Below are 144,179 nucleotides of genomic sequence, written 5' to 3'. Positions count from 1 at the left end.
TGCACTAGCCGAGTCAATAATACGTATTTTTCCTGCTTATAAGATTACCAATAGCAAGTTTGGAGGAATTGTAAGTATGCGTAACATTGTGCTAATACGTAAAAATACCATCTGATTTTAATTAAACTCCAAAATCATTTTAGGATTTGTTCTTTAATCCAGAGAACAATCATTCAAGGGTTTAATTTCAATGCCAAGAAAGTTCTACATTCCATTCAATTTTGGATTAACTTTAATTCTAATTATTATTAAATTTATTTCAATTCTCGGATAAAGTCAGAACCATTTTAGCTTTATTTTTAAACTCTTAAAAGTATATAATTTAGTTTCATTCTTGGTTTTTCAAAACTCTCTTTTCTGAAACCTGAATGGTTTTAATATTATACTTTCTGGAATTGTTATATATAAACACCAAATTGGTATTAACATTAAACTAAAATTTTTACTGTGTGTCTATACTGCATCGGAATCCTCGTCATTCAAATGAGAAGGACGCCTCTGCAAATTAGGAGTCGCATTTGCAGCGACGCTCCCACGGCTGCGCGCTACACGTGCCGCAGTGTCAGCATATTTGTATTTCATAATTACCTGCAATAGAACATTCCCACGATCGGTTGCAACACACGTAATCAAAATGTTACGCATTGCATAAGTGGCTAAGCTATCGATCCGGCAATCCGACACTCTTGCCAAGGCCATGACCAATAGCGTACACATTAGAATACCTATAACGGCGTCAGCACTAATCATTTCACACGATTGTGAAATGATACTGTTACGAACGACTTCATATTTTACCTGTGGGAAGTCAAGGCAAAGGTTGGTCTCAGACGTATTACCCAACAACTGCGTCGTCGCTGTTGTAATGATAGGTGTAAAGGAAGCGGCGGTCACCTCAAGCGGACAGTCGAGTTCGGGACGGGCTACTCATCATTACCTAACACTTAATTTCTTATTATATTATAAGCTAGTGAATTTGGAATTTAATTAAATTGTAACTTATAAAAAATCAAGTGTTTCCTTACTGGGCAGCTGGCCCAATATTTTTTTCAGTGCTACGGACAAGAAGTCAGTTTCTTATATATATATATGTATTCATTAATTTGTTTAAACATATATACGCATTATAAGTACAAAACAAATTAAAATAGGTCTCTTGACACACGGAAGTGATCACTTCCCGCTAATAAAAATATAACAACCAGCATCTACAAAGCTGGACTCTTTGCTCCAAAATTTGTAACCGATAAAGCAAACTGGACCAGCTTTCAAACTGTTGCCAGTAGTTTCTTATATTACGTTTCCACCGCAGCCGGCGTTTGGGTTCTCTGCCGCTATCGTGTTCTTAGCGCAAACACCAAACAAAATACCTGTCAAATCCCATACAAAATTAAAATACAACTCCATACCTAAACACATTTTTCAAAGTGTGTTTTGTTGGGTTTGCATCTAATTTAATTATTAAGTGGTGGCAATGTTGCTCATTTTCCTCATTTATTATTGCATTCTTATCGAAACATGGCAACAATGATTGCAATTTGTCAATATGACATTTGATTGACGTTTAATATTTTTCGTGTGGTAAGCGTAAGTGGTGCGCGCAAAATATAAAATTAAAGTTCTTGATTTGGAGTTGGCGTTTAGTTCTTGATTTTAATGGAAAACATTAAAAAATCTAAAACTATTTGGCTTCCTTCTGCGGACGAAGCATTTCTAGATATATGGGGTGAGAAGGCAGCTGAATTGCGAGGTCCACGCAAGAACTCACACATATATGCGGAGATGGCTCAGTCGCTGGGAGTTCTTGGACATGAGGTCCGTCCAGTTGACATTAAATATAAAATTCACAATTTCACAATGAAATATAGGTAAGGCATTTAATATATTATTTCATTAAAGTAATTTTGTTAAAGCCTCAAAATTTCCTTTGCAGAAAATGCAAAGCAGAGCAAGGGACAGGATGTTCTCCTGTTTCTTGGAAGCACTATCAGAGGGTTCATCAAATAATAGGAAGGGATAGAGTTAATAATGTTGATGCGGTCGTTGTGGATAGTATAACAGGTATTTCTTTTATTTATATATGTAATTTTATTTGTATTTACATCTAATTTTATAATGTTAATTTCTATTTATATATGTAGGCATGCCTGATTCGGTTGCTTCGCCAGCTCCATCACTTTTGTCAATATCCCCTTCATGCTCCTCATTTTCAGCTGCTCCGTCTGCTTCATTTTAATTTTCGCCACCATCGTCTCCAGCACTGAACGAAGCTTCAGCAAAAACAAAAAATGCGAAAGTAAGTGAATTAAACGAAACTATTAAATCTTGTATGACGGAAAACAATAAATTAACTGCTGAGTTAATTGATATCGAGAAAAAAAAGGTTGCTGCTATTGAGTTATTGACAACAAGTGTGGTTAGTTTCTTGGAGAGAAATTAATTAACTAAAACTTATAAATCCTTTGAAATATTGTTTGTGAAAGTGCTTAAAAATTAATATGTGAAATGATATTTAAGTTTTAATGAATTGTGCCTTTTAAAGTTGCACTATGTACCTACTACTATCTTTTTTCAAAAATGAATAAAATGCGCCGTCTATAATCATCACGCCGTAATATGTCCAGTTATGGGATCCTAACGTGATCATCAGTAACAATGAAAAACAGCAGATCCCTTTACGGTACCGAGACACCCAACTAAGAGCATTGCTTAACAATAGCTTAGCGGTGGCGTTCGCTAACAATGCATCCCAATAACAGTGTCACCGGACATGCGGGATCAAGGCATATGACAACAACAACAACATAGACAGACAAAGAAGTGTAAAGGCAGTTGTTGCCGAGCATTGAAGAAGACCGGTCATGGTCACCTAGGACTTACAAATAAATCGTTTAACCAATTATTTAATTGATGTTTTAATTAATTAAATCCGGATTACCGCAACCTAATGTTCTCACATAAAGTGAAGAACCAAACTGGGCAGTCGGTCTAAATTAAACATATAATTAAACTTATAGCTACAAATAGGTAGCATAAACCTATAACTGGCGCAGTCGAACGAACCTAAATAAAACTAATAATCAAACATAACTGACGCGAATCGGATCTAAAGAAACTCAATTTTTAGGTCATGCGTTGACCAAAGAAGGAATAAAACCTAATACGGAGAAAATTGCAGTAATTTTAGATTTAAAGGTACTGTAAACAGTAGTTGTAGGCATGTGCTTATACTTACGAAATTAGCCCTTAAGACTTATTTAGTAAGCTTTCGTTGTAATTAACCTTAAGACTCGTTGATGGTAGCGTTTGGTACAATATGCCGTTTTGCATAAATAAAGATTCATTCGGTTTATCGCGTAAGACGAATACGGTGCTATCGTCATTTTTAATAAGACATATATTATATCAGAGGTGGTTTTTTTTTTTAAATAATGGACTCAATTAACGCCGATCGGTACTCCCTGATGCAGCTGAAGGCCTGGTGCACCGCTGTGGGCATTAACGCTAGCGGCGCAAAAGCTTCACTGGCCGCCAAGTTGAGTGACCTTTCGGCAGAGGCGCGAGGACCGTGTCCATGCGATAAATGGGGAAGTCACACAGAAGACAACGTAGAGGACAACGCAGTGGACAACGTGGAGAGCAGCGATCAGGACAACGGTGAGAATGTACAGCAACGGCAAGGTGATACGGTCGTGGAAGTCACTAACGACGACGACGCGGTTCGTGTGCAAAACAGTTCAAGCGACGCCAAAGAAAAAAACGATATGTCCAACGTTGCCAACGGTACAGTAGAAGACAACATAAAAATTACACTTCTGCAGAAAGAAATAGAGCTGCTTAAATTACAAAAGGCTCAATTGGAAAAAGAGAATACAAATATTAGCAAAGTAGCAACTGAAGGTGTAACGTTTGAAACATTGAAGGACATAATACCTGTGTACGATGGCGGCGACGGGTTCAAAGCCTGACATATCCAGTTGCTGCATTTGCGCGAGGTAGTACAAATAAACGACGCTGTTCTAGGAGTCGTTATTCACACCAAGCTAAAGGGCGCAGCCCTGGCGTGGTTGACGAATTGCTATGCGAGATGGAGTCAATATTCGCGGCAGGTGAGAGTAAGCTTGATCGACGCAGAAGATTCGAGAAGAGAATGTGGTCATCCGAAGAAAGCTTCGCAAACTACTTCAACGATAAATGTTGGCGAACTGAACTTGGGTGAAGAGGAACTCGCAGATTACCTCATATAAGGCGTTCCTGATAGGCAACTCCGCAATCAGGCCAGATTACAAAACTTCACCTCAGCCAACGACGTAGTGAGGGTGTTCCGCTCTATAAGTCTACCAGAACATACGGCACCAAAACAAAGAATGGACGAAAGGATGCGGTGTTACAACTGCAATTGCCCCGGTCACTATGCTAAAGATTGTCGAAAGCCGAAGAGGGAAGCTGGTTCTTGCTTCGCTTGTGGACAGCTAGGCCATTACGCAGCGGAGTGCAAACAACAAAAAAAAAAACAAGAACACGTTTGTAAGTTATTTTAAATTATATGTATCAGCACATGCCAATAGTTACATGTTTATAGAATGTTTAGTCGACTCAGGAAGCCCAGGTAGCCTGATTAAGCAAGTTCTAGTACCAGCAGGAGCAAAATTAGAAGAAGTCAAAAATGTTTACTATGGGTTAAACAAGTCTCCTTTGAATATCAGTGGAAAAATGATATGTTTCATAGAAGTGTTAAATAAATGTGTTTCAGTTGAACTCTTAGTGGTTCCTAATGGGTCCATGGGTTATCCAGTTTTGCTGGGTAGGGATTTCATCGAAGCAAGTGACGCAAAGTTGAAGATAGAAAATGACGAGTTTATGGATAGAGTGGCAAAAATAGAAGTAGAAAATGTTGTGAGCAAAGTAGAGAGCAAAAGTAAAGTCGAGAAAATTTACAATGTTGAAAAAGTGAGTAATTTAATCTTAGCAAACGAAGGAGCGCACACACGGCAAAATGAGGACTTTAGGAGGTCAAAAAGCGATTTATCAACTTGAAGATAAAGTCTAAATTAGTTTATATTTTTCGAGTCTGATAGTCGTTCCATCACAAAGCGAATAATTCACCTTTAATATGTTTACAATAAAGGAGTGGGAGGGCCCGGCAGATAAGCGAAATGATTGTACGTTTAATTTGCTTTCTACCGTCGAATGAACAATACGCATTGTTTCCTTCGCCTCGTGTTTAAATATCAACAGTAGTCAATAACATGGAATCTACAGGTATGTACATTTTATTAATACAGTAAAATTAAAAATAATGTAATCGTAAGTATTTAAATATTATATTGCATGTCTAGTTAAATTTCCTTTTATAATTCATGTTTACTTAGACTTACAAAAAAAGTTCCGCTAAGTACCGTTTTCTGTCTCCGATATTTGCAGTTAACAGTTAGTTGGCCGTTATTATTGTGAATTTTGAGAACTCAAACGAACTCATTGTGACACTATCCTCTTTTATTTACAGGTAGTCGGAGTGATCAAAGTCACTCGAAAATACATGTTAGAAAAATGGATCTGATTTTAGTGCTACAAAATGAAAACTTTTATAAATTATCATCGTCTAAGTGTGTGGAACGATTAACTAGTTACATATTGGACAATCATAGTATTTATAAACAATCAGAAGACAGTGCGTTACGAATAAAATGTGTTCTCAAAGTGTTTGTTTCGAAACTTTTGAAAAAATGGAAGAACTCGAATCGGAAGATTGAGAGATTCACCAAGTACAATTCAGCATGGTTAAAAAACGACTTGGAGTTACCAGCAGTGAAAACTGTGAGCAACGTTTCAAACATAAAAAGTGTTAAAGGCAGACCATCAAAATCTTTCGAAGAGGGCTCTGTACGAACAAAAAGAAGACGTGTTCAACCAATTGTTGCTAAAATAACTCCAGAGGTATTGTGTGCTGCCGCTGAAGCTAGTCTAACAAAATCTGGGAAAAGAACAGCTGCACGAATGGTGAACCTGGCATTGACCACCAGCCCACGTAGATACAAACGCATAAAACAAATTCATGATACACCAAAGACTTCTGGTATCACACCCTATTCCCCTGAGGAGGCTTTAGCGTTCATCATTGACTCTGATATGGGTAAAGAAGATTACATTCACATGCAAAGAGGGGTGAAATCTCGGGGTGCCAATATATATCCTGCATACAATGTTATAGCGCAGACAAAGAAACAGTGCTACCCTGACAATATAAAAATATCAGAAACAGAAGTCCAAATCCCCGTCCAAGATGTTCTTGACCACACGGTACGCAGACTTGCAGATGTACAGCAGGATGTACTTCTTACACACCACGATCACGAAGAGAACGCACCCATTAAAGTGGTGTACAAATGGGGTCTTGACGGGAGTGGCGGTCATTCCATATACAAACAATGTTTTGTAAACAACTCATTATACACTAACATTATTTTGTGTACTATTGTGCCATTACAAATGTCAGAGAACACAACAAGGAATGGAAAACAGATTATATGGCAAAACCCTAGTCCTTCCTCCTCAAGATATAGCCGCATTATTCGATTGCAAATTGAGAAAGAGACAAAAGAATCTGTGAAGCTGCATTACGACGAAATTGAAGAGCAAATATCGAGGTTAAAGGTTACGAAAGTAACTTTTAACGACAAAACATATACTTTCAAACATTATCCTGTATGTACAATGATGGATGGCAAGACTTGCAACGTTTTAACTGACACATCATCAACGCAAGCTTGCTTGTAAAGCATCACCCAATGAGCTAAACAACATAGATTTGCTTTTGAGAAAACAATATTCCAAGGCTTCGTTCAAGTTTGGTATATCTGTGCTCCATTCGTACTTAAGGTGTTACGAGTATCTACTCCACATCTCGTATAGAATAGAGTTGCAGCAATGGCAAGCCAGGGGCACAGCAGCCAAAGAGAATATTAAAAAAAGAAAATACGAGATAACTGAAAAGTTCTACAAAGAAATGGGATTGGTGGTGGATCAACCGAAACAAGGAGGGGGGAATTCCAATGACGGAAATACGGCCAGGAAATTTTTTGCTGAGCCTACCAAATCGTCTAATATAATAGGTATAGATACGGAAATCATCAAAAGATTCGCCAACACCCTAAGCGTATTATCATGCGAATTCAACGTAAATCACGAAAAATTCAAAAATTACAGTATTGAAACTGCAAAACTTTGCATTGATAGGTATGGCTGGTACAAAATGGGTGCTTCTGTCCACAAACTCCTGATACATGGAGCAGATATTATTAAGGAGCTGCCACTACCTGTAGGTTTATTCTCCGAAGATGTATTGGAGACCAGCCAAAAGGAATTTAAAAGCGTACGGCTTTTCCATACTAGAAAGACCTCCAGGATCGACACCAATACCGACATTGCGCACTGGATGCTTATAGCTTCCGATCCTATAATTGCATCGAAGAGGAGGAGCCACTATAAAAGAAGGAAACCATTTGCTAAGGAGGTTTTAGAAATGTTGGAAAATCCTTCAATAGAAAACGTCATCAATAAAGATGATGATGACGAAAACGAAGATGATGGCCAAGAACATGAAGATGATGATGAAGCATCCTGATTATTAATCATTATAAACTATAGATATACCTAAATAAGGACCCAACCTATATAGTATTGTATCATGTATAGGTATTGAAATATACTTACTTTTTTTCCTTTCCTAAATAAATATTTTTTATTTCTGTTAACTGTTTTACTCCTATCACTTTTCCTTTTTAGTTATGTAGGTAAGTTTGTATAGGTTAGAAGTTAGGTACTTACAAGTATTTTTAAGTTCAAACACAATTAAGAAAATGTAGTAGTTAATGTACATAAATAACGACACACACACCAACAACGTGCAAAAACAACATCATAAAAGTGCTTTGGGTAATAGGTACAGGCTTCCCGAGTACCCATTCATTCTTGTTTATCATTATTTTTCATAACGTATTGGTTAGGAACCCTAAGAAGTGCAAATGAATAATTTTTTTCAAATTTGTAGTTTTTGACCTCCTAAACTCCTCATTTTGCCGTGTGTGGAGCGTGTGGAAAAGTTAACGAAGTCAATGTAATGAACGAAGATACAACTAACGACAATACCAACATAAGTGAAGTTTTGAGAGAAATCATGGCAATAGACGCGTGTGGTGAAACGTATTTAGATCTCAAACTAGGTGAACAGTTAAGCTATAGGGAAAAAACCGGATTCCAACCGATGCTTAGAAGGATTTACGTGAACTCAAAAAGTCTCGACGAATCCCTAGTTAGAAAGGAAATACGACTAACGTTAGAAAGTGATAAGCCATTTTCGTGTCCTCCAAGAAGATTGTCGTACAGTGAGAAAGAAGTGTTACAAAAAATATTTGACGAATATTTAGCAAAATGGTACATACGACCAAGCGAGTCTGAGTTTGTGTCACCGATAGTGCTGGTTAAAAAGAAGACTGGTGAACTTCGGTTGTGCGTCGACTACAGAAAGTTAAATAAGGTTACAGTTAAAGACAATCGCGACAAACCGATGGTCATCTGGTCCGAAAACGCCACAAATTTTGTTGGGGCGAAAAATGAGATGGCTGAATTACGACAACATTTCCTTAAGCAACAACACGTTGAAGAAGTTCACCGGCAATGTCTCATCGAAGGAATTGATTGGAAGTTCATACCACCAAGGTCTCCACATTTTGGAGGCCTTTGGGAGTCCTCAATCAAAATGGCGAAATTCTACTTCTGGCGAGTTGTTGGTTCAGCGTTGCTTACTTTTGATGAACTTAGGACTCTTATATGTCAAATTTCTGCGGTGATAAACTCTCGACCACTTTGTTCAATTTCAGAAAATCCTAACGACTTAGATGTGCTAGCACCAGCGCATTTTTTGATAGGTGCTCCACTCACATCCATACCAGAACCAAACCTTTCGACACTTAACATCGGCCGACTTGGACACTGGCAGCGAATTCAGTTCATGCAGCAAGTATTTTGGAAAAGATGGAGTTCCGAATACTTATCACTTCTGCAACAACGCTCCCGTTGGAGATCGTCAAGAGACAATATCGCAGTCGGAACGCTTGTCCTCATCAAGGATGAAGTATTGCCACCGCTCAAATGACCGCTTGGTAGAATAACTCAGATTTTCAAGGGAGATGATGGCATGGTTCGAGTAGCTGAAGTTAAAACTGAAAGTGGCGTTTGTAAAAGAGCCATTGCCAAATTGTGCGCTCTTCCCATCGATGATGACACGGTTGGCAGTATAATCTCCCAACGGCGGGAGAATGTTCAGAGCGCCATAGCATAATTAAGTGGCATCACCTACTACATTTTTTAGTTTAGCACACCGCAACCCTATGTTTGATTTTACTTTACTTTATATCAAAGCTGTAAAACAAAATATACTTTGATTTTGGATTTCATTCTGTGAACACCGGCACATCTGCGTATCATTTCTTGTTTGTCTTTGTTTTTGCTATTATTTGCTACTCGATCGAGCGCGACGACAAAACACTGTTTGTAACTACCACTACACCTTTACAAATGTTGGACAGTTCTGGCAAAATTATTTGGAGGAATCGCTCTACGCAATCAGTGCGGTTTTGCCGGCCATTAAAAATGCAATTAGCAAAAGAATCTACAGCCTAATTCTATCAGAAAATAGTCAGCTAGATATGCAAATATCCATTTGAATATTACCTTGATAACGGAGAAAAAATTATTGCCAATTATGATTTGCATATGACTTTGATTGATGGAAAAGTACTAAATGTTATAACAAACACCAATTCTAATCAAAAATGCCCAATATGTGGTGCTACACCATAACAATTCGTAACAACTAAAACTTTTAATTCTGATGTTTTTGGGAAGAAATGGGCCTTCATGTAGAAGTTAAGGCATGATACCGAAACCTAATATAGCAACAGCATTTCGTTGCACATACCTCACATACCCTACCGCTTTTTCTGTCAGCCCAGTGCTGACATCTAAGCTCAGTCGATGCAGCCTGACAACGGACTAGTATGATGTGATCACTTGCTCGCATATGCTCGCCACCTGCCTAACAAAAGTCATTGTGATATTGTTGCCTTTTATAATAACAACAAATTATCACAGCATTGCAACATCAATGCTCGAGATTGATATGCAGCCCAACACCAACAAACATGATGATCGCTACCTGCGCTTACCTTAGCAACAGCATTCTGGGCAGGCAGTGCAAATAGAAAGACTCTCGCCTGGCCTCACCAAACAACCCACTGCATAACAACAAACAGTGATCACTGCTTGCGCTTGGCTTGGTAACAGCATGTTAGGCAGGCAGGCCAAAACACAACAATTGTGTTGCTAGCGGTAGAATCCAAGCGACCTTTTCGCGCAACAATACTTACAGGTGATTACCACTGATCGCGAGGGTATAAAAGGCGGTATCATTGCCTGTCGAAGAGAGTTCTTGTGATGTTAAGGAGTTGCAAAGTCAACTTAAATTATAATTAAAAAAGTTAATAAAGCGTTTAATTCAAACAAAGTGTTGAGCATTTTATTTTATAAGCAATATGACTTGCTTAACTGGCGCCCAACTAACGTAGAATCCAGTGTCCTTTGAAAAAATAAATATCCTGTTAAAGAAAGGATAGTGACTTGTTAAAAACATAATCTAAACAAAAAAAACTTTTTATAAATGTGTAAGGAAAAAAAGGATAATAAAAAGTAAGAGAAAATACTCTCATGGAAAAATAAAAATAAAAAATTGATTAGTGCTTGAATAAAACTGAGTTGAAATGCTAGAAATAAAAAAAAACTAATATCCTTTCAAAAAAAAAAAAACAAACACAGAAAAAAATTGTAACTAATTTGTAAAAACTATTATAAAAAAAGGTAATACGTGTTTTTGAAAACAATTAAACATATGTATAAATATTTGGATAATAAAATTATTTGACCACTTTTGCCTATCATTTGCAAATTTTTGATTTTATGAAACCAAATTTTTACTATAGGTCCAAGGGAGTTACTCCTAGGGTCTGGCCGATTTCAAGTATTTTTGGTATCGTCGATGCGTATTACGAGAATAACATATTTACCAATTTTCGTTAAGATATCGCAATTTTTGGAGCTGAAATTCAAAAATGTTTACTATAGGTCCAAGGGAGGTACCCCTGGGGAATGACCGATTTTATCCATTCTTGGAATTTTTCTTAACTAAGTCATATATACCCTGTATACGAAATTTCAATGGCCTAGTACCACTCTAATGGGACAATATGTCCCAGGATAATGCAAGGAATTAAGGACTTTTTAAGTATGCAGAACATATTTTTTCTATTATATTTTTCGTCTTTTTTGAGTATGCGTGCAGGAAGTATTTCGGTAGCGAAAACAAAACTCCGGCGCGAAGGGGTTAAAGTGTGTTTTTCATTTTTTTTTTTTTTTGGGAAAAAATTTATAAAAATAAAATATATTGTGCGTAAAATTTTAATAATCAGTGAAAATAAAAGAACGGTGGTTTCGTTGTTGTTGTTAGCGATTGTAATGCACATTGTAAGTTTTTCATGTTTTTTTTTTTTATTAAATTCATTACTTTTCAATTATTTTGTTTTAACTTATTTGAAATCAACTTATGCGGCCAAAAGAATTAGAAATTTGATTTCAACAATAGAAAAAAGAAAATTATATTACTTATATTTTCATCGCTTTATTTTAGAAATGCCACGCCCGCGAAGAAATGATATTGGTCGTCGGTCGCGTAGAACGCAAAATAGATCAAATGAAAGGCAAAATCAAGAAGAGCGAGAAATTCAAAACCAAAATCAAAGGGAACAGAGGCCATTCACCTGAAGAACGTATACAACGTAATGAGCAAGATAGATTAAGAATGCAAGCGCATCGTGCAGCAAGAAATGTTAATGAAAATGCACAAAGACGCCAACAAGCAGCACGAATCAATGTTAATATTGATTTGAAGGGTGCTGGATTTCAATATAACAATGCAATTGATTATAGTTTGCATAAAGTTGTGGTTATTGGCGCAATGGACAAAATATGTCAATATTGTAATGCAGTGAAATTTAAAACTGAACCTCCTGCAATTTGTTGTGCTTCTGGGAAAGTACGACTACCAGAATTACAATATCCACCAGAACCATTAGCTTCACTGCTTTCTGGCTCAACACCTCAATCAAATCATTTTTTGGATCACATTCAAATGTACAATTCATGTTTTCAAATGACGTCTTTTGGTGCAACGAATATAATAAGAGATAATTTTATGCCGACCTTCAAGGTAATTTCGGCATCAAGCATTTCAAATGAAAATTTTGAAATAGACAATCTATCATCTGAATATTTTGGCTCTACATTACAGATACAAGGACAAATTTACCACAAAATCGGTTCCTTGCTGCCATTCCCAGATGCTAACTATCAATTTTTGCAAATTTATTTCCTTGGGAATAATCAAAATGAAGTCGATACACGTTGCGCATTTTTTAAAAGTGCCAGAAGATTGATAATTGAAGAATTGCAAGCAATATTTCATGAACATAACGAATTGGTTACTACGTTTAAGGCAGCACTTGATCAAATGCAATCTGATGATCATAAAATTGTTATTAGAGCTGCCAGAAGACCGATCGGTGAACACGAACGAAGATTTAATGCACCGCTTAATAATGAAAATGCTATTGCGATTGTTGGTGAAGAGTTGCAATCACGTGATATTGTATTGCGCCGAAGAAATAATCAATTACAACGTGTATGCGAAACGCATCGCTGTTATGACGCACTACAATATCCAATTTTATTTTGTCGAGGCGAAGATGGATACTCTGTTAATATAAAAATGGTTGATCCAGCAAATCCATGTGAGTTTTTGGATTAATGATGATTTTCCATAATTTTCTGTGTCATGTTTTATCATTCTATTTGCTTTGCTTTTTTTTCAGAACGTGAAGTTAATAAAAACGTAAGCGCCATGAACTATTATGCATATAGAATTATGATACGACAAAACCAGGAAAATCATATTTTGAAAGCCCGAAAACTATTTTATCAATATATCGTAAATATATATGCAAAGATAGAAACAGAACGTTTGAATTTCATTCGATTTAATCAAAGGAAGTTGCGCTCAGAAGAGTATATTCATCTCAGAGATGCGATCAATAATGACAGAAATGTAAACAATATTGGACAAATGGTAATTTTACCATCGACTGTTGAATTAATCCTTTCTTTTATTTTTCTTAAACTACATTAATAAGCAACACTGTGGGGTTAACGAACTGAAGCAAAAATACAATGATTAAAAAGAGAAGAAACTATAATACTTTATCTTTTGTTCTGCTCTTTTTATATATGAAACCTATCTATTGAATTTGAAGATATTCGTTTATTTTTCTTTCATTCCGTTTTATAGCGTATACGAAGCAACGTGGTATCCTACAGTAGAGAACTAAATAAAAATTAAATATTTAAAACTACAAAAATAAAGTGTCATTATTTGATGAAGCAACGTAATTCCCTATATCGACCTACACAGGGAGCCCCCGACATATGCATGAGTACGCACAAGATGCCATATATTATGTTCGTTGTTATGGTCGGCCGGACAATCTTCTACTAATCGCCATGATATCACTGCACGAATATTTCGACAAAAACTCAAGTCACTTATTTTGGATTTTATTGTCAAATATGAAGTTTACGGAGAAATTAAATGCTGGATGTACTCTGTCGAGTGGCAAAAGAGAGATTTGCCACACGCGTATATTTTAATATGGTTAGTGGACAAAATTACAAGCGATCAAATAGATGATGTAATCTCAGCTGAGATTCCGGATCAGACAATTGATCCAGAATTATTTGGTGTTGTCACTAAAAATATGATACATGGCCCGTGTGGTGTGATAAATGTCAATTCACCATGTATGCAAGAAGATGGCAAATGTACGAAACGATACCCTAGAGCACTCATTTCTGAATTACTGGAAATGATGGATACCCTCTATATCGTCGACGCTCAACACAGGATAACGGCAAATCAATAACTTTACAAGTGAATCGTCAAGATTTTGAAATTGATAATAGATGGGTAGTTTCCTATTCGCTATTGCTATCGAAAGCGTACAAAGCTCATATCAATGTGGAATATTGTAATTCGGTCAAATCGATTAAATATATTTGCAAGTATATTAATAAAGACAGTGACATGGCTGTTTTTGGAGTTGCAGAGAACCGAAATGATGAAATAACTCAATACCAAATGGGCTGGTACATTAGTAGTAACGAGTGTCACTTGATGTGGCAACGCTGCCATAAGCTTAAAAAATACATCCCTGTGGACGTCCGTCCAGTTGAGCGTAGTACCTTTTACCGGCAACGCCCGAAGTTGGATAATATATTGAAATAATTGAAATACGGTCTTGGTTATACAAAAACGAAATAAATGAGATATATGTATATAGCATTAAAAGTGTAGTCGTGTTTATATTGGTAAAAGTTGGCTATAGTGACTGAGGTACTCGTGGGCACATGACACGAGGCAGTTTGGCGAATTTTGTCTTTCCCCATTCATGACCGTAGTCCAGCTGTTATTCATTTTGTCACACGAATTAAATAACCACGACATTGCATCACCTCATTGCTTCGTTTGCTGTCTTGCTAGCGATGCACACGCCGCCAAGTAGGTGCATAAATCTGGCAGCACTCTACAGACAGAAAAAGAAACGAAAAAATCAACGCAGCAAGTCGAAAAGTCAGTCGTGCGTCTCTCCTTTTTCAATCAACAATTTTGCTAAATAAATAACTTTGTATAGCCTGACATAAGTTAATAAATTAAATAACTAAAATTACATTAAATGCTTATTATACATTTTGACAACTAATTGTGAGTGAAATGAATTAATAACTTTGGATTCGCCTGACAATTTAGCAATTCATTTGGAAAATGGACAGCGTGTGTATTTTACTGTTGATAATGCTCAGGCAATTGTAGAGTGACCGCCATCAACCACATTAATTTCTTTTTTTTAATTATGTGAAAGAGATCAATTTGCTAAAACACTGCATTATTCACAAGTACCAACATATTACACATAGAATGTAAGTTCCAAGACAGGGGAAAGACGTAAAAGAAGAAAACCTGTTGATGGTTATCCTGGTGTTTTTGAATGTGATGCCATAGGACGACTTTATACAGTGCATCCTAGCCAGGCTGAATGTTTTTATTTGCGTCTTTTATTAATTAATTTTCGTGGACCAACGTCTTTTTTGAATTTGAAATTAGTTAATGGGCGCCTCTGTCAAACTTACCGGCGAGCATGTAAAGAATTGCATCTACTTGAAGATGATAATCATTGGGCTGTAACACTTGCAGATGCATCCGCAACAGGTGCACCGCATCAAATAGGGACATTATTTTCAATTATTGTTGCAACATGTTTTCCATCCACAGTTGCTGTGGATCAGATGGAAAACATGTTGCAACAATGACACTATAATGCAAGCTATACAAAACAAAAGTGGAGGAATATTTTTTTAGATGCGCCAGGTGGCTCCGGTAAAACGTTTTTGATTTCGTTGTTATTAGCGACTGTAAGATCACAAAACAATATAGCATTAGCGCTTGCATCGTCTGGAATAGCTGCTACAGTATTAGATGGTGACCGTACAGCGGATTCCGCACTTAAATTACCATTGAATATGCAAATTAATGAAAATCCAACATGTAACATTTCAAAAAATTCTGGAATGGGAAGAGTTTTGCAACAATGCAAATTAATTGCGTGGGATGAATGTACAATGGCACATAAAAAATCAGTAGAAGCATTGGATAGAACTTTGAAAGATTTACGTAATAATCAAGAAATATTTGGTGGCGCTTTAATATTATTGTCTGGTGATTTTCGTCAAACTTTGCCAGTAATTCCCCGTTCAACACCAGCATATGAATTAAAAGCATGTTTAAAGACTTCCCATTTATGGAATATTTTAAATGATGTGCCTGGTGAGATTGTAACATTTAAATCAATTGATATAGTTATAAATCAAGATGATGCTGTAAATTACACTATGTAACAAGATTTTTGTCCATGGGTTGTAATTGTTGTTTCCTAGTCAGTTAGGTCCCAAAAGTATAGAAAACAGCTATTGTCCCAAGATAACTTTGCTTTTGTGACCATGGCAGCGCTTTTTTGAAAAATACGTTATCGCCTATACTTATATATTTTATGTACATGTTCAATAAAGCATACCAATTAAAGAATGCATTTGAAAACTATTTTACAAACATTGGTTAAACCCTAGATGCAGTACACACTACATTAGAGATTTGTTGTGGTTTATTGAGAGTTGTTTCTTATTTTATTACAGATAATTTCGTTCAAACATGGCTTCACGAGGCTGAAGGTATACTGCAGATGCATTTTGTTATGTCTGCGGATATTTTATCAAAACAAGAGCGAAAAAGTACTCCTGGGAAACATGTTTTAAAATGTGCGAAGCTTACAATGTTTATTTCGGCATGTCTGTGGGTGATAAGACAAATCCTGGGCACCTCATTTCGCCTGTGAAAACTGCAAAAGGACTTTGGAAGGTAAGACATTTTAAAACTATATTGCTTTGTTATGGGCAAAATAAATGTTTCTATTAACTTTTTTATTAGACGGTACTTTTCTTTTCTAATTTTTTTTTGCAGGATGGTACAGAGGGGAAAAGAGAGCTATGAAGTTTGCTGTGCCAAGAGTTTGGAGAGAACCCACTGACCATTCAAGCAACTGCTTTTTCTGCATGGTGGACCCTTCCAAACGTCGGACTGGCAAAAAAGCAAGTCCAATCATGTATCCTGACATTCCTTCATCCATGGCTCCAGTTCCACACAGCTCTGGCCTCCCCGTTCCTACTCCTCCAGAGAAAGAGCAGGTGTCTTCCTGTGAGAGCCCTGATTCCAAGAGTGAGGAAGACAATGAAGGTGAAGGATTTAATTTACTAGCTGATAACAGAAACCCATACTATCCCAACCAAAAGGACATGAATGATTTGATCAGAGATCTTGGTCTCACCAAGTCCAATGCTGAACTTTTGACGTCCAGACTGATGCAGTGGAATTTGCTGGATCCTAGTGTTAAAGTCTCATGTCAGAGGAAGCGTCACGAACTATTTTCCAACTACTTCATCAGCGAAGATGGGCTCTGCTTCTGCCACGACGTGACCGGTCTGTTCGAGAAAATCGGAATTGATTTAGACCCAAAAGAGTGGCGCCTCTTCGTTGACAGCTCATGCAAGAGTCTCAGAGCCGTGTTGCTCCACAATGGCAACAAGTATCCGTCTCTTCCTCTGGCGCATTCACTATCTCTCAAAGAGAACTACAACAATGTCAAGAAATTGCTGAACGCATTGAAGTATGAGCAATATGGCTGGGAAGTGATCGGAGATTTCAAAATAGTGACATTCTTAATGGGCCGGCAAGGCGGTTACACCAAGTTTCCTTGCTTTGTTTGCCTGTGGGACAGCAGGAACGACAGTGCACACTACAGTAAGCGTGAATGGCCACAACGAACTGAATTCACAGTGGGGAGGAACAACGTCAAGTGGGAGCCCTTGGTGGACCCTCAGAAGGTACTGATGCCAACATTACACATCAAACTGGGTCTTAAAGCAATTCGTCAAAGCTCTCGACAAAAATTCTTCAGCCTTCAAGTACCGACAAAACTTGTTCCCTAAGCTCTCTGAGGCGAAAGTTACAGCCGGTATCTTCGTTGGACCACAAATAAAGAAAATCTTCGAGTGTGAGGAATTCCCAAGAATCTCACTCGTGTTGAGAAAGCTGCTTGGATGAGTTTTGTGTCAGTGGTACAGGGGTTCCTAGGCAATCACAAAGCCGCAAACTACGTGGAGCTGGTCGAAAGTCTGGTGGAGAACTACGTCAAAATGGGCTGCAGGATGTCTCTCAAACTCCATATTCTGGATGCACATCTTGACAAATTCAAGGAGAATATGGGAGCATATTCAGAGGAGCAAGGCGAGCGCTTCCATCAGGATATAATGGACTTTGAGCGGCGATACCAAGGACAATACAATGAGAACATGATGGGAGATTACATTATTACCCAACAGAATTTTTAAATTCCTTGGATTTACTTGGACTGCCGACTCATCGCTAACAATTGAAAGTTGGTGCTCCAATTATTTTACTTAGAAATTTAAATCAGCCACGATTGTGTAACGGAACAAGATTAGCAGTCAAAAAGGTCATGAATAATCTTATTGAAGCAACAATTTTAAAAGGAAAATTCAAAGGTGAAGACATATTGATTCCACGTATTCCGCTGATTCCACCAGATTTAGCTTTTGACTTCAAAAGATTGCAATTTCCAATACGTCTTGCATTTGCAATGACAATAAACAAAGCACAAGGACAATCGCTGCAATTATGCGGAATTGACTAAGAATATCCATGCTTCTCCCACGGACAATTATATGTATCATGTTCACGTGTAGGAAAGCCATCAGTTCTGTTTATTTATACCACAACTCAGGGCAAAACGAAAAATGTAGTTTAGGAAAAGGCTTTGCGTTAGTTTAAGTTTAAAATTAACATTAATTTTATATTGTAAAAAAAGAATAAATACACATAGACTGAATTTAAATCGAGTGTTCATTATTAATTTCTAATTTTGATATGCCTAGCGACGCAAGCAGAGAGTCCGCTAGTATTTGAGTAAAAACCAAAACTCATGTTCAAGCAACAAAATTAATTACACTAACATCATTTACACCATACCACCAACCAGCTCGTTTTCACAACTAACAAAAACAAAACACTGCAAAATAATTCTAATGCATCCAAGTACCTAGTAATATCAAGAACTGACAATACAGAAACGCTAGTAAAGTATCACCCTTCCTAATAAAAAAGAGTTAACGACTCAGTGTGCGGTGGTGAAGTAGAATTGTGCAAAAAAGCGGATATATTTTAATAAAAACCGAAACTTATGTTCAAGCAACAAAATTAATTACACTAACATCATTTACACACACCATAAAAGTTGAAGTCACGAAACACAATACCCTAACTACCACAAAAGGCGTTATTTTTTCAAGAGAGTTGAAAAGGATACCAAAGGACATAATTAAAGATGAACTCAAACACCAAAACGTTAGTGATGTAAGGAAATTAAGAAAAAAATCGACCAAAACTTAGTCGAAACGGGTTTACACATCATTACGTTCGACCATCCTACACTGCCAAACGACCTACTTATCGGCTACAGTAACGTAAAGCTAAGACCATCCGATGCCCAAAATGCTTAAGATACGGTCATTCACAAAAAGTATGCAATAACACTCAAATATGCGTAAACAGTGTAAAAGCCTCCCACACCGACCCTGAAATAAACGAAAAGTGCACCGACCCCACTGCCTGCAGCAGTTGCATTCACCAGGGTATCAGCCTTGGACAAAACATGTCCAATATGCATAAAAGAAAGGGAAAGCCAAGCCATTATAACGCTAGAAAAATATCTCCAATAAAACCAAAAGCGAGTTAAAAGAGATAAATAAGACAACGAAAAGAGTCAAGCGCAGTACAAGACCATATATGTCGACCCATGTAGTGAGGATGAAGCAATGGAAGTAGATGAATCCGATGATAAAGAGAGTTCTGAGGATGATGAATTCCTGCCAGCTGGTGAGAGGAAAGCTCCTCAAACCTTTACTCAAAAAGAATTGAATGACCTTGTAAGAGATTTAGGTTTACCTAAAGACGGAGCTGAATATTTAGCGGCAGCACTCAAGAGGAAACACTTGTTGGCAAATGGAACAACTGCTTCTTTTTATCGTGATAGAGAGAAGAAGTTTAGGAAATTTTTTACAAACGATACAGAAAATTCACTGGTATATTGTTCAGATGTTAAAGGATTGGTGGACGAATTAAAACCAAATGTATATGAAGATGAAGAATGGAGACTCTTTATTGATTCGTCAAAACGAAGTCTGAAAGCCGTTCTTCTCCATAATGAACTTAAAATTGCACTTCTTACACTCTCACCTCGACTACTTTCCTGAAAATCTAGGAGATTACAGTGAAGAACAAGGTGAACGATTCCATCAAGACATAAGTGAAATGGAGAATCGGTATCAGGGAAGATGGGATGACAACATGATGGCGGATTTTTGCTGGATGTTACAGAGAGACGAAAAAAAGAAGAACAAGAAGAGAAATAGAAATCCATTACATAGATCGTTTGAAGAAAAAAGAGTACGTTACAAAAGAAGAAGAACAGTGTAAGAGCAGCATTTCTCACATATTTTTCCATCTCTATCATAAGCACTCAATGAAAAATAAATGAAAAAAATTTATCACTTTCTTTATGCAATCACAGTCGCATATGTACAGTTTATGCAAAATCTGTAGTTAAAAGCAAAACGAACACCTAACTCGTATTAGGCACATTAAAATGAACTAAAATCATGTATAATACACTCACAAGAAAACTTTCGTACATTTACCAATGTCTACAAATGCGATTTTCAGCAATTTTTCACGGGTTTTCGCGGTATTTCGCTATTTAATCAAATCTTTGGGGGTGTACGGGTAAAACAAACACCGAATTCGGATTCAGCGCGTCAAAATACATAGGGATATATGGGTCTAGTCAAAAGTACTCCCCACTTTTTTTTTTTTGTGTGCCGGTGTAATTTAATTGAAATTGAATACATTTGTACAAGTGAGATGATTGCTGATGTACTTACAAAGAATTTGAACAAAATCAAACATGAAAAATTTGTAAAACTTTTAGGTTTTAATGCAAGTTCTATGTAAACGACCTACTCGTGTTGAGGCAGAGTGGTGAAAAAGTAATCGGTTTAAAGTTACAACACGAATAGATCGTACCCTACAATGCAACTCTGCTTCAAGATTTTCTTCTCTTTCCTTTTCATCTTTTTGTACAACATATTTATCTTTGAATAAACGCCATTGTACTTAAGCGTGTTTTTCTTGATTACGATTCTCGGCTCTGCCCAACACAGACCGTTTATGACATTTTAAAAAGCAAAGACAAGCTTTTAAAGTTTTGTGCGGAGAGTGATTCGGTGGTTGGATTTCGTAACCGAAAAACTTTAAAGACAGCTGAAGAACCAAAAGTAGATTTGGCAAGTTACGAATGGTTCAGACAAGAGCGTTTTAAAGGCACTCCAATTACAGGACTGATGATAAGAGAAAAGGCTAAAATATACCACACAAAACTAAACATTGATTCTGAGTGTGAATACTCCAACAGGTGGTTGCAAAATTTTAAGAATAGACATGGAATAAAAAGACTTAATGCTGAAGGAGAAAAATCTTCAGCAGACTATGTAAGTGCCACAATGTTTGTAGAATAATTAAATGAATTGATATCAACGGAAAATCTTACCAGTGAGCAAACGTATAATACGGACGAGACAGGAATTTTTTGGACAATGCAATGACAAAATATAACATCAACACCTAGAATGCATTAATTGCACCACATTAGCAGAAAAGTTGGGATCCAAATTATGGCAAAGTCTTCCGGCTTTTCATGCGTTTATAGGATGCGATTACACGGCAGCATTTTATAATAGAGGAAAAGTAAAACCCTTTTAAATTATTTTCAAAAAATGAGAAGTACCAAATGGTTTTTGCGTCATTAACAGATGAAGCTGATATTTTCATTAATGAAAAAATGGATACAGTTCAAGAATTCACGGCTAGCATGTATGGCATAAAAAACTGCAATAGAGTGGATGAAACGAGACATCGAATTTTTTTGAGAAGTTATTCTTCAAAAGAAGATAACGAAAAGTTTTTAAAAAATTAAAAAGTTTCGACTCAAATACTATACTACCTTGCTGGTTATCACTGCAATAAAAAATTTTGCGAACGATATTTGTTAATTCCATGTGGCTTAATGCAACGGACCCTCAATGCCTAAAAATGCAGCCCGAAACATGCGGCTGGTATGTTGACGAATATCTAAAACCAACAGGTTTCATTGGAGACCAAACATCTTTAACAGTACAAGATATTATGGAAATGACCGAGGAAGAAAATGATGACGAATCATCTGAATTTGAAGATCAACTTTTTTCTTCCGATGAATCGGTTTTTGAATAATTTATATGCAATGTAAAATTTTTAAATTCAAATAATTTTGTACTTTTAATAAATTAAATTTTAATACAAAATCTAAAAATCATGTTTCATAGTGTCATTGAAGTTTATTTTTTGAAAAAATTGCGATTTTCTAGTTTGTTTAATTTAATTCCGTCTCCTGATATAAGATTATTATTAATTTCATTAGACATTATTATTAATTTAATATAGTCTCGTAATACAGCATGAAAATTTCAAGATAAGTATACTTAATATTATTTATTTGTTTATAAAAATTATTATATAGATATATGTATTAATTTTATACAATAATACATATATAAATATATGTGGCGTACCCACAAACTATTATTGAATTTATATTAATTTTGCTATTGAATTTATATTAATTTTGTTATGGCAACGCCGTGCTACTGGCTTGAGCTGTCATTTTGTTTTACTTCAATTTCAATGTTCTTACTTTTTGGATCGGGCACGTGTCGGTAAATGTAAATTTAGTTTCTTAACAATAAATCACAGTAAAATCCAAATATATATATACAAATCATCTTTTTATTTATTTACTCATGTCAAGTGACATATTTCATGAGTACCCCTGTATTGAATTTGAATGCTATATAATACAACATTAACAGACAATGACAACACTGACAATAGAAACGGACAAGAGAGAGCGACAGAGTAGTGTGTGAGTTGTATCGAACCGCGAACGAGGACAGTCATACATTTGTAACAAATCTGTTTTAATTCAATAAATAATTATTAAACAACTGAAAAGGCAGTGAACCTAAAGTGTTGTGGATTTATTAATCTCGGCTATTCTTGACAATTTGAAGAAGTGGGATTAAAAATCCAATCCTTTGAGGAAAATAAAATCTTGCTAAAAAGGGTGTGCGTGATCGTAATAAAAAGGTGGACAAAATCGCTGGTTTTAATGTGGTAAAACTTCGGGAAAAGTTGCGCGATGCTGGATTACCTACGTCAGGTAACAAAGCAAAATTGATCGAGCGGTGGTATGAGCACCAACAAAATGAGAGATTTACAAGTGCGCTAAATGAAAGTGTAGAAAGGCGGTTGAACGAATTGGAAAGCGCTGCCCAGTCAGTGCGCGTTGAGGCAAGTGGGGGTGTTGTTATGCCATTAAGTACATCCTCACCTGTTAGGAGCTCAGTGAATCAGTGTAACGTACAGGAGGACATGATAAGCAGGGCAATGTATGATCCTGTAAGCATGCCTGTACATGTCGCACAGTCAGCTATGCCGCTAAGCGACGGCAGTGGCACGTTTAGCTCAAATTTTGCGCAAGCAGCGCGGTCAATTCATGTTCAATTTGCTGAACCATCAGTGGCGAGAATAAATATATTTGGGGTGCGCCGATATCAGCAGCTGAGAGAGAAAATGCAATACATATTCGTTTGCTCATATGGGGCATATAAAACGAAACGAAAATCAAAACGCTGAATATACAAAAATACATAGTGTACGTGGTAATACGAATACATACGTATTAAAGGGCTGCAAAAATACATTTGCTTCTTCTACGCTTGCAAGTAGTCTTTGCATTGTACTCTACTCAAAGTAGAATACAAATCTCTCTTCGCGCAAGGCATTGGCAGTATAAATACTAATCGTACTTTTTCTGTTGAAGTAAATTGTGTACGCGTCTTGTCTGATCACGATTACTATATAAGTTAATAATTAAAATATTAACCTTCATAAAGTTCAATACCCCTGGTCGCAATCCAATTGCTGACACAAGTTTTTCATTTTAATAAATACCAATACTTCTTGTCGCAATTCAATTGCTGACACAACAATTGCTGACACAGTTCCGCTCGCTCCAAATTTAATTATTTTATTAACCCAAAATGCTGACGACTTAAAATAAGCTCACGTTGCATTCAACGTGATGATTGCTGCTTGATAGGTTAATATAAAGTAGATAGTAAATAACAATGTATTAATTAGTATTAATAATAAAGTCCGATCAATAAGACGTAGTCTTTCGGCAAATAATAATTTATTAATAAAAGATATAGTGGACATAGTCCACTCTTTTTAAATAATAAAATAAAGACATAGAGGGCATAGTCCTCTCTTTTAAAAAAAATAAAATTAACAAATATTTTATTAATTGGCGCCCGAGCAGCCTGGTATAAAAAATATACCACGGAACCTAAGCCTGTACGTGTCCGTCCGCAGGTACCCGTTCGTTTAGTGTATTGCAAATGAATCCCTAGTAGTGACAAACAAAACGGAAAAAATTCATGCAGTCGGAACGGTTTTAAACTAAGTAAATTTAGTGATAATAAAAAATAAAAAAAAAATCATCATAAACTTTTAAATAAAACGCGTTATTTGGTGTGAAGAATAGAACTATTCAATATAAACGCAGTGCGTTCTAATCTAACTAAACAATTGAAAAATCAACTTTAAGAAAAAAAACAACAATACCAACAACACCAAGGACAGCAACACCAAGAATTACATCAAGAACAACAACACCAAGGACAACAAAAACAACACCAAGAATTACATCAAGAACAACAACACCAAGAACTACACCAAGGACAGCAACAGCAACACCAAGAACTACATCAAGAACTACATCAAGAACAACAACACCAACGACCAGCAGCAGCACAATGTCATCGCCAGTTCTAATTATTGTGTAAGTTAAAATATTTTAATTTTTAATTTTTAAGAAATATTATAAGGAAAAAAAACAGTCATCGACTAACATTCATAGCGTACGGTTGTGTTTAGTAGCGATATCGGTGATTTTCGTTTGCGTTTCATTCGCGTTTCATTTGCGTTCTTTGTCAACTTTTTTTCAAATTTGTTTTACTCATTTTAATTTAACTTAATAAGACGTCCAATTTTTTCTGGTGCTCTAATAAGGTTTTAAGGTAAAATGTCCCCTGGGGGACCTTCTCTTGGAGATAACAGGTTTGCCCTGTTGTCCTCAAGTCCCAAACCAAAACGAAAAAAAGTACAAAATATTACAAAAGAAATATTTCCGGCTCTACCTTCGGTGAAGAAAGATAACCCTAAATATATTGTAGGAAGTGCTATTAATTCCAACAAACCTCTAAACAAATATTCTTGCTTTGCTGTCCACAAAGCGCTAAAGAATATTTCCTCAGAAAATATAGAAATATCTAACCTAAGAGATGGCAGCTTATTGCTTTTTGTGAAGAACGCTTCAGTTGCGAAAAAATTTTTGGCTACTACTAAACTTATTGGAATTTGCGATGTAAAGTTCGAAATGCACCATAACCTCAATCATTCCAAGGGTACAATATTTGCACCTTGTCTCAACGACATTCCTGAGGCTGAGATAGTTGAGAATATGAGCGATCAAGGGGTAGTTTCAGCGTATAAATTTGTCAAACATATTGAAGGTCAAACTATTGCCAGTGGTGTTGTTTTACTTACATTCGATTTATACACATTACCAGAAAAAGTTGAGGTCTCCTGGTATACCACCAAGGTAAGGCCGTATTACCCCAACCCAATGAGGTGCCGAAATTGTCAAATTCTTGGCCATACCACCAAGCGCTGCAATAATACACCTGTTTGCGACATATGCGCTCTCCCCCCTCACACCCCCTCGTCATGCTCCCGTACTCTCTGTGTAAATTGTTCGGGCAACCATGCTGCCTCTAATAGAACATGCCCGAAATATGTGCAAATGAAACAAATAATAGTCATTAAAATGGACAAGAAGTGTAGCATGCGTGAAGCAATAAAAATACATCGAATGCAAATTCCTCCTGCTCTTAATGAGCATTCCCTCTCCTTTTCAACAGCAATAAAAAATTCAACTTCCAACCAACAAATAAATCCCAACAACGAAATTAGCACTAGCAATCTCCAAAAAAACTCTACTCATAACAGTAATGAAAAGTTACTTAAGAGAAGCTCTTCCAACGAAAATATTCCAAACACACCAACTACATCATTCAAGTCAACATCAACCTTATCCTCCAACAACAATTATAATATTCACCTAGAAACCAGTTTCCTCTCTTCTAGCAGCAACAACGATAATATCAGCACCTGTAACATAAACGCGAAAGAAAACAATGAAAACACCGATAGAACTATTGATCTCGCAGCTATTAATGCAGTTGATAACTACACTACTAATACCAAGATTACTTTCTTACTCTCACAGCTCTCTTCCTCCGACACTTCTTCACCTCCTCCTCCATTATCTGCCTATAGCAATGAAATCCATTCACATAACATAGAGTAAGTGATGCGAATATTACAGTGGAACATAAATGGTCTTTTTAATAACTACGTCGACCTAAATATCTTAATTAACGAATTCCTACCAGAAATAATCGCATTACAAGAAACTCACATTCCATTTAATAAAACTGCATACCCTCCAAATAAATACATCAGCTACTTTCATAATTTCCCTCAGAACACCAGTTGTAAGCAAGGTATTGCATTCTTCATTAGAAGAACAGTTAACCATAAATTAATAACTGTTAACTCTAATATATCATGTTTAGCTATACAAATAGACATTGGTTTCAAAATTACCATACTTAATTGCTACATTCCTCCCCATCAAAACTTTAACTGCAAGGAGTTAATTGATTTAATAAATATATCAACCCCATTAGTAGTCTTGGGAGACTTTAATGCTTGGAGCCCTTTATGGGGCTCTAAAACCACTAATGGTAGACGAAAAACCATTGAAGACCTCATTTTATCTCAAAATCTTATTGTTTTAAACGATGGCCAACCAACGCACTTTTCAACCCACAAATCTTTCACCCATCCTGATGTAATCCTTGTTTCCGCATCCATTTCTCCCAAATTTTCCTCTCGCACTCTAAGCGAACTACATGGCAGCGATCACTTTCCTCTGATAACGTCTATTTCCATTCCAAAGTGGTACGAAGTCAAGCCAATATCAAAGTTTATTACAGATAAGGCAGACTGGGTTAGGTTCCAAAGCATTGCTGTTGATTTAACGAATAAAAAACTAGTATCACACAACATCAACAGGGAAGCAGCTAATATTAAATCAATAATCCGTTCTTCTGCCCACATATCAATACCACAAACAAGCACTAAAAAGTTTTCCGCAAAGTTACCTTATTGGTCTAATTTGCTTACCATTTTGAGAAATAAAAAACAAAACGTTTTGGACAATATATAAGAAAACAATGAATGAATCTAATTTAATCAACTTCAAAAAAGCAAACGCAGTGTTCAGAAGAGAGTTAAAGGCTGCTAAAAGAAAATCATTGGAAAAAATTACGTCCAAAATTACGACTTAAAATAAGCTCACGTTGCATTCAACGTGAGGATTGCTGCTTGATAGGTTAATATAAAGTAGATAGTAAATAACAATGTATTAATTAGTATTAATAATAAAGTCCGATCAATAAGACGTAGTCTTTCGGCAAATAATAATTTATTAATAAAAGATATAGTGGACATAGTCCACTCTTTTTAAATAATAAAATAAAGACATAGAGGACTTAGTCCTCTCTTTTAAAAAAAATAAAATTAACAAATATTTTATTAATTTATACTCGAACTAGAGAACAGCGATTACAAAAATTAATACATGCTTACTTGTAGTACTCGCAAGTACTTGTGTATTTACGATTAGTTTTGTTTGCGGCTTAACTGATACCGCATATGCTGTGACCATTGAAATTTCATAAGTATTAATTAACAATATGGAACTTGACAACGTAAGTATATTATTAAATATTTTGTTTCTTTTCTTTTAATGTATTAATATTTGCAGTCATTTACCAGTGATTCACCTGCTACAAACGTTAGTTTTAAAAACTTATTTGGCGGTAACAGTACATTACATTAAAAATGGAAATATTATAAACAGACTTCTTGGCTTGCGATCTATGGGCGAAGAAAAAAATACAAGTAAGTAATTTTCAAAGATTTAAAATCACGTTTCTATCTTGCATACCTAGTATGTATCAAACATTTCAACCACTTTTTGCCTATTATGCTATTAAAGTTTTATGATAAAATCGACCAAGATCTTGATTAAGATTAATACAAGAATATAACTTTTATGTATTAACTATAGAAAATAGCAAACAAATAGAATTTTCTTAAAATAAATTTAGAAATAGAACTGAATTCCTTTCAAGAGTAGCAGCCAAATAAAAAAGATAGATCGACAGAGTGTGCAGCTAAACATTTTGGCTACAAATACACACATATTAGTATTTGAATATGAATCTCCGAATTCATTTTGTGCTTTTATAAAACTGTACACTGTGTAAAAACAGTCAAAGCTAGAACAGGTAATCTTTTAGTCACATGACCAATGATGCTTTTTTTTTTTTGTTGGAAATAGATACAAGTTAACGCAACAACTTACAAAATTTCAACAAAGTTGACACTTAACAATGGTGAACTACCCTGCACGCGCATCAGCATAACCGCTGACGCTTCAACCCAGTTGCGTAAGCAACGATAAGCAAATTACCAATCAATACGGGTCAACAACAGTCAGCATATTGTACGAGTCAACAACAGTCAGCACATTGATGACCATTATAGGTGTAATGTAGAAGTAAGAAATATAATGTAATTAATCTTAAGTTTGATTCACTTTAATAAAGTCAAAAGCGGACACAAGTCCGCTAGCTTTTTTAAAAACTAAAATAAATCTATGATTTATTAACTGGCGCCCGAGCAGGGACCAGTAGTGTCAAAAGGATCAGTCGGTAAACGTCCCAGTAAAAATTGCATAAGTCGGCCTAAAGTAGCCCGCCGCAATCGGTAAAAAAAACGAGTGTGAAAATAATAAAAAAAAAAAATATTTTCTCCGCATAAGTCGGCCTAAAGCAGCCCGCCGCAGATAATCACCCGTAACCGCAGGACAACCGACCGAGGACAACTTCCAAATCGCGTAACTCGGACTACAAGGATAGCCTGCAGCGAAAAAAAGGAGGAGACATCTACTGGTCCAACCAACAAAAAAATCCACGGGAAACGAGGCACCTGAGTAGAGCAGCAAAAGGGGAGTGGAAGCAAACACTAGCCGCCCGAGGTTCCAGAAAGGATGATATTCCTACTAATAATGTAAGACACACTAAAAATTTTTTTTATTAAAATTTCATTAGAAATATATTAAAATTAGAATTAATTTTGCATACTAAGAAGTGAAAGTGATCAAAAAAAAAAAAAAAATTCAATAACTAAAACTAAATTTACATACAAAAGTGAAAAAAAAAATATATATATCAGGAAAACTGAAACATTAAGTAATTGATTAAAATAAAATTAGTTAAAATTTGAAGAAAAAAAGAGATTAGATTAGAAAATCTGTAAAACAATTTAGACAAATTTAAGGAAATTTCTACAATTGCAAAGAATTTTTTACAATCTAAGAAAAAGTAATATCTAAATTAGAAAAAAATATGACCAACCCCGAAAACCTAATTAGACCCCCTGTCCTAAACGCCCCCAACCCACCAACAGTAGCGAACCAGAGGTCTATGGACCAATATGTGACACAACTAGTTGACAGACTGTTTAGCGAACGAATAGACGGACGGAATACGTTTGAAGAAGACGAACTCATTAGCGGAAATAATAATTTAGGAGAATTAGACAAAATTCCCGACATAGTACGATGTCTACGGGAATTCACAGGAAATCCAGCAGACTATGGTTCCTGGAAGAAGAGCGTAGAACGTATACTAAACCTATACGAATCGATACGCGGCTCAGCAAAGTATTATGGCATTTTAAGTGTCATAAGAAATAAAATAATAGGACATGCAGACATACAGGGGTGGCACACTAATTAGCACACCTTGGCGTGCACGTAGTATGTTATGATTTTTAAGTATGTCAAAAACTGAAATTTTTTTTTATTTTTTTTTATGACAGCCACATATTAAATGAGTAAAAGTCAGTTGACAGATTTTCTTTTTAAACTTTTTCGGCTATAAAATAAAATATTAAATATTTGTACTTCATTTTGGGTTGGCATTTTAATTAGCACACTTTATAGTACGTGCCGCGTTTTCTTCAAGTGACAATTGTAAAAGTGCTTTAATTTATATTTCAAGTTCGAAAGAGGTCAATTTAAGCTAAAATTAAAAAAAAAAAATCAGAATGGGGCGCAATAAGAGCTCGACGGAGGACGAGAGGCGGATAATTTGGCGCTTGTTCCGAAAAGGAAAAAATATCAGCGAAATTGCTAGATCCCTAGAATGTTCGCGCAAAAAAATTCAAAACGCGATTAAACATTTCCAGAAAAATGAAACTTTTGCTAATTTACAACGGAAAAGGTCCAGGAAAACTACTAAAAGGGAGGATTCGTTGATTGTCCGGCAAGCACTGCTTGATCCTTTCGCCACTTCGACGCAGATTAGAGCCGTAATGGAAAGAGATTACGGTGTAAATCTTGCCAGTAGAACCATCAGGCAGCGGCTTTTAGAGAAAAACCTCAGAGGATGTCAAAGTTTGAAAAAACCGAAAGTTTCTCATGGTAATCGTCAAAAACGTATTGCGTTCGTCAGAAGCCACATTGATTCCCCTTTGTCTTTTTGGAATAATGTGATTTGGAGTGACGAGTCCAAGTTCAACTTATGTGGACCTGATGGTAGAACTTATGTACGACGTCCTCCTAACAAAGAGTTGGATCCAAAATACTGTAGGAAGACGGTGAAGTTCGGCGGGGGCAGTGTTATGGTATGGGGTTGTTTTACGAAACATGGAGTTGGGCCTATTGTCCGAATAAAAGATAAACTCGATGGCCTCGCATACCGGAACTTACTCTCAGACCATCTCGTACCATATCTGGAGAACCTGCCGCTATCGGTTTACTCAAAAGCCATCTTCCAGCAAGATAACGCACCATGCCACAAAGCCAGAATAGTAAACCAATGGATTGAAGATCAGGCGATAATAGTCTTGGATTGGCCTGCCCAGAGCCCGGATTTAAATCCAATTGAAAATTTATGGGCGGTTATTAAGAGAAAGGTTATGGCACTGAAGCCAACGAATTTGGAACAACTATGGCTTCTGGTAGAGCAGGAATGGACGAAAATACCGAAGGACGTGTGCGAAAATCTAGTATCCTCAATGCCAAGAAGATGCGCCGCTGTGGTTTCACAAAAAGGATATCCTACCAAATATTAAGTAAGTATGAAGATTGTATTATCATAAATTTCTAAAATTCTTATCATTAATTATTTTTTTATCTCTTTTTTTTCAGGATTTTTGAAAAAGACAAGCAGCTATTTTTTTGATTTTATTTCCCTCGACCACATTTTGAAGTATAGTTTAAAATATGTATTGAATTCTGCGCATTTTTGTTTTTTAAAATAATGTTGAACTATTATTAAATAAATGTTTTAAGTTTCATCCAGATTGCTTTATGTTTACTATAAATATTGACGCTATTTTGTACTTCTAAAAACGCACATGGCATAGTGTGCTAATTAGTGTGCCACCCCTGTAGTGTTAGAATCATACAACACACCTTTAAACTGGACGGCAATTTCTCGTTGTTTAAATACCCATTATGGAGACAAACGCGACTTACGAACACTAGAGTATCAAATGACATCTCTCACCCAAGGCCACCTTAGTATACAAGACTTCTACCAAAAAGTATACTCTAATTTTTCACTTATATTAAACAAAATTTCTTGCCTCGAAGCAGGAAGAGAATCGCGTAATCTACTGATATCTACTTATCGAGATAAAGCTCTCGATACTTTTATAAGAGGTTTGAATGGAGATTTACCTAGGCTTCTTGCAATGCGAGAACCTCAAGATCTTCCAGAAGCACTTCAACTCTGTATAAAACTGGAAAATCAAAATTTTAGATCAGGTTTTGTTCATAACAACTTCAACCCAAGGAAAAATAACATAGGGCAAACAGCACCTCCTATTCCACCACGACGATTTAACCAACAACCAAATCGCCAACCATTTTATCCCCAACTTACTAACTGGGCACAACCAGCCCACAGAAATTATACAGAATATCCTATCTATAGAGCACCCTTGCCACCAAAACATTTTCAGCAATATCCAAATAACCAACCACGTTTTCAAAGATTTAATGAGCATAATCAATCAGCACCTCCTCGACCGTTTGGTACAAAACCACTTCCAAAACCACAACCAATGGAAGTTGACCAGAGTATGCAGACTCGTCACATAAATTACATGAATCGACCAGCCCAACTTCAACAGTTTCAAGGAAAAAGGCCAGCACCTCATCCAAATGCAGACAAAAGGCAGCGAAACTTCAATATCGAGATAAAGGAATATGAAGACATGATGGAAGCAGCAGTTAACCCAGAATTCGATCAACCACTTTCAGAATATACAGGCCCCTATCAAACGGAATACTACGAAGGAAATCAAAACCAGAATACCCACATCGATACCGCGGAAGAATTTGATTTCACAGACGTTCATTTTTTAGAATGAGCGGCTCTTCATTACCGTATATTGAAAGCATATTAAGTAATGGAGAGATTATCAAAATATTGATAGACACCGGTTCTAACAAAAATTACGTACAACCACACCTTGCGAAAAAAGTAATAGAAAATAAAAATCCATTTTATGCATTTTCCGTAGGAGGAAACATAAAAATAACCCACCATACATTTGCAAACCTTTTTGGAGTGAAAGACACCCCTATAAAATTCTTTATCTTGCCCACACTAAAATCTTTTCACGCAATAATTGGCAATGACTCTCTAAAACAGTTAGATGCCGTAATACACACAAAAGGCAATTTCATGTTAGTAAAAAACAGTATAAAAATAAAATTAAAACAACAATATTCACAGGACGTAAATCTCATAAATATCAGATCAGACCATATGACTCACTCTCAAAAAGAAATTATCCGAAAGTTAGCAGTTGGCTACCAAACACTTTTTAGTGAACCAAACGAGAAACTACCATTCACCACAACAGTAAAAGGCGAAATCCGCACCACAACAAATAGCCCCGTTTACACCAGATGTTACCCATACCCAATGTGCCTTAAGGACCAAGTAGGAAAACAAATAGAAGAATACCTACGAGATGGTATTATCCGACCATCGAGATCTCCATACAACTCACCCGTATGGGTTGTTCCCAAAAAAATGGACGCATCGGGAGAAAAAAAATATCGTATGGTAATTGACTATAGGAAATTAAACCTAGTCACAATACCTGACAGGTACCCAATACCAGAAATAAACGAGGTACTTTCCCAACTTGGCAAAAATAAATTCTTTTCCGTATTAGATTTGAAAAGTGGTTTCCACCAGATCCCTTTAAAAAAAACGGATATTGAAAAGACAGCATTTTCAGTGAACAACGGAAAATACGAGTTCACACGGCTTCCCTTCGGACTTAAGAATGCTCCTTCTATCTTTCAAAGGACGCTTGACGACATTCTAAGAGACCACATAGGGAAAAGATGTTATGTCTATATAGACGACATCATTATATTCAGTAAAGATGAGGAAACTCATCTTAACGACATAAAATTAGTTTTCGACACGTTAGACAGAGCCAATTTGAAAATACAATTGGACAAGTGCGAATTTCTAAAATCAGAAGTCGAATTTTTAGGCTTCATAATATCTGGGAATGGTATAAAAACCAATCCAAAAAAGGTGGAAGCAATAATAAATTTCCCAGTTCCTCAAACCCTAAAAGATCTTCGTTCCTTTTTAGGACTATCAGGGTATTACCGTCGTTTTATAAAGGACTACGCCAATTTAGCGAAACCTTTAACACTCCTTCTAAGAGGGGAAGAAGGACGAGTTTCCAAAAACCATTCAAAAAAAGTTTCCATCACTTTAAACCCAAAAGCAATGCACAGAGGGCGATTTGGCTGATCTAGCGTAACGAAATACCAATTTTCAACATTTAAAATTATGCGCCATTTGATTTCCCTCCGATAGTAATATGTTCATTTAGCAAATCGATAGCATTTATATCGATAATATGTATATCGTTAATCAGACCTGAGCTCACAAACACAAAATATCGAAACACAGCTGTTCGTTGAACTTTACCCACGTGTTTACACAGATCTTAGATTGTTGAAAAAAACGTTGTTTTATTCATTTTTTATCCAGTTTTTTTGTATTTCACAAAGTGAAGGTATGTATTTTAAGAATCTAAATGTTTTGTGACCTGTGAATATATGTTGTGTTGTTTAATTGTACTTTTAACCATCTGTCTCTCTAATACCCTATTGTTAACCAATTTCATCTTCTGTAGAATAAAAAATTAAGAGGCCGGTATTGGCCCGTAAAAATTTTATTTTTGTGATATTATATTGTTCGTCCACTATGTGAATTGTCCAACATTAGCTGCCCTGAGCTGCCCATTCTAACAAAGTACCTTTTTTTAGAAACCATGTCGGTCTGCAAGCGGCAACTTTTTATAGTATGGCATGAGGAAAAATGCGCTTTAAATAAGTATTCCGCACTTGTCGACTACATTTTTTCTAATGTTCTCAAGAAATCGGACTGTAGTGAGCAGGACTACCATTCAATTATGGATAAACTCAAAATTTTCCACAAAAAATTGTCTGAAAAGTGGAAAAAAAGCAACAGAGATAAGAATCGATTGGAGAGTAACAACGCAGCCTGGCTCAACGATGATTTGGTTCTTCTGAGTCCTGAAGAAAAATTGGCTCCAGGGCGAAAACCAAAAGTTATTGAAAATTGCCACCCCAACCGTCAGTGCACAAAATTCTCACATCTTGTGAAAAACAATTCTTGCAATGACCTTATGAGAGCAACACGTATAAGCCTATATAAATGTGGTAAACGGAGTGCATCGGACATTGTTTCAATGGTACAAGCAGATCCCGACGCATCTAAAAAAATAAAAAAAAGTTTGGGTGCAGAACAACAATTTCCCATTAAATATTCTCCAGAAGAAGCATTGGCGCTTTATATTGATGGCGATTACACGAAAAACTCATACAAGCTATTGCAAGCAGGCACAAAAGCGCGAAAAGCTAATATTTTTCCAACATATGATGTTTTGCGATCGGCGAAAAAAATGTGCTATCCGGATTGCATCAGAACGGAAGAAAGTTGGGCTGAAGTTCCTTTACAAGAAATGCTGGACCACACCATTACGAGAATTGTTGGTGCGCATCCCGAAGTTTTTAGCCAACTCTCGGATAATGGCGATAAATATAAGTCTTTGAGCCTCATTTCTAAATGGGGTTGCGATGGGAGTTCGGGACACGCGACATATCGGCAGCGCTTCAGCAATTCGGAGCTTAAGATGGCAGATGAGCACATATTTTTCATATGCATAGTGCCGCTACAATTACAATTGGAAACCAGCGTACTTTGGCAAAATCCTCGCCCGGCATCGACTCGGTATTGTAGACCATTAAAAATAATGTTTGCCAAAGAGTCTACAGAATTGGTTAGAGCGGAAATTGAAAAAATGAATTCACAGATATTGAAAATTGTGCCTACGCGCTTAAGTAGCTTTCAAGTTTACCACAAATTGCAACTTACCATGATCGATGGCAAAGTTTTTAGCGTGATTGCCGAAACATCATCGCAAACATGTGGTATTTGTAAAGCAACGCCCAAGGCTATGAACGATTTAAATGCAATTAACAACTTGGCAAGAAATGAGGACTTGCTGAAGTTTGGATTATCGACTTTGCATTGTTGGATTCGCTGCTTTGAATGTATGCTACATATCGGCTATCGTCTACCAATTAAAAAGTGGCAAGTTCGTGCTTCGGACAAGAGCATAGTCGATAAACAAAAAACAGTCATCCAAGAAAGATTCAGAATCGAAATGTCTTTATTGGTAGATATTCCAATGCAAGGGTCTGGCAACACGAATAGTGGAAATACAGCTCGAAGGTTTTTTGAAAAGTCAGAACTGTCCGCTCAAATTACTGGAGTAAACCATGACCTGATAAAAAGACTTGGTGTTATTTTGCGTTCCATGTCTTCAGGTTGTGCAATAAATGCCGATAGCTTTAGAAAATATACGATAGAAACTGCGAAGATATTTGTGCAAGAATATTCTTGGTTTTACATGCCCAGCTCATTGCACAAAATATTAATTCACGGAGCCGAAATTATCGAATGTGTACCACTTCCGATTGGCATGATGTCGGAAGAAGCTTTGGAAGCAAATAACAAAAATTTACGAAAGTTTCGGCTCAAGCATACACGAAAAAACTCGCGTGTAAATACAATGGAGGATTTAATGAATTCATTATTAGTTGCTTCAGACCCACTTATAACAAGTTTGTGCAAAAACAAACGAAATAAATCTAGTAAAGAAATAGTGTTTGATAAGGAAGTTCGAAGTCTGCTATTAAATTACCCTTCAGATTCAGAAAATTCCGATTCGGAATCGTATAACTAATATTATTAATAATAATAATAGTTAAAATAATAGTTAATAATAGTTAAAAATGCAGACAATAAAAATGTTAAAAACATGTAAATAAAAATAAAAAAAAAGCATAACAAAAATTTTTAAGTTGCAAAAAGTTATTAAATATTGTGCCTTGAAGGGTCTAAATAATATAAACATTACCATTATTGCAAAATTGTTTTTATTTTTTGAGTAATTAATTTCGTTACGCTAGATCAGCCAAATCGCCCACTGTGCAATGGAGGCATTTGAAAAACTCAAATTATCCCTCACTGCAAAAGATGTGATGCTCAACTACCCCGACTATACCAAGGAATTCCAATTAACTACAGACGCATCCAATTACGCCATTGGAGCAGTTCTGGCACAAAATGACAGACCAATAATGTTTATATCACGGACTTTGACAAAAACTGAAGAACATTACGCCACCAATGAAAAGGAGATGCTTGCGATCATATGGGCTCTAAATAATTTACGAAATTACCTCTACGGGTCAAGTAAAGTAAAAATATATACAGATCACCAACCACTTACTTACGCCCTCAGCAACAAAAATAATAACACCTTGAAGAGTACAATTATGAACTGTTGTACAAACCAGGAAAATCGAATGTCGTTGCCGATGCCCTATCTAGACCACCTCAAATTAATATCCTACCTACTTCTAATAATGATGACAACAATTCGCTTAGTGCAACTGTACATTCCGACGAAAGTTCCTCCCATCAATTAATTCCAGCAGTGGAAGCACCAATAAATGTATTCAAAAATCAACTATGGCTCCTAACAGGAGAAGAACCCAGTTACCAGTTTAAAATTCCTTTCCCCACCTTCCATAGACACATTATTATACAACGTGAGTACACACGTGATAACATCATTTCAATTTTCAAGAGATATCTAAATCCTACAGTAATTAATGGACTTTTCACATCCGAAGCCATAATGGCGAAAGTTCAAGAAATATACCCCCTTTATTTCAGTAACAGTAAAATTCGATTTACACAGACCAAAGTTAAAGACTTAATAGACGAAACTGAACAAGAAAACGAAATACTAAAGGAACATAAGCGAGCACACCGAAACCCTCAAGAAAACAAACTTCAACTAATACAAAAATTTTATTTTCCTAATATGAAAGCGAAGATAACAACCATAACCAAACAATGTAAGATTTGCAAGGAACACAAATACGACCGTCACCCAAACAAACCCCAATTAGCTGAAACACCTATCCCACAATACCCAGGTGAAATAATCCACATAGACATATACAGAACCGAAAAAAATCTAGTTCTCACAGCAGTAGATAAATTTTCTAAATACGCGCAAACGAGGATCATACAATCCAAAGCAATAGAAGACATCAGAGAGCCGTTGAGACAAATCATTTTCGCCTTCGGCGTACCCAAACACATAATAATAGACAATGAGAAATCTCTTAACTCTGCATCAATCTATTTCATGCTTGAAGACCAATTGGGCATTCAAGTGTATAAAACCCCACCATATGCCAGTACAGTAAACGGACAAGTAGAACGTTTTCATTCTACTCTTTCTGAAATAATGAGATGTCTGAAAACATACCGAATTCACAGATCTTTCATAGAACTTCTTGACAGATCAGTATATGAATACAACTACTCCATCCACTCAACAACAGGGAAAAGACCGATTGAAGTATTCTTTGGAAGAAGAGTTTCAACAACCCAAGAACAATATGAAATTGCTAGACAGGAAAACATAGAAGCACTCAGACAGAAACAAACAAAAGATTTGGAATCACATAATAAAAAAAGGAACCCACAAAAAACTTATTCTCCAGGTGATGCAATATATGTAAAAATCAATAAACGCTTAGGATCGAAACTAACTGCTAGATATAGAAAAGAAATTGTTAAGGAAGACAAAGGAAGTGTAGTCATAACAGAAACAGGACGGACAGTATACAAAGCCAATATAAGGACCTAAAACAAATTTTTTTCCCCCTTTTCTATATTCCCAATTTAGATTATATTTTCAAATGACAAACGCAGGATTTCGAATAATTGACTATACGAACGCACAATTAGTTACATTTAATACATGATGGACAAGACTGCAAACTGGAACATATAGGATCGTACACGTTATTAACTTAGACGAATACCAAGAGACCTTGGACTACCTTAACACTACCATACAGCAAAAAATAATTAACACTAACCCACTCCTTCCTTTCCTAAAACACGAAATTGAAAACATCCAGAACAATTTGGATAAATTGAAAACACAACCAAAACATAATAAAAATAAACGCTCAATTAAAATATTAGGCACTGCTTGGAAATGGCTTGCAGGAAGCCCAGATTATGACGACTTTAGAATCTTAAGTGAAAAAATTAATAATGCATTGGAAAACAGTAATGATCAAATAATTATAAATAGAGTACTAAGTGAAAGAATAAAAAACATTACAGAACAATCTAATAAAATACTAAGTGCATTAAAAAATAATGAAAACATACAGCATAATGTAGCTGTTAATATTAAGTATAAGCTAGATATAATAAAGGAAGATATTGCTAACATAAATTACGCCATTCATTGGGCAAAAACAGGCACAGTAAATTCTTACATTTTTTCAAATAATGAAATAAATTTAATGAAAAGCATTCATGAAAATCAAAATAACCCCTTTAATAATATAAACGAAGCCTTAGAATTTTCTAACGTTAATGTAGCTTCAAATAACTCAGTAATATTATATGTAGTAAATATTCCCTTAACCAATAAAAATACATGCGAATCATTACTAATAAAACCAATAAAAAAGGGAAACAAAATAAATAAAATACAATTCGAAAAAATTTTAATATGTGAAAATAAAATATTTGGAAAAAGAAATGAGTGCGAAAAGCATAACACATTAGAAATATGTAATGATAAGGACATTATTGACATAAGCAACTCCTCGTGCATACCAAACCTACTCAACAGTCATCCAGCTAACTGTACAACAATCAACAACCAACACGTATCCGCAATAGAAGCCATTTTACCAGGAATACTATTTTTAAACCAATATGAAGGGTCAGTCACATTGGACAATGAAGAAATGCAACTCAATGGATCATATGCGATCCAATTCCAAAATTCCACAGTTATCATCGACAACCAGCAATACATTTTCAACGGAATATCAGCAAACAACCCACTTCCTGCTATTCTCCAGCCCAGCAATACAATAAACCCAGAAGAAGAAATTCTAAGTCTTGAAATGATGAAGGAATTGCATTTAAAAAACCTTAAGCACATCGAAGAAGCAAAAAGAAGAACCTTAATATCAACAGTAACAAATTTTGGCGTATCCAGCCTATTACTGGTTCTAATAATAGGGCTAATGATGAAATTTAGACCAATAAAGGAAAATAAATTAATCGGAAAATACGTAAAACAAATACCATTGGAGAGAATGAAAACTACACAAGAAGAGGCTAACACACAGTCAACAGAATACGATGACCACACGAATAGTACAGCACCATATTTCAACTACAACACGTAACGCTCGAGGACGATCGCTTTTAAGAGGGGAAGAGTTAACGCAACAACTTACAAAATTTCAACAAAGTTGACACTTAACAATGGTCAACTACCCTGCACGCGCATCAGCATAACCGCTGACGCTTCAACCCAGTTGCGTAAGCAACGATCAGCAAATTACCAATCAATACGGGTCAACAACAGTCAGCATATTGTACGAGTCAACAACAGTCAGCACATTGATGACCATTATAGGTGTAATGTAGAAGTAAGAAATATAATGTAATTAATCTTAAGTTTGATTCACTTTAATAAAGTCAAAAGCGGACACAAGTCCGCTAGCTTTTTTAAAAACTAAAATAAATCTATGATTTATTAACTTACATACATGAAAAGTAGTGTTTAAAGTTAAAAAGTTGTGTTTAAAAGGGAAATTCCAAAAAATTGCCTGAGTGCTGTTGGCCCTTTCAAGGATATTTGTAACAAATTTTAACACATTAATAAACATATTTTAACCCTTTTTAAAAGGAGTTTTCATCAAAAAATGCCCTACCTACTTTGGGTTTGGGTACATATGAATTAGTACATATGGTTAGTTGAAAGTTGAAAAAGGACACATAGCCTTCCAAGAATTTTGTGAACCTTTACCACATAGCCTCTAATTGCAAGATGTGCTTATCTGCTCATTTATGGATATTGTAACGATTTGCGACATATCCCAAACTACACATATGTAAGTTATGTAAAAAATTCACTGTTTCAATTTATTTAGTTTTTTTTAGACAATGCCATTTTTCCTTTTGTATTAATTTCAGGTATAAATATCCATACGAAAGTCTCCGAAATCCTTGAACACTTCAACCTGGGTCTTGACGATAAAGCAATTATTGTGACAGACAGAGGATCCAATTGAAAGCAAAATTACCAGGGAAATACATAAGTACGAGAGCACTGACGTCGAATTTTACGATGATTTCGATATTGTACGGTGGTGGGACGGTCATAAAAGTGATTTCCCTATTTTGTATAATCTGAGCTGCCGAATTTTAGCAACTCCAGCATCCTCAGCTCCGTCTGAAAGAGTATTTTCAGTCGCCCGGAATATTATCACCGAGAAACGCTGCAGTATTAGTTGTAATGACAGTCATTACCTTATGCAAAAAAGGCATTCGCTGAAATAACTACATATGTATGCAAATATACATATACACATATTTTTTTACATAAAATAACACATTATTTGCGCAGCAATTGTTGGAAATATCAAAAATACCTTGGATGTATTGTACATAAATAGTAGGTAGAACATATTTAGCCAAACAAAATTACCAACAATAAGCAGTTCTATGAAAATACTCAAGTACTTGCAAGTAGAGTTCTGTACTTGCGAATACTTTTCAGGCAATGTAATTGTCGCTTGCAAGGCAAGTACTACTTGTCTTGCCGTTGATCGGTTTCTTAGTTACATACAGGGTTGCCGAAATTGGGCATTTCGGACCAAATCTGGTCCAAAAAATTTATTTTGGGCCGATGGGCATCTAATTAAAATTTTGGTCCGTTTTGTAAGCGGGCACAATTTGTTTAGTAGCTACAAATTGCTACATCTGTTCAGTGTAAAGTTTTTTTAATGTTAATGAAACACAGCTCGAACTTAATGTTCACATAAACACTGACAAAAGACGTGAAGAAGTGGTGTCTTGCACTCACCTTATATAACTTCGCTATAATTCAGATTGTTCGATAAATCGACATACAATAATCGTACGTTACCTTTAACTTTTAACTATACACATCCCTACAAATTGACAAACAGCAGGCGCAGGTGAATTTATCAAAATGGAAAAGTAAGTAATTTTATAATTAAATGATATGATACAAATACCAAAAAAACTATTTAATTTCGTTTCAGGTTCTTAATCAAAAAACCGAAGTCAACCACGGTAGAGCAGCCATCGGGCAGGTAGTTTTATTAAAACATACATGGCACAGGACATTGACATATTTTAATTGTGTTTTTCATATTATTTTTCACAGCGTTGACGTGAATCAAAATGAAAATTACAAACGCAAGTTTAGAGCCGAATGGCTACAATCATTCGATTGGCTACAAAACAAGGATGGATCTGCTTTTTGTGTTGCTTGTGAGAAAGCTATAGATAACCACAACGCTCACCTGAAAGTTCATGAGAAAACTGCGACACATATCCGAAACTGCGAATCGCGCAAAAAGCAACATACGCTTGAAATGTTTTATGATCCTGAACAAGAAAAACAACATATAACAGTAAGAAATGCCGAATTCGCACTTGTGATGTTTTGCATAACCCATAATCTGCCATTTTTGATAATGGAATATTTGCCAGCGTTGTTGGTGGAGTGCTGTCCAGATTCTAGTATCGCCAAGCTGATTAAATGTGGTAGGACAAAGTCAACGCAGATCGCCGAGATTATTGGAAAGAAGGCCAATGATCGAGTATTTGAAACGCTACGAAATACGAAGTTTTCTCTTATCGCTGATGAAACAACAGATATTAGTACCACGAAAAGCTTAGTTTTGGTAGCAAGGTTTGTTGACAGTGCACGAGTGGTACAGGATAGGTTTCTTGCTTTGTTAGAAGTTACCAAGTCAGACGCAGTTTCTATTTTTCAGCTCATAAAACAATTTTTCAATACCAATAATATACCACTTAAGAATATTATCGGCTTGGCAACAGACGGTGCAAATGTTATGGCAGGTGATGCAGGAGGTGTTAAAGCATTGCTTAACAAAGAAACAAATTTTTTTTTTATGACATGCACTTGCCATTCACTTCATTTATGCACAAGTTATGCCAGCAGACATCTGCCGAAAAGCATTGATTTTCTGTGCCGTAACATTTATAATTATTTTTCGCATAGCTCCAAAAGGATCAATGATTTGAAGGAATTTCAAGAATATTGTTCAGTTGAGCCTCACAAAATATTGGGAGTCTCACAGACTCGATGGCTGTCGTTGGAGGGTGTAGTTGCACGGCTTATTGAACAGTGGGACAGCTTAAAGTTATATTTTATTTCTTGCTTTTACGAAGTGAATGGCATTCGCCCTGCGCAATTAGCAGAAGAAATGTGCGCAAACACCAAGTGTTATTTTTTGTTTTTAACATACATATTACCTATAATTAATAACCTCAACAAAGATTTTCAATCGGAGAGTTCCCGACTGCCATACTTATATTCCAATATGAAATCTATTTATCTTTTAATTATAAATAATTTTGTTAAACACGATGTTTGCATTAAGGAAACAAATATTGACTTTAGAAGTGAAAGCAATCAAAAGCCATTGCGTGATATTTTCGTAGGAACTAAAGCGGAGATATTTATGACAAAACACTTAAGTGAAGATGATATAATTGAAGTAAAGAGAAATATACTTTCTTTCTATGTCGAGCTCTTAAACCAAATTAACAATCGGTTTGATTTCAATCGTGAAGATATTAAAATGTTACAAATAATTACACCGGCTAAAGTCTTATCGCAGGAAGATTTGCAGATACTCCCGTTGATACTTACATTCAGTGAGTTAGTGGATTGCGACCCTGACCAAATTACAAGTCAGTGGAATTTGTTAAGGTTGAGTGATGTAAATCTTTCTGCTGATATGGATATAGACACATTTTGGTCGAAGGTGAGCTTATTGAAAAATGGTATCAATCAAAGAAGCTTTGCCGAATTATCCGATTTCATTTTTAATTTACTTTCACTTCCACACAGCTCTGCCGCGGCTGAAAGAAAATTTTCAACGCTTTCTCTAATTAAAACGAAACTACGTAACCGACTAGAAATAAGTAGTATTAATAGCATCATGCTATGTAAAGAGCTCGTCAATGTGAAAAGTCCCCACTATGTGTGGTCAGTAAAAAGAGATTTTTTTTTGTAATATTTATTTATTTTAGCGGTTGTTTTGAACAGCTGCAATTTCTTACATGTATAAACGTACATTTAAGTGTTAGTTTTAAAGTAATGTGATTTTTTACAAGACTATAATGCATTGATCTCATATGTATATGTATGTATCTATGTATAAATACTTATGTACCTTCATGTATATGTTAAAAACATATAACAACATATCAATAATAAGCAAATGAATTCATTTCAAGTTGATTCTTGACAAAAAAAAAATTTTGGGCATTTTTCCTCGGATTTGGTCCGATTTGGTTTGTAATTTGGTCGGAAATTTTTTTTTTTAGTGGCAACCCTGGTTACATATACACCAAATGATTTGTATTTGCCCGCACTTAAAAAGAGAAAGGAGAGACAAAGAGAGTAAGTAATTGCCCTGCCAACAAATGTCTTGTTGGGCTATTCAAATGTATTTGTGCAGCTCTTTAATACGTATATAATAATATTATATGTTCGCGCCATCGCGGTATTTGCCACAAAATGGTATTTGGGACAATCGTTTAATTTCAAATGGTTTCGGTAACGTGAATGATATTATACAAATTCTGCCGACGTTCGATCCGAGTAACAAATCGTTTTCGTCCATGCAATTTGTTGGTAGAATTGAGCAACTTCTACATGTGTATGGGTTCTTCTTACTTCTTTTTGCAGTGCAAGCAAAACTAAAGGGTGCTGCAAGAATTGGTCATGTTTTGTAAAAGACTTTATAAATCAGTTTCCATCAATTATTAATTCAGCAGATGCTCATATCGAATTAATGAATATAGTGATATAGTAACAGTTCAGGTTAGCCTTAAGCTATGTTAGTGGTAAAAGCAATGCTACTAAATCTAAAATGTTACTAACAGAAAGTTATTGTCATGTTAAATATATATTATAATATAACATACATACATATGTTAAGTTACATACATTGATAATGGTAAATTAAGAGATCAAATTAAATAAGCAAATAGAAAATAAGATTAGCGTTATTAAGTTCGAATGTAACTGTTGAAAAATAAAGTTTTAGTTCTTGAGTTGACATCGAAGAAGAATGTTTTACTTCTGATACTTGACTATTATCGGGTAATCCAGGTTTTGAGGGAGCTTAGCTCATATTTCGGATTACCAACAAGAATTGTAAGCGATCGTGGTACAGCGTATACATCTAAGCAATTCGAGAAATTTTGTGAAGACCATGACATTCAGCATATAAAAACTGCTGTCAGAACACCTCGTTCCAATGGCCAGGTGGAGAGGGCCAATCAAACTATTTTGCGAACTTTAGGTACCCATGCTAAAGAGAGGGACGAATATTTACAAGCGCTACAGTGCAATGTCAATACACAAATAAACTCTAGCACTGGGTTTAGTCCAAACGATTTAACATTTGATTTTAAAATTCGAGACGTAATTCGAAACCGACTTTTAGCTGCAGTCATTGAAGACTCTGCTGAAATTCCTATGGCAGAGAGAAGGGCAAATTACAGCAACAACGAGAGAAATGGAAGAAAAGATTCGACGACAAGCACAAATCTCCCACTGAGTATAAGGTGGATGATTTGGTCGTAATTTTGAATGATCTACAGTCTACTGGTGAATCGCGCAAGTTAGATGCACGATATCGCGGTCCATATGTCGTAAAGAAAGTAATCGGTAAAGATACCCAATCGCAAAAAATGCTTGCCGAGCAGTTAGGTGTCACTCAACCAGCCATTTCCATGCGTTTACGTGCCATGGGAAAGGTCCAAAAAGTCGGAAAATGGGTACCCCATGAATTGAACGATAGACAGATGGAGCGACGCCAAAACACATGCGAAATCTTGCTGGCTAGGCATAAAAGAAAGTCGTTCCTGCATCTTGTGGTGACTAGCGATGAAAAGTGGATATACTTTGAGAATCCTAAACGAAAAACATCATGGGTCAATCCCGGCCAACCATCAACTTCTTCATCAAGACCTAATCGCTTTGGACGCAAGACGATGCTGTGCGTTTGGTGGGATCAGCAGGGTGTCGTTTACTATGAGCTGTTGAAACCTGGTGAAACTGTTAATTCTCATCGCTACCACCAACAACTCATCAAATTGCGCCGTGCTTTGCGTGAAAAAAGGCCTCGTTATGAAAAAAGACATGAGAAGCTGATTTTCCTCCACGACAACGCCCCATCGCACACGTCAAGAATGGTCCAAAACTACTTGGAGACAATCAATTGGGAGGTGCTACCTCATCCCGCTTATTCACCAGACCTGACCCCTTCGGACTATCATCTGTTTTCATCGATGGGTCACGCGCTCGCCGAACAGCACTTCGATTCATACGAAGACGTCCGGAAATGGCTTGACGAGTGGTTCGCCTCGAAAGATGAAGAATTCTTTTGGTGTGGTATACACAAATTGCCCGAGAGATGGGAAAAATGTATAGCTAGCGAGGGCAAATACTTTGAATAAATTATTTTTTTGCTTTCTATAAAAAAAAGGGTTTTTTTTTACTAAAAAACAGCGGATTTAAGCTTATACACCTGGTAGATATTTGATTGAAGATATCGACTGTATGCAGCATAAACAGAAACGATTCAGTTCCATTTATTCATCTGATCGGATGAATGGTGTGTATTACCACCTACTATATATGATGATCATACAACAGATGACAACGAGGACAGTCATACATTTGTAACAAATCTATTTTAATTCAATAAATAATTATTAAACAACTGAAAACGCTGTGAACCTAAAGTGTTGTGGATTTATTAATCTCGGCTATTCTTGACACTCATTTTTCGTGAAGTTAATTTCATTTAATTATTTATCAATTAATTGTCAGTTGCTCTGAAATAATGCATATACTATAGCTTGTCGCTATCTTTCTCAAATTCACGTAAAAAGAGCATGCGCACTCGTTCTAATTCGAAACACGCGCTGAACAAATCTGTTATGATGCGTCCTTTTTTATCGCATTAGATATTTTTCTCGGACCTCTCTGTCGCACATACTCAGTCACACGAAAATTTTGATTTTTAATAATCGACAACCGGAACTTTGCACAAGTTTTCCGCAGTCAACCCTATACCATAATATTTGCAATAAAATTAACTTTAATTTGATATAAATTTCATTGCGTAACTCGATAGTTGTACTGTATTACTGCGACTTACCTCTATACACCTGGCTACCTCATACCTGTACAAAAAAAAATAAGGCAACTCAGTGGCTGCATGTTGCACAAGTTACATACTTACGATTAGTATAGGTACATTTTAATACGTAACGGAACTGGCACTCAGTTTAAAAAAAAATAATTTTTTAATTACACTGGATCACAAATTTCAACTTTTTTTCTGCACCAGAGACGCCGTTATGAAATTCCTATGTAAAATCACCGTCTGATTCCGAAAATCAAGGTTATTTTTTATTCTATGGTAACGTTTTTGAGATATTTACGAATTACCGTTATTTCAAAAAAACAAAAAATTGGGCCCACTTAATCATATATATCTCGAAAACGAATTGAGCGATTCCAAAACCGTTTAAAGCTTTTAAAAGGTAATAAAATTTCCTATAAACTGTGTGTAAAACACTTTTTGCTAGGCCCTGCAGATTCAAAGATAACGAACTATCATAACGGATTTTTTAAATTTTTTTAGTAAAAATATAAAAAAATTTGTACTTTGAGAGAAAGGATCTCGAAAACTTTTTACTTTTTCGTGTATTTTTTGTTTTCACTCTAAGCTCTGTTTTATTACAAACAAAATAAACTTTGATTAAACAAATTCGATGAACTAATACAAAAGTTACAAGCATTCAAGTAAATATATCCATATAGTAAAACTTAAGTACCCTACAAATAGTAGCATATGTACATATGATTCTGTCATATGTACATATGATTCTTAAACTATCTATTTAGGCGACATATGAAATTTATTACACCAATGAAGAGGAGGGAACCAACTTGCCATTCAACGGACTGCTATATTTGTACTACAAAAGTATTTGGGGTTGGAAAGTCAAGAAAAGTAACCTATGCGAGCGTATCTACAGTGTCATTACCAGAACTAAATTCAACGGAAGCTACATTGCCAGAATCAAATTTAACTTTAGTTTCGGCTCCAGTTTCATTGTCAACAGCAGTATCTGATTACGCGGCATCATGTTGTACTGAATTGCAAACGGAAAACGAAAGAAACCCTTTGTCACAAGCACAACTCAATGATTGGATAAGGGATTTGGAATTGTCAAAAGAAAAGGCCAAACTACACGCCTCTCGTATGCAACAATTTAAATTTGTTTCATCCGGTGTTAAGGTAACATATTATATGACTCGTCACGAACAATTCTCCCAGTACTATACGAAGAAGGACAGTGTTTGTTATTGCAAAAATATTGCTGGTCTATTTAAACAGTTTGGTGAACCATATGATTCAAAAGAGTGGCGATTGTTCATAGACGGCAATTAATTAAGTTTAAAGGCCGTATTATTGCATATTGGCAACCAAAAGCCATCTATCCCGATCGCGCATGCAGTAAATGCGAAGGAAACATATGAGACAATGCAAAAATTGCTTGAATTAATTAAATACGAAGAACATGATTGAAAAATATGTACCGATCTAAAAGTCGTTGGAAAGCTATGTGGTCTACAACCTGGATACACAAAATACTGTTGCTTTCTATGCAAATGAGATAGCCGAGCACGTCAAGACCACTACATCATAAAGGATTGGCCAGAACGAATCGCGTTTCAAGTTGGGGTGGATAACATAAAATACTCATACTCCGCTCCACATCAAGATCGGCCTTATCAAAAACTTTGTCAAGGCTTTGGACAAAGAAGGCGAAGCTTTTCATTATTTGAAAACAATCTTTCCACAGATTTCAGAAGCAAAAATAAAGGAAGGGATTTTTGTGGGGCCGCAAATAAGGAAAATAATGGTCAATACCCATTTCAAAGAACTATTGTCACCAGTGGAGGCAGCGCACTATGGGCTGGCATCAAGAAAGGTGGCCAAAAGTCGGTTTTGGAACTGGGACCAATAGAGTATATTTTTGATATCTATACACTTTAGAGCAGCTATGAGCAAAATTTCAGAGAATTTCGTTTAGTAGTTTTGCCATTAAAGGGCGATAACCATTCATACTTCGGCTTTTTTTGCACTTGGTCATATAGTTAAAAACAGTGCGAAATTCGAATATCGCTCAAAATATTTTTGGTAAATTTTACGTTTTTGTATTCAGTTAGAATATTCCAACACAGATTATACTGAAAAAGCTTTGAAACAAAGGAACTTGACGAAAAAAAATTAATTTTATTCTTAAAATGTTGTTTTTTACCAAAAAGTTTTAGCCGTCGAATGCTGGCAACTTTTGGCACTCCATGATATTAACAAAATTTCAATATGAAAATATTCTTTGAAGTATCTATTATTACCTATTAATGCGCAAATGTGCGCTTTTTAGTATTTTCAGAGATAACGGTAAAAACGTATGTGCGCTCTGAACAGCTTTTGTACTGTGTCTAGGTTCAAATGCCCATAACGTTTTACTGAATTGACAGATTTGAGTCATTTTTGATATATTAAAAATATTTTTAAAAAATCGTTACACAGCCAATAGAAATGTTTTTTTTGTTTACATTACAAAAGTAACAAAGTAGCCATGATAAATTAAAAAAATCGTTGGGAGAACGTAATTCTGATTGGGGGAAGGTTTTTTTAAATGTCTAGAATTTTGCTTCTAACAACATAGTAGGCATTAAATCAAAAATAAATTTCCTGCGACGGTTCATAAAATATTAATTCACGGCTCTGCGATTATAGAAAATAGTATTTTACCTGTAGGAATGTTTGCAGAAGAAGCTTCTGAAGCCCGCAATAAAAATTATAAGTGTTACCGTGAGCGGCACAGTCGGAAATGTAGTCGAGAAGCTACAATGCAAGATATGTTCTTGCGTTCTATGGATTCCTCAGATCCACTAATAGCGTCTCATAGCTTGAGTTCACGACTACAAAAACGAAAAAAATTGCCTCTTCCATCTGCAGTAATTGCATTACTCGCATTACCAGAGGTTCCGCAAAGTGAAGAGTAACGGCCACTCCTCAAAAGAGATAAAAAAAAAGTAAATCATAAAAAAAATATAAAAATATAAAAAAATTAAAAAAAAAAAATCTTAAAAAAGCAAAAAAAAATATTTTCAGTTGAAATCAATTTTATTTTCCTAAAATATCTTTAATTTTCAAATTAAGAAAAATATAAAATAAAACAATCTTAAAAAAAAATCGTTTTAATAAAAAAAAACCAAAAAACCGTAAAAAAAATTTAAAAAATAAAGAAAAAATAAAAAAATATAAAAAAAAAATTAAAAAAAATAAAAAAAAAATTAAAGTGGAGTCTTCTAAACCTGTAACCTCCTCGTGATAGGCTCTGGAAACTGCAAATGTTCACCAAACTTTGCAGGCTAATAACAGGCTTATGAAAGTGCTGGAATTTTCAACTTAGGCGCTTGGTATAAAGATTTTTCAAATTCTGAGTCCAGATTCGAAATCAGCGACCTCGAAAACCCCTTTATGCAAATATTTGTATAAAAAATTGATTTTTTTTAATTTCGGCCGCCATATTGGATCCGCCATATTGAATTTTTAAATTCTGAGTCCAGATTCGAAATCGGCGACCTCGAAAACCCATGTATGCAAATATTTGTATAAAAATATGGATTTTTTAAATTTTCGGTCGCCATATTGGATCCGCCATATTGAATTTTTAAATCCTGAGTCCAGATTCGAAATCAGCGACCTCGAAAACCCATGTATGCAAATATTTGTATAAAAATATGGATTTTTTAAATTTTCGGTCGCCATATTGGATCCGCCATATTGAATTTCTAAAATCTGATTTCAGATTCGACATCAGCGACCCCAAAAACATTTATATACCAAGTTTCACGAATAAATGTTTTGATTTCGATTTATGGCCGCTTTTCCTTGATGCCAGCCCATAGTGCAGCGGCGTGGGACTCTTTTGAAAAGGTCGTTACTTCTTTTTTAGGCAAACACAAAAGTCCTTCGAGCTGATAGAGAACGATTTAATCAAAAACAATGCGGAAATGGGTAAATAAAAAACACATATAAGACCGTTATATATACAATATATATATATATGTATATAAGACCGTTTTCTCAGTTAACTTTAAAACTAAACAAAAAATTTTAAAGCAAATTTTTAAATTTACATGAGAATATATAGCTCTTAATCTAAATTTATTGCCCTGCTCCGAACAAACAAGAACGACCAAAATTTGTTCTGAATTGGAAGATTAACCCAGCCTAAGAAAATTATATGCTAATGTGTCACTTACGTATTTATCTAATTCCTTTTTTAATTTTCTTTCAGGAGTAAATATGTCTTTAAAAATTCATTTTATGCACTCCCATTTAAATTTTTTCCCGCAAAATCTTGGCGACGAAAGTGACGAGCATGGCGAAAGGTTTCACCAGCAAATGAAAATGATTGAAAGTCGGTATCAAGGATTCTGGGATGTCGCTATGATGGGTGACTACTGTTGGTTTCTCATAAGAGAAACCGATCCTTATATAAATAAGCGTCAAAACAAGACACATAACTTTTTCAATTATAAAATAAGATCATAGAGTTAAGACAGAATACATACAGTACATATGCTATTATTTGTAGGATACTTAAGTTTTACTATATGGATATATTTACTTGAATGCTTGTAACTTTTGTATTAGTTCATCGATTTTGTTTAATCAAAGTTTATTTTTTTTGTAATAAAACAGAGCTTAGAGTGAAAACAAAAAATACACGAAAAAGTAAAAAGTTTTCGAGATCCTTTCTCTCAAAGTACAATTTTTTTTATATTTTTACTAAAAAAATTTAAAAAATCCGTTATGATAGTTCGTTATCTTTGAATCTGCAGGGCCTAGCAAAAAGTGTTTTACACACAGTTTATAGGAAATTTTATTACCTTTTAAAAGCTTTAAACGGTTTTGGAATCGCTCAATTCGTTTTCGAGATATATATGATTAAGTGGGCCCAATTTTTTGTTTTTTTGAAATAACGGTAATTCGTAAATATCTCAAAAACGTTACCATAGAATAAAAAATAACCTTGATTTTCGGAATCAGACGGTGATTTTACATAGGAATTTCATAACGGCGTCTCTGGTGCATTTTGGCTGTAAACCAGTGTTATTAATTAATTATACTTTGCACAGGAATTACTAGGCAAACTTTGCGAAATATATTTTGTGACATATTAAATGTTATAAAAAAATATGTTTCAACCCGTAACCTGATGGGTGAAGGTCATTCTATGGCCGGATCTTAGACTATTATTAAGAGAATAAAAAAGTATCGGACAGGCAGTTAAGAAAATATACTTAAATAGGGAGCATAGTCTTCATATATTTAAGGTTATTTTAAATAAAAGTAAACGCATACGCGTTGAAAAATTATATTTTTTTCTCTCACCAAAAGTGAAAACTTTTAATTGGCGATCCTGCCAGGAGTAACATATATTTTGTTACTGTAGAAGCAGGCCGATATACCCTTGTCGCTGCAAGGATTCAACAAATTTTTTTCATAAGGAAAAAAATACAAAAAATTAAATCAATTCTTTATATAGAAGAAAAAAGGAAAACCTTTTATGTTTAAAAAGGTGAAAAGTGAAGTAGCACAACAACGACATTATAACAGGCAAAGAAAATTGAAGAACAACAGAGAAATGACCCAAATCAACATGGAACAACTCATCCAACAAATGGCAAGTCTACAAGTAGCCCTACAGACGGTTCAACAGGAAAACCGTGAACTAAGGGCTAGATTGGAACAGAAACCAATAAATCCTGTAGTAAACCCCAATTTTTAAATCACTCACTACATTTGATGAGTAAAAAATAATTATAGACCTTGGCGGGAAGACGCCACTCGTTTAATGAATAGCATAAGTCAAAATTCAAATAGATATTTCGAAGCCTTTACTATTGTAAAATCGAAAATATCTGGTGCCGTTAATGTTAAACTATAACACAACATTCAATTTCAAGGCTATCCTTAGTAGGGTAGTAATACCAGTTCTACCCCAATTATGAAAGGAAAAATTATGAAAGGCGCGTGCCTGGCACGTGCCTGCGGTTGCGGTTTGTGGTTTTGGCACGTGCTGTGATTGCGGTTGCGGTTTTGGGTGTGAGCGCGTACGCGCGTGTATGTGCGTATGCACTTAAAGTACTCAACTATTTTTTCGATTATATTTCGATAACTTAATACGTAAATATATATAAATATGAATTTTAAATTCGTACTAAAGTTTTCTGTGAGAACATATATTATGTGGTTTGTTTTTAAGAACATATAAATAGCCCACCATTAAAAGATAGTTTTTATTTTCATAATGTTTGCAAGGCTTTAAAGCATGTGACAATCGATTCATTGTAAAGGAAATAGCTGTTGTTTTAAATAGTGAAGAATTTCATTTAAACGGAAACAATATTACCAGCTATCAAATATCCCCTATTACAGTCATCATCTTCATTATGAATCAAGCTCAAAAGGATTTAAAATCGGGCTCCCAGGCAAGAGTGAAAAAGCCAATATTGAAGGCCCGTGAAATACCAGTAGCAACAAAATTGAGGATATTAAAAGCATCGAGGGTAAACACGAAATTTGGTGAAAAGGTAATGTTAGAATTAGAGGATAGTGTACTGTTTCTTCCGAGATCCTACAACGCAATAAAAGACTCAACAATTGAAACAATAAATAGCAGCACTTTTATACAGAAACTATTGAACCTGGTGAAAAATATACTCCTCCATTATTCGAATTTCACACTGAATAGAAATCATAAAATTACAGAAAAAAAAATGTATCCGTGTAGTTTTTGTGTAAAGACATATACTCGTAAAAGGAGTTTGGACAATCACACTAAATTGAAACATCAAGTTCCTAAAAAAATAATTTATTGTGAGCAGTGTAAAATTCAAGTGAAAGAAAACGAATGGAGACCACATGTGAGGACAAACATATGTACATAAAAAAAATTGTATGTATACTATAAATAATAACGTAAAATGTATTAATTCCATATTTAGTAACCGAATTGAAACATACGATTTTGAAAACGAACACCCAAATGATTTAATTGTTGAAATTTAAAAAAAAATTTTTAAATGAATTATCTACGCTCTTACTAAAATCTCTAGAAAAACATATAAACATAAAATTAAACTTAGAATTGTTTTGCAAATATATTCAATTAAAAGAAAACGTTAATGAATTTGCTATAGTATCAATATACAAACTTTACAAACTATAAAAATAGCTTTGCGTGTTAATCGATTCAAGGTTCTGAAAGCTCTGGTTTCAGTTAAGAAAAATTATTATTCAAAAAGTTCTTGCGAAAAAAAGGCCCGCTCCGACAACACACCACAATAAGCAGAAGACATTTTGCTTCACAGACAAAGAAACCTCATGTATTCCTGAGAGTTGATGCAGTTAACGGCCACTCGACCAGCCATACTCGGGTCCCCACAAAATAGTTAAACGCATCGACAATAGGCTCTCGTAAATGGACAACGTTAAATTAGTCTTTAAAAAATCCCACATAAAGCCTCATTTAGGGGGGAGTATTGTGGGAACACACAGAACAATCCAACACCAGATAAACAAAATGGAATTCGTGAGAACTTCCTTACAAATACTGGTGTTGTCACATTAGTGATTTATATATATGTGTGGCACATTCATGTCCCCAACAAAGGATTTAATCGCAACAAGATGTCTAACACAGGGGGCACTATTGAACGGGAAGGTGCATCCAACGGAGATTCCGAGGCACATTACCAATCCCTCAGAGCACACGTAGACCAGTACGAACGCAGAGGTTCGCAACTATGGTTCGCTGCATTAGAGGCGCAATTTCAACTTCGCAGAGTCACATCCGACGAAACCAAGTAGTATACAGTCATCGCTCGCTTGGATCAAGACGCACTAATCGTCGTGGAAAATTTGATAACCAACCCGCCTACAAACGATAAGTAGAGTACATTAACACGTTGAGCCCGGCATCGATATTACTGTACTTTCCATTTGGCCGGCAACGAGCGAGCAATCGGGAATATTCAGACTGGAGACTGGAGCGATTAGTTAGAAACGAATTGCAGCAGACAAAAGTACGTTGAGCCCGGCATCGATATTACTGTACTTTCCATTTGGCCGGCAACGAGCGAGCAATCGGGAATATTCAGACTGGAGACTGGAGCGATTAGTTAGAAACGAATTGCAGCAGACAAAAGTACGTTGAGCCCGGCATCGATATTACTGTACTTTCCATTTGGCCGGCAACGAGCGAGCAATCGGGAATATTCAGACTGGAGACTGGAGCGATTAGTTAGAAACGAATTGCAGCAGACAAAAGTACACTTTGAAAATACTTAGATATTCAGTGCTAAAAATTTTTGCTTATTTTTAAAAATATTTGTATAAAACCCAAAATGTCCGCAAGAGAAAGCGATAGTGAGGCGTCAAGTGAATTATTTTTATCATCCACACGTCGCCGTGGCCGTGTATTACGATTGCCATCGTTGGAAGATAACAGTTCATCAGACCAGGCAATGGACATTGACATAAATGCGAACGAAATTAGTGATGAATATGAATGGTTTGATTCAAAAGGCAATCAACCAAATTTTGGTCCTTTTACGAGTGCTTGCGGTGCCAAGAAAAGTAATGAGAAAGTGCAGAATTGTAGAAGAGTCGAAGATTTTTATGCACTTTTTGTCACTGACGAAATGTTTGAACACATCAGTGAGCAGACAAATCTTTATGCTGTTCAGTCCAGAGTCGACTCTAGATATTCAGGTAAATGGAAACCAACAAACAAAAATGAGGTAAAACGTTTATTTGGGCTGATAATATGGATGGGAATGGTGAAGCTTCCATCCTATCGTCTATATTGGTCCCGAGACCCATTATTTGCTCAAACATTCCCGCAAAAAGTAATGAGCAGAGATAGGTTCGAAGCTCTCATGAAAATGTTGCATTTCGAAGATAATAGACTTTTTGACGCTCGTGATCGTCTATCGAAAATTAAATATCTCATAGACGAATTGAATAAAAATTTTCAAACATATTACGATCCACCCGAGGCAGTATGTATTGACGAGTCACTGATTCCATTCCGAGGCCGAATTATATTCAGGCAATATATGAAACAAAAAAAGCACAAATATGGAATCAAAATATTTAAATTGTGTTGTGGGCGTGGATATACATACAATTTTCGTGTTTACGCCGGGAAAACACTTGATAAGGAAAATACAACGCCTTCAAACATTGTAATGTCTTTATTTGACACTTTATTTTATAAAGGTCACACATTATGTACCGATAACTGGTACACCAGTGTTGATTTGGCGAATAAGCTAATAAACAAAAATACCCATCTAATTGGCACACTTAGAATAAACCGTAAAGGAAACCCAAAGGAAGTACTAACTACTAAATTGAAACGCGGAGAAATTATCGTCAAAGAGAATAATAATGGCATTACAGTATTGAAGTGGAAAGATAAGAGGGATGTTTTGGCCTTATCTACAAAATATTCTAATGAAATGGTGAATGTAAATACGAAAAGAGGAATTTGCACCAAACCAAAAATCATTGATGAATATAATAAGGCAAAGATACCAATTGATTTATCGGACCAGATGAGTGCCTATAGCAGTCCCTTGAGAAGGGCTACAAAATGGTATAAAAAGTTGGCTTTCGAGCTTTTATTGAACACTGCTGTTATAAACGCACTGCTCATGTTTGAAGAAGTAACTGGAAAAAATATATCAGTCACACTATTTCGAAGACAATTGGTGGATGCACTTACACAACAATCAGATGAGGAAATTCCCAGGCATATTGAAAAAAAATCTGTTCACCAATTACAAAAAAAAGAAGGAGACGTTCATAAAATCAGAAGATATTGTTCAGGATGTTATGAAAAAAATTCAACGTTATTTGGACGCAAGAAAGCCAGAAATGTGACTAAAAAGGTCATCACGTTTTGTAATAGATGTAAAAACAACCCATATTTCTGTTTAGAGTGTTTCAATAAACTTCATTAAAATTACTATACATTTATTTTTTAACTATCGGTCTTAGTTCATTGTCGGTCCCTAGGGACCGACGCCGGCCAAACGGAAAGTTCACTGTCGGTCCCTAGGGACCGACGCCGGGCTCAACGAGTTAAAAAATGCACTAGTGAACCATTTTGCACCCTCACAGAGTCGCCGTTTCAAAATGCTGTTATCTGGCGAAGAGTTGGGCGACCGTCTGGGAGTAGATAAACTCGACCCGGCATTCGTTCGCAATATTTGGTTAGAGCGACTCCCGCAACAAATCCAAATGGCACTAGTGGGAAGGGACCAGGAAGATAACACCCAACTTTCGCTGCTCGCTAATCAAATAATGGACGTGCAACGCAACGCAAATAACCAAAACCTTATGCCAGCCTCACAAAATGTCATAACCAATTCTTTACAACAACAAGTCGATAAACTAACTGAGTAACTGGAGAAGAAAACAAAAAGGAATTCGTGAGAACTTCCTTACGAATACTGGTGTTGCCACATTGGATTGTTCAATGTGTTTCCACACGCATAATATAACTGAAACGAAGAGCGCCATCAAAACGAAAAACAAAATGTTGCAAACGAACTTAAAATAAGTGCAAAGAAGCTGGTTTGCCTATGTCTGGCACGAAAAACCATCTACTAAAGCGTTTACAAACGAATATCGATGACGCGAGTGAAAGTAAAGATGACCGTGAAACAACAATGATACAGGGAATATCATTACTCGAAAAAACATTTGATGGGTTAGTAAATATGCAAGCTAGTGCTAGATTAAATACCGATGCGCCACATATTTCGAACGAACAACATTTTCAGCCGACGTTGTTGTCATCGGCGGTAGGTATAGTGTATACGAGTATGGCAAATATGCGACAACAATAGCTAGTGCGAATTTTTTCGCCACAGTGGCATAGAGCGTTTAATCCAAATGTTCCTATACAACAAAATCCAATTAGAAGTGGTAATTACACTCCATCTAACGCTCCGATTCCAGTAGGACATGCATATTGTCATTCGACTAAATATTCACATTTTAAATGCCATTATTAAATCACCTCTAGAAAGCACAGTAAAAGCTGAGTATCAACTACGTAACCGCCGTCTATATAAGAAAACACCTGATGGCCCTAAATTTGATGTACCAAAGGGTGTTCGCTGGCGTGTCGAAAAACACTTGAGCGTATTTCACAGACCAATGCAACACAAGATAAGAAGCTTAGGTATCAGCGAACAGGTGAAAACATCGAATGCTTTTTTGATGCAGACTGGGGCGGAGACAGTCGCGATCGAAAATCTTATACGGGTTATGTATTTATGCTGGTTGGTGGCGTTTATTTTTAATGAAGGTTTAAACACAACGCAAGGCAGAATTTTTTCTAGAAACCTCATCAACCTCTCTGAAGTAGGATTAACTGAAGGATTGATTGACCAAAAAGTGATCGAAGTTAAAAAAAATCATGCGTAAAGAAGGGGACAAACTAATTTCTACGGGTGCTGCAATCGTGACGTTCGATCTTATCCGGAGACCTGAATTCATTAAATTAGGTTGGGAAAGGGTCCGTGTGCTAGAACACATCCCTAATCCGATGTGATGCAAAACCTGCCAAAGGCTAGGCCACACAAAAAACAGATGTCGCAACATTGAGGTATGTAGCCACTGCGCCACTCCACTGCCGCATCACCCATGCCCAAGACTATTTTGTGTGAAATGTCAAGCAGAGACACATTCGTCCAACGATCCTTGCTGTCCCACTTTTTTGAAACACAAGTCCGTTAATAAGATAAAAATAGAGCGGCGATGCACTATTAGAGAAGCGTGGAAATTTTATAATATCAACCTTAACGCATACCAAATGGAAAAACGATACTTGATTTTAGCAAACAGTTTAATAATTGACCTCCTGGAGTCGTCGTCCTCTTCTTCAGATGACGAGGAGCTCGGCGTACTTTTAAATCCAAAAATTAACTGCTTACGCGTATGACTTTGTAAATGAAGTAGTCAACTTGTTTCAGGAAAGATGCAAAATTTTCGCATTGAGCGTGAAAGTGCGAATGATTTAATCGCAAAATACACAAACAGCTCGTACTATATAAAGAGGAACTATAAAGGAGGGAGACCACAAGTAACGGCAAACACACACGTGTTATTGTTTTTATAGTAACAATGGAATGACTCCAATGTGTATGCATTTCATTCAAATAATTTTCTTATGTAGGTTTTCCTGCAATAAAACTACCATAAATAAAACGAAATAAAAATTGCAAGAAGAAAGAATGCCATTCGTCACCATAGAAGAGGCACTAGAATATGCTAATGTTAATACTTCAAGTAATTCAACCACACATCATTGAAATTCCGCTCACTCAAAAAGAAAATTATGACACTATTATTATAAAGCCAGTAAAAAAGAAAATAAAACAACACATCTAAATTTTGATACAACTCTGACCAATGGTACAAAAACTTTTGGCATCAAAGAAAAATGTAATAAAAATACATGCTTTTAAAATATGCAAAAGAAATCAATTAGTAGATATAAGTAATGAGAATTGGATACCCAGATTAATAAGAAGCAGTAGAGGAACTACAACCTGCTTATGTAAGTTAAGGTATCCCTTCTGACCGAGCAACCTTTTACTTGCATTTGTATGCTGGGTTAAGTCATCGCATCAGATTGGATGCTGGGTTGGGCGGTAGAAGTTTCAATGCGCCTAGCAACACCAATAGTGGAATGCAAGTGCAAGGTCTTTGCACTAATAAAACAGCAAAGAAACAAATTGCCCATACCGTTGCCTATTGTTCATAGTGCCAGCAGTTATGAAGATCACCTTTGCAAGAATAGCATAGGTCAGTTGAAGATGAGACTAGCAAAAACCAGTTGTGGGTGCTGGCATTGTTGTTGGGACATGCACGCTAAAGATTGCAAAGGCAACAGCAATTGCGGGCAATGGGAGTTGGATGGTCAGCGATCGAGCAGTACAAAAGTGAACGTACGAAAGGCGAGTCGTATCGCTTAACATTTAACTTTATATTGTGCTCAAAAATGAAATAAAGAATATTGAAATACTAACAACGATTACAATTAATTGGCGCCCAACTCGCAGCGATAAAAAGGACTACATAATCCTGAGAAGCTGCTCTACCCGAAGCAATAAAGGACCATAGAATCCCGAGAAGCTACTCACCACAAAAGGACCACGTGACCTAAAGAAAGGAACTTTCATTAATATTAGGCATCCAAAAAAGTGCAAGTGGTTTTCAAATTATGTTTAAAGTAGACTAAATTTTGAGTGTAAGATTAAATAATAATACAAAAGAAAGTTAAAAAAGATTTTTGAATTTAAAACGTGTTGGTAAAAAGTGCACATTTTGTGTTCAAACACAATTTCAAACTAAGGCTTTGGTTTTTCTTGACAAACTTAAAGTTTTAATAGTTTTTGATAATTTCAATAAAAATTAAGGGAAGAATATTTCAAATTCGTAAAATTCAAAATATTAAAAAAAAAAAACACCCTTTCATACCCTTTTTTTGATTTAAATCTAGTTTTTCTATTTTTTTTTTTTAAGAAATCCGTCTTGTATGAGTGGTTCCTTGCTCTCTTAACACTTTTGGTTGAAACTCAAAAGTATTTCATAACCAATTTTTTGCCGCTTTTGATGCGCTGAACTTTTTAAAGTGCATTTTGCTTTATCTTAGAAAACTAATTCCTTAAGGATAAAATGAGTGTAAGTAGAGAAGATGTGCTCGAAATTGTTAACCAAGGCAATGCGCGCACTAAATCGGAATTATTAGAACAGCTTAGTCAGCTAACTTTAGCTGTTGGCAGGTTACAACCACCTAGCGTTGAACCGCACTTACCGGTTTCTATAGATCCATTGGTTCAAGATAATGCAAGTTTAGATTTGATTAAGTCCTTTCCCAAATTCAAGGGTAATTCTGCTTCATACCCAGGTTGGCGAAGTGCCGCACAATACGCCATGAATTACTATAAAGAGGGTTCGGAAAGGTATTATATTGCCATGGGCATATTTCGAAATATTATAGAAATCCGAGTACTATAGAAGGTGCTTTCAAAATATAATAGTTTTGGAAGCAAGACATCAAAATTATACACAGTTTGGACCAGCGAAACAATACAATTTATATACAAGTGTTAAAGTAAATTTCAGCGACGATTTGAAAACAATCCGTATAACCCTCGAAATTACTACAATAATAAACAAACTTATAACAATAATAATAATAATAACTATTTTAGAAACAATAATTCATTTAGACCTTACAACAGCAACAATTTCGAAAATTTTCAAAATGCTCCTCAATAAAATCAACAATTTTTTCAAAATCCTATTAATCCTAATCCACAATTTCGTAACACATTTCGTGGTAGTTCCAATCGAACTAGAAGATCAAACTATTCACAATCTACAAATAGAAATCAACAACAATATGATACTTGTACAAATTACAATTTACAAAGGCAACCAATTCCATCAAATTTCCATAATGGCGAAAGTCAGAAAGTTGAACCCATGGAAATAGGAAACTCTAGCGTAAATTTTCCGATTTCCGGCGAACACAATTACCCTATATAGTAATAAAAAATCCAATAAAAAAATTGAAATTTATAATCGATACGGGAGCGGAGTGATAAACCCTAATATTTGTCATCCTAGATGGAAGACAGAGATTAATATACAGTATATTCTGTTTAGCTGCCTATTCGCTTAGCTGCATTTACTGGTTACGTGCACAATTTTATAAAAATGTGTCACACAAAATGGATTTTGTATGAAAATTAAACGGTTAGCTGCATTTTCGCTTAGCAACACTTTTCCGTTTAACAACCCTGTTTTTTAGGAAGTTTTGGTCGCTTTGTATGAAAAATACTTCGCTTAGCAGCACTAAAAATGTTCAAAACTTAATTTTATCTACAATAGATCTATGTATCTCTTTTCAGCACTTGAAAAATTTCACAAAAATGCAAGCTATATGCACACAATGTTACTCTCTTTTCAACTTGTAGTCTGTTTCTCGTGCATATATTTATATGTATGTACATTCATACATATTTTCACATGTTCGTACGAAAATGAATAAAAGAGTTACTGCGTTGTCTATAAGAGATAAATAAAAAATTATAAATATTTGTGAAAATGGAACAAAAAAGAAGGACGTTGCCAACAAATTCAAGTGCAATATCAGCACGGTCAACAGAACAATTAAAATGGCAGAAGAAATAACCAGAGTTAGTAATTCCGCAAATTTACAGCGAAAAAGGCAAAGAAAGGGTGTTCATACAAAAGTGGAAGAGGCTCTTTTCAATTGGTTTAATCAGCAGCGAACAAAAAATGCTTTATTATCGAGTGATGTTTTGCTAAACAAAGCAAAAGAGTTTGCCATTCTGTTGAAAGATGATTTTGATCCTGTTCAAAACTGGCTATGGAGATGGCGTCAACGTTATGGTATTAAATTTAAAAGATTTCATGGTGAAGGAAAAGAAAATGATGAAGTAAGCGCAGCCAGTTTTAAAAACGAATTTTTACCTAACATCCTTAAAAACCGTAAAATTGATGACATTTTTAATGCTGATGAAAGTGCACTTTTATACAAAGCCCTACCAAATGCAACGTTTATGACCAATTGTGAAAAACCAACCGGATGGAAAACCCAAAAATCTCGACTTACACTACTATTTTTGTGTAATGCTACCGGAACATTTAAAAAAATATACACAATTGGCAAATTTAAAAATCCTCGCTGTTTTAAAAAACGTAATCCACCTTTGCCTTATTTTGCAAATGTAAAAGCTTGGATGACGTCAACATTGTGGTCTGAAATTATTCAGGAACTTGATAATGATATGGTCGCCAAAGACAAAAATATTTTACTCTTCGTTGACAACGCTTCTTGTCATAAAATAAACTTCAAACCTCGCAACATAGAAATAGAATTTCTCCCACCTAACACTACTGCTTTGATTCAACCCCTTGACCAGGGCATTATACACGCATTCAAAGCAGAGTATAGGAAAATTCTTGTTCGAAAACAGATAAGTGCAATTGAACGTGGAGTTCCACTTCAAACTTATATTAAATCAATATCTATATTGGACGTTCTGCATTATATCAAAAGGGCTTGGTGGTTAGTGAAGCCTGAAACAATTTGTAATTGTTTCAAGAAGGTAAGAAGTCGTTACATGAATGCAACCATATCTGTACTTATGATTACATATCTTCCAGGCAGGAATTTGTAATACAAACGCAGATGTGGTAAGCTGCGAAGTTGAGCTTGGTATTTTGGAGGAAATACCAAACACCGAAGAATACATACATTGCGATGACGAGCTTCAATGTAGAGGACTTCTTACAGATGAACAAATTGTTGCGAACCTGTGCGATGTGCCTTCATCTGATATCAGTAGTGGAGATGAAAACTCAGAAGAGAATCATGATGTCTCAAAAGCCACTAGTGTTAAGGAGGCATTATCCGCATTAAATACCTTGGAAACATTTTTCATGGAAAACCCTATGGAAACAAATTTTAAAATCTTTGAAATGGAAGAAATGATTGTCAAATTTGCAAAAACAAAAAAAGTTTCACAAAGTAAAATCACTAGCTATTTTTCGTAAAAGAGTTTCTATCGCAATATGTACATATTAAAATACCTTCATTATACTTTATAACTTCTAAATATATACATAATTTTTTCAACTAAATATATCAAACAAACCAGAGTTTTGGGTTTCCGCTTAGCTGCACATTTCGCTTAGGTGCACGAAATCATGTGCAGCGGAAGTAAATGCACCTAAACGGAATATACTGTAGTAGCAAAAGCTTTGGGAACAGAGACGTTGATAAAAAAGCTTTGCAGGTTTCCAATATTTAGTGAATTTAAGTTAACTGATTACTTTGGCGAATTTTTAGAATGCAAATTCAATGATAAATTTGATGGCATAATAGGAAATAATAATATGCAACATTAGTCTATTGTGGTAACTTTCGAAAAATATAATTTATTTCAGTATACACTTTCTAAGATGCGCCCAAAAGGTCTGACTCAAGCTGAGATTGAAAGATTTGCCAACTTTGATTGGGATGATTCGGCTGACAATGAAATTGAAGAAAAAGAAGATCAAAATATGGAGGAAATTATAGAGGAAACATTGAAAAATCTAGATAACAGAGCTAAAAATGTGGAAGTTGGTTTGATTGACCAAATTATTGGAAGCAAAGATGATGAAGATTTGAATGAAAATGAAATCGTTGCACAGGAGGTAATGGAAAAAATTAATTTCAATAGTTTGAAGTGGAGTAGTGCTGAGTTTATGAAATGTGAGACCACCTGGAAAAATAAATTATGCAGCAATGCGGTGAAAAAACCCATAGAATATTTTAGTACTTTCTTTACGGATGAACTGTGGCTGAAAATATGTGAGGAAACGAATTTATATGCCATGCAAACAAAAGGAATACAATTGTAATGCACTGTGCCTGAAATGAAAAGGTTTGTTGACATACTTCTTTATCTTGCTGTTGTGAAAATACCAACCTATCGAATGGCGTGGGCGTCCAATTTTAAATTAGTGGCCGTTGGAAATGCATTGGCAAGAAACAGATTTGAGAAAATAAAACAATTTTTCCATTTGAATGATAATTTTAAACAGCCTCAGAAAGGAACGCCTAACTATGACAAGTTGTACAAAGTTCGGCCAATGTTGGATATAATAAAAAAACAATTCAGTGATATTTCACAGGAAGAATACAAAGTATAGATAAGCAAATGATTGCATATAAAGGTGACTTATTATTTGTGAACATAAGTAATAAGTTTCTGAATAAAATTCTTTTTTAGGTCAACATCATTTGAAGCAGTATCTGCCATTGAAGCCCCACAAGTGGGGTTTCAAAATGTTTACGAGAGCTGGTGTGTCCGGGATTATATATGATTTTAGTCTGTACATTGGGGAAGGAACGTGCAAGACTTATGGCCTGGAATATCATCACATATTGTGCTTTATTTATAATCCAATATGCAAGTAAACCAAAATTTCAAACTGTTTTTTGACAATTGGTTTTCTTCAATAAGCTTGATGTGTGCTCTAAAAGAAAAAGGCATACTGGCCGTTGGTACAATTCGAAGCAACCGATTGAAAAATTGTGATCTAAGCAGTGAGAAAATCCTTCAAAAGCGAGGACGTGGATCAAGCGATTTCAGATATGAAGCAACGCACAACTTGATTGCTTGCCGTTGGTATGATAATAAGAGCGTATAACTGGTTTCAAATTATGTAGGTAAGAATCCCATGACTGAATGCAACAGATGGTGTCGCAAAGAGAAGAAATTTACAACTATACGTCGTTTAGGTATAGTTGAATGTTACAACAAACACATGGGAGGGGTTGATCTTGCAGACATGCTGCTTGAATTGTACAAAATCAACCACCGCACAGTGGGACAGAAATTTCCAAACCGTCTTAAAAATAGGTTTTGTGAATTTTCGATATTGAATATTTTGTTTATGTACATATGGAATTTGTTTTGAAAAGTATTCAAAAACTGCTCTTATCAAAGTTCAACGATCGCTGAAGCAAATCTAGCCGAACAAAACAACGTTTTCTTCTTAATAACTCAACTTGGTTGGAAAGTGAATTTAAGGTACAATTCCAGGAAGTACCAATTGATATTACACCTAGAGCGTCTGGAGAACGTGGACGGCCACCAAAGTCTTATGATCATCTATCAGAGAAATCTAGAAAAAGGAAGCATATGGAATTGGTTCAAGAATATGGACTCGAGTATATACATAACGCATGAAGCTTCTGTTGTAGAAATGATGCGAAAGAGCGATAAAAAAGAAAAAAAGATTATAAAGGAAAAATTGTTGCGTGAAACTTGCAATGCAACCTGTTTTACGCCGGATGAAGCTTTAAGTTTGTTTGCTGATTTAGATCTTTCAAAAGCACAATATGCATTACTTCGGTTAAGCCTTATTAAGAAGAACTTTAATATATTTCCATCTTATAACGTATTGACAGACGCAAAAAAACTATGTTATCCTCAACCCTCCAGCATTGAAGTGACAGATACTGGTGTTAAAGTTAATCTGCAAGAGTTACTGGATCATACTACAGCCCGTATCCTGAAAATTGAAAATGCTTACAAGCCAACAAAAAGAAATCTTCAATTGTTTACCAAATGGGGATGTGATGGTTCATCGGGACAAAGTGAATATAAACAAATTTTATCAGATGAAAAAAATTTGGTTTCGGATGCAAACTTATTTATTGCGTCTTTGGTTCCAATAAAGCTGACAGATATTGAAACAGAAGAGGTTCTTTGGCAAAATCCAGCTTGCTCTTCAATTCGATATTGCCGACCAATTTGGATAGAATTTGCGAAAGAAACCCCGGAGAAAACCCGTTCGGTGGTTGCTGATATTCGTGATCAAATTAATAATTTGACAACGTCTAAGATACACAGAGAGAACCAGGTAACAGAAATAAGTCACAAACTATTTTTAACTATGGTGGATGGAAAAGTTACACAAGTTCTAACTGGCACAAGTTCTGCAGCTGTGTGCACGGTATGTAATTCTAAGCCAAGCGAGATGAATAATTTGGAAAGAATAGATACAAAGCCAGTTAACATAAATGCATACGAGTACGGCTTGTCTACATTGCATGCTTGGATTAGATGCATGGAGTTAATTTTGCATATTTCATATAATCTCTCATTTGAAAAATGGACTGCAAGAACTTCGGAAGACAAAAAAAGTGAGGAAGATAAGAAGAAACTTGTGCAAAGTTTATTTCGAAGCCGGATGGGATTAAATATTGACAAACCCCGGCAAGGTACCGGAAACAGCAATGATGGCAATACAGCTCGACGGTTTTTTGAAAACTACAGTTGTTCTTCGGAAATTACAGGAGTTGATAAGAACCTTATTAAAAGATTTTATATAATTCTTCAAACTTTGGCATCAGGCCTTGCAATTAATCCGGAAAAATTTGGAGCATATACTCGAGCTACAGCGGAATTATACGTCACGAAGCATATGTGGTATAATATGCCATCTTCCGTTCACAAAATTTTAATACATGGCGAAAGTATCATTAAACATTTTGCTGTTTTGCCTATTGGCCATTTATCTGAAGATGCCCAAGAGTCTCGCAACAAAGATTACAAAAATATAAGATTGAATCACGCTAGAAAGTGCTCTAGGTCAGCAACAAATGAAGATGTATTTAATGGACTTCTTTTTACATCAGATCCATACATCTCTAGTATTAGAAAAGCACCTATAAATATTGAAACCCAATTATTAGATGAAGCCAAGAGCTTAGAATTTATGTAAATAGCAGTATTATATTTTCTTTTATTATTTTTTTTCTTTAAGTTTCAAGTATAGGTATTAAGTATTTTCACTTTTAGAATTTAATTTGAAGTGAAGCATGGTTAAATATTATGATTTTGCTGATGTTGTTATGCAAAATATTTGTTTGTATGACAATATACATTTTTTTTAGTATTACAGTTGACGCTCAGAAATCTTAAATTTCAGAAATCTTAAAAGTCCAGAAAACTTAAACGGCTCTGGCGCATAATGTACTGTTCTGAAATCTTAATATTTTTTTAAGTTTTCCGAGCGTTCCATACAAATCGGCTGAGCGAACAATAAATTATGTTGCTAATGCGTGAACTTGCTCAATCGAAGTAAACATAGATTTATTTGTCATTGTTTTGCTTGTATGGCATCTTTGTATACATTAGCGCCAATATTGCAGTGTTGAAAGGAATTCCATTGCGAACGCATTAGGTCAGCAATATTATGGGAATACATTAATTACATTTTTATTTATTGATTTGAATCGATTAAAAATGTCTGCTTCGAAACAAAAAAGATTGTCGCTTGAAGAAAAAGTTAAAATTTTCAATCGTTTAGATGCTGGTGTGACGGCAAGTCGTGTAGCGTTCGATTTCGGTATTTCTGTTTCAGCAATTTCTCAAATGAAGAAAAATAAAACAGAAATTATGGCAGCGGTATCAAATTCACTTGAACGGTTTAAAAAAAACGTTACACAAAGCCGAATATTCTGAAATGGAAACAAAATTGTTTGAGTGGTTTATGAACCAAAGAGAGAGAAATTGTCCGATAAATGGGCCTATATTGATGGCCAAAGCAAAGTTTTTTTTCGCGCATATTTATCCAGACAAAAAAGAAAGTGAATTCAATGCGAGTGACGGCTGGTTAACCAAATTCAAACGTCGATTTGGAATGCGTTTTTTGAAAGTGTGTGGGGAAATATTATCTAGTGACACCACTTCAATTACACCATTTATAAATAGTTTGAGCGCAAAAATGAATGAAATGAATGTCACTAATCAACAGTTATACAATGCAGACGAATCGGGACTCTTTTACCGACTTTTACCAGACAAGACATACGTTGCCGCTTGCGAAAAAACCGCCCGAGGACGAAAAATTCAGAAACAGCGCATTACATTTATGTTATGTTCAAACGCCGATGGATCAAATAAAATCAAACCGCTTGTGATTGGAAAGGCGGCAAAACCACGCTGTTTTAATAATTTCCAAAACCCGCTAAACTATGATCATTCGGCCAGTGCTTGGATGACAAAAAAAATATTCAGCAATTGGTTCCACAACGAATTCGTCAAAGAAGTGAGAAGTGAATTTTATTGTTGAAAAAATAATTCTTTTTTTAATTCGAATTCATTGCTAATGTTTATAGGTGCGACGTTTTAGTGCCGAAAACAACATTCCACCGAAAGCAATTCTCTTATTGGATAATTGTAGCGCACATTCACCGATTGATTCATTTTGCTCTGACGACGGAAATATTGTGGCAATGTCCCTTCCACCGAATGTGACAGCCGTCATCCAGCCAATGGACCAAAATCCAATAAAAATAGCAAAACTGAAATATCGAAATATACTGTTGTCGAATATTGTCGCTCAAGAAGATGCTTCGGTTCATGATATGCTAAAAAGGCATTCAATTCGTGATGCAATCTTAATGTTGAAGTCAGCATGGAATGATTTACCCCAAACCGTATTGGAGAAGGCATGGAACCAAATTTTAAATTGGGACGATGACCAAGGGCCTATTCGTAAATGCATCACTGCGCTGCATCATATGATTATTCTGCACTGCCACTGCTAATCAGCTGTTGATGATGCTTTAATTTGCTTATTCTTGTGTTTGCATTTATGAACGAAATAGAATAATGGAAAAGCTAATAATTAATTTAATTTTTGATCTGGACGATAAAACAAGTGATGCAAAATTGTGCAATCGACTAAAGAGAAATATAATTAAAAAAAAAAGAAGAAATTTATTGCTAAAAATTTTTCTGGATAAGAAGAGGCGAATTCCTAAAGTGCTGGATTACTTTAAAGTTATACAAAAGTATCCTGAAGACATATTTTTTGATCATTTTCGAATGAGACGTGAAACATTTCAAGTAAATATTGTATTAACATGTTTAGAAGTGTTTAATAAAACTCTACAACATAACTTTGCAGAATTTGCTACGCGAACTAAAGCCGTTCTGGTGTACATTTAGAAAAGGACGTTTATCTTTCAACTTGGAGCAATGTTTGTATATTACGTTGTGGAAGTTAAGCAATTGTGGGGTAACCTTTCGACATTTAAGCGATCGTTTTAATGTAGCAAAAGGTACCGTTCACAAAATTTTCCACAAAACTGTAAGAGCTATTTGTTGTTTAAAAAAGGAAATAATATGGCCTTCAGTATTGGAGCAACACACCATAATGGAAAATTTCCAAAATAGCAGAGAAAATCCATTCCCTTTCGTTATAGGTTGTGTCGACGGTACACATGTCAAAATCCCAAAACCAAAAGAAGATCCTATAAGCTACTATAATAGGAAAGGATTTTATTCTATTAATGTGCAAGTGAGTTTGGCATTTAAATAAAATAAAAAAAGACATAAAATTAAATATTTTAGGCCATATGCGACAGCAAATTTCGTTTCCTGGATGTTTTTATTGGGTACCCTGGTAGTTGTCATGACGCCAATGTATGGAATAATAGTCCAATTTATAATTCGGTTGTCGGTGGTCAAATACAACTTGCTCAGAACGCAATAATACTTGGAGACTCAGCGTATCCACTTTCTACGTTTTTGTTGACTCCATACAGAGATAACGGTCACCTTACGCGTGAACAAAAGAAATTTAACTTTTGCCTTAGCTCGACTCGTGTTATGATTGAGCAAGCGTTTTAGATCTTAAAAAATAAATTTAGAATATTATATAGCATGGACACAGCGAGCCATAAAAAAATTTCTAAAATTGTGTTCGCTTGTACTATTCTCCATAATTTTATTATTAATAACGGAAACCCATCAGAATACATATCATCAAATAATAATGTAATAGAAAACGACGATTTTTCTAGCACTACAATAAATGAACTACCAACGGGCGAAGATGAAGACGGAGTTACTTTAAGAAATAACTTAACAACATTATTTTCAAGTTAATTTCAATTTATTTTATACTTTTTAAAAAGCTTTTGCATAAATAATAAAAAAAATAAAATTCCATAAAACATTTGTACACAGCAACTAATTACTAATTTAAAAACATTCTTTGATATAATAGGTACATTTATTTTATTTATTCACCATTGCTTTTTCTAGCACCTCCTTTAATTCCATCATGGCATTTATACGTCTTTCTTCTATGAGTAGTTTTCTCTCTTCTATTGCAAGATTTTCCTCATGGCGTTTTTGCTCCTTTCCAGATTCATCTTCTAGATATTGCAGAATGTCAGTGTTTGTCCTTCGTCTTTTAATTCTACATATGGGAGAGGCTGACTTCCTAAATGCCATTTGCGCTGCATAAGTACAAAGTCAAATGTTCCTAAATGCAAAAGTCGATTATACGTTACCGTCGAAAATTCCTAAATGCATGCATCAGGTATCGACTTGCATCGTAATCGAAATTTGCGCATCACTAAATTTTGTGATACTTGTATTTTAAAAGGCAATTAAAATGGCAGAGGTTGAAACGTAAGTAAATGTGCTTAATTGTAAAATAATTTGAGTTGTACCCAACTAATTTATTTATTATTTACATTTTAGTGAAAAGAAGTGGACATTCAATTTGACCAAGTTATTGATCACGACCAGGCTGGAAAGTGAACCGGAGTTTGCGGGCAAAAAACGCAAAAAGACAGTTTTGTGGCAGCAGGTGCTCCTTAAAATGAAAGAAACTGAACCAGGACTGACATTCACTCGTGACGATATAACTCGAAAGTTTTTAAATCTAATGGTAACCTATAGGCGCATTAAAAAAAGGAACAACACATCTGGGCAAGGTGCGACAAATTGGGAGTTTTTTGATCTTTTAGATGAAATTTACGGCACACGCGCAGATATTGTGGTTCCTGAAGATATCTTGGATTCATCAATATTAGAATTGTCTGAAAGTGAGGAGCAACCTGCTTTCACTTCAAAGAGATCTAAACGTGATGTTAAGGAAATTATGAGTGATATTTGTGAGACAGACAAGAAGTACATGGAGGAGTTTTTGCAAATGGAAAAAGAGAAGTTGGAAATTGAACGCTTGAAAATAGAAGAAATGAAAAAATTGCGAGAGTTGTTATCAAACATGCAGTGATTTTCCTATTAATTTAAATTTTTAATAAAACAATTTTTATGTTAATTTTATTTTGGTAACATAAAGACTGAAACAAAAACGCTACATTTGAACTGTTACCTGAATAGGTTAAAACCTGAATAATAATAGAAAATAAATGTGTTGAAATACAAAACATTAGTTTTATTTTTAGTTGATATTAGTTTTATTTTGTTTATGTTAAAGGAATGTACGTATACATATGTATGTCGTAAAATGAAATTTAAAGTTCAGGTTGCTCTTTGTAAAAACTAAAGTTTTAAGCTGATAATAAATTGGTTAATTGATCTCGTTTTGATCTACCATCCAACTCTTCGATGTCTGCTCGGGATTCCGTACTTGTATCTTCTAATATATCAGGAAGATCCGAAGTGGTAAAACTTTCGTTATTTATAATGATGTTATGGAGTATCATACATGAAATTATAATATTTTTTACAAGCTTGATGTTGCGAATTTCAATGAAATTCAGTATACGGAACTTTTTCTTTAAAATTCCAAACGCTTGTTCCACGCAGACTCTTGTACTACTTAAAATAGTATTAAATCTTTGTTGTCCCTCACTTAAAAAGCCGGTATCTTTATATGGTACCATAAGAAATCTCTCCAGTGGATAAGCTGCATCTCCCAGCAAATGGCACTCAGGAGGAAAGGGAATATCTCCGTTTATTATTGCTTGACGTAAAGGGCTGCTTTGCCACACGGAAGCGTCGTGACACCTCCCAGGATATCCAGCAAAAACGTCGATAAAACGCAATTCGCTATCCACAACAGCTTGCGCTATTACTGAAAATGTGCCTTTTCTATTATAAAAACTGATGCTGCTTTGCGTTGGTTGGGTGATTTTGATGTGTGTCCCATCTACGCATCCTAGGACAAACGGAAATGGGTTGCTGCGCATTGCCTGAAATTTTTCCATAACAATCCGACGCTCTGATGCGGTCAAGGGAAATTTTATGATACGACTTTTTAGTTTTAATAAGATTTTAATCGTTTTGAAAAATACCCGATAAGTAGCACCAATACCAACGTTAAATATATTACTTAATTCACGGAAACTATTTTGATTTCCTAATCTCCAAAGCGTAATATGCAATGCTAGCTTCAATGGTATATTGGGACGTCCTGCATTTTTTGCCGGCCAAAAGGGTTGTACTATTTCGCAAAGAGTCTGAAATATAAAATATTAATATAAAACTACGTTAATATTTATTATTTATGTATACTACCTGGAATGTTTGTATTTGCATCCTGAAATGGCTATAAAAGACATCGTTGGGCATTTCTTCAATGCACTCGAGAAACTTTTTGCATTTTGGAATATTTCTCGCGATTCTCTGCGTCTTCCACAAGTGAAAAATCAATTTGTGTCTTTTTCTCATCTTTTTTGCAATAAGTAAATCACTACTGGATTGATTTTCACTAAATAACTCAGCGAAAGAGCAAATTGCTAATTTTTTCACCGTCACATCCATTTTGATTGCATCAGCTGTGTTCTTAAATGAAACAATGCTGCCACCTAGATGTATGCAAAGCAATGCAGTGGTATCGAAAAATTGCATCGCAATGGATTTCGCATCGCAGTACACATTGCATCGTGACGTTTAGGAAGCCAGAGTCATCACCAGAACTTTGCATATCGTCAGAAGGTGTACAAGCATTTCCTACATTTTCATCTATTGAAGACACCAGATTTTCTACGGGAGGGTTAATCGAATGTCGCCCACCATAAATTTCATCAAAATCATCAAAAAATGTCCAAGACGTAGCGTCTCTTCCAGACTCTTTGTTTCTTGCGTTAATTCTTTTATAAGTTGTGCGCAAATTTAGGAATTTTCTGGTGATTTGTTCTTTTGTCAGGTTGAAACTCGGGTACTTCTCCTTTATTTTTGTTAAAACCTGACCCCATAGCACTGACTTATTTTTTCTTCCGGCCACAAAATCAGTTTCCATATCCAAACGGGTTGAAATCAACAGCTTGCACATTTTCCCGTCTAAATCGAATCTAAAAAACATTAAATGCAATAAAAATAAGTAAAACAATAAAAGAAAATACAAACGAAATACTTACACATCTGTTGCATCAGCCATTTTTATGATTTGTATTTTGCGGCTATTTGCGCACAATATACTGCATAGTTGCATTTTCGACCACTTATGAGTTGCAGTGTTGCCAATTTTTGCATTTATGAACATGATGCGTATCAGATGCAACGCAGTGATGAATTTACGAACAGGCCCCAATTTGATAAAGAAGATGATCTGCCATTGTCAGAGCTGCTTTCAAATCTTGATTATGAGCGTGAAATTGAAGACACTAGACAATTACTTTTGAAATTGGGTGTCGGTACCAGCTTATCAACCGATGAAATTGAGGAATGGAATGCTGATATGATCGATGAAGGTGATTTGAATGATATCGATATTGAAGAAATGGAATGTGATGAAGATATTGCGGATGGTGAAGCTGTTTGCTCGAATCAACCCATTCCTTATTTAGATGCAATAAGTGCGGTCAACACTCTAATCAAATGGAACGAGCAAAATGTAGAATGCACAAATAAGCATATGGCAAACTTGTTCGAACTGCGTTCAGACATCGTTAAAAAACAATTATCGAAACCACAAAAACAATGTATTCTTACTGATTACTTCACTCGTTCAAACACATGAAATGTTATTTTTTAGACTAAAACATTAAAGAAAGTTAATGCAATACGCTGCAGTTGTCAATGATTGCTTCAAATAAGATTTTCAGCTTATTTTCAGCCGATTTTAAAAAACGTCCAGAAATCTTAAAAATTCGGAAAACTTAAACAGCCAAATGACAAACAGGTTAAGATTTCTGAGCGTCAACTGTATAAACATAAAATAATACACCAAGTGTCCTTTTATTCTATAGTATAAACATTCTAGATATTACATAAAAATTTTCAGTTCGTTACTCCAATTAGGAACAAAGTTACAGATTTTTGAGACGGTACGCACGGTTCTGTCCCACAGTGCACCGCTCAAATAAATGGTACATGCGTATAGAATACTGGTGCATAAATTCGAGTTTAGTAAGCAGTTGGTTGTTGTACCGCAGAGACATTGCACATACAGACGGCGAATTAAAGTATATGCCGCTTATAAATTTTCAATTTGATGTTGCTGCCGAACTTTTGAACGCAAGTCAAACTACAGCTGTCGCCAAGAAGAGAGGTCGTCCATCATCACTCCTTTTGACAATGAATTCAAGAACTGCACCATCTTCTCCAGCATCACCAGCTCAATCATCACCAGCTCCATCATCACCAGCTGCTTCTACAGGATCTGAATCAAATCCCTATAAAAGAGCTTATATTGAAGATGGTTATAATCATTGGCCGGAATGGGGAACAAGAGGCAGATGTAGAGTATGCACCACTGGGTTTCCAAGCTGTAAATACAGCAAATGTAATGTGCACTTGTGTTCCAATCCACAAAAAAACTGTTTCGTGTCTTATCATACATAAAATATAAATTAACGGCATTTGTAAAAGAAATAAACTTGTTTTTAAATATTATATATACCACCATTGCCCAATGTTGCATATACGCAACATCCTGTAACTCTTGAACCAGGACACCTAGGACCTTGAAATTTGGAACAGCCAATATTGATGTTAACCCTGTCTTATATATCTGCTCAAAAAAATTTTAGGCCCGCCCATTTTAATTCGGGCATGAGAGGGTTAATTGTTTAATTTAATAACACAAACAAGTCGTAGACATTAGGTAAGCAATTTATTTCTAAAGCGTGCCGGAAATGCAAATAACAGAACAATGACCTGCAAGCACTATATGAGCAATTCTTTTCAAAGAATAACAAATGCAATACTTGCATTAAGATTGTAAACTTATTATAATTAATAGAATTGAAAAAATAATTTTTTAGTCTTAATCTGGAATCCAAATAAAGCGGTGCATTAGCTCCGACCCTTTTTTAAAAAAGAAAAATCAATATTCGAATTAAAAACCGGCGCCCGAGCAGGGACCAGTCGTGAAAAAGTAAAAAGAAAAAAATACAAAAATCCCCCAACATAGTGTCAGTGTTTCGCGCTATCACAAAACAGTGTCTGTGAAAGGAAGAAACTAAAATTGACTTCCCAAAGGCATCAATCCTATTTTTCCGACTGGTCATACAGGATTCCAAGAAGACTCAGGCTCTCTAGTGTCCGTCCGGAGACCGCCCTGCATTGAAGTGTTGTAGCAGGAGTCGCAGTAGGTTTAGCCGACCAAAAAGGAAGTCATCCGTGCAGCCAGCGAGGGGCGAGTAGTTCAATGCTACTCTTACTGTAAGTCATCGTAATTAACTATGTATATTAAGTGAAAATAACATAGACACATTGGATATCCGACACAGTCGAAGAATTTTTTTTTTTTTTAAAACTTTCCGCATTTAACACATCATCTTTTGCAACTATGTCGAACAAACAGCAGAAGAAACCAGTTACCGAAGCTAAGGAAGCAGAACCAAGTGAAGAAGTCACTGTAAAGAAGCAACCAAAGGGAAAAGGAGGTAACAAAAAGTCCCAGAAGAAAGGAGGACGAGACGCCGAACGTATGGAAAACTTTAGAGCAAAGACAAGTGAACGTACCGTAAAGGAAAATCGCGAAGCGCTTTTTGAAAAGCTATTTTTCGGATTTAATAACGTGAACGAGGCCATGAAAAATATTAGTATTCAACAGATCGACCGCACTATCATTTTGCCAATAAGTACCAGATCCGCAGGATTTATCGTACGCGCACTCGTATCAAAATTTCACCGCTTGGGAATTGTTACAACCGATCAAGCCAAAGACTTATCCGGTTCACTCTATCGCATCACGCTATTGCAAGTTAGTTACAAACTTGAGGAAGCAATGATATTGCAGCACTTGAGAAATTTGGAAGTTCGCTCTTTTGAGGAAATTTCTATTTCGAGCGAAATCCGCCGCGCGTTGTGTCAAATGGGTGCACACTTTAGCCCTCTCGTGAATTACGTCTCAGCGATTGGATTCACGAAAACCACGTCATGCAGTTATCTGCCACGGTTGCCAAAATCACAGAGTATTTCACCATACTACATTCACTTTGGTAATTTGAGAGATACCGTTGAATCATTGTCAACTGCGTTAGTACCATCGGACTCGAAGAAAGCGTTTATGGAACGGTCTCCATTGCCGAACGCAATCTGGAGTTGTCAGCGCACACGCCGCACGGTCGATGGCGAAGAACTACCAGCCGTATACAACCTTTCAAATCCTAATGACGTCATTCCAACTAACTATGGAATGGTACAAATTCGGGAGGATATCGACATTATAGCAGCAGCTGTCGAGAAAGTAGGCAGGAAGTATCCTAAATACATATCAACCGGTGGAATTGACTGGAGAGGAACAGGCTCCATTTCACAAGTTGTTTCTTGTGATCCGGCAGAAATACGATGCCCAAATTTTCCAATTGTAGGCCGCGTCTCATCTATTGATGGAGAGTTTACTAGGTTCCGATCACCCGAACCTCTATCGGATCCTGAGGCATACATGGGCGTAGTATATTTATTCGGGGAGTGTAAGGAAGAACATTTGGATGACCGTAATGTTATAAACTTCCGCTCCAAACAATCCGCAAAACGGGAGATAGATTTAGACTACGCGTCGGTGTTACAAAATCTTTTGAATTAACCTGCGACCTTGGGGATGTTCTAATGGTTACCATGGAAAACCGCTAGCTCTTTACTAGTTGGTAAACAGATTGGAAATATGATACCTGGCCCTTACCCAGGAGATATTCGGACTAAAAAAATGGAAAAATTAAAAAAGAAGTGAGTTATGTATCTAAAATACTTTAACTAATTTTTGAAATTCGCATATGTACGAAAAACGTGTAAATAAGTCACATTAAGACAAAACCAAAGTTTTAATTTGTAAATTAGATAAGGTTCAAACCAAGAATAATTACAGAAAATATTTATTCAACAAAAATAAAGTATATTAAAAATAATTTGAAAAAATTAGGAATAAAATAAACAAATCAATTTCTGGATCAAGAGAAAATTTAAATTCAAGTTTTAAACCGAAAATAATCGGAAATAATTTGAGGAAAAATAAATTTGAACAAATTTGTGAAAAATAATTTTGATATTTCCGTTATCTAAATTATCCCGAATTATAAAGCGTAAATAATCGCATCTTCCAAAAGTCAAAAATCCAATTGCGAAGATGAGTAATCCAAGTAATCTAATAAGACTACCGGTTCTAGGTCAAATCCCTCCGAATGCGAATCCCCAAAATGAAGAAAATAGGGACATAGTTAAGCTGTGGTAACTCACAACGTTTGGCAATCGTATGGCAACACCAAAACTGGCCGGGCACAAACCGCAGACAATTCAAGTTTCCATACATACAGTCCTGTGCAAAAAAAAAACCGGACAGCTAATTTACCCTATTTAAATTTCTATAGCTTGAGTATAAAGCTTCTTGGCGGTAAGTAGCTTTTTTTATGTATAAATAGAACAGTTTTGAATTAATTTGTATCATAATTTAACCAATAAGTGAAATAGTTGATACGTGGCAAGTGTTAATATCAAAAATATGCCAAGATCGAAGCAAATGGGAGCTGTTGTTAAGGGGCAAATTATTGCACTATCACAGCAAAAATTGTCTGCACCGTCAAATTGCTGCTAAAGTAGGCTTCAGCAAATCATCTGTTGCCGATTTTTTAAAGAAATTTGCAGAAACGGCTTCAACGGAGCGAAAGAAAGGATCTGGACGACGAAAAAAGACGTCGCCTGCTGAAGACCGGATGATTAAGCGGATTTGTATCCAGGACCGTTTCAAATCTTCGGCAGACATCAGGAAGGAGTTCTTGGATACAACTGGCGTCGAAATAGATTCATCTACTGTGCGTAGGAGATTGATAAATGCCGGTTTTGTAGGAAGACATCCCGCAAAAAAGCCGTTTTTGAACGAAAAAATGCGTCAAAAACGATACCGATGGGCCAAAACTCATGGAAACTGGACTGTCGAGCACTGGAAGAATGTGATTTTTTCGGATGAATCCAAGTTTAACCTCTTTGGATCGGATGGTATCCACCATGTGAGGCGCAGATCTGGCGGAGGATATAAAACTGGATGCATACTGCCTACTGTAAGACAGTCAGTTGGTAGAATGGTATGGGGCTGCTTCAGCTATGACGGAACGAAAGCACTGACTCTTATTGATGGTCGGGTGAACGGAGATGCTTACATTTCAATTTTAAATAAGCATTTAATACCTGTCATTGAGGAGCAGTATTCTCTAAGAACGGACGTTATATTTCAGAATGATTCTGCGCCATGCCACCGATCTCACAAAGTAAGTTATGATTTTTATTAAATCTCCCGAGTGTTTTGTTTAAATGTCGAATCAAAAAACCAATGATTTATTCCTTATTTGTTGCTGGTAAAAGAATTTATGGGAAAAACGGAATTGTCCAATTGGAATGGCCGGGTAACAGTCCCGACCTAAACCCAATTGAGAACCTCTGGGCCATTGTAAAGAAGCAGGTAGCTGAAAAAAAGCCGAAGAACAAAACTGACCTGGATAACATTATAATGGACACTTGGCACAACGATATTTCGGAGGAATTGTTGCAATCCCTGGTTACATCAATGCCGAGACGTATTAAAGCGGTAATTAAGGCGAAAGGCGGTGCGACCAAGTATTAAAACTTCAAATTATAACATTTATAATGAAATAATTAACTTTGTTTTGAATTCATTAGCTGTAAGATTATATAATAAGGATAAACTAATAATAAAACATTCGCTATTGACTATGCTAAAACAAATAAAGTATGAAAATATTAAAAACACGTATGAAATTTATTGATTTATTTCATAATATACTTTTGTATTAAAAACACAATGGAATATAACCACATTCAAACATATTTGATAAAATCCATACTACTTCAAAAAATGGAGTTTTCAGACTGTCCAGTTTTTTTGCACAGGATCGTACATATGTACATACATTTTTCTTGGAGTTGAAAAGATGGCGGGCAGCGAACACAAGTTTTAGTTTTTCATAGTTCTTGGTTTTAGTTTTCTTAGTTTTCGTTATTTTCTTATTTCATTTGTCATTTATATTATCGCCAACTCCATTTGTAATGTATCGATTAAATGCTAAACAATAAAAGCAACATTTTTTAGTCGTCGCCAATAACATCTCTAAAACTTGTTCTCTGCCACCGTCATTTGCAAAGCCCCAATCGAAAGTCATCGCAGTCCAATAGTCTAATTAAAAGACTTTACTCATCTCATCGTAAAATTGAGCCACAAACCCATTGGGTATTTAACCCGAAGTTGCTGCAGTTGTGCAAAGTGGATTTGACATTATCGCATTGTGAACAGATTGCGAAATACCACTTCGTATATGTAATGTAATACAAAATCGCCGCCGTTCGGAAGATTTGTTAGCTGTACAACAATTTTCAGCCAAATTCGACAGTTTTGCCGCCAAATTCTTCAATTTTCCCGCCAAATTCGTGTAAGTCGTAGCGCGTATTTGGACAATCCGTTACAAACGGGTCGCCAGTAACAGCTACTCGTCGTTCTACAGACAGTTACTCGTCGATAAAGTGCTAAGCACCTAAACATTTAAGTAACTAAAAATATATATAGCTCTAATGCGAACAAGAGCCCAAATGAGTCAACAGCAAGGAACCAGTGCAGAAGATGTGGATTTAAATGAGACGGTCATTCAAGCAACATCTGGCCCCGTGCCACCACGTCCAAGTGCACAAGCAGACAATTTAAACGCGTTGGCCGCCTCAATTCAGGCCTTGCGTGCGTCAATTGTCGAGCTCCGGAATGATACAAATATTCAGCGTTCGGATATTCAACAGTTGCGTCAACGTCTTGAAATACATCAATTTGAACAGCCTCAATGGCAAGCACCGCTTCAGCCAGTAAGCGAACAGGACATAGTCGTCCCTTTAGACACACAGCAGTCACTCCCGCCAACAGTGTCATCATTGCCGCCAACGACGTTAAGACGGTCGAATCCTGTGCCAGTTTTCGTGGACAGCGTCGCTACGAGACTGCATCCTCTGCCTTTGTTCGACGGAAACCCAGAGGATTGGCCATTGTTCATCGCGAGTTACCGTGATACTACTGCAGAGTTTGGTTACAACGGTAGGCAAAATCTCAAGCCGTCAAATCACTACTCATTCATCCGGACGACGTGTCCAACGTTTTGAGTGAACTGTAATTTAATTTCGGCCGCTCAGATTTGCTCATACGTTCCCAGCTGCAAAGGGTGCAACACTTCCCGAGTATCACCGAGAGCCGCCCTGATCAGGTTTTAGAATTCTCGACGCGAGTACGAAACATTGTAGCATTTTTCAAATCAGCAAAATGCGAACACCACTTGGTGAACCCTACCTTGTTGGAGCGACTTGTGACCAAACTGCCATCGTCAAAACAGTATGAATGAAGCAAGCGCGAGTTCATGACGTTAGTCATATACATAAATACATTTATAATCAATGATTACTCGTCATTGTCTATACCGACAAACAATACTCGTATGCACTTTAACCTTGTGTGACAAAACAACAAAACTTATCTCAACATGATTCACTACCGAACTACAACGGATAAACAATATAACAATAGAAATACACTATCCCTAAGACAAACAATAATAACCTCTACTAGCAAACAGATAACGACCTATGTACGCATATCAATGGTATAAATAGTTCTAAGATTCATGTAAACGAGTCAGTCTAAGATTATGAATAAAGAATGCACATCTTAGTGTAACAACATATTCTTTTACTCAATTATCGATACAAGATAATAACTGGGGGCTCAACCAACTTTAAGCCACTTCTATTCCTAAATATAAAAGGATAGAAAAAATTAATTCCACGGGACATAAGACGTCCAACACTATATATTTGAAAAAAGTGTATAAATAAGCAATAACCAAAAAAAGTTTCTAAAAAATTTAGAAAAAAGTTAAAAGAAACTGGATACCTTACGGAAGCTCCGGTTAGCAGACAAGCATAAAACTCACGACGCGCTCAGAAGACTAGTAGACTAAGTAGAGTTACAATGGAACAACAAATTGTAGAGTACCTCCACTTCACTTCCAAATATTCCTAATACTCCAACTCAAATTAAGTAGACCACTTCAATTCACTCTACTTTCAATTTTAATGACATAATTCTTTTATTTCAATTTACTCCACTTTAATGACATAATTCTTTTTAATTTCAATAACATAAACTCTTTGCCCTTTTCTTTGAAACCCGAAACATAAGTAAACACATGGCACACACCAAATGCACTTTTGTCACACGATACCCCACTCCAAAGCAAAGCCATAACTCACTGTGAAGTAAGCTAACCCTGAATAAAATTTAAGTCAACCTAAGCAGAATTTTATTTGTATAGTATTTTAAGTGTTTACAACTTTGTTATTGATTTGTTACTTGCAACAAATGTTTGATTGTAATTATGTATATTGATGACAAGGCAAAAAGAAAGTATAAAAATAAAGCCGTTCTATCAGAAGTCAGCTCAGTCAGCTCTAGCAGCTCACACAGCTCACTCCTAATAGTTGGAAGGCAGTCGTTTGCCCTAACTCTAAAAATCTCCTTTTATTTTTAAAGGAATCTTTAGTCGGCAGGTTTGCCCTAAAGCTCTTCCGTGAATTAGTAATTCTTTTATTTCGATGATCCTGTTTCGCTCATTTGCATGACGATCTCTGATACTATCATTATAAGTACACTACATCACTTGTATCTTACAAAATGGCCCAACTAACTGCCTAAATTACCATGCTGAGGGACCAGATGCAGCAACAAATAAAGGACTTCACGGGGAGAATAGCTACGCTAGAACAACAAAATGCTCCGCAAGAATTAGTTTTATATGATGAAGTAAAACTAAACATCACCAACCCCAAGGATATCGACCTTGAGCTATTCAAATCTCTCCCAAAATTTGACGGAGATAAGGAACAATACCGATCATGGAGATCACAAGTCTGGACCTTCATGGAAGCCATAAAGATCTTCCAGAATCATCCAAAATATTATAGCGCCCTGGGAATAATGCGAACGAAAATCACAGGACCAGCTGCTAATATCCTTACGAACCACAACACCAAATTGAATTTTTATTCAATCATAAACAGATTGTACTACACGTATGCGGGCCAACGCCCACTATATGTGCTTCTTGATGAATTGAAGAAAATCACACAAGGAAGAAAAACTCTTGCAGAATTTCACAGTGAGGTTTCTAAGGCCCTTAACTTAGCCTTAACGAAAATTGAGATGTCTAGCGATGACAATAGCGAAGGAATGAAAACATACGCTAATCAGGAGGCAGTAAGAACATTTATTCTTGGGTTAAACTCCAAATATACCAGCGGTACATTGTACAGCCATAACCCAGGGAATTTGGAATCAGCATATGCAACAGCCTGTACCATTTCCCACGACAACGTGAACGAGGAGTGTAAATCAACGCCAACACTATTCGAACCAACCACATAAAGAAGAGAGGGAGTACAAGCCGAACATAAGGATACAGAGGAGCAACTATCAACCAAGAAATTTTTACCAGCAGCAACAACAACAACCCACGCCTATTCCAATGGACGTAGATCACTCCAGGCAGTATATGCAGACAACCAGCAAAATTCTTGTACAGCCGGCTACAAATAACGCACTCCGTTACGCCTGTACATCATTCGACATCAAACGCCCAAGTTGAACGGATACACTGTACTCTAATTGAGCTCTGCCAAAGTTTAGCCGCAGAAAATCATAGAGCTCCCGGCGACGAATTATTCAACGCAGTTCGCCAGTACAATAGAACAATCCATTCTTCAACAGGACATAAACCCGAGGACGTATTTTACAACCGCGAAAAATATCCTGATATCAAGAACATACTTGAAGATAAACAGAAGAAACTCCTCAGGCATCACAATAAAGGGAGACAGGCCATAAAATACAAACCAGGCGACATAATTTATAGCCGAACCGTTTTTTATTTGTAACTCATACAAATATTGCTGTCCCAAAATTCCCTTTGGGGGGTAAAAAGGTGATGAAATAAGGAACATTTTGGGGTATTTTTGAAAAAAATCGAAGGGGGCATAAGTGGTTAAAAATTCAAAAAAAAAATTTTTTTAATTTTTTTCAATGAAATATTAATTTAAAAATTTTTTATGATACACAGTTTTAAAGTTTAAGAAATTTTGTACAAAAGAGTCTTAAGGTGTTTTAAAATCCGTTCATTCGTTTAAAAGTTATAGCGGTTCGAAAATTTTTTTGCAAAAAACTTTGACCCCTGACAATATGGCAACCCCGCATTACACGGACCTAAAACCATATTTTTTATTTTAGTTTTTTCATATACTATAAGATATATTATTGCAAAAAAAAATAAAGAACTTTTTTTTCAAGTGGCTGTTTTTCAGAGAATGCCTCATACACCAATATACCAATGCACACAAGCAGCAACTGACAACCGATCATCAATTGTTTTAATACGTGCGTTAGATGCACTTAAGTCAACAGTGAACTTAAACAAATATAAAAGATCAATACGTTGGTCGTTTATCTCCTACTAAGATTTACTGATTCTGCATAAGACACATAAATTTTAGTGCACTTAAAATGCATTGGTATCGGATGTATACAATGAAGATAAGAATACACATTTACGCATGTACACACACATATACGTAGTTAAGAAATTAGTATTAGAAAATGTATATAAGAGGCCAGATTTAATACAGCAATCTCACGGTGTACATTACTCTTGTAAATTTGGTCAGTCGAGCCTAGAAAAGAGCTCAAGCGCAAGTACTATAAGTCTCTAAAGCAGAGCATTACTTAGTAGAAAAATATATATATATATAAGCCAGAACAGCAAAGACTGTCCGCATTAATAAAAAATATACTTAAACAAGTATATAATTCGCCTAGGATTCTAAGCGAAAAGCGTTTCCGTGGCTCACAGCGGAAAAGTGTTAAAAAGCGTTCTCGTGGCTAAAACAACGAGTACAGTGTTTGAATACCAAAAAACAATCAAAATCAACATGGAAAATTTACTGAAAAGACAGAAGGAGTTGGGCGATCTGGCTGCGCTGGAAGAACAGAAAATCCTTAGCGGCAAAATAAGGAAAGCTTCATGTCTCGAATATATTCAACATATTCAAACAATGAGGACGGAAATTATTGGAAATCATGCCAAAATTATGGCTAAACCGAGCCCAGAAGCTGACGAATACATTGCCAAGAAGTATTACGAGCATGTTATTCAGGTAATGGAAAAGTCCATTCAGCATTTAAAAATACAAAATGCAGCCGAAGATTTACCAACAGTAAGCGGCAACCAACTTAAGGGGGGACCCTCATTTAGACGGTCGAAAAATGCATCATTTTTGGGAATTTTTTTCTCAGGTAAAATAACTTCAAACGTTTTGTAATTCATAAAGTACTTTAATAAATGTCTTGACTGTCTACAAAAATTTTCGGAGAAGAAAAAAAACATTTTAAGTATGGAAATATACACCTCGTCCATGGCACCTCATTCTATCTGTGTACATTCTAGCGCTCTGAATTTTTTTCTGAAATAAAAAAACCAAATTTTTTTTAAAACTTTAGGATAATACCTTCGATGTGACATTTTGATTTAAAAAAAAAATGTCGAAATTGATATTTTTTACCCAGTTTTATGTTAAAAGTGATTTTTCATGCATAAAAATTGACTTTAAAATTACAAAAAAATATGAAAATCTTTTTTTTTTAAAAAACACTTAATGTCACATTGAAAACAATTTAATTATCTTTAAAATGAGCTATTGTAAAGCCTGATTGGTTCAATACAGCGTTCTCAATTGTGTACACAAAATCGAAAAATGATGTTTCGAGAAAAACGCGTTTAAAGTTTTGGATACAGGCGATCAGGCCACCCGTCACGTCCTGTTAAAAATTTTGTCACTCCTTCAAAAATACAGATATCGACTTGAAATTTTGAAAGTATATTCTTAAATAGTTGTAGAATAGATTAAAATTATTTCCAAAAAAACGATTTTTTTGACCCGATAAATGAGGGTCCCCCCTTAAACCTGCATCGATGGGAGAAATGAGCGAGTTCGAGCCATCAGGTACTAATTCCGACGTAGAAAGGAGATTTCAACGTCGAGGAAAAAAGCTCAGAATGACCATAGAAGAAATTCAACGAAATGAATTGGATTCTGTCGAAGAAATAAGAGAATTCAAAACTAAGCTTCAAATACAGTTTGAATATGTAGAAGAACCTTTTTCTGAAACTCGCAGTGTCCATTTAAAAGCCATTACTAAAGACTCAATAGAAGAACAAATGGAGGACTTCCGAGAAAAATACAGCGTTAACATTGAGAAGTTAACAGATAAATTGAAAAGGTGCACGCCAACACAAGCTGTGTCATCTACTATGAAACTACAGGAGATTAAGATTCCGATATTTTATGGCGAGATGAATCAATGGTCATCATTTAGCGATCTTTTCCAAGGTTTGGTGCATAATTCGAAGCATTTTACTGAAGTAGAAAAGATGTTCCGGCTGAAGTCGTCATTAGGAGGAGAAGCTGGAAGATTAATTCAGCATTTACCGGTAACTGAATACAACAATGAAGCCGCTTGGCAAATCCTCCAGGAAAGATATGAAAACAAAAGGCTGCAATTCACAACACAAGTGGACAGACTTTTTGATCAACAGCAAATGGGGAAAGTGCGGCAAGCATGAGGCAGCTTTTGGATACCACCAAGGAATGCATTTATGCTCTAAAAGGGCTTAAATTGAATTTAAATGACGAGCAAGCAATTATAGCTCGGATAGTTGTTCGGAAACTAGACAAAGAAAGTCTCCGGTTATATGAGCAGAATGTCAAGACAACTAGGGATATCCAAAGCCTGGATGATGTTTTCCGTTTTCTGGAGCAGCAATATCAAGCTCTAGAAGCTATACGAGACAGGAAAACAACTAAATGGAGCAATCAAAAGCAGCCACAACGAGCACCCACATTCTATACAGCTGCACAAAAGACCTGTATGTATTGCAAGATTCCTGGGCATCAAATTGTTGAATGCAGAAGGTTCCAGGCATTGACTACGATAAATCGTAGAGGTTTCATAGTAAACAATAAGCTATGCAATATTTGCCTCGACCACGTATATGAAGGCAATTGCAAGAATAAGAAAAAATGCAGTAAGTGTGGAAGAAATCATCATAATTTACTGCATTACAGTGAATTCCAGAAGGAAAAAGGAGCAGGTGAAGAAAATGCTATAAAAAAATCATCCACTATGATGACAAAAAACTCCGAAACAGCAATACTTCTAGCAACAGCCCAGATAAGAGTGAAGGCGGCAAATGGAGAGTACGTGACATTGCGAGCACTAATCGATCAAGGATCACAGAAGACTACCATTTCTGAAGAAGCCGCTCAAATACAACATACTACAGTGGGAGTCTCCAAATTTAAAGTCAACATTGAAATCAGGCCGAGATTCCTAAGCAACGAAGTGTACAATGTCGAAGCACTGATTTTGCCGAAATTGGCGAGTGCACAACCTGATAAAACATTTAAATGGGATATAGAACAATGGAGAAACTATACCTTAGCTGATCCCAACTTCAATAGGTCAGATCGAATCGACGTCGTTATTGGAGGAGATCTATATGCTGAGATATTAGAAGAAGGCATATTTAAGAAAGATCGAATACTAGGCCAAGCTACGAAATTAGGATGGATATTGTCGGGAGTTTTACAACAACCGAGAAAAAATGGTAGAATTCTAGCGGCGGTGACCACAACGTTGGAGAAGTTTTGGGAAATAGAAGACACCACAGCACCAACATATATAGAAGATGATGATGAATGCATGAAGATATTTGATAAAACGACAACAAGAGATGAAAATAATAGATTTGTCGTCAATCTACCTTAAAAAAAAAAAAAAAGACTTAGGCGACTCTCGCAAACAAGCAATGGCGAGGTTTCTTAATCTTGAGAAAAAGTTGGCTTCAGATGACAACCTAAGAAAACAATATGTGCAATTTATGAGAGACTATTTAGAAATGGACCACATGAAAAAAGCAAGTGGAAATAATTGCGGAAAATACTATTTGCCACATCAAGCCGTAATTCGAGAAGGCAGTCTCACAACTAAACTACGAGTAGTTTTCGATGCATCTGCAAAAACTGCAAATGGAAGTAGTTTAAATGACATCCTTTTAATAGGTCCGAGACTTCAAAAAGATATATTTGACATAATTACCAAATGGAGACTTTGGCAATATGTGTTAACAAGTGATATTGAAAAGATGTATCGACAAATTAAAGTAGCAGAAAGTGATCAAGATTATCAACGTATATTGTGGAGAGAAGCGAAGGAAGGGCCGATAGAAGAATACAAGCTGCAAACAGTTACGTATGGAACAGCATCCGCTCCTTTTCTTGCAACGAGAACTTTACAAGAAATTGCCAAATCCTGCGAGCCTTACAATTATTTGCTTTCAAACATCATTAAAAACGACTTCTACATGGACGATTTAATGACAGGAGCAGATTCAATAAATGAATGTAAAGTCATTCAGTTCGAAATTTCGAAACAACTACAAAAATGTGGATTTCACTTAAGAAAGTGGATGTCTAATAATAGTGAGATTATAGCAACAATTCCAACAAATAGCGAAAATGAGGTAATAAAAATAGCAGAAGACGAAACAGTTAAAACATTGGGTATACAATGGGACCCGGCCAAAGACATGTTTGGATTTAATATGAATCTTTCAACGGAAAAGCTAGTAACAAAAAGGAAAGCTTTATCTGATTTGGCGAGAATTTTCGATCCGATGGGGTGGCTTTCACCAATGACTGTTTTAGCAAACTTGTTTATACAAAAACTTTGGTTGATGAAACTCAACTGGGATGAGTTACTCGACGAAAATTTGGCAAAAGAATGGCAAGAGTTTATGCAGCACGTACCAGCGATAAAAAGAATAAAAATTCCCAGATGGTTTGAAACAAAAAACGACTTTAAAATTGAACTACATGGATTCGCAGATGCGTATATATATGCTAAAGTTGGATCAGTTATAACGATAATTGCTGGTAAAACCAAAGTGAACCCGATTAAAAATAAGAAGACATTGCCAAAACTGGAGCTATGCGCGGCTCACCTACTTTCTAAATTGCTGCAAAGGATAAAGACAGTTATCAATAGAGAAGTTAAAATATTTGCTTGGAGCGACTCATCTAAAACGTTAGCATGGATAAAGAACATCAAAAGAATCACATTTCTTAGATGAGGTAATATTAAAATATTCTAGTTTAACCAAATTAATAAGGGTTGTAGCTTATATATTGCGATTTATAAAAAGAATACGAGGACAAAAATATCCTGCGTACTTAGTAAAATCAGAACTAAAAGAAGCTGAACAGAGAATAATAAGATATCAGCAAAGATTACAATTTAGAGAGGAAATACAGAGCTTAAAAATCAAAAAAGAAATTAGCAGTACAAGTAAAATTGCAAGCTTAGCTTCAATTTTAGATAACAATGGAACATTATTGTTAAACAAGAACGAAATTGAAATTGCACTTGAAAAATTAGAAGATGATAAAATTCCATTTAAAAATGCGGAACAGGCATTAGAAATATCAGAAGTTAATGTTATTAGCAAAAATTTTACAATTTTTTATATGGTAAAAATACCATTAACAATTAAAGAAAATTTTCAAAAAATTATTATAAGACCTGTAATAAAGGCAAATAACACTATAATTAATGTCGAATATAGTGAAATATTAAAAGGAAACAATCAAGTTTACGGAATAAAAACTCATTGTAATAACTATAAGATAATTGAAATTTGTAAACAAAAGCAGATAGTTAATATAACTAATAGTTATTGTATACCTAAAATAATTAATATCTTTAATTCAACTTGCACCATAAGCAACGGGCACCATATTCCACATATTGAAGAAATAAAATCAGGCATTTTACTACTTAATGGCTTTATGGGAAAAATAGATGCTGACGCAACAACCCAGAACTTGACGGGAACTCATGTTATCTACTTCCAACAGTTAATAATCAAATATTCATCAACTATGAGGCAATTCCTCCTCCAGCTATCCCAGCTGTCCTACAACCAGCACCAATCGAAAACGAACGGATTGAATTGCTTTCACTAAAATCTCTGCAAGAACTGCATATAAATAATACCCGAAAAATAAATATCCTAAAGACAGTAACAATATCAACTGGCACACTTTCACTTCGATCAATTGCAGCTATTACTTGCATAGCACTAATATTTTTCAAATTTTGGAGGAAAACTCAAAACAAAATAATCATCGCACAAAGCTTAGACAGCAACCAGATGCCTCCAGCAAGCCTCAACTTGGGTCAACTCAAAGATCTGCCAAAAGATCAATCAAGATATGTAAATTTCAATAACCTACCCTATTTCTAACAACGCTCGAGGACGAACGTTTTTAAGAGGGGAAGTATTAACATGGCAAATGTTAACTTTTCACACGCCGATCAGCAACATGAGTACAGCGGATGTACAGCGCTTACATAGCGCTTCCCACAACATTCCAGACGCACTGTCAGCAGAAAAGCCAACGGCAGCAACACCCCAATTGAATTAGGCCGGATGTAATGCACGCGCAACCCAAGTCAGCGATTCCTCGAAATTGCGCACGCCACCACAGGTAGCTCGGTGCATTTTAAGTTTAGGTTTTAGATTAAGAAATTTTGTAATTTTAGTTTTAAGTTGAACTCAATAAAGAGCGGTCGTTCCGCAATCTTTTTTAAAAAGAGATTTCCACGCGAAAATCCTTAATTTATACAATGAAGATAAGAATACACATTTACGCATGTACACACACACACATATATATATACGTAGTTAAGAAATTAGTATTAGAAAATGTATATAAGAAAGAAATATTCAATAAAGAGGCCAGATTAAATACAGCAATCTCACGGTGTACATTACTCTTATACAAATAGAAATACACTATCCCTAAGACAAACAATAATAACCTCTACTAGCAAACAGATAACGACCTATGTACGCATATCAATGGTATAAATAGTTCTAAGATTCATGTAAACGAGTCAGTCTAAGATTATGAATAAAGAATGCACATCTTAGTGTAACAACATATTCTTTTACTCAATTATCGATACAAGATAATAACTCGCGCTGCAGAAATATCGCCGTTTCCGACAGTTGGAAACTTTGCTGATTGGTTAAGTGACCTGGCCAAAGTCGTTGCGTTGATGCCAAAAATAGCCGACAGAAATGTGCCACCGTCACTTGCGCGTCAAACTAATCAACCAACAAGTAGCCGCCAGACAGCATTAGCAGAAGGTGTTAGCCGCCGATTCCTCCATAGTAGTGAGATACAACGTGATCAACAATCAACCAACCGATGCGTTCAATGTTGCCAAAACCATATTTTCCCGGAATGTCGACGTTTTAACAGTAGTAGCGTCAACGATAGATGGGCTTTAGTTAAACGCCACCAACTATGCTTCGGATGTCTTACAAATGGGCACGCCTTATCAACATGTCAGCGAAGGACAGCATGCGGAGTCAATGGTTGCCAGCGGAAGCACCACCAGCTGTTGCACTCGTAGAACGACAAAAGCTGGCCAGCCCCCAGCGAAGGTCAAGTGGAACACTTGTTCAATTACCATCAGTCAAGTCAGTTAACTTTGTTCAAAATTCTGCCTGTAACATTGTTTGGACCACGAGGTAAAACGGAAGTTCACGCCATGATCGACGAAGGTTCTTCGCTGTCATTGTTAAGTGACAGCATCGGCACCAGTCTGGGGTTGCAAGGACCAGCATCGCTTCTGTCGTGGCAATGGTACGGCAGAAACAAAACAACAGAGAAGTCACGTAAAATCACGCTCGAGTTACGAGGTCCACTGAAATTATATTCAGTAACACTGAAAATTGATTATATTCAGTAACACTGAAATTTATCTCTCACTTCCTGTTGAATTCTCTATATTCATAGACGTGGTATTGGTGTTGCTTAAAATTAATCTAGAAAATAAAAGACAATCTAAAAAGAAAATTTAAACAAAATACCGGTGTTGTTTATTTAATTGTCAAAGTTAGTTATCCAACAGGTTATGGGCCCAGTCCATGCCAATTTAAAGAAACTAGAAAGATATACTATTGTGAAATTATTCCACGTGCGAACTTTTGGCATACATACTTTTTTTTCTTAACAGTGTTTGTGTTTTATAATAAAAAAAAAATGGAAAATAATAAGCACAACATTAAACCGGATTAGGGCATTATACGCCGAATTAGATGTGCTCAAGGTTGTTGACGAAGCCATTCCACGTGAAATCGACGATTCTTGGAAAAAGGCAGAGAGATGCGCGAAAAGCATGCTAGTTCAACATCTACGTGACACGTTTTTTAGCTTTGCGGCAGACAATATCCCTGCACGTGAAATTCTTAAGAAGTTAGACGCTATTTATGAACGCAGAAGTCTTGCATCTCAGTTGGCCGCTCGTAAGCGTCTAATTACACTCAAATTAACAAGTCAAATGACACTATCAAGTCATTTTATAAAATTTGATGAAATTGTGAGTGAGCTTTTAGCGGCAGGTGCCAAGATGGATGAGATGGGCAAAGTGGCACACTTGCTGCAGACTTTACCCTCAATTTACAATGGCGTCATTACGGCAATAGAAACCTTATCAGATGAGACTCTTTCGTTAGCTTTCGTTAAGAATAAATTGTTAGACTACTGTCACACGAATTAAATAACCACGACAGTAGCATCAACATCTGGCAGCACTCTACAAGTCGAAAAAGTCAGTCGTGACTCTCTCCCTCTTCAATCAACAATTTTGCTAAATAAATAACTTTGTATAGCCTGACATAAGTTAATAAATTAAATAACTAAAATTACATTAAATGCTTATTATACATTTTGACAACTAATTGTGAGTAAAATAAACTAATAACTTTGTATAGCCTGACAGTTCAGAAGTAGGATTCGCCTATTTGCCTACACGTTCGCGGATATAGAGGTGCAGTTTTATAATCGGTTTATAATGCATGAAAATTGTGTGCATTAATGTCTGAATGCATTTGCAAACAAAATAAAAGCTGTGCTAAGCATTTTGTTGGTGAAGAAAACGTTTTCGGAAAACGTACGTTTAACTTTATGTTCATAACCTCACATTGGGTGAGCAACGGAGCTCCAGTTGGCAAACGTGGTGTCGCTGAGCTCAACGGCTTAAATTCAAATTTGTGGTTTTGTTGCTTGCGAAGTTCGGTTTTTACTTTGTCGTTCATCGAACGCATAATAGTGTATAATTGAAACGAAGAGCGCGATCAAAACAAAAAGCAAAATGTCGCAAACGAACGTAACACTTAAAGAACTTAAGAAGAAGTTCAAAGAAGCTGGTTTGCCTACGTCTGGCACCAAAAACCAACTACTTAAACGTTTACAAACGAATATCGAAGACGCGAGTGAAAGTGAAGAGGACCGAGAAGCAACAATAATACAGCGAATATCATTACTCGAAAAAACATCGCTTAGTAGGTATGCAAGCTAGTGCTAGAATAAATACTAATGCGCCACATACTTCGTGCCAACAACATTTTCAGCCGACGTTGTCGTCATCGCCGGTCGGTACAGTGTATACGAGTATGGCAAATATGCAACAGTATGCGACAACAACAACTAGTGCGAATTTTAAGCCAGCCATTTTAGAAGTGGTAATTACAATCTATCTAACGATCCGATTCCAGTAGGAAATGCATATTCTCATTCGACATATTATAGTGTTAAAGACATAGTAGAGTTATTGCCGGAATTCAACCCAACGAGCGAAACGTCGCTTAATTCAATACAATTAGTTAAGCGTTGTTGAAATGTTAAAAAGTGCCTACGAATGGCATGAAAGCGCAATTATATTTGCGGTACAACAGAAAATGCGGGGATCTGCAAAATCGTGGATCGATTCGCAACCGTACGCATTTGTAAACTGGGCTCAATTCGTCCAATAGTTTTTAATCGACTTTCCGTGTTTTTCTAAAGAAGCTGATATACATTTAAAACTTTCAAAAACAAAACGTCAACTATCCGAGTCATTATTATTATAAAATGTTATCACTCGGGAATAAAGGTGGGTTAGTAGAATCGGGTATCGCGCGACATATTGTCAACGGTATAAACGATAATGATTTAAAACGCAAAATATCAAATCAATATTCACGGTGCCAAGATTTATTAAAGGGCATAATGAGCTATGGTATGTATAATGACATATATCAAAACGCGAGTAAACCGAAGAACGCACCATCTGCTATAAAACCAAATATCGCGGTCCATATATCGTACGAAATGGGAAATGAACGCTACCTAATCGAAAATATTCCCGGTCTACAAATATCAAACAAGAAGTTTTCGTCAGTATACGCTTCCGATAAAATTAAGCCTTGGTGCAGAAGCAGTCCTGAGCTTGACTTAGATGATGAAATCGAGGGCGATTTAGGTCAGGAAAGGCCGAGCTGTCATACGAATTAAATAACCACGACAGTTGCATCAACATCTGGCAGCACTCTACAAGTCGAAAAAGTCAGTCGTGACTCTCTCCCTCTTCAATCAACAATTTTGCTAAATAAATAACTTTGTATAGCCTGAGATAAGTTAATAAATTAAATAACTAAAATTACATTAAATGCTTATTATACATTTTGACAACTAATTGTGAGTAAAATAAACTAATAATTTTGTATAGCATGACACTACGAAATTAAAATACGGAGTGATAGCAATGATACTAGTAAAAAAGTAATGAAGGCCATTGCGAGAAACAATAAGAATTTTAATAAAAAAAGTATGTTTAAAGACAGGACCACAATGCAAAAGAGATCATTTAAAGAAAAAGGTAGAATCAACATAAAGTGCCATTACTGTGATAAAATAGGGCATGTTAAAAAGGATTGTTTATGATGAGAAAGTTAATACAAAATAAAAAATTAAATTCAGAACTAAATTTTATTATTGACTCGGGTGCAACTGATCACCTAATTAATGATGAATCATTATTTACTGATTACGTCGAATTGGAGCAACCAATGAAGATTGCTGTAGCAAAAGAGGGTGAATATATATTTGCTACAAAGCGCGGAATTGTGCGGCTACAAAATGGATACAACATAACACTGGAGGATGTGTTATATTCGAAGGAGGAAACAGAAAACCTAATATGAGTTAAGCGTCTACAACAGGCTGGTATGTCAATTCTATTCGACAATGATGGAGTATCGATTTCCAAAAATGGAGTAACCATTGTTAAAAAATCAGGTACGTTTAACAATATACCGGTTGTAAAATTCAAAGCATACAGTGTAGATGCAAGGAATAATTGAGTGGCTCAGTGCCATCCTTGCCTAACCCTCGAAATTTCATATTTGGAGTTATTATGCGACACTACTTAGAAATGGGTAAGACTCCGTCAGAAAATATGAGATTTGCAAGTGGTCTTTCGATTTCTTTGAAACTTTGGGAAATATTAGTTCTAGGTAAGATACATTCGAGCCTAAAAGGATTTTGAAAAATTTTCAAAATTGAGTCATCTACGCCATGTTGAAAATCGGGACCGTGTTTTTTTCAAAAATCAATATTTCTTGAACCGTTGGATGGATTTCAATGCAATTTACAGACAATATAGAAACAAATAAGTAATATAGTTTAAATTATTACTTTGGGAAATATTAGTTCTAGGTAAGATACATTCGAGCCTAAAAGGATTTTGAAAAATTTTCAAAATTGAGTCATCTACGCCATGTTGAAAATGGCGTATATTGTCTGTGTTTCTATATTGTCTGTAAATTGCATTGAAATCCATCCAACGGTTCAAGAAATATTGATTTTTGAAAAAAACACGGTCCCGATTTTCAACATGGCGTAGATGACTCAATTTTGAAAATTTTTCAAAATCCTTTTAGGCTCGAATGTATCTTACCTAGAACTAATATTTCCCAAAGTTTCAAAGAAATCGAAAGACCACTTGCAAATCTCATATTTTCTGACGGAGTCTTACCCAAATACTCCAAACTATCCGTGCTAAAGTTGCACATCCATAATTTTTGAACGAGACAAGGCTGACATCTATGGGCAGTTTTGGCAATCCCTTTTATGTCAAAAGTTATTTGGGCCATTTCTGCCTATCCATCAAAACATGGCGGCCGCGAGCGACATGCTGTTTTTGTTATCCGACTTTTCAGGTGACGATAGTGATAAAGACAAAGACTACTTGCCTTCAGATGAGGTCTCAGGTATTATAGTTTCATTTATTCTTAACCAAGTTCATGGCTTACAAAATATTTTATGTGTTTAAGTAAGGTAATGTTCCATGGGAGAGAATGACGAGCAGCTCGTGGAGAATAATAAAGGGCGAAAGAGAGTCGGGTAGCCTCACAAACATAAACAATATATTAGAAAACTAAAGCGTGCACGTGGCGAAGAATATCTATCTACAAAAGGACGACTCGTTCCACAAAAACGGTGTGACTTATCAGAATGTGGATGTGTACTTCACTGTTCTCAACAGATTTCTGAAGACCGAAGAAGAGATATTTTTAAGGGATTTTACAGTACGGATGGGCCCATGAAACACTCTTTCCTTGCAGGTCAAATTGAGCTTACAGATATTAAAAGAAAATGTACAAAAAATGAAAACAGTCGTAGGGTTAAAACAAGAATCTACAGGCTTCGAGAAAAAATTCTTTAAAGGGACACTGGCTGTATGCGACGGAACCATTATAAATGCATTAAAGAGAAAGCAGCAATCTGGTACGCCGAGAGGTGAATTAAGAGGAAAACACACTCCACATAATACAACTAGCTTGGCAGTAGATCCGCCATTAGGTGGGATGTGGTAACTCACAACGTTTGGCAATCGTATGGCAACACAAAAACTGGCCGGGCGCAAACCGCAGCTAATTCAAGTTTCCATACATGGCGGGCAGCGAACACAAGTTTTAGTTTTTCATAGTTCTCGGTTTTAGTTTTCTTAGTTTTCGTTATTTTCTTATTTCATTTGTCATTTATATTATCGCCAACTCCATTTGTAATGTATCGATTAAATGCTAAACAATAAAAGCAACATTTTTTAGTCGCCGCCAATAACAGTAAAGGAAGGCAAATCTAGTGTAGTTGTAACAGAAAAAGGCCGAACCGTACACAAAAGTAATATTAGAACTTAACTCATCTATTGCTTTCAGATTAATAATACCACTCGCCACAGGCGAGTTCCGTATCCTCGATTACACAAATTCACAACTGCCAACTTTCAATACAGGATGGACCAAAATCCACAATGGGACCTATAAAATTATACATACAATAGACACAGACGAATATCAAAGGACTTTGAACGAACTCAACTCCACGATAAGACACAAAATAACTTCCGGCAATTCCTTACTCCCCTTCTTGCACCATGAAATGTCCGAAATACAAAGTTTCCTAAGTAGACTAAAGCCAAAGGTAAACAAGAGATCCATAAACGCAATTGGTACCGCCTGGAAATGGCTCGAAGGGAGCCCGGATCACGAAGATCTCGTTATGTTAGAAAATCATACAAACAACTTCCTTGAAAATAACAATAACCAATTAATAATAAATAGAGCAATGAGCGGAAGAATAAATAATATAACGGAAGTATCAAATGTAATACATATTTAGAATATTAAAAGATCAGGACGGCCGAATGTAGGAAGGCCAAACGGAAAAAAAACAAGAAGTGGACAGAATTACTAAATACCTAAAAATGCGTCACTACTTACTGGACGCACAGTCACGCTACTGAATGATCTAAGCGTCTGACCGAAGGAAAAATCCAAGAGTTGAAGTTTGAGTTTGAAGTTCGTATAGATAACATCGCTTCCGCGAAATCCAAATTTAAATACTTTTTAATAAAATATAATATGTATATTATAAATAAGTATCAATTTAAAAAAAACTGTATACATATATAATTGTAATAAACGTGTGCGGGTGTGTTTGATTTCTACACGAGTAAGTGGATACATTAGCCAAAGCAGGTTTAAATCTTTCTGCAACTAGCACAGTCGGTATACAACCACTTCTCTGTAAACGACTGGTTATAGATGCAGCAAATAATTCAAGAAGCAAACTGGAGATGGGATAGAGCCAGCTCATGCGAAAATCATGCTACGAAATCATGGATCAAAAAGAATTTCGTGTTTTAATTTTACACGGCTTCTTGATGGAAAAAATACCGTTCAAGCGAAGCAATAGTTTGAAAAGTATTATGACTACTCCGCTCTTTGAGAAACAACAATAAAACGATAGTTTATTGACTTCGAACGTGATCTTAGAGACAGCGATGATGCACAACGCAGTAGATGTCCAGAGGGGGTGGTGACAACAGAAATCAATAAAAAAAATTCACAAAATCGTTTTGAATAATCGAAAAGTAAATTAGCGTGAGTTGGCTGACATATCGTAAAGATATCAAAAATGTGGTTGCTTTATACTGCATGAGCAGCTGACTATGACAAACCTCTGACCTCTGTTCAAAGTGGTGCTCACTGTTGACCAAACACAAGAAGTCACAAGTCAATAAAAACAATGCAAAACTACATGATTTGAACTTCGATTGGCTTATACGTCCACCGCATTCGCCATATTTGGCTCCCTGTGACTATTGGGGCCTAAAAAATGCTCGCCGGTAAGAAATTTCGTTCGGTATTGAAATGTTAGAGCGGCGCTGGAATGATTGCGTTGTTCTTGATGGAAATTACGTTGATGAATAGAAGTAATTTTGAACAACAAAAAAAATGAGTTTTCTTTGTTTGGCCCGGGACTTTTAAGCCCATGTGTTATTCACTTGCTGGCTTATACTTCTCGAAAGATTTAGATTTTGAAGACAATAAAAATGAAATGGAAATCAAATCAATGGGAGCTTAATCAAAAATTTTAAAGTGGAAACGCGCATACGCGCTCTTATTTGAACGAGAATTGCAGACAGTGTTGTTGTCTAGCGTACTCCGCAAAAAGTGTAAAAATGGTTTAATCTTAAAAACGCTTTCATTAATGATAACAAATTTTTTTGTAGAATGCACTTTTCGAATGACGCAAATTTGAAATATTTAAAAGCTAGTACCAAAAATTTAAGTAGTAAATTAAAGCACTGCAACATAGCAGATTGGAATGATTGCACCATTTCTACTGCAGGGTATTGATAAATTGCATACCTAAGGATTATGTGCGTTTATACTTATATCTAAATATAATATATTGAATTAAAATTATGTTTGGAAATATTCTATAAATAAAATAAAGTAAAATATACGTAAATCAGATGAATTAAAACATCTGAACAACAAATCAGTAATGTTTGGATTACATACCAGCATGGCATGGGGGCTTTGGTATTTACGCACTACTGAAAATTAACAAAATCTGTGTGGCTAGCACCTTATAATATTCTTTAAATTTGTTCACAGTCTCATAAAACTAAATCTCAGGCTTCCATCTACATATAGTTTAGCACATCTCCATACCATTTCATATAATATTTTTATGGCTGGCTACATTATTTCGGTTGCTTGCATTTCAAAACCTCAAATTTCAATTTTACTCTTGCGAAAAAATAACAGTTTTTACATGTATACATTTATAAAGATATTAATTGCTCAAATGCAACGCAATATCACTTCTAAGCAAGGCGAATCTATTAAAGCTGATATCCAAGTATCGGTAAATGAGCTGATTTGTTTTTTTTTTCCCATGTCCATGTGGCTGTCAGCACAGAATGAAACAGTGTCAAGTGTAGTACCACCATCTTTAATGAATGCGGCTTGCTTCTAAGTGGGGATATATGTATATATTTGACGGTAAGGTATGGACGACTGTGTTATAAAAATATTTAGTTTTTTCGTCAACAATTTAACCTAGAGCTTAAAGACTGCAGGTGCAGAAATAAGTGATTTCTCACTGGTACCACATGAGTTTGGGTATTTTCATGCAACCGAAGACTAACCAATTCTTTAGTGTCTAGCACCTTATATTTATAAATTTGTCTAACGCCTCATAAAATCAAATCATAGGCTTTCACTTACATAAACATTTAGCAAAGCTCTAAATCAGCATTAAATTTTTATTGTTGACGACTTAGCTTCCATTTCCGAACCTCCATTGTCAATTGTATTCTTCTGGAAGAAACAACAGTTTTTAGGGTATGTGCATATATGAAGAAATTAGAAATTACATACCTTGTAACGAAATATCACTTTTAAGCGTGTACATGAAATTATAGCAACTGATGCACACCTAGTCCGGATACAAGTAGTCCTACAGTATGTTCTGAAAAGCGATTTTGATGTTGCCTCGATCTCGCTCATTTAATTTTTGTATATCGGGCAGCAAACTCATGAGAAACATAGCATCAGGATCTATTTTGCAATCGCACAACTCCACATAATTTGGCGCCATTTGCGCTGGTGCAGTAGCTGCTAGTGTGTTATTCATTAACGTCGACACCGATAAGCCAGTAGATGATCCTGTTCCATTTGCATATGCAGAAGCACTACCAGTACCAGAAGAGATGGCCGCGATTTCCAAACGATGGTGAGAACCATTACTACTGCCACTGCCATGATGATTGAAATTGTGGTTGTGATGGGCCGCGGTGTCATGCCGCTTATACAGATTTAAAATCGTCGAAGTTGTTGCAATCCGACTGTTAGAGCTGATAGTACATCCTGGCATTAAAGGCTCCCTCGTCATTTGCATTGTTCATTAGTGAATTACCAACACTAACGCTAGCGCCGGCGCTTAGGCCTACACTGCCACCACTGCTACATGGGGTAGTGTTGATCAATTCCATCGGTCTGACAAATAATGGTGGCACACAAGACAAATGTGTGTACTGGTTCTGCGCTGGCTTTTGAAAAATGCATGGCTACTAACACTGAAATCCATAGAGCTGCCAGCTCTGGCATTGTTGCGTACATCACCTCGAATTGAACAAACAAAGACAACACCACCATCTCCTCCGTTATTTATTTGTAAGCTGCTTTTAATTTCGCAGTCGATCAATACACAGTTCAGCCTCAAGGAACGCATCAGTTGTTGAATCTGCATCTTTGCATGCATTTCCGCTAAGGGAATATGTGACATGCTAAGTAATTCATCATGGTTACTCATTTCCATATTTTCGAACTCTCTATCTTCCTCATCTGGTCCCATGGCTGTTGTGGTCTCATTACCATCATTTGATTTAACATCATATATTCAGATATTAAGTCACAGTTGAGTTTATGCAAGTGTAGATCACCATGCCGAACACGTAACCGCTATTCATCATCAATAACTTGAATTAAAACCAACCTACATATATCATTTGGATTAATCCGCTCCGTACTATCAAAAGTACGAAGAATTTTCCAGTGGCTACTGATACGATTGTTGCGAATGCAAAAGTTATGCATTTTTGTTTCAGCTCTTGAGTTCTTCAAAGCATTGGCCGATTTATACAACAAAGAGGAAACGACGCCGAGTATTAATTCAATCCTTTTTGCAAAGAGAAATGCGCAGCAATGAAATCTAAAATTATCAAAAATGCCGCCATGGCCTTCAAACATGCAAAATGGCAGCTGATTTCTTCAAAGGTGTTGCCAATATATGTCTCCAAATATTTCATGACATGAGTTGCCAACTTTAATTTAAATTTGCAATGTCGACTGAAGGAATCAAAAGTTTAAGTGTGGCATACATGAGGAACATTATTTCAAACATTCATTATAAACATTGTTAGTGTCAATGTTACCCTTGTATAAGCATGTTTAAACCAATGTTAAAGTCTCGGTTGAAGTTATTACATTTTTGATTTTTTAAGGCATCTTGTAAAGCATTATTACTACGTGCATGGCATGTTTGAAACAAGAAACGCAGCATCAGTTATTTTGTGGATGTAGAAGAGTGCATTTGTAGTTGCATCAATGGTACAAACAGAGGACTGGAGAATTTTTTTAACATCTGGGGAGAGAAAAATTAAAAGAGGGAGGCTTTTGAAAAACTTCTTAAAATTCAAAAACAAACAGATCTAAAAGCTGTTTTAGTTCCCTAGGTGATGACAGTTTCAGATCCTTTAGTAAATTTATATGCGAAAATTCATCTATTTTCAAGAAAAGAAGATTCAATAGGTTCCTCTTCCATACATTCACCAATAATTAATAAATTTTTTCGCGCCCATCATAATCATGTATATTCAGTCGATTTCTCAAAAGGTATGGAAGTGTATGCACATTCCCGTTTTTGTAACAATATCTTGGCAGCACTGGAATAGAGCTGCCTAAAATTACATTTCTTTATAAATTAGTGAGTTATACCAGTTTTATCAAGGCGTATCTGTAGAAGATGATATCAGTATAAACGCTGATTAATTCCACTTGGGCACTTACGTCAAAAATTTGCACTTTGTTTACATATTTCGTTGTTCACATTGTTATTGTAAAGTGGAAATTCTCGTTCGAAGTGGCCATTTAAATTGCATCCAAACGAAAAGAAGTGGAAATATTATTTTGGGCAAAGACTAATAAGTCAGACTTATGTTAAGTAAAAAACTGATCAAATGTGTTTTGTGTGCGAAGGAATGACAGAATGGGTAATTCTTTTAAATACCGTAATTTGAAACACAGCTGGTGTGGAGCAGAGCTTATTGTATGGAATTAGGGAGAAGGAAGGATTTCTTGCCGGACGCTGTTCCATATCCTCCACTGTTGCGAAGTACGAGCTCCACCTTTATTTCTTGCTAATCGGCCAGGAGTAAATAATTGGAAAAAAAATTTAACGAGACACTCCAAAGACTATTTACATTTCTTTATTTTTGATTTTCTATAGGCTTCTTTTCGCCAAGCGTTAGAAAGAGGCGAATATATGAAGCATTTGGTATATGTTCATTTATATTGGCAACGCGGGAATAGAGCTGCCTTAAAGTACGTTCATATATGCAGTTATTAGCAACAAATCCACAAAATGAATCTACCCGTTCACATGTGGCAGATTACCAGCAAAATTAACAATCAGTGTCAATACTTGAAAAGTTTTTCTTCTCAGAAATTGTTTGGTGAAATATTTTTATTAACGATATGGTGAAGACATGGAGGAGTATCTAATTTAATTGCACAATTGGCTGCTAGTAATAAATGACGTTTATCGAAAAATTAAGGTAGCAATAAAGAAGCGAATTTCGATATTACATTTTATAATAAAATTTATACAAAAAATCGAATAGGTTGAATATAAGGCCTCTTCTATTCGCTCGCTATCCATGTGCTCGATTTACTTAACGAAACATTTGCATGCGAAAGCAACAACAAAGTTAACAAGAAATATTCGCCGCTAGCGAGTATAGTCATACCTAATTAGATTAGTATAACTCACTGTCGTACAAACAAATGTAATGTAAGGCAGCTCTATTCCCGCGTTGCCAATATATTTTCATTTCTACTAGTAATCGTTTATAAATATGTACTTACCGCTCGGTAAATTTTGATTTTATCCATTCCAAAAACAAAGTTATGAAAGCAAATTTTTTGTTTATAAGTTTGTTTTATTTTTTTTACACTTAAGAAGGTTTTTTTTTTTACTATAAATCTGTATGTTTTCTACTTTGTAGATACATTCATATATATTACAATGTATAGTATTATAAATAAAAAGTTTAAGATTTACATTAATGTGCTAGGTACATATAGGTATATAAATATTTTTTACAAGCGCAGCTTGTCTTAAATGACGTACAAATTAATTATCATAAACATTTACATAAACATTTTACATACAAATATAATTGTATATACTACATTAGGGGACATGCACACTTGTATACCCTGCAGTAAAACGATGCATCTCAAAATGAGCGGGAAAAAGTAGATTTCGTGATGTTTTCCTAATAGCATGAATATTATTGTACAAGAATAAAAGAATGGTATTATAAATCTCAATTACCCCAAACTCATATAAGGAGTTTAATTTGAGGTTAAGTTAAGAATCGGCCCCTTTTTGAAACCACCAACGTTGTTTCTCAACAGCTAATAAATTGGAATATTATAACATTCTCAAAAATTGTTTTTCTATTAGACAATAATTTCTGTACGTCAATAATTATGTTTCTCAAGTTGTGGAAAAGTTAGTTCTCAACTTGACTCCACGTGTGATTCTAATCAGTCTCAGACATATAGTAGCAACACTGTAATAAAAATACGAACATAGCTTTTCCTGCAGAACTGTTTAAAGGACTCCGACATCGAGAGTACGGTTTTTCTGTTAAAAACGGGAAATCACTCGATTTTGGATATTAAAAACCGTATCCAAAATCTTCCAATGAACACTACTCGACATACTGAAGGAAAACATAATATGTAATATTTGCATAGATGGTATATTACTTGGTGTACGAAAAGACGAACATGAAAGTCCTACTGGACAAGTGCGATTTTTTCCGTAATGAATTCGAATTTTTTAGTTTTATAATATCATCTGTCATAAAATATTAGTAATTATGAAAAACTAGTCTCCGTAAAGTAAAGACCCTAAATGAGGCAGTATAAAAATTACCCAACTTACCCTAAAATATTTTTCTTTTGTGTTTCAGGTGAAAACTACGACCGCAATCTTACACGCCGTTTCACTAGCGCACAACGAGAAGCTGTGTGAGATCCCTCATATGCCCGCCATTTTTTTTTTATTTATGTTAAAAAATTGTTTATTACTCTTCAATCGTGCCTTCAAATAAATGTAAAAGGTGATTCCTGTGTGTCGCTTTTATCGCCTCGAAAAAAAATTTCAGAAAAAACACCTTTTTTTGAAGCCACTGATAAGAGGCCCCCCTTAAATGAGCTGCCTCGCTAAGTAGAAAAAATACCCAAAGAACACACAGAAATGAAAACAACATATTAAGAAATTTACTGTAAAAAAACTAAAACATTTTAAACTTTTATGAGAAATGCTTAGTCAGTATTTTTTCTACAATTTCTATACATTTTGTACGGATACTTTTTCGGGCAAGTGCATGTACGTGGTTAAGGATCATGTTTAAAACAAAATTTATGGCCCTTATTATGAGCAACATTCGATCTTCGACTATAGTCGAAAGTGCTGATCGAACGAATTTTCATTTGGTATTATGGTGCTCATTCGTTGAAGAATAGGACTATTGTGAATTTCGATCGCTCGACGCATTTACAATAGATAATTTTTTCTCAGCTGATACAGCAAATCAACATAAAAGACAACCCGATTGTGTTGAAATTCTTTGCTAACATTATTTTTAAAAGTTAAAAAAAGTAATTTATGTGAAAATGAGTACAACGGAGTTGTGGTTCGACGATTCATCGGACGATGAAAGATTAGTGGAACTAGCTAGACGTAGAAAACAGCTGAGGGGCGCATCCAACCCCCTTGAAATGGCTTCCACTGAGTACGTTTAGAATTTTCAAAATGTGTTGACGTACTTAATACTACAGAAATTTCCTTATAGATTTTTAAAGAACTTTAGATTATCTAAAGAGGCGTTTACGAACCTACTGTCCAGTACAGAAAACCAGTTGCAGCAGTGCACCCGAGCCAAGAGCTCTTCACTATTCTCCAAAAAAAGCAACACAAATTATTAATGTGTGTGCAGCTTTGCACAACATTTGCTTGTTTTATAATGTTCAACTTCCGGATGAAGAGTTATTTGATGAGACCATCAACGATGATGCTAAAGACATTGAAGTGGAGCCAAATAACGGAGAAGCAGAAAACATAAGAAATGAAATTCTTAGAATATTATATATTAGAAAAATCTAAAAAGTATTAAATAGTAACCTTTACGCCACAGTTTCTGTTTTATTTTTGTTATAAATTTTCTTTATTCAATTATTCGTCATTCGAAAAAATATGTATTTCAGTTCCTCTACGTATTTCAGCCCATACCTGCCAAGGGAAAATAAAAATGTATTTCTATAAACATCACAAAAAAAAACCCATTATTAACGTTAATCCATTTTCTAAATTCGGTATTTAACGAAAATTTCGACAGCGTTGCACCGCTCATAATACCAAATTGACATTCGATTTTCGATCTTCGACAACCAACGAATATCGAAGATCGAATGCAACTCATAATAGGGGCCTATATGATATTGTCTTTATTAAAAGATTTACCACATTGGATGAACAGAGTACGATGATTGCGGGCTTTGGAGACACGATCCTCGGAGATCTACATTGGGCCCATATGGGTCGGTTGTGGTCTATGGATTGTATGGGCTGGATGGAGTGTTCAGTATTGGTGTCGAGGTATATGTACAAAATGTAGAGCTAGAGTTTTCTTACATTTCCAAATAGGAATCACGTGCTATCCACCATACAGTCCATTGCTGCTGACGGCGAGCGCAAAATTAGCTCTTTCACAAGCCATAGCAAATAAAAAGTAAACAGCAAATGGCAGACAGAGATTAGAGTCAGTTACTTTTAATTATAATAACGTGATGAACACGGCTTGACCCGAAATATTTGTTCCCCCAAAAAACTTGTAATAAGTTAACTGGCGCACAACGGCGCGTTTGTTCAAAGGATGAAACAGGTTTAACAGTGCGGACTTGATAAGGACAAGTCTCCGAAGAGGAGATCAACGGTGACTACAGAACAACAATCTGGAATAACTTGTTCGAAGAACGCCCACACCCAAGTAGAGTGTGCAACACTGGACCGTAGTAGCAGAAGCAAAACGGAATAATTCACATGAGCCGTGGGATATTAGTAACTTCTACCGATTAATATTATATTATTAATCTAATAATTTACAATTCCATATTACTAGAAAAAAAACTGTATTCAAATAAACTTGAATTAGTGCTTTATACTAAAAATTTGTTGCGTTATATTTTTATCAAAAAATGCAATTATGCCTAAACTGTAAACGCCTTTGAATTGACCCAAGCGTGCTTTTAAAGTCCAGTTGCTTACGGGAATGCAGACGCGTACGAGGCACGAAAAGATATAAAAACCTCACTCTCATTTTAACGCAACTTAACTGCTAAAACTTTAAATTTATATATCTATAATACATTTTTGCAACAAGAAATAAAATCCAGGGAACTCGGTTGAAGTGTTGTCTATAATATAAAAATAAGTCGGGTTTTACTTCTTTCATTCGTTGGAAAGGTCTCGGGCTCCGTGAGGTTTATAGCATGGACTCTGCTGCTCAGTACATTTCATGTGACATTTATTATGCGACATTTCTTTCAAAGGCTAACTTAAACCGGTATTGTGTTCACTGTGAAATTGAGGTTAAAGTTATTCGTTTCCTAACAGTTCCATTGGGAATCATCAAATCGATCATGCGTATTGTGCAAATTTTTATTCAACTTCAACAGCAGGCATTTGTCCTTAAGGTAGTAAGTTGAACTGTGTATATGAACTATGTATGTGGATCGTGTATTTCAGGTTAAATTCACCAGTCTTTCCATAGTCCAAAATGCCGAGAGGACGGCGTGCGAACACCGGCCGCCGCACAAGACATGCAAGCCAGGAACAAGTGTATTCACAGAACTTAAGCGAAGAAAGACAAAATATAATAAGAGAAAATACCCGATTGAGACAACGCGTGAGCACACGAAGATCATTGGCATCATACAATCGCTTGGCATTCCAATATTATCCCACTGCGAACTACAGTGATGATGACAATTTAGATATTGGACCCATGACGACTGTATGCCGATATTGCAATGCGTTAAAGTTCAAAAGAGAAACGGCTGGGTTGTGCTGCGCAAGTGGAAAAGTCAAACTGGATCCATTACTTACACCACCACAGCCACTGAAATAATTGTTCGATGGAACTGATCCCGATTCCAACCATTTTCTTCAACGCATTTTTAAATACAATAACTGCTTTCGCATGACTTCGTTTGGAGCTAATATCATTCGCGAAGGCGGCTTCCCTGCAAACCAACGTTCACCAGTTTTTCCAATTTTACCACCACATTCACTCAATTTTTTCCAATAATACCCATACAATCACATTTAATTCTGTTGTCATTTTTGATGGGTTATACATATATTTATCTCATAATTTTCGTGAATACTTATTAAACTTAACTATAGTGAGTGCGAAAGCGACAGCAAAAAACAAGTTGCAAATGTCATAATGACATCCGCGAAAATAGAAATAAAAAAAGAATCGCGTTTAATTCGGTGAAAATCTGCAAGCGAAAAGGTAAGTTGAACAATTTTTATTAAATTTTCCAATTATATACATATATATTTAAACTAATAAAATGTATTTTTATTTTCAGAAAAACGTATTTCACACCGCAATAAATGAAAAGCAAGAAAAAAAGGAAGCAATAAGGCAAAAAGCGGTGTTGAAAATGCAACTCTGTTATCAACTCACATATTCATGCAACTCTGTTTTTTGGTTTTGTTGAAACAACATACAACACTAATTTTCTATTGCTGTAATGACTTGCTTTTTGACTTTCGTTGAATAAACATCATTTTATATTCTTGTATTAAAAGAAGTCTCTAGAAGCTTTTTATTTGGTTTCCAACTGTGTGTTAACAAAAGGTAACGATCACGAAGTAATAAGTTTACTTCCAACAGGTTATGGGCCCAGGTGCAAATTCCTGGCAACCAAATCAAAGTAATTGTGTATTACGAATTGCAAAGTAATTGTGTATTACGAAGTGCGAAGTAATTGTGCCACCATGAGTTCGTTGTTCAACATTGAAAAATTAGACGAATCTAATTATGAATCATGGAGCCTGCAAATACAAAGTGTGCTTGTGCATCAAAATTTATGGTCTGTTACGTTCGGAGAAACTCCATGTCCAGATGAAGGTGCCAAAGAAAGTGATGTGCTCTTATGGAAAGCAAAAAATGACAAGGCAAAAGCAACTATAATTTTAAGTATTACGCCCATGCAAATTGGCTATGTAAAAAATAGCAAAACAGCGAGTGAAGCATGGAAAAGTCTAGAAGAAGGGCCGGTGCGAAAAGTCACTTTGTTCAAGCAATTACTTTCAATGCGAATGGCAGACGGTGAGTGTGTCCAGCAATACATTTGCAAGTTTATCTCAATTGCGGAAAAGTTAGCAGGGATTGGCGTAGGCTTCCAAGACGATTTGTTCGTTATAATGCTACTTGCAAGTCTCCCAAAATCCTACGAAAGTTTAGTGGTAGCTTTAGAATCTTGTGATGAGCTTCCTAAACTCAATGCAGTAAAAATAAAATTAATTGAAGAGGGCGAACGGCGTAAAGCATGCAATTCAGAATATGTTGAAGGTAACGCGCAAGCATTCGTAGCGCAAGAAATGGCAAAGTCACAAAAAAAGTTGTCTACAAATACAAAAACATACGAAAGAACAAGTGCAGTAGTCAAAAGCAATGACAAAAACAAACGGTCGAATTTCAAATGCAACAGCTGCGGCAAAAAAGGTCACTTTGCTGCTCAGTGCAAAGAAAAAGAACACGAAAATTCATCACAACAAAACGCAAAGAAAAATGGTTTATTTGCGGCAGCTACAGACAGAATTTTGCATACAGATGCTTGGTGCATCGACAGCGGCGCTTCATCTCATTTGTGTTGTCAACGCAACATGTTCGATAAGTTCGAAGTTTACAACGAAACGATTATGTTAGCTGGTCAAAATAAAATGACAGCAACAGGCAGAGGAGTTGTACGAATACAAACAAAAGAGTCTGACGTCACACTTGTCGACGTTTTATATGTAGCAGATTTACAATGCAACTTTGTGTCCGTGTCAAAGGCAGTTAAGGGTGGTTACATAGTATGTGTATGTCGCAGAATAGGCTTATTTGCCCATTGTACCAATTCCAGCTAAATAAGAGCTAAGTATGACCATTGTACGTCTGTGTATATTTTTCGGTGGCGCCATATTTCTGCAGGTATAACTTTGTGCACGACGACAGAGGAAAAGAGACGGACTCTGTTGTCGAGTAAGGTCTGGTCGTAAGGCGCGGAATATATAAGCGAAACAGAGAGAGCAATAGAATACTGAGATGATGAAATTATACAGGCTCAGTTTCGTAAGTCCGTCAGGCGGTCGGGCAGTTGAGATTGCGCCTTGCACTAGAGCAGAACTTACTTGCCTAGAGTTGTGAAATTTGCAAAGAGAAGAATAATGAGTCAAGACAATGTTCCGACATGTACATGTCTAGCAAATGCAGTCAGCGTCCGTATAGCAGTTCAGAAAATAGAGCAGCAGATGTGCTAGGAGTCGTCCATACCGATGTATGTGGCCCTATAAGTGTAGCATCAATTGGCGGTGCAAAATACTTTTTAACATTTACTGATGATAAAACTCGACACGTTGTAGTATATTTTATTAAACATAAAGGTGAGGTCTTTGATAAGTTCAAAGAATGTAAGGCGATGGTAGAATGCCAGACAGGTAAAAAATTGAAAGTCCTAAGAAGCGATAATGGGACTGAATTTATAAACAAACGTTTTGATGAGTTTTTAAAAGCGAATGGTATATTGCGGCAATTGACAGTACCATATACGCCACAACAAAACGGCGTAGCAGAGAGGTTAAACCAAACGCTTATCGAGATGGCGAGATGCATGTTGCTTAGTGCAAATGTTGGGGAGTCACTATGGGCAGAGGCAGTGGCGACGGCAGCTTATGTGAGAAATCGTGCACCAACAAAATCATTGGGAACTGTGACACCATACGAAGCATGGTTTGGTAGAAAGCCAACAGTAGTACACTAACGCGCATTTGGATCATATGCAGTTGCACTCGATAAATGTCAACGTGGTAAGTTCAAACCAAGAGGTAAGGAGTATACCATGGTAGGTTACTCAGATACGGCAAAAGCCTACAGATTGTATGATCGCAAATCGAATCGCTTAATTGTAAGCAGAGATGTGTATTTTATAGAGAAACAAAATGCATATAAGCAAAACTATGAGATAGCACATACAAATGAAAATAGTACGGCGAGCGTAGATAATAATGTTAATGAAGTTAATATTGAAAATTCAAATAATGCGCAACCAGATGTCAATGTACATAATAATATCGAACAAGAGAATGTTATTGAAATCGCTCCTGTTGTTACATATTCAGACAGAAGCGATGATGATTTTGAATCGGCAGAAGAAGATGCAGTAGAGCCTAGACGTTGCGCAGGTAGACCTAGAATGATACGTACAGGTAGTGTTGGTAGGCCAAGAAAGGCATATAATTATTTGAGTCTTATGCAAAAGGAAGATGTCAAAATACCTGATACTGTAAACGAAGCAATGGCAAGTGAATTGTCAGAATATTGGTATGATGCTATGCAAAACGAATATGAGTCACTAATGAAAAACAAGACATGGGAACTTGTAGAGCTTCCCGCCGGATAAAAATTAGTGCGTAATAAATGGCGAAGTGCGTATAAAGCGAAATAAAGAAGGTGACATAGAGCGTTTTAAAGCTAGATTGGTAGCGAAGGGTTGTTCGCAAGTTTATGGCGTGAACTACACTGAAACGTTTTCTCCTGTGGTTCGCTATAGTACAATCAGAATGATATTTGCTATTGCGGCAGAATATAGGCTACATCTACACCAAATGGACGTATCGACCGCGTATTTAAATAGCGAGTTAGACGAAGATATTTTTATGTCACAACCAGAGATGTTTATAAATAAACGATACCCAAATCATTGTTTGAAATTAAAGAAAGCCTTGTATGGGCTTAAACAGTCGGGACGAAATTGGAACATAAAACTAGATTCAGTTTTAAAGCAAATCGGTTTTAAACAATGTGAGAGCGAACCGTGTGTATATGTTAATAATCATAATGGGCAAATTAACATAATTGCAGTGTATGTGGATGATTTGCTGATTGCATGCTCTGACTTAAATCATATGCAACGAGTGAAGAGTATGATAGCAAAACGATTTGAGGTGGTGGATAAGGGTCACTTCTTGAGCATGGAGGTTGAAAGAGAAGGCACAACTGGAGCTATATTTGTAACTCAAAAGGGGCATATAAGAAAATTACTACGTGAACATGATATGCAGGATTGTCGACCAATTTCTGTACCTTTGGATCCTGGACATAGAGTTGATTGCAATAACGAAAAATGCAAGAAGGTTGATCAGGTAAAATACCAATCACTCATTGGATCGCTAATGTATATAGCAGTGTGCACGCGACCAGATATTTTACACTCGGTGTGTAAGCTTGCTCAAAGAAATACCAACCCACATGCAGAACATTTAGCGGCAGCGAAACGTATACTGAGGTACTTAAACACAACGCAAGATAAACGACTGAAATATTACCAAACGGGAAAACCAATTGAATGCTTTGTGGATGCAGATTGGGGCGGCGATGTAACTGATCGTAAGTCGTATACAGGGTACGCTATAATTTTGGCTGGGGCAGTTTTTTCTTACGAATCGAAGAAACAGTCGACGGTAGCACTTAGGAGTACTGAAGCCGAATATATGGCTTTAACATGTGTCGTTAAAGAAGCCATTTATTTAAAACAATTGCTGAATGAAATGGAGCTTAATTGTCCTAAAGTTATGACCGTGCATGGAGATAACTCGAGTGCGATGAATCTGGTGAAGAACCCAGTATATCATTCCAGAACAAAACATATTGATATCAGATATCACTTTATAAGAAACGTATATGAAGCTGGTGAAATTGAATTAACTTATTGTAACACCAGCAATATGATTGCAGACGTTCTTACTAAGAATTTAGCTAAACCTACTCATGAAAAGTTTGTAAAAATGTTAGGTTTAAATTGAAATGAAATATTTTATTGCTTGAATATGTTCATTGAGGAGGAGTGTTGAAAATGCAACTCTGTTATCAACTCACATATTCATGCAACTCTGTTTTTTGGTTTTGTTGAAACAACATACAACACTAATTTTCTATTGCTGTAATGACTTGCTTTTTGACTTTCGTTGAATAAACATCATTTTATATTCTTGTATAAAAAGAACTCTCTAGAAGCTTTTTATTTGGTTTCCAACTGTGTGTTAACAAAAGGTAACGATCACGAAGTAATAAGTTTACTTCCAACAAGCGGGCATCTTTCTTTTGTTAAGTTTGCTCAACGTGAAAAAATTCTTTTTCGCTTATAAAATGTGCAAAAGCATGATCAGTGCCGGTGGTCATAGCTTTTGCATCCATACATACACTGCGCAGTGTGTTTTTGTGAGAAATAAGGGTTGAAAAGCAATTTGTTGCCCATGCAGGATCAGTGCGGGGATCCTAACCTCAAATACATATGTGTTCTCATAGCTATGGGCAACAAATCTTTTCAATATGTCTATTCCCTTAGGCCGCTGCGTAGTGTATATGAATTAAATATGCAATATATGTATGTACATATATACTGCGAAGTAAAATTCTTATACATGTACATACGTACTTTGCAATCCATACATTGTATGTAAATAGGCACGGTTGGTGCATGAAATATGTATGAAACCTCTAATTTAATCTTTTCCATTTTGTATTAATAACATCTTTTTTATACTATATACAGCAATATAAACGGCGAAAGTTGTACAATCAAGAAATTTAAAAGGGATCTGCATCTGACTCAGAGAACTGCAGCGGTGTAATGTTACTGCTTGCACACCGCTTCAATACTCTGTTTTTCTATAACTGAAACGCAAAAATTCCACAATTAAAATTTCAAGACCACTACTCATACTCAAACGGCAAGTGATTTGAGCTCAAGCAATCATTTCCATGACGGTCAAATGCAAGACCTGCTCTTTTTTTGTTCGATCTTCACAGTACAGAAAAACTGCAAGTTAACGGCAGACCACTTACCCCATTACAATGCTAAATGTAAACACAATTGAGAAAACATATTTTGCATCTTACAAATCCGCCAGCTCAGCATTATGCTGCTGCGTAATAAAAATTAATTGAAAATGAAATTGATATCTTCTTTGACCAGGCTGATGCAATGCCAAACCATCATTGTGAAACACATAGATTTAAGTAAACAAATTGTAAAGATATAAATAAGGGAATTTATAGAATAAAGTTTTAGTTTTTACTCCGTCTTCAACTGAAGCACGTCTTTTTAAAAAAAATGTTATTCCAGTAAGGAAAAACATAATTGGCGCCCAACGTAAAGGGCCTTGTTCTCCACTTCCAGAGCGTTTAAAAGTGATCGCAGTGCAGGCATCGAGCTCCGGTTCAACAAAGACTCAATAGCAAAGAATAATAACAGTAACAATTTTGCCATTAACACCAGCAGCGGCTTGGCTTGCAGCTTTTGCAGCAACTCCCCGTGATAGAAACGACAAGACATTTTTGCCCGATTTGGCAGCGCTCCTTGTAGCGAGCATTTTCCTGGCGCAGCACATTCTTCGCAGAAGAGGAGACACAAATGCACCGAAGATAAAAAATGATATATGAAATGTACTTGGGGTATTTTTTCATACCTTTTATTACTCTCATCCAGGCGGACATAATCAATTACTCAAACGACGAATATATTTTAATACAGAATGAACAAGCATTGCTATACGAATCGTTTGGAAGCATTTTCCATGTTACAAATTTAACATATTATGAAACTTTATATAATGAAGAAAAATTATATTTTTTACAAGAAAAAGAAAAACATTCTTATTCTACATCGGACTTTCTAGAAATAGAATCAGAACTCCAAATTATAGAATCTTCTTTAATTCAATTGGAAAAAACTAGAACAAAGAGAGGAATTAATGAAATAGGTACAGTATGGAAGTGGATAGCAGGCACACCTGACCATGACGACTACATTTTTATTTCAAATAAAATTAATGATTTAATTGAAAATAGCAATAAACAACTAACGACAAATTCTGAAATATTTAATGAAATACGACGTTTAACGAATTTAGTAAACAGTATCACAGGAATTTCGCATGAAAGAATAATACGTAAACAGAGAATTAAAATGATAATATATGAATTACAAAATATTTTGCAAACTATTACATTAGCAAAAGGAGGAATATTAAACTCACATATACTTCATACAGATGAAACAAGAGAAATAATTCAGAACGAATTACAAGCAGTAACCTTGACAGACTTATTAGACGTTTCAACATTTAAAATCATACAAAAATCAGATCTAATTATATTGTATATTAAATATCCCAAAATAAATAATATTTGTACGTTATTTGAAACCAGACCAATATCACAAAATGATGGGAAATTAATAATTGAGAATGAAGTAGCATTATGTAATAACACATTTATATCTATTGAAGAATGTAAAATTGAAATAAGTAATATTTTTTGTAAGCAAAAATTACAAAATACATGTTTTATAAATTTGTTAAATAAAAAGCCAGCTAATTGCACTAAAATCAAAGAAAATAATAAACAAATAGATAACATAATAGAGGGGGCTATATTAGTTTCAGGGAAACATACAGTTAATAAAATTGTAATAAATGGTACATATTTAATAACTTTTAATACAAGTGTGAATATAGATAACAAAACATATGAAAACCCCACAGGAAAAATTGTAAAATTTATAAAACAAAATCATTTTAAAAATTATGAAATACTTGAATTTGTAAACTCAAATGACGACACTTTAAAGTTCACTAACATAAATTTCTTAGAAAAAATTGGAAATTCGTATATTGAAAATCCCAAATCAATGTCATTATTGACCTTCATGTCACTGGCAATAATAGCATATACAGTTCATAAATTGATATTGTTTATACAAATGAAAAAGCAAGGAAAGTTCCAAAGAAATCAAGAAAAATTATATTTTGAGTTGCAAAATAAAATAAATATTCTATCAAAAGAAATCGTTGAATCGAGGGCGATTCATTTTAGAGAAGGGGGAGTTAACGGCAGACCACTTACCCCATTACAATGCTAAATGTAAACACAATTGAGAAAACATATTTTGCATCTTACAAATCCGCCAGCTCAGCATTATGCTGCTGCGTAATAAAAATTAATTGAAAATGAAATTGATATCTTCTTTGACCAGGCCGATGCAATGCCAAACCATCATTGTGAAACACATAGATTTAAGTAAACAAATTGTAAAGATATAAATAAGGGAATTTATAGAATAAAGTTTTAGTTTTTACTCCGTCTTCAACTGAAGCACGTCTTTTTTAAAAAAATGTTATTCCAGTAAGGAAAAACATAATTTGCACGCATTTGAGCGGAAAGCAAAAGAGCGGTGTGTGTGCTGATCAATACTGCTATTACCGCGATTGTTGAGTGTATGAATATCTCGTATACTCGGGTGTTAGATTTAAAAGCAATCATATATTCAACTTCGGCTAAGCGGTCTGACGTGTGAAATCTGTCAAATGAGGAAAACACCGCAAACACCGCGTCGTCATCCCTTGCAAATAGTGAGATTGTCTGCAGTATAATTCATTGCAGCACACGGAAAAAAAGGATTTTTATACATATGTAGCAGTATTTTTAAATGAAAAGTTTTTTCTTTATTGAAGCAGTGATATTATTTTATTATATTATTGTATATTAATAGGACTATGAATAAGTTCGTGCGGTTTTTTTTCGAAATTTGAAACTTTATTGACGTAAAATGGTTACAAATTTAATATTCAAAGTATTGTCCATCGCTTACTACTACTTTTTCCCATCTTTCTGGCAATTCACGGATTCCCTTTGTGAAAAATTCGGTCGGTTTTGCCGCAATCCACGAATCGATCCATTTTTTGACTTCATCGTAATTACGGAAGTGCTGGTCAGCCAGGCCATGTTGCATCGATCGGAAGAGATAGTAATCGGATGGCGCAAGGTCTGGACTATACGGCGGGTGGGGTAGGACATCCCATTTGAGCGTTTCTAAGTATGTTTTGACCACTTGTGCAACATGTGGCCGAGCATTGTCATGTTGCAAAATAACTTTGTCGTGTCTATCGGCGTATTGCGGCCGTTTTTCTCGCAGTGCTCGGCTCAAACGGATCAATTGTCGTCGGTAGACATCCCCCGCAATCGTTTCATTCGGTTTCAGTAGCTCATAATACACAACACCCAGCTGGTCCCACCAGATACACAGCATAACCTTCAGGCCATGAATATTCTGCGCCGACGTCGATGTTGAAGCATGGCCAGGGTATCCATACGTTGCCCGACGTTTTGGATTGTCGTAATGGACCCACTTTTCATCGCCAGTCACAATTCGATGCAAAAAACCCTTTCTTTTGTGCCGTTGAAGCAGTTGTTCGCATACCATAAAGCGGCGTTCAACGTCTCTTGGCTTCAATTCATACGGCACCCAATGGCCTACCTTTCGGATCATTCCCATGGCTTTTAAACGTTTGGAAATGGTTGATTGATCAACTCCCAAAGTTTTTGCAACCTCTTCTTGCGTTTGAGCCGGATCTTGATCGAGCAATTCCTCCAATTCGGTATCCATGAACTTTGGCGGCGCACCCTCGCGTTCTTCGTCTTCCAAGCCAAAATCACCACTTTTAAAGCGTGCAAACCACTTCTGGCACGTTCGCTCAGCTAGAGCATGCTCACCATAAACTTCCACCAAGATACGATGACTTTCGGCTGCTTTTTTCTTCATATTAAAAAATTCCCCGCAAAAACACATTATTTGGCACGAAATTCGACATTTTCAAGTGTGGTAAAAATATTGTTGTTTACGCTTCAAATAAAAAACTTATACTGACGTTTGTGCCTTACGACAGTAGCTCTCCAATGAATGTTTGGAAATGTGGATCGATGGAATAATAATCAAGTTACGCCATCTGTTGTAAAACCGCAAGGAACTTATTCATAGTCCTATTACTATTAATTATGACAGAAAATAAAATGAACTTTAAAATAAAAATTGAAAACCAAATTCATTTTTTTATAAATAACTTATCGTACAAAAACAAATAATAATTTTTCTTTTAACTTACTTCTAAAGATACTTATGTACAAAGGTATAAAGAAATTTTCTCAGCAATAAAATTTGAATTCTCCGCCATTATAAATCTTTTAAAAATAAACATATAATCACATGCACACATTAATATACATACATATCTGCAAGTAGAGTGATTCGTGCCCTTTGTTAATGCACTGCCGACGAAAACAAAGATAAAAAACATAAATAAGAAAGTGGACTCCTTCGAGTGCTAATCATTTATATATTGAGTGAACACGTGATGGCATAGATATTTTTTAGCGGTACTCTTTTGCTTGTGTGTTATGATCTATTTGTGCAGGTGGTGTTTTCAGTATTTTTGTCATTCGGTAGTGGTCATATGCAGCACCGCATAGCCGAAGTGATCGCACAAGCGGTAGTTATAAACGAAGCAAAGACTGAACAAAGAAAGACTCGGATGTACTAACGATATATGTACATAGAACATTTACTGCTCTGTTGCGGTTCTGCTCAGCGCAAACACCGCTTAGTTTGCGTTGGTCGTACATATTGATACCGCTTTTTTTGTGAGTGGATCGCAAGTCAGAAAAATACAACCGCTTGCAGTTCTCTGCTCGGTAAGTATTAAATCAGTGAATGTGTTAAAGATATGGAAAGGCATGACCAGTGCAGTTGGTCATAGCTTTTGTTTATACACTGTGCAGTGATTGTGTGGCCAATAAATGTGTCACAGGATCAGTGCGATTAATCCAAACCAGAAAGATGTGCATGTGCCATAGTTTAAGAAGCCAATTGTTTGCATTATAAATTTCTATTTGTGATTTGGTTAATAGCAATCGCCTGCGCAGTGTAAGTAAATGGAAAAAATGTATGCACGCTTGTAGGATAAGAATAATACATACATATATGTATGTAAATATTTATATACACGAACCTGCATACACTTTTCCATTTATGTATAAGAAATATGCATATACATATAAGCAATTTGTGAAAAGTTGTATAGGTAAATAATCTAAGTTAACACGCTGCGGCACCCAACATATTGCATTCCCACACCTTACCGATACACGTGCCGCTGCATCAGCATAATCGCTGTTATTCTATAGGACAACCCAACACCCTAAGTCAAGGCCAATTGCATATCAGGTACCACGTACTAATGCTAACGCACTAAGAACAGAGCCAGACGCAGCGTCAGCAAATTATGTTTCACACGATTGTGAAATACTTGCACATGCCCCCAGTGCATGCCAACCGTGGGAAGCTAGGGGCGGAGCCAGCGTACCAAGACGCGGCGCACCTGAAGGCAGCAGAACGACCCAAACCTATAAAGGCCTGCAGCGCACATCAAGGGGCAGTTGCGTAGTGGACATTAACCGTAGCTTGTAACATTTACCTTTGTAGTAAATAAACCTTGTAAATTCTAACTTTGATCCTTTAGTGTTTCATTTGCAGGCCAAGTTGGCCCTTTAATTTTTTTTAGTGTATTGGACTGAAAGTCCTTTTCTTCTATATTATTAAACTAATAAATCTTTTTTAACCTTAACTTGTAGCTCGTAAGCGAATTAATTAAAAGGGAGACGTGCGGGTTTTACATTGCCGGCAGCGCTAGCAACGTCCAACATTTACCAACATCCAGCACAGCTACCAGGGCAGATTCAGTAAGTATTTTGCAATTTTTCAATTGTGCGTTATTAGTCTGATATTATATCTTTCACATATGTATTTTTTTAATTATTGAAATTTGTGTTTAATTTTTCTTACAGAACACATTAATACACACACACTTACACGCAGGTGAAACACTTATTCAACACTAGATTGAACACTTATTTCAGGTGAATCAGTTTCTCTGGCTTCTTTACAAAAGGAGCTTAGAGAAATGCGGAGCGATATCCGTGAATCATGGGGGGAAATAAAGACCACCTTAAGGGACCTAGAAAGTAAGGGGGAAAGGAATTTGAAGGAAACTAAAAATTAACTAAGTAAATATTAAAATTATTTATAAAATAAATAATATGCAATAAATAACCATTTGTATTAGTAATTTTGAAGGATTATTGTATATAGGATCCGTAAGTATTACCTACAAAATTACCCAGTTGAAGAGATTCTGTTAACTATCTGTTAACAACGAAATTCACTAGTTTATGAAATTCTGTTCACTACATGTTAACAACAACATTCATGAGTTCAGAAGGTTTTGTTCACTACATGTTACCTACATCATTCACAACTTGAATGTCAATTAGAGCAGCACAGCAGTATATGAGAAATTTCTCTCAGTGCGAGCGAATAAAAGCATCACACGTACAGAGAACGTTAATGACAGTGAAATAGGTTGTGACACAGAAGTTGAGGAAGAGGATTTCGTTGCAAACACCAGCTCATCAGATGAAGCAACTGATGAGGATGAAGATAACGTTATTACATGTGAGAAAACTATACTTCGAGGGAAAAATGGTCATAAATGGTCATCAGTTAAAGGTACAACTCATCATTATGGGCTAAATATCGTACATAAAAGTCGAGGGCCTACCCGTCAGTGTAAAAACATAATTGATCCGTTCGACTGTTTCAAACTGTTCATAACAGGAGATATCGTCGACGAAGTTGTAAAGTGGACAAATGTTGAAATAAATCAACGCCAATTAATCTTACTAGCAAATACGGATCAGACACAACGACGTAACACAAATGAAAATGAAATATATGCAGTTATGGGTATATTGGTGTGGACCGCTGTTAAAAAAGATCAGCATTTATCTGTGGAGGAATTATTTGACAGGTGTTATTCTGGATCCATCTACGCAAGCGTTCTTACCAAAGCCAGAATTCAATTTCTTATGTCCTGCCTGCGGTTCGACGATAAATCTCTGGACCTTTGCACTTTGGCCATGGAGTATATCGCAGGCGATGGAACGATAAGCTTTATGACGATATAGACATAGCGCGGCGAATAAAGATCCTGCAGCTACACTGGCTGGGTCATGTCGTCCGAATGGATACATCTGGTGCCAGTTTAGCACAAGAAAAAACACTGGCGCGCTTTGTTAACCATGGTCGCGAAAGTGGTCATCGCGCCAATTAAGAAGAAGAAGGTATCAAATCTTTATTACGTTAAACTCTTACTATAGTGTTTATTTAGTTCTGTTTTATTCAGCGATCTTATATGTATTTATCAAATATTCGGTTTACTGATTAATCGCATTTTAATATTTACATCTTTTTAGGGTCTACGTCAATCGCTCTTGTTAGAAATGATATAATTACATTCTTCGCGGTCTTATTAATGGTCTGCTGCACTTTGAGACTTAAGGTGAAAATAAGTTAATGAATGGCTTAATTTAATTTAATTTGATCCCACCACAGGTCTAAATGGCTTAATTTAATTTAATTTGATCCCACCGAATTCACATTATTTAAAAAGAAACTCAAACTGAAAATTCGGCTCTTGTAGAGGTAAGTACTTTAAGAACAATGAGAAATTATATCCATTCAGGAGCTCTTGCGTTTAATCTGGAAACTGAATTTCCATTTGTAATAATAATACTTTTACTGCAGATATGCGTGTGTTTTGCACTACCATGCCATTCAACGTTGGGTCCAGAAACATAAACGGCGAAAAACTGCCCACCGGCACATTCATGATAAGCAGTGAATCGGCAAGCGGGCACATGCACGAAAAAGCTTAAAAAATGCAGGTGAAATATATTGAAAAGCCTGCTCTAAATGCTAAATGTAATGTGAAATGTTGCAGTATGAAACCGTTATGAAACCGCGTTCACTTTGCTCATAATGAATATTCGGCAAAAGCACACTATATTAAGCATAGCTATAAGTTAATTGGTGTATGTAAGGGACAAGGTAAAAGTTGTAATTAAGATATCTTTTAATTATCTGAATTAATATTAAGTATACTGGAACTTCGAGAGCGTCATGTGGGTGAGCTTAATTTACCACCAGAAGTAACCATTTACACCAAGCGTCTTATACAATCACTCCCACCCCAAAAACCGCACACGTATTGGTTATGCCTTTCCCGCATATGAGGTGTACTCTGTGGGTTACTAAAATCCAAATATATATATAACAGGGCTTACACTCTTTTTGGCTGCTTGGCCGAGTTTCTCCTCCTATTATGGAATGCGTTTTGATTATGTTTCACAATTCATTAGGTTTCTGTAAAAACTATACGAGGGAAGGCGCAGAGCAAATGCAAACTCTGCATACCGCCAATATCTTTTGTATCAGAAGATTGGATGCATTCTACTGCATTGTTCCAATACCGACATTAGCGTTTCTTTGAAGTTTGTGAGTATCGATCATATCCAAACGCACTTTAGCTACATATAAAATGCGATAATGTGGGCATATTTCAGTCAGATAACCAGTTAATAGAGAACTAAAGAGAAAACAAGCACGCGAAAGGTTGATTTTAATGTAAGTGAAGAAGAATGGTTGAAGTTTATTGAAAGAGCATATTGCCAAAGCTCTGAAGGTTAAGCAAGCTGTAAATGCAATGCCTTTGCCTGAAGTGAATGCCAATATATAGAAGCTGTCCAAAAAACAAAGAAAGATGTAAATAATCTGTACTATTGAACATTTTCTAATATATGGTTTGAATTTAGGATTTACCAATGTTTTCAAATTACACGGAGAACTAAATAACGTGTAAATTTTTGCCTCAGTGACGATACGTCAAACGAAGTGAAGGAAGCGTTCTTTATTGTTGTGAGAAACAAATATTAAAAGATGTGCTCACAGTCTGTCAACGTCGAATGGTATATAATCTATGATGAACTTTTAACTGGCGAACAAATTTTTGCTTACGGAGTTTACGATTTGAATGTTTGTCAGGACTGATTACGGCCTTGCTAAATATATATGTATATATGTCGGCGCATACCGAGTTTGTGTGTGTGAGGTTGTGGTTTTGCGCGTGTCGCCGCATGTCGAGTTTGTGTGCGTGTGGTTGTAGTTTTGGATATTTCACATTAATGACAATTTCATCATTATTGTGATATTGCATCAGCCTCTAATTGTGTTGTGATTGGTTGCTTGTATTTTGTCGCTTTAAGAAGTACCGTTTTAGCGGGGCACCAGCGTTCTGACGCTGTCGCCGAGTGTGGTTCGATGGTAGGCACAAGGAAGAGAGTTCAGACTCAAGTCAGTATAATTCTGAACTCGAGTGCGGTCGAGACTCGCTGCGCTATGATGGACGAAAATAATAGTGACCCGGCATCAGAAGTGGGATCTGGCCCTCTACCTTCAACAGTTGATGCATCTTGGAAAACCATAATGGAGTTGCAAAATAAAAATTTAATTGAACTGGTTCGGGCCATACAATCAACGGCATCAGGCAGTGCAGTGCAGAATAAATCAGTGCAACTACCCAAATTCAACCCAGACAAGTCGGGCGCCAACGCTTCATCGTGGTGTACTACCGTTGAAATTATTCTTCAAGAAAATGCATTAAAAGGCAGCGCGTTGGTCATGGCCTTGAGCTCAGCATTAGAGGGAAGCGCTTCGCAATGGCTTTCGCAAGTGTGTTACGCCGAAATCACCTGGGCCGAGTGTAAAGAACTGTTCATACAGCGCTTTGATACCGTAGAAACACCAGCCGCAATGTTTCTAAGTATGCTGTCGAATCGACCGACTGATGGCGAGTGTCTCGCAGTGCATGCAAGCCGCATGGTTACAGAGCTGACGACGAAATGGCGCCAAATGGGAGTTGAAGAGATTGCTGTCTCTGTCACTCTTGCGTTGCTAGCAAGTTTCGATAATCAATTGCAGCGTTTAAGCTTCACGTCGAATGTTAAAACAAGAAGCGATTTGCAGTCCGAATTAAAAGCGTTCACTTTTAATAAAAGGAAATCTGGCTTTATGGAGCATCAATCCGAAACTTTTCCCAAACGGCAAAAACAATCACCGATAGAGTGTCACTTCTGCGACAAATTGGGCCATAAAATGATTGACTGCCGACTCAAGAAACAACAAAATCATTTTTCAAGTGCTAAACATCAAGCGTAACATGCTACAAGTGCGGAGAATTGGGTCACATATCTACCCAATGCCCAAAGAAGGAAGCTAATAGGAACAAGACATTCAACCAGGAAAAGCGAGTCGAGCAGTGCAGCGTTGCAGTACCAAAGGGACACATGGATCATAGAGGCCAAATTTTTGAAATCACCTTCGATTCTGGAGCAGAATGTTCGTTGATGAAAGAAAAGATAAGTACAAAATTCTCTGGCAAAAGATTCAATAATGTGGTTATGCTGAAAGGCATAGGCAGTGGTGGAATTTGTAGTACTGTACAGATATTAAGTAATGTAAAAACTGATGACAATTGCATTGAAATTCTGTTTTATATAATAAGTGATGATCACATGGAAAACAATATTGTCATTGGACGGGAAATACTAAATCAGGGTTTCGATATTGTTGTTTCATCAAACCAATTTAAAATCTCAAGAACCAAAATAATTAATTCATGTATTGGTGGTGAGCCGACCGATATTGATAGAGAACTTGAGGGTCAAGACAAAGTAAAACTGCATTCATTGTTGGCAAAGTATTCAAATTCTTTTATAAAAGGTATTCCAGGTACTAAAGTCAAGGTTGGTGAAATGAAAATTAGATTAATTGATCCAAGTAAAACAGTTCAAAGAAGGCCATATCGTTTAAGTCCATGCGAGCGAGATTTAGTAAGGGAAAAAATTAACGAATTGCTAAAATACAAAATAATTAGACCAAGCTGTTCACCTTACGCAAGCCCCATATTGTTGGTCAAGAAGAAAAATGGTTCAGATAGTCTTTGTGTTGACTACAGAGAGCTAAATTCAAATACAGTCGCCGATAAATACCCGTTGCCACTTATACAGGATCAAATAAATAAACTTCAAGGAGTTAATTATTTTACGTGTTTAGATATGGCCAGCGGTTATTACCAAATTCCCTTACACACCGATTCTATTGAGTATACAGCATTTGTGACCCCAGATGGTCCATATGAATTTTTATCAATGCCGTTGGGGCTTAGAAACGCGCCTTCTGTGTTTCAACGTTTAGTAATGCAAGCTCTAGGTGACTTAGCAAATTCTTATGTTATCGTCTATATGGACGATATAATGATAATTGCCTCAACAAAAGATCAAGCGCTAGAAAGATTAGAAATTGTTCTAAACACATTAACAGAAGCTGGATTTTCATTCAACATTACAAAGTGTTCTTTTGTGAAAACATCGGTTCAATATTTAGGCTACAATATTAGTGCTGGTGAAATTCGTCCAAACCCTCAGAAAATTGTAGCATTAACTGCTCTTCCGCCTCCACAGTCAGTCACATCGCTAAGACAAATTATTGGCTTAGCATCTTATTTTCCACAATTTATTGGGGGATTTTCACAATTGATGAAGCCGCTGTATTTTTTAACTTCAGACAAAAGTAAATTCGTTTGGAAAACTGAACATGAGCAGATACGAAAAAAAGTTGTTTCTATTCTTACCGATAAACCAGTCCTTGTAATTTTTGACCCAAATCATCCAATTGAGTTGCATACAGATGCAAGTTGTGATGGCTACGGTGCAATTTTATTACACAAAATTATTAACAAACCCCACGTAATTGAGTACTATAGTAAAATTACTTCACCTGCAGAGTCAAGATACCACTCATATGAGTTGGAAACTTTAGCTGTTGTAAACTCCATTAAACATTTTCGACATTATCTGTTAGGCAGGAACTTTACTGTGTTTACTGATTGTAACTCGCTAAAGGCGTCAAGAAACAAACAAGACTTGACCCCCAGAGCACAGCGTTGGTGGGCTTACTTGCAGGCGTTTACGTTCGACATTCAATACAGAGAGGGGAAAAGAATGGCACATGTCGACTTTTTGTCAAGAAATCCTCTTTTACCAAAGCCTACTTGTGGAGTAGGGGTGATTGACGAGAAGAGAGTTAACTTGGCTGAAATTTCAAGCAACTGGCTCATTGCTGAACAGCGTCGAGACGCGGACATAACCGAAATTGTGATTAAATTAAAAGATTTTTCTCTTGCTGAAGATATTGCGAAAACCTATGAACTAAGGGCAGAAGTTCTTTACCGAAAAATACAGAGGAATGGCAGAACACGTTGTTTACCAGTAGTGCCACGTGCCTTTAGATGGTCTGTTATCAACCAAGTTCATGAGTCGATAATGCATTTAGGTTGGGAGAAGACACTGGATAAAGTCTACGATTTTTATTGGTTGGACAATATGTCAAAATATGTTAGAAAATTTGTTGATAACTGTATCACTTGTAAAATATCCAAATCAACCTCAGGAAAAATACAAGCTGAATTGCATCCCATTCCTAAAGTCAATATTCCTTGGCACACTATCCACATCGATATAACTGGAAAACTAAGTGGCAAAAGTGACCAGAAGGAGTATGTAATTGTTCAAGTAGACGCGTTTACCAAGTATGTCTATCTGAGTCATAGCCTTAAATTAGACAGTGAGAGTTGCATAAAGGCTGTTCAATCTGCTGTTTCGTTGTTTGGAGTACCAAACCGAATAATAGCTGACCAGGGTAGGTGTTTTACGGGTGGAAAGTTTAGCCAATTCTGTTCAGATAAGAAAATAAACTTGCATTTGATTGCCACTGGTGCTAGCCGAGCTAATGGCCAAGTGGAACGAACAATGAGTACGTTGAAAAATATGCTAACTGCGGTTGAAACTGGAACTCAGTCTTGGCAAGATGTGTTGGGAGAGGTGCAGTTGGCAATCAATTGTACAACTAACCGCGTGACGAAGGCTAGTCCGTTAGAAATATTATTGGGAAAGATAGCACGTCCATTAGGATTACTCCCACCTAGCGATATTGAAGATGAGGTTGATCTGTCAGATGTAAGAGCACAAGCCGAAAAGAATGTTTTAGCTACAGCAGTTTATGACGAAGACCGATTTAATAAAAATAAGGCAAAAGTTATTAGACACAAAGTTGGCGATTTTGTGCTACTTAAAAGCGAAGAAAGGCATCAAACCAAATTGAGTCCAAAGTTCAAGGGACCTTTTGAAATAATTGATGTGCTAGATGGTGACAGGTACAATTTAAGGTCTTTAACCAATAAACGAAATTACAAATATGCTCATGAAGATTTAAGAAGATTCCCGGAGGGGCAAGTGCCCGAAGAGCTGAATGTGTGTGATGATTATAATAATACTGTTGAGATTGATAACAAGGTTGCAGCCTGTGAAGATAGGGAAAATGAAAATATTGCGAATCTTGAAGTCACTAAAGAGAGTGAAGTACACCAATAAGGGTGACAAATGATGTTGTACGGCTGGCCAAAGAAAAGGGCAGAGTACTTGATTATATGATAATGCAAGCACAAGTGCAAAACATACTAATGTTTGTTTTGATCATGGCGTGTGGGGCATTGATTGTATAACTGTAATGTTAAAAGAAGAATGTTGTTAAAAATTACTTTAAAAAAAAAAAGTATAATAATAATAATGGTAACGCTAAACTATAATATTTGTAAGCAAACCTGAAACAATGTTGTATGAATTGAATAGAAATGAATTGAATTAAAATGAATTGTTAACATAATGAGTTTATACGAATTAAAAAAGGAAAACGAAATGAAGATAGTTTAAATGTAAGCATTTCCTACACGAGGGCGTGTTAAAGTCAGGATGGCCGTGTCGGCGCATACCGAGTTTGTGTGTGTGAGGTTGTGGTTTTGCGCGTGTCGAGTTTGTGTGCGTGTGGTTGGAGTTTTGGATATTTCACATTAATGACAATTTCATCATTATTGTGATATTGCATCAGCCTCTAATTGTGTTGTGATTGGTTGCTTGTATTTTGTCGCTTTAAGAAGTACCGTTTTAGCGGGGCACCAGCGTTCTGACGCTGTCGCCGAGTGTGGTTCGATGGTAGGCACAAGGAAGAGAGTTCAGACTCAAGTCAGTATAATTCTGAACTCGAGTGCGGTCGAAACTCGCTGCGCTATGATGGACGAAAATAATAGTGACCCGGCATATACATATATGACGGTTGAGGCGGGATTTTGTTGCGGCTCACCAAAGCTGGACAGTTGAAGATTGGGATCAGGTACGTCTTTATAAATGGATTATAAAAGACCTTTTTTCATAAAATTTCAAAACGATTGCAGGTTATTTGGTCTGATGAAACCAAAATCAATCGATTTCAGTCAGATGGTCGGGCCTGGTATTGGGTTAAAGACCCAAATGCAGTCCAGCCACATCACATCAAGCAGACAGTAAAACATGGTGGTGGCTCCATTATGGTGTGGGGCTGCATTTCCAAAAATGGTGTGGGTCCTTTAGTACGAATAGACGGTATAATGCGGAAAGAGGAATACCTGGCCATATTGGAACAAAATCTGCCGGGTGTAGTGGAAAGTATGGGTCTTGCTGCTGAAAAAGTACAATAATTTTTCAGCAAGACAATGACCCTAAGCACACCGCACATGTTGTACGAAATTGGATGCAACGCCAAAAATTTCGTAACTTGAAGTGGCCTCCACAATCACCGGACATGAACCCAATCGAAAATTTATGGAGTCATGTAAAATCGAAGCTTGCCGAATATTCAAGTCCGCCCAGTGGAGTTAATGAGCTGTGGGAGCGAACACGCGATGTATGGGATGCTATTCCGACTGACTTTATCTTGAGGTATACACGAAGTATGCCCAATCGTATCCACGAGCTGAAAAAATCCAAAGGATATTGGACATCTTATTAATATTTATTTTATTTATTGTAAAAAATAAAATATGGGTTGAGTGCAAAACTATAACATTTGTCTTTATTTGCATTATTGCTTGCTACTAGTGTTGTTGTTGTTGCATTGACACCAAACCGGTTTGAGAGAGAGAGTACATACATGCCAATAAAGTAATGCAAAAAAAATATTTGATTTGTTAAAACATGTCTAAAAAAAAATGTGTTGAAATAGAAAGTATTACATTTTGTTACAGTTTTGCTCTTCAGTGTATGCGTGCAAAACTATATCTATTAAAGATGCAATAGAACTTAGTTGTCCCATATACATATGTATTCAAATACGTTTCTTTGAAGTTTTATTTTATTTATTTTAAATTTCAAAGTTTGGTACTATCTATAAAATGCATACATATATGAATTATTCCCTGTAATATACATACATATGTAAATTTAAAAAAATTTCGTTTGGCAAAGGAACAAAAATGCATATTCAAATGTATGTACATAAATATAATATGATAAGGCAATGAGTAGTGAGATAGGTCATTGTTGCTGCAGTGCGTGTGCACATACATACATTTGTAACACTATAAGAATTGAAGATGCAATTGAACTTTTGCACGAATATAACTAACAAAACATATGTATGTATATAAACATATATTGATATACATATATATTCATCAATATACCAATATGCTCTTTGAATTCTTGTCTAAAATTTATTTCGACTCGAAAAATTAGTAAAAATTTTCATCAAATTTACACTAAAACGCACACAATAAAATGTGAGGTCGTTTTATAATGTATTTTGTTTAAATTTTTCTTTTGAAATTAAAACAGCAAACATTAAAGTTACTTTGATTTTAAATGTTGTCTTTTTATTTGGTTATATTTGTTTGAAAATATAAATTGAATAAATTTTCGTTTATCAAGGGAACATAGAAATGCACAAGCAAATGCCTTGCAAAATGCCGTCGGCATTCGTCAATTTGATTTCATACAGAAACCAAAAACTGAGCAGAGCCAATGTACTTGTATATAATGCACTGTAATCAGCTCTGTTAAGAACTTCCCCGCTGTCGAGTTAAGCGAGGTGAAATAGTGTTCGCGGTTTCACTTCATTTTTGACAACTCACACTATTCGTAGCTCGTGAGACTTCTCTATTCATCAATGTTCTCTGACACGTATAGACTGGAAGTAGGCAGCAAGTGCACGGCGTAGAACATAAAATTACTATAAAGCTCACAACTTCACAAGTGAACGATACCCACAATTTAGCAGTGTAAATAGCAGATAGTTGGTTTGCAGGGTTCATGGCGACTTGCAATTGCAACACATAACAACTACACATACACCACACAATACACCATCACACGATCAGAAGTCACACTGTATTCTTCAAAAATAAATAAACTAATTATTCTATCTTAATTGTTTGCCATCACAGATACAAGGACAAATGTATCATTTGCATGGTTCAATGGTGCCAACACCAGATGAACCGCATCAATTTCTGCAAATATATGTATGTAACAGTGGCAACAGTGGTTGACTGAGCACAGTACAGCATAGAGGCAACGGTAAGATAGCCGCGTAGTTAAGTGCCAGTCGGTAAGTCGTCGCGCCGTGAAGCGGTTGTACATTAAAGAACATTTACTTAACATAACTTTTGAATTATACCTAATAAATTCGGTAAATAAAACACCAAGTGTTACATTGTTAAAATAAACGAACTGAACTCTTTTATTTGTTACATGTATTTCATTTCGTCGATGGTGGATCAGCTGAATGTGTGGTGCAATATACAAGGAACACAACAGTTAAAGAGACGAATTATTAAACAGTTGCAAGCATTTTTTCACGCTAATAACGCTGTGGTTAATATGCTCAAAACCACATTGAACGAATGCCATCGGATACGCATTCGATGTTTCATAAAATTAAGCTTCTGGTACTGATATACGATAAATATCACCACAAACAATGCTTATACCATTGGTTTGTTTACGAATACAGTGAATTCAAATGTGCAAAGGTGCAAAATGGTACCCAAATGCTACTGCGTGGTTAGCCAAATGTGAAAAGTTGTGTGTTTTAAATTGAATTCAGCTATATTTGAAAATCAATTAAAATATTTGTTAAGCCAGATTCTGGCAAACTAATAATATAATGTAAATTAGAATAAAATAAATTAAATAATATTGAATTTAAAAAAATTGAAATTGTATTAACGCTTAATATTAAGTTATTTTATATTGTTTATTTATAAGTAGGTATGTAGTATACTTTACTGTTTCTCGCTGTCGCTATTTCTATTTACTTCCGAACATTGACTTTATTCTACAACTATACCTACTTTCCGTTCTTCCTATTTCTATTTACTTAACTGCAAACTCTCTCTAACTCTCCACTTACTGTTCTTCCATTTCCGCTATTTCTCGTATCTTAGTTTTAGGCCTAATATAAGGACAGTACATGTGTAATAAACTCCACTATTGAAATTGTAATCGGACGTGCACGGTGTTTTCTTTTTTAATTACGCGGCGTTACAGGCAATATCATTTTAGTTCGCGCTTCTACCCTTATAAAGTTTTTTCTTAAACCAGTTAAATATCTTCACAAAATAGTGAAGATTTTTCAATATTGATTTTAATTAAACAAAACAATTTACTCATTAAAAAAGAAAGTTTGTTCTAATCTAGTTCTATCCTATAATAAAATAATAAATGTATTTACTAACTATGCCCAGCTTGCTGTTATACAGTAGCTCCAAACGAAACTCGTACATACACCTAGATATTTGTTTTTACATTAAATAGGGGGGACTAGTATTGCAATAAAAACTAATTGGTTTTATTTAATTAGTATATTGTGTAATATATTAAACGGCAAAAGCAAATTTAGAAATGCTCCTTTATTTATTAAAATAAAAACAAATTATTTAACAAGTGGCAATTTTCAATGCAAAAGCCAAACTCGATTGTTGAATTAAAGGAAGTGAGCAAAGTGGGCTACGGAAGGGTTAAAGTGACGTGCAAGCGAGCGGAGATAGCTAACGGGATCTGTAGCAACAAAAACTTGGTAGTAAAAGGCTACGTACCCAGAATTTTACAGCATTGTATTTCCAAGATAGGTATTTTATTTGACATACCTACAGAAATCTCAATGGAAGAACTGAAAACAGGCATTAAATCATCCATACCGATATTAAAACTGGTCGGAGTAGAACGAAGAGACAGAGACGACAAAGAAAAGCGAGTCCCTACCAGAAGAGTAAACACCTTTTTTAAAAGTCAAAATATCCCAGACGAAGTAACTTATGCCTACGCCAAAATAAAAGTCCAGACATATATAACACTATCGCAATGCTACAGATGCTTCAGGTTCAACCATTTTGCACAACACTGCAAAGAAAAGACGGAAAGATGCAGGAAATGCTTCCAAACCCACGAGATAGAGGGACAATGCCAAAAACTCGCCTGCGTAAATTGCAAATTCGAACATGCTCCAACGGCCAAAGACTGTCCAGCAAGAGTAAAGGCCTTTATTATAAAAAGAACAATGACGATAGACAACATCTCCCACAAAGAAGCGCACAAAAAGTAACCGATATTCTCGGAAATAGATTCGAGTTACTAGACAACTACGACCAACAATTCCCTGCCCTCCGGAAAGAAACAACAAATCCGACACTTAATAAAGAAAACAGCTCCACCTCCTACATCCACAAACTATTACCTTACGCCAAAGTTACAAAAACCAATAACAAAAACAGACAAAGAGAAGAAAATGCCCTAAAAACAATGCAATAATGGAGAGAAGCCACAAAACCCGAAAAAACAAACATGGTCACAATAGAATCCAAACAAAAGAAACCCTCAATGAACTTAATCTAGCCATAACCAAGCACATATTACCTCCAATCGTCAATCGTATTACGTCAATGAAAGACTGAACTACAACACAATAGAGCTGCTGAACAATATTCGCACAGCATTCAATAAAATAAGCAATCTTCTAGTTAACAATCTTATAAGTAACATACAAAGCTTAAAAAAAAACATGAAATAGACATAGCCATATTATGTTTAACAAACAACATGGACATAAGTTTAACTTCTCGATTTCTGAAATACCAAGGGAAATAGAAAACATTGGAATCTCAACAATGAACCTCAAAAAAAATATCAACATTATAAGTGTCAGCGAGCTGGTAGTTCTGCAACTAGATAGTGTACAATGTGGCATCGCTATATCCGAGCTGCAGCGTCGGTCGACGAAGATATCTCCTGACCAGAGTTGCCGTTTTGGTCGGTTCCGACCAAATCTGGTCAGATTTTTTTCCGTTGGCCGGATGATCGGACGACTTGAATTTTTGTCGGTTTTAAGCTTCCCCGAAATTACAGGCTTGATGTGAAAATCTACTAATGTAAAGTAGTTTTAAGCTTTATACTCAGAAATCCTCTATGATTTGGTGCATTTCGTCAATTTAGTAACACTGCACACAGAAACATTTAAATATTCATTTATGTATCATTGTCTCTTTTTGTTAGCTGGTTGGCAAACCACATAAATTGCTTAGTCAAATGCGATAACAATGATTGCGCTGATTCAACGTTATTTTTCTCAATTTCACTTGCTGTAATATTTTAATAAAAGAAAATCTGCTGCTGTAAAAATTTAGAAATATACAAATCAGTGATAATTGAATACCATAAGCATAAATGGATAGGTAAATCATTAATATGTAGTAATAAAGAAAACTTTGCGCTAATATACGCAGGGAGTTTCTTTTATCTTCGATCTCGTTAATGGACTAATTGACTGCCCATTTCTTCTAGAAAGAATACATTTTAATGTTCCTTGCAGGAACTTTCGCCGTGTCAAAATTTTTCATGTTGGCGTTAGGAGGACATTATATAGTTCCAAAGCGCCTCTTGTTAGAACGCTGTCTGACATTAACTATCTCGCCTCCCTTTTGGATTTAGACTTTTCCAGGGCGAAACATGTATTTAATACCCAATTAAAAAATTTCTTCCTTTGTAAGAATTCTAAATAATTACCAAGTATATTTTGTTAATTTAGTTTCCTAAGCTTTAATTTTGTTAATTACTTCTACATACATATATATATACAAATACTCTTAGTTCTATGTAGTCTGTAAGAAACTTTGTATTTCTTGTCTTGCTAAAATGAATAATCCTCCTCTTTAAGTTATCTTTTTCTTTTACTCATTACAATTGAAGCTAGTTAATTATAAGTTTAATTTTACATTGATTAATGATTTAGCATTAATCTGTTTTCATAGTCTGTAAGAAATACTGTATTTTTTAGACTATTAATTGAATTAAATAAATAAATAAATAAATTCCTTGTAGAAGCAGATTTATTAAAAGGCAAAGACGTCCAGAGTGTGAAAGCAACAACAATGAGGAAGTTTCTTCTGAGTAAGTATCGAAAATTGTTCCGTATGGTATTTTTCGCATGTATGCATATCATGGTAATTTATTTAAATGCGATTTTTTTGCATTTTTAGCGAATCGAGACAGGCAAGTGATAAACGTAAATTTAGATCTGAATGACTACAATCATTTAAAGCTTGATGCAAAGTGAGATGAGTGTATATTTGCTTCTAAAGCATACCGATTAGTCGAGATGTTACGTTTTTAGAAAATACAAGCAAATCTACAGAGCATTCTGAACCAAATTTGAATGTTGATATTGGTGATGCAAGAGAAGATTGTGACATTAACAATTCAGGGGAACAAAATCATAGCGAATTGTCAGATGTCAACAAATCTTCTGACAGCGAATATGATACTCCATGTGAAGGCCGAAGTAGCTGTTCAAATATAGTGAACAACAAGCAAATGTGTCCAGTTCGTTGTTCGGAGCGTATTGCAAGGAAGCTAAAAAAGAATTTGTTGTTGAGTGCAGTGGCTGATGCTGATGACCCCGTTATTGCTAAAGAGACGTTAAGTAGTGCTGAAGTGTGTGTATATAATACAAGAAATTCGAAATGGGTTTTTAAAGTTAAACGTAATTCTGTTGGTGTGCTTGTCCTTTACAAAGAACAGGGCGTTGATTATTCGGAAACCTTTTCCCCTGTGGTGAGATACAGTTCATTACGATTTTTGTTCGCAATGGCGGTGAAGCACGACTTATCAGTTCATCAATTGTATGTAGTGACGACATTCTTAAATGGTGAGCTTCAAGAGGTACATATATGAAGCAGCCTGAAGATTACGATGATGGGTCAGGCAGAGTTTGTCGATTGATAAAGTCTCTGTACGGTTTGAAACAAACAAGTAAAGTTTGGAACGATAAACTGAACACGGTGCTTACCTCCTTGGGGCTTATTAGAAGTGATGTTGATCAATGCATTTACTATTGCGCGAACGATTGCAGCATGGTCTGAGTGGCGATTTATGTTGACGACGTCTTGGTGTTCTCCAACGACAAAAAGGCTACGCAGCGTATTAAAAACGAGTTGTCTTTTAGATTTAAAATGAAAGACATGGGTTTGTCTTCATCGGTGCGTGGCATGCGAGTACAGCGCGACGAGGTAAACTTGATCAATCTGAATATATTTTCAGCATATTGAAGTGTTTTGAGAACGCAAAGAAGGAAATGGAACACGTTCCATATATGGAAGCGATTGGTTGTCTTCTGTATGTAGCGTAAAATACTCGCTCCGATATCAGTTTTGCAGTCAATTTGCTTAGCCGTTTTTCACAAATTCCTGGCAATGCGCATTCGACTGCAGTGAAGCGTGTGATGCGGTATTTGAAAGGCACTATTGACAAAGGCAGCGTTTATCAGAAATCAGCTGAAGGTCTTTCTGGGTTTTGCGATGCTGACTGGGCAGTAGATGTTGACGAAAGACAATCAACGTCTGGTTAAGTGTTTTTTATGCAGGGTGGAGCAGTTTCTTGGTCTATGCACAGACAGCGAACGGTTGCATTGTCATCGACTGAAGCAGAATTAATGTCGGTAGTGGGGGCGATGCAAGAAGTCATTTGGTTGAATCGGCTGGTATCGGAGTTGATTAATGGCGTTCAAGTTGCAACAGTATTATATTGTGACAACAAGAGCGCAATCCACATTGTTCGCAACAAGAATTATTCCATTAGTATTGTGGCAACCCATGTCAAAGAACACTTACAGCGATGGGGTGGCAACTTATGCCAAAGAACACTGACAGCGATGATGCGTAGGGAGAGAAATGGCATTTTGATATTGAGTATGTATCCGATGAGCTCCGGGTGTAACACGTACTAGTTGAACAATAAAGTGTAAATCCATAATCCAAAAAGTGTGTGCTACTGTACAAATATAAAGATATGTTTACAGTAAGCCTTCCTAATTAATAATATAATTGTAAACCTGTTGTAATGTTTATATACTTATAACGAAATATGTGTTTTCCAACGTTGCCAGATGTTCTATTAAAGGGAAGTATTGTAAAATAATACAAATCTGGCAACTCTCGCTTTTACCTTTCTTCTTTCCATTATTCCATTGTTTATATGTCATTTCTTTTACTAAATAAAGTAGTCGTCATCTTACGTTGTAACCACGCGTGTCTTTTTATCTCTGCTCAACAGTTATTCTCTAAGGAATCGACAGTCGAGGTATAACCGCTGTGTAGTACATAAGTCACTGTATTGCTTTAATACAAATAAAATATATTTTTTTATAATACTATCAAGGGTCCAGTTTTAACTCGCGAATATTAATTCCGAGTGCGGTATAAAAAAGAAACGAATCTATTCGCGAATTTGTTAGCAAAAGATGCCCACAATAGTGAAAAAACCCGTGAAAATATAGTACGCAAAAGATTGCTACTATAAATTGAAGTCTTAAAAAAGAAATTTCGTGAAAATATAAAAAGGCGAATAATAGCTTCATTCCGACCAATGTAAGGACATCAAAAAGACATCAGCCAGCCGTGAAGGAAAATAGGAACAACTTCATTCCAACGTAAGGACATCAAAAAGACATCACCCAGCCGTGAAGGAAAATAGGAACAACTTCATTCCAACGTAAAGACATCAAAAAGACATCACCCAGCCGTGAAGAAAAATAGGAACAACTTCATTCCAACGTAAGGACATCAAAAAGACATCACCCAGACGTGAAGGAAAATAGGAACAACTTCATTCCAACGTAAGGACATCAAAGAGGCATCACCCAGCCGTGAAGGAAAATAGGAACAACTTCATTCCAACGTAAAGACATCAAAAAGACATCAGCCAGCAGTGAAGGGAAAATAGGAACAACTTCATTCCAACGTAAAAACATCAAAAAGACATCAGCCAGCAGTGAACTAAAATAGGAACAACTTCATTCCAACGTAAAAACATCAAAAAGACATCAGCCAGCCGTGAAGGAAAAAACTAACAACTTCATTCCAACGTAAAAACATCAAAAAGACATCAGCCAGCCGTGAAGAAAATAGGAATAACTTCATTCCAACAACAAGAAATATAAAAAGTCACCAAATCGGTTTCTGATAAACTCAATGAAAGACGAAGAGAGAACCATCAGCTTACTAATAACCAACCAACAAGTTCGTAGCGTCGCATACATTGTCGTAAACCAGGGGTCTTCGAACTTTGAAGCCTTAGGGCCAGGGGTCTCGCAACTTTGAAACCCTAGGGCCATAATAATTTTTTCGGAATGTTCCAACGGCCAAAACATTTTTAATTTTTCTGCACACCTAAGCAAACAGGTCAGCCACACTACAGAGACAGAATTTCCCGTCGATTTTGCAGTTTGAACAATAATTTCGATAGTCGTTTCTCAGACTTTCATGCCATTGCGAATGAAATTAAGTTTTTTCAAAATCCCTTTGATTCTGACATTGAAACCCTGACTCCATAAATGCAAATGGAAATTATTGATTTACAGTGCAGTGATATATTTAAGAACAAATGTCAAAATTCATCTTTGTTGGAATTTTATAAGAGTCTTCCACTAGCACAGTTTGATAATTTGCATAAGTTTGCTCGTGGTTTGTTTTTTGTTTTTGGTACTGCATACTTGTGTGAGAAAACGTTTTCCAAGATGAAATACACAAAAAATGTTTGCAGATCTAAATGAACCGATCAGCATCTTAAATCTCTTTTAATAATTGCTACAAGTAAAATTAATCCACAACTACAAACAATGGTAGGTGGAAAATCACAACTACATAAATCCCATTAGTATTTTTTTCTTTTATTACTGGGACAAATTTCAATTCGTAAAGTTTTACCGTGCAAGTAAATAAAATCGAGTAAATATTTTTGTGTTTTCATTCTCCTCCACTAAAATTATAACAGCAATAGTAACAACAGTAAAACATTAGCTGTCGTGGGCCATATTGATGATACTAGTCTTAAGATGTTGCGGCCGGATTTGGCCGTAGTTTGGAGAGCGATGTCGTAAACCAATGGTGGTACATTTAAGAGCGTTCGGGTCAATCGCTATAGCACTCGATAAACGACAAAATATAATATGCTCAAACCAAGAGGTAGTGAGTACATCTTAAACCTAGTAAAGTTGGTAATGACCTTTTTAAAATCATTTTCAACCTGAAGATTCAGGGCACGGCCAAAAACGGATTAACCTGGCTAATAGGTTATGGGTGTTTGTATATTTTCCAATATGGCAAAATTTAATACACATTTTCCATTTAAGCGGCTACATGGCCAAGAAAATTTCGACGTGTGGAAGAGGCACGAGCAAAACACATGGACATAAAGGTGAAGTTTATACAAGAGAAGCTTAAGAGTAAATCTGTTAAACTGAAGTTCATTCCTACATGCGACATGTTGGCATATGGTTTAACAAAAGCAGTGTCTGCAGTTAAGAATGAACCCATTAATACCAAGATAGGTATACAGAAAGGATAAGTAATTTATAATAGAATTTTTAATCTGAAGTAGTGCTTATGAATTTAAAATCAAATATGTTTTTCCCCCGTTGTCAGATTTTCTATTACGGGAAGTATTGTAAAATAATATAAAATGGCCACTCTAGAAACGTGATAGTTCTATACTTCTCAAGATAAATATCTTGCTTTGCTTGTTTGGCTTCGATAACTTTCAAAATTTAATAGAACAATACTAAATGTTTAAAATGAGAACAAATGGCAGCTTTGCTTGAAGCATCAATGTCAATGTTTTACTTGACATCACCCTGTCATTCATTTTGATTTGGTTTACTGTTAGACACACAAACAGCTGTTTACTTTGCTGTGTTCTTTGTGTAAGGTCATAAATCCAATGACACATCTAAGTGGTTATCATTCATAATACATCCCTGCGATGTAGCTAATTTATTATCTTATTTTACTCAATTTCTCATGTATCTAAACATGTACATATCTATCTAAAATGAATTCATAACTGACATGTAAATTTGAATTATGATGAATATATCAGTCACCATTTAAAAGCCTTTCTTTCAGGTCAGAAGAAGGATCGAAACCTAAGCGATGAAGAAATTCGGGAAAATATTAAATGTGTGATCCAGTATGAAATCTAAATGGGGGAAATGTTAACAAAATGTGATTAAAAACTAAAGTTGTTATTACAGACATAAATAAAACAATTAAAACTGCGCGAAAATCAATTTGCCGATAGTGATTCTGGCGTAAAAAAAGACATGATATACATATATACATCCATAAGTTATATATTATATGTAGTTTTCCCCTTTCGCTCTCGCTCTCTTCATTTTAAAAGATTATAAATCTAACTGTAATAATTAACTATGTAAGTTATATATTTATTTGTTGTTTCCCCATTTGCTCTTTCTCTCTTCATTTTAAAACAGTATAAATCTAACTGTTAAAATAAACTATGAATATCTATAGTTTTTTATGTTAAAGGTGGTCTTTGAAGTAACCTGAAGTGTAACCACATTTGTTTAATTTTAATAAAAACAAATTAACTTCACCAAATTTATTTTATTTTTCAAAAATAAATTTAACTGGCTACGAGGATGGGATATGTTATGTAAACTATATCCAGCCATAATCGGCAACAGAAAAGTGAAATTTTTTGACAAACCGATTTGAACCGCAAATGATTCAAAAGGAGCAGAGCAGCGTGTGCTTAGAACGTATCCACGAAACTACAACAACACCCACAATGGCTTTGACGCTAGCTGAGAGCTTGCGTGAAGCGAGGAGCTTGCTTGCATTTAATGGGAGCAGTGAATATACGCTCAGCAACTACCTGAGGGACGTCGCAACTGTGTTGCAACTAACGCCAGCAGAACATCAACAGACAATAAAATCAGTATTATGCAATAGACTGCAAGGTAAGGCGTTAAAGGCAGCCGAAACCTTATTTAACCCTACATGGGAAAGTATAATAGTTAAGCATAAGGAGGAATTCGGAGTAAAAAGAAGTTTTTTTAATTTAAGAAGTCACGCCCTGAACGAAGAAGCTAGGAACTTTGAGGAATTATATTATAAATTAAGTAAAATTTTAAATTTAATGAACACAAAGTATAGCTTAGAACCTGACATTTTGTATACACCTGAACATAATGAAAAACTAATTTTTGATATCTATGTAAACTACTTACCTATGTCACATACATAAAAATGCAACCCTAACAATCTGGTGGCTAATTGGCATAGAGAGATATGAAGAGTAGATGAGAGAGAGTTAACGAAAACATCAGTCAGTCGAATTGAACAATCGAAGCGTGCAGTATAACATAAAAAATGCAATTACTGAATTAAATATATATTGACCTGTAATTTTATGTGAACATTTATCTGATTAATATTAATTAAAACTTTAAATATAATTCTTAACTGTTTCGATTGATAATCCAAGGCATCTCACTCGGTAAGTTCCTGACACCCAGTGGCGGATCCAGGATTTCATAAAGGGGGGGTTTAAGTACGAAAAAAATATCAACCCTGTTTGTAACTTCTTTACTTCTTCTTCTTGTATTAATGCTTACTGTGACTCAATTCACTCCAATAAAGTTCTCCAAACGAAACGGTCGTGTTTATATATAATATTATATATTTAATTGCGCTTTTCTCTAACAACATGTGTTGCTATATAACGGCAAGAAAGTTACCATGAAAGAGCCGTTGCAGCTTTTCCTTATCGTAACGGCGACACCCTGTGTACTGTTAACTCGAAATTTTAAATAGCGCGCCAACGAAATCGCGATGACGGCGCCGAGTGATTTTTCCCTAAGTTTTTTTGGTGAATAACTAGGCTATCTTTAAACATGCATGAACATGCTTCTATTCTTTTGTTTCTTTCAACGAGCAGAATACATTGTGTCGAGCATTTGTTGACAAGTAGTTAATGTGATTGTTAATACGCCTCCTAACATGAAGAGAACATTATTTTCTTATTTCGAGCGCCTTGATCCAGAATCAGAACCAAAAATAAAAAAGAAGGAAAAACAGGTAAAGTTAAAAATTTGTATCCAAGAACAGTCAGTGTACAGTTGGTGCTCAAATTAATAGAATCACTATGAAAAATTCAAGTTTCAGCCATTTAACTGATAATAATCAAAGAATAGTCTATTTTTAATATATTGTTTATTAAATTTCTATAATACGACAAAAACAATATTCAAACCAGTCTTTTATTAAAAAAATATCAAAAAAAAATCAAAAAATCAATATTTTGCGTGAGCACCTCGTGCAGCAATTAAAACCGGAATCCTTTTGGGTATGCTTTCAACGCATTTTAAGCAGTTTGTTTTTATTTGGTCGTCATTTTTCCAAATATTTTGCAGTCTTTCGCTCAGTTGTTCTTTATTTGTAATATTATCTTTCGATATTTCTATCTTTGTTGACTCTTAAAGGTTCTCAATTGGATTGTGCAGCATATTTCTTTACTCTATTCTATTCAAAAAGAATAACTGGGGGCTCAACCGGGATGACAATACGTTTTGTCACCTAAATGCCAAAATCCTCGAAATTTAGGAAAATAAAAAATCCACGGTCTTGGAGAACGACAAAAAAACAGTTTCTGAAAAAGCGAAACACTAAATAGAAAAACCGTTCCAACAACAAATCTTACAAGTAACTACCCTACAACAGGAGCTTAATACTGTAAAGGAAAACCGAACAGCCTTCCACAATATCACCACCATTACACAACACGAATAAATCCCTCTTCCAATAACAGACGCCAAAGATATCGATTTGGAGCTGTTCAAAGCTTTACCCAAGTTTGATGGGGATAAAAACTTGTATCGCTCATGGAGATCGCAAACCTGGAAGTTTATGGATGACATCAAAGCGTTCACAGAACATCCTAGCTATTATACGCCCGAAAATTATAGGAACAGCAGCCGACATACTAAGCAATCATAACACGAAATTAAACTTCTGTTCGATTATAAATCGATTGAACTATACATTTGCGGACCACAGACCTTTGTATGTGTTATTAGACGAGATAAAAAAGGTTAATCAAGGAAGAAAAATTTATCCGAATATCACTGCGAAATTAATAAGGCACTTAATCTTGCGCTTTCAAAAATTGAAATGTCGCATGAACAAAACAGCGAAGCCATGAAGACATATGCTAACGAAGAAGCCGTTCGAACATTCATTATGGGCCTGAATAGCAGATACACAAGTGGAACCTTGTACAACCACAACCCAAAGGACTTAGAGCAAGCAAATGGTTTTGCCAGCACAATCTACCACGACAACCATAACCAACAATTTGAAACTAAGCCAAGGTATGTCCGACAATCATGAAGTCACTCGGGAGAAGAACGCTTCCCTCAACGAAATGAACGCCCCAGATATAATCCAGGAATACAAGTGTAACGCAACAATTTTACTCCGCACCACGACCGTATAAATAAACCAATACCTATGGAAAGATACAACTCTAGGCATTTTATACGTCCTACTCAACACTAACAGGGATACCAGAATCCTTTCAAAAGGGAAAGAAATCCATCCTCACAAAACTTCAATCAACATAAGCAGCACAGGATCAGTCAAACGCATCAAACAGAGACAGAATCTACTATATCTCACCTCGAAGAACACTACGAAAGCGACAGTACTTTTTTAGGCGAATAAACGAGCTGCCCTGCATTCAAACAAAGATCGGTCTTACAGGCACACCAGTTACAATCTTAGTCGACACAGGATCAACAAATAATTATATAAGTATCAACTGTAATATTGGTAAGTCAGTGCCTATTCAACCTATAAAAACAAAAAATATTCACGGATATTCATTATTAAAATCTAAAAAAATTATAACTTTGTATAGTCATCACTTGCCATTTTTTTGAGATTGATGAGCTACAAGAATTTGATATGATACTAGGTGAACAAGGACTTAGAACTATAAGAGCAGAAAAAAATTTATTCGACTACAGTTTAAAGTACCAAAAGAAAGTTGTGAAGGTAGAAAATGAACAAAAAATAAATTACACAATAAATAATACAGAATATGAGGATAACATTAGGGAAATAATGAGAAAAAATGACGAAGTTTGTGAAAACTTACCGTTTACCACAACTATCCAAGCAACTATTAGAACGAATAATGAAGATCCTATTTGGACTAAACAGTACCTTTATCCCATGTCAGATAATGACAGATACCCTATTCCAGACGTAAATATGACTATTCAAAATTTAGGGAAAGCAAAAATATTTTCTACTATAGATTTGGAATCAGGATTCCACCAAATACTAGTAAGAGATGTCTGTGAAAACCGCGTTTTCGGTAAACGGCGCTAAGTATGAATTATTAGGATGCCATTTGGGCTTAAGAATGCACCCTCAATATTTCATCGATGCGTAGATGATATTCTCCGCCAGTACATTGGAAAATTTGCATACGTATACATAGATGACGTGTTAATATATTCTTCCTCACCCGGAGAACATGTAGATCACATAAGAACTATTGTAAACGCTTTGCATAACGCCAATATGAAAATCTCTAACGAAAAATCACACTTCTTTCAGAACTCTGTCGAATACTTATGACATATAATAAAACACAATAGAATAACGGTGGACCATTAAGTTAAATTAGATGAGGCAGCCCTAGAAGCTATCGAGAAAATCAAGAATGCGCTTCAAGCTCAATTAGAACTTTATCAACCTGACTTCACGAAACCTTTTGACCTGACTACAGATGCCATCAGTTTCGCTATAGACGCAGTGCTGTCCCAAAACAGACAACCTATCGCTTTTGTATCACGAACACTCAATGAAACTGAACAAAATTACAGTACCAACGAAAAGGAACTACAGTGTTTAATGGACATACAACTAAATCAGTATACGACAGACTACATATACAACACTCAGTCACACCAGTACACCACTAAACGACGAACGCTCAAGTTGAACGCATACAGAGTACACTAATTGAACTATCAACAGCTCTAGCACAGGAAAATCATACGGCACCGGGAGAAGAACTATTTAACACCGTGAAGCAGTACAACAGGACGATTCATTCCACAACATGGTTTAAACCTGAGGAAGTGTTTTT

General features: G+C 35.8%; 7 protein-coding genes and 1 pseudogene across 8 annotated transcripts; 6 read left to right on the top strand and 2 right to left on the bottom strand.

Moving 5' to 3' along the window:
- The first annotated feature begins 62,935 nt into the window (after window positions 1-62,935).
- LOC129248751 (tigger transposable element-derived protein 6-like) lies at window positions 62,936-64,673 on the top strand. The gene is made up of 3 exons (XM_054888369.1): window positions 62,936-63,373; window positions 63,432-63,671; window positions 64,215-64,673. Exons 1-3 carry the CDS (start codon window positions 63,005-63,007, stop codon window positions 64,671-64,673), a joined length of 1,068 nt encoding a protein of 355 aa, XP_054744344.1. The 5' UTR covers window positions 62,936-63,004.
- A 3,363-nt stretch (window positions 64,674-68,036) lies between these two features.
- LOC129248750 (jerky protein homolog-like) lies at window positions 68,037-69,378 on the top strand (annotated as a pseudogene).
- LOC129249469 (uncharacterized) lies at window positions 69,358-70,158 on the top strand. Of its 2 annotated transcripts, XM_054889305.1 has the most exons (3): window positions 69,358-69,679; window positions 69,741-69,894; window positions 70,039-70,158. In XM_054889305.1, the coding sequence occupies exons 1-3, from the start codon at window positions 69,443-69,445 to the stop codon at window positions 70,152-70,154; spliced, it is 507 nt and encodes a 168-aa protein (XP_054745280.1). In that variant the 5' UTR covers window positions 69,358-69,442; the 3' UTR covers window positions 70,155-70,158. The 2 variants fall into 2 exon arrangements, with proteins under 2 accessions (XP_054745280.1, XP_054745279.1); XM_054889304.1 differs by having other exon boundaries at window positions 69,741-70,158.
- A 916-nt stretch (window positions 70,159-71,074) lies between these two features.
- On the top strand, window positions 71,075-72,058 carry LOC129249470 (uncharacterized). Its single transcript, XM_054889306.1, has 2 exons — window positions 71,075-71,254; window positions 71,327-72,058. Exons 1-2 carry the CDS (start codon window positions 71,238-71,240, stop codon window positions 71,862-71,864), a joined length of 555 nt encoding a protein of 184 aa, XP_054745281.1. The 5' UTR covers window positions 71,075-71,237; the 3' UTR covers window positions 71,865-72,058.
- Window positions 72,042-73,466, bottom strand: LOC129249468 (uncharacterized). Its single transcript, XM_054889303.1, has 2 exons — window positions 73,112-73,466; window positions 72,042-73,053 (listed from the first exon to the last, which is right to left on the bottom strand). Exons 1-2 carry the CDS (start codon window positions 73,442-73,444, stop codon window positions 72,142-72,144), a joined length of 1,245 nt encoding a protein of 414 aa, XP_054745278.1. The 5' UTR covers window positions 73,445-73,466; the 3' UTR covers window positions 72,042-72,141.
- Window positions 73,467-73,486: 20 nt separating this feature from the next.
- On the bottom strand, window positions 73,487-74,086 carry LOC129248749 (uncharacterized). The gene is made up of 3 exons (XM_054888368.1): window positions 73,954-74,086; window positions 73,610-73,887; window positions 73,487-73,512 (listed from the first exon to the last, which is right to left on the bottom strand). Exons 1-3 carry the CDS (start codon window positions 74,076-74,078, stop codon window positions 73,487-73,489), a joined length of 429 nt encoding a protein of 142 aa, XP_054744343.1. The 5' UTR covers window positions 74,079-74,086.
- A 12,038-nt stretch (window positions 74,087-86,124) lies between these two features.
- LOC129248748 (uncharacterized) lies at window positions 86,125-86,691 on the top strand. The gene has a single exon (XM_054888367.1). The coding sequence runs from the start codon at window positions 86,125-86,127 to the stop codon at window positions 86,689-86,691; it is 567 nt and encodes a 188-aa protein (XP_054744342.1).
- Window positions 86,692-111,571: 24,880 nt separating this feature from the next.
- On the top strand, window positions 111,572-130,216 carry LOC129248747 (uncharacterized). Its single transcript, XM_054888366.1, is given in 8 exon segments — window positions 111,572-111,812; window positions 111,873-112,633; window positions 119,478-119,585; window positions 120,177-120,712; window positions 123,006-123,943; window positions 123,946-127,217; window positions 128,087-128,359; window positions 130,112-130,216. Coding segments are annotated over 8 exon segments (6,234 nt in total).
- Window positions 130,217-144,179: the final 13,963 nt, after the last annotated feature.

Source organism: Anastrepha obliqua, chromosome 5 (assembly GCF_027943255.1).
Source record: "Anastrepha obliqua isolate idAnaObli1 chromosome 5, idAnaObli1_1.0, whole genome shotgun sequence".
NCBI classification, from domain to species: domain Eukaryota; kingdom Metazoa; phylum Arthropoda; class Insecta; order Diptera; family Tephritidae; genus Anastrepha; species Anastrepha obliqua.
Note: the sequence above shows the minus strand (reverse complement) of the source record. Positions and strands in the feature narration are given on the sequence as shown.

Coding starts and splice junctions, on each gene's coding strand:
- LOC129248748 (XM_054888367.1), top strand. CDS start 86,125: ATGACCATAGAAGAAATTCAACGAAATGAATTGGATTCTGTCGAAGAA.
- LOC129248751 (XM_054888369.1), top strand. CDS start 63,005: ATGACGTCAACATTGTGGTCTGAAATTATTCAGGAACTTGATAATGAT. Junction 63,374..63,431: donor TTTGTAATTGTTTCAAGAAG/GTAAGAAGTCGT, acceptor CATATCTTCCAG/GCAGGAATTTGTAATACAAA. Junction 63,672..64,214: donor AAGCCACTAGTGTTAAGGAG/GCATTATCCGCA, acceptor AATTTATTTCAG/TATACACTTTCTAAGATGCG.
- LOC129248749 (XM_054888368.1), bottom strand. CDS start 74,078: ATGTTCATAAATGCAAAAATTGGCAACACTGCAACTCATAAGTGGTCG. Junction 73,888..73,953: donor ATGGCTGATGCAACAGATGT/GTAAGTATTTCG, acceptor AATGTTTTTTAG/ATTCGATTTAGACGGGAAAA. Junction 73,513..73,609: donor TGATTTTGATGAAATTTATG/GTGGGCGACATT, acceptor CGATATGCAAAG/TTCTGGTGATGACTCTGGCT.
- LOC129249468 (XM_054889303.1), bottom strand. CDS start 73,444: ATGCAATTTTTCGATACCACTGCATTGCTTTGCATACATCTAGGTGGC. Junction 73,054..73,111: donor TGCAAATACAAACATTCCAG/GTAGTATACATA, acceptor TTTATATTTCAG/ACTCTTTGCGAAATAGTACA.
- LOC129249469 (XM_054889304.1), top strand. CDS start 69,443: ATGGAAAAGCTAATAATTAATTTAATTTTTGATCTGGACGATAAAACA. Junction 69,680..69,740: donor TGAGACGTGAAACATTTCAA/GTAAATATTGTA, acceptor ATAACTTTGCAG/AATTTGCTACGCGAACTAAA.